This window comes from Gymnoscopelus braueri (assembly GCF_963280865.1).
Source record: "Gymnoscopelus braueri genome assembly, chromosome: 19".
Taxonomy (NCBI): Eukaryota; Metazoa; Chordata; class Actinopteri; order Myctophiformes; family Myctophidae; genus Gymnoscopelus; species Gymnoscopelus braueri.
The window spans coordinates 33526305-33670483 of NC_137621.1; the positions used below are offsets into that span (position 1 = coordinate 33526305).

General features: G+C 42.5%; 5 protein-coding genes across 13 annotated transcripts in view; 1 reads left to right on the forward strand and 4 right to left on the reverse strand.

Moving 5' to 3' along the window:
• Window positions 1–1068: 1068 nt before the first annotated feature.
• paplna (papilin a, proteoglycan-like sulfated glycoprotein) lies at window positions 1069–30454 on the reverse strand. 2 transcript variants are annotated; one of them, XM_080414022.1, is made up of 27 exons: window positions 30266–30454; window positions 26688–26750; window positions 25818–25921; window positions 22252–22312; window positions 21961–22063; window positions 20095–20225; window positions 19025–19148; window positions 18686–18766; window positions 18290–18462; window positions 17758–17881; window positions 16648–16774; window positions 13860–14064; window positions 13071–13247; window positions 12639–12789; window positions 12274–12354; window positions 10365–10578; window positions 9738–9825; window positions 9214–9340; window positions 7279–7792; window positions 5709–5867; window positions 5421–5548; window positions 4957–5008; window positions 4411–4557; window positions 4000–4127; window positions 3407–3512; window positions 2542–2717; window positions 1069–2385 (listed from the first exon to the last, which is right to left on the reverse strand). In XM_080414022.1, exons 2-27 carry the CDS (start codon window positions 26742–26744, stop codon window positions 2225–2227), a joined length of 3699 nt encoding a protein of 1232 aa, XP_080270148.1. In that variant the 5' UTR covers window positions 26745–26750; window positions 30266–30454; the 3' UTR covers window positions 1069–2224. The 2 variants fall into 2 exon arrangements, with proteins under 2 accessions (XP_080270148.1, XP_080270147.1); XM_080414021.1 differs by having other exon boundaries at window positions 3407–3515.
• Window positions 30455–37925: 7471 nt separating this feature from the next.
• Window positions 37926–56437, reverse strand: psen1 (presenilin 1). Of its 2 annotated transcripts, none has more exons than XM_080414716.1 (11): window positions 56320–56437; window positions 54600–54685; window positions 51616–51944; window positions 49823–49964; window positions 49615–49682; window positions 48910–49130; window positions 47013–47111; window positions 46620–46718; window positions 46292–46489; window positions 42042–42160; window positions 37926–41043 (listed from the first exon to the last, which is right to left on the reverse strand). In XM_080414716.1, the coding sequence occupies exons 2-11, from the start codon at window positions 54633–54635 to the stop codon at window positions 40888–40890; spliced, it is 1467 nt and encodes a 488-aa protein (XP_080270842.1). In that variant the 5' UTR covers window positions 54636–54685; window positions 56320–56437; the 3' UTR covers window positions 37926–40887. The 2 variants fall into 2 exon arrangements, with proteins under 2 accessions (XP_080270842.1, XP_080270841.1); XM_080414715.1 differs by having other exon boundaries at window positions 46611–46718.
• Window positions 56438–60726: 4289 nt separating this feature from the next.
• LOC308074771 (BRD4-interacting chromatin-remodeling complex-associated protein) lies at window positions 60727–72631 on the forward strand (the record flags this gene model as incomplete). Its single annotated transcript, XM_080414279.1, has 12 exons — window positions 60727–60767; window positions 61157–61199; window positions 62100–62165; window positions 62513–64051; window positions 64242–64484; window positions 64937–65828; window positions 66128–66285; window positions 66828–66889; window positions 67621–67769; window positions 68874–68968; window positions 70924–71026; window positions 71826–72631. The coding sequence occupies 12 exons, from the start codon at window positions 60727–60729 to the stop codon at window positions 72605–72607; spliced, it is 4173 nt and encodes a 1390-aa protein (XP_080270405.1). The 3' UTR covers window positions 72608–72631.
• A 3496-nt stretch (window positions 72632–76127) lies between these two features.
• On the reverse strand, window positions 76128–86517 carry exd2 (exonuclease 3'-5' domain containing 2). 3 transcript variants are annotated; one of them, XM_080414950.1, is made up of 10 exons: window positions 86422–86517; window positions 84968–85013; window positions 84310–84879; window positions 83831–84087; window positions 83579–83705; window positions 81004–81317; window positions 80586–80692; window positions 79714–79849; window positions 78059–78451; window positions 76128–77591 (listed from the first exon to the last, which is right to left on the reverse strand). In XM_080414950.1, exons 3-10 carry the CDS (start codon window positions 84826–84828, stop codon window positions 77375–77377), a joined length of 2070 nt encoding a protein of 689 aa, XP_080271076.1. In that variant the 5' UTR covers window positions 84829–84879; window positions 84968–85013; window positions 86422–86517; the 3' UTR covers window positions 76128–77374. The 3 variants fall into 3 exon arrangements, with proteins under 3 accessions (XP_080271076.1, XP_080271074.1, XP_080271075.1); XM_080414948.1 differs by having other exon boundaries at window positions 84295–84879; XM_080414949.1 differs by lacking the exon at window positions 84968–85013 and having other exon boundaries at window positions 84295–84879; window positions 86422–86441.
• Window positions 86518–89871: 3354 nt separating this feature from the next.
• The window catches only part of numb (NUMB endocytic adaptor protein), a 69189-nt gene continuing 14881 nt past the window's right edge, over window positions 89872–144179 (reverse strand). For 2 of the 5 annotated variants that reach the window (XM_080414977.1, XM_080414979.1), the window contains exons 2-11: window positions 125554–125690; window positions 115419–115493; window positions 100214–100246; window positions 99373–99447; window positions 97922–98062; window positions 97430–97634; window positions 94821–95144; window positions 93969–94112; window positions 93400–93546; window positions 89872–92447 (exon numbers count right to left, since the gene is read on the reverse strand). In XM_080414977.1, coding sequence (XP_080271103.1) covers window positions 91654–92447; window positions 93400–93546; window positions 93969–94112; window positions 94821–95144; window positions 97430–97634; window positions 97922–98062; window positions 99373–99447; window positions 100214–100246; window positions 115419–115493; window positions 125554–125679 — 2064 coding nt within the window. In that variant the 5' untranslated portion in view covers window positions 125680–125690 and the 3' untranslated portion in view covers window positions 89872–91653. Of the gene's footprint in view, window positions 92448–93399; window positions 93547–93968; window positions 94113–94820; window positions 95145–97429; window positions 97635–97921; window positions 98063–99372; window positions 99448–100213; window positions 100247–115418; window positions 115494–125553; window positions 125691–141619; window positions 141755–144179 lie in introns of all 5 variants that reach the window. The other 3 variants (XM_080414978.1, XM_080414980.1, XM_080414981.1) reach the window with 3 other exon arrangements.

Consider the following 144179-nt stretch of genomic DNA (forward strand, 5'->3'; position numbering starts at 1 on the left):
GAAACCTTCAACCTAACCACAACCTTATGCCTTGCAAAGAACACCTGCCTCTCTGCAACCACCATCTCTGCAGGTCTCTGTGCAAACAGAAACTGAAGAGAGAGCGTGTATTCTTTTCTATGTCAACTGTAGATGCAGTATGAGTGTGTGTGTGTGTGTGTGTGTGTGTGTGTGTGTGTGTGTGTGTGTGTGTGTGTGTGTGTGTGTGTGTGTGTGTGTGTGTGTGTGTGTGTGTGTGTGTGTGTGTGTGTAATTGTCACCAGCTGTTACTTATAATCTGGTTTATGAATACTGTTGTGTGTTTTAGTCTCCTGGTTTGAATGCAAGAACACAGATGCAAAACATGCAGGTTTTTGTGATTGCAAGTCTTAATGAGCATTTTCGGAATCACATGCCTGTGAATTAGCCATGAGGACAACACCAAAACTATACTAATGATTATCAATGAATGTAAATCATCAATGTGTATGATATTGCTACTTTTAACGTTACTTCAATAATGAAATATCATAATTTGTTGTAGTTTAAGCACTGGGATCCCTATGTAGCTAGCTGTACATGTACTGTTTTGTACATATTTAGCAAAAAATAGAGGGCATATCCGATTATCACCACTTGTATCAGTCATTTGTATACTTTAGTTTTGGTATTTTTGTTAATGAAAGTTTATTCATGTCTTGAGTGAATTTCAGAAACCTTGGGCAGTTGAAACCTGTTCAATTTCCATTGTACGCTTACATAAATCGAAGTCAGTGAAAAAATCGTTCCTGTTTAACACATCATCTGGGGCCCTAATTTAGTAATTTGTATGCTGTGGCCAAAAGCCAAGGGTCTAGAACAGTGTTTATCTGTAGTGTACACAGTAAAATCCCAGTCCATGAGTACACTCTTAAAGTTAAAATGATAAGTAAGAGATATTTGTTTGTTTGAGTATTTGTAAAATAGCTCTATGCTGATAGTAATCATTGCCGAGTGTTTGTTCAGTAGCCTCTCCGTTTCTACAATTCTAGTGGTAAAAGGTGGAATGACACGTTGCAAAGAAAATATATACACTAAACCACCACAGAATTAAGCAAAATATCATTCTTATTATCAAATAATTACAAAAAACGAGCAAAAATACAAGATAAAAATCACGGTTCTGGTGAAGTCACCTCACAACAGAATGTACAATCCTTTATGAATATTGTATAGACACATCTGCATTAGAGCACTAAAACACAATCGTCTGAAATGGTACAACAATCACAGAAAACTTCAATGGGAATGGATTGGTAAATTCTTTGAATGACCCCAAAGGCAGGTTAACTGAGTCTCTCTAAAATAGAGAACATGTCGCATGCTATGGGTCCAGGAAATAAGGAAAGAATACCTGAAAGATTAGGGGGGCAGAGAGAGAGAGAGAGAGAGAGAGAGAGAGAGTCAGAACAAAAGTGTGTGTGTGTGTGTGTGTGCGTGTGCGTGTGCGTGTGCGTGTGCGTGTGCGTGTGCGTGTGCGTGTGCGTGCGAGTGCGCATGCACATCTTGCCAAAGTTTTGCTGTTGCGTCATCACATATACTACTCACAGTTATGGCACCCAACTTCTTTCTATTAACCACAGTTTACATTCCTACTTTACATGTTTTGAGTAGCAGTATTCAAAAACACTCCCTGAACAAGTATAATTATGCTGTAGATCAAATTCAATCTGACAGATGTTATCTACACCTAAAGCATATCGTTGCTGTTGGGCAGACACCCTGTATCTCCATATTTCAACGAATATATATTCTTTCTCTGTAAATTAATGCCCTACATTGTCATACTAGTGTCACACAAACTAGCAAAAAAATTGCCGATCTACAAGCACAAAGAGAGGGAGGTAAAGTGTGTATGTGGGTTCCATAAATATTGAACCAGCTTGTGACTAAATAATAACTACACTCGATCCATTGGAACACAGGTTATTTTTTCCATTTCCTGAAAAGTAACAGTTTTGGACAAGGTTTCCACCCGACAGTGACAATATGTCCCTTTTTATGCATTGTGGCACATCGGTACATGTTTCTTTACACAGTCCAGTAGGGTTGTGGTATTTTGAATCCTGTTGGCGGTTCCATAAGTTCAAAACGCAACATGCAGTCCTCCAAGTTGGTCCTCCAATGTTAGCGACAGTGATTTACCCTTCCCCATTCCGTCCAATAGTCTTTCAAGTTTTTTAAGCTTTCTCAGCTGTGCACGGCTCTATCCCAGCCGGCCAATCCTGTCATTCTTCTGGGAATGCCTGGTACAGCTTGCACAGCAGAAACTGTTGTAATAAGGGTTGGAGCAGAGACGGGCATACACTATCAATTCACAGTTGGCAAGCTCAGGCTGGTCCACGCATTCTGGCGGCACGTCTATAGCTGGATGAGACATAGGATAGGAAACCAGTGTTATTTTGTGTAGACAGGATCTATTTTTATTTTTATCAATAGGTTTACAGTCTTTAGTATAAGGTCAGATTTGTTCAGCTACACACATCAAGATCAGAGGGGAAATAATTACACTTTTTATTTCACCTTGCTGAGTGTCTTTGTGCACCCTGACTTCAGCCTTGGCGCTGACAGAGTAGATTCCAGTGTAGGCGTTACAGGTGTAGGTACCCTCGTCCACCGGCTGCACGTTGTTCAGGATCAGACTCCCGTCTGATGACATCAGAACATTACGACCGTCTGGACGCACTGGAACACCATTTCTATGGTAACACAGGAAGAAGCCATGACCCAGTTCAGGCTAGTTGGTCTTCTGATATTGTTAGTGGTTCAAGCCTGAAGATCTGAAACCCTTGTTTTTGTGCTAGTTTTTTTTCCTCCTTTGAGAAATGTCCGTGAGATGGTAAAGGTTAGAGACATGACATTTTACAGTGAGTGGAAGTTGTGTGCATTACTTGAACACACAAAAAATTACCTCAATTGACCTAGCGCTATTATTAAAGTTCAAAAGTCATAACTCCCATGCCGTGAGTCTTATTTACACAAAAAATGCTACAGATATTTATCCTAATTCTACAAATTTGCCTGAAGCTACACAAGTCCATCTCACTAGATTGTCTGCCATTTTGAATTTGATCAAAGATTTTTTTTTATTACATCTAAACCATAGGTCCAATTGCTACCAGTCTATCTGTGGGTCAATATTGGACCAAGCTTATCAAAACTGACATACGGGTTGTTCATATCTTGTTTCGTTTTAAGGATATTAACCAATTAACTTCAAAAAGGCATGGCACGCCAGATAGACCAATAGACCAAAGTAAACATCCGTTGGGCCACTCTTCACAAAACGTGCACATTTTTTAGTCTGGCTTAAGACATGAGAACCAGTTCAGTCCTGTTCAATCTATTATGTAAGTCATTTAGGACATATTGTTCTATTAATTAATACCTGGACCATCCTACGTTGACATTTTCTCCTGACACCACACAGGGGAGCACGGCATTGCTGCCCTGAGACACCTGGATGTTGTTCGGAGCTGTGGTGATCCTCAGTTCTGCTACAGAATGACACCAGGGCAAGATGAACAGCATTATTATCAACTTGATCTAATTAAATGTATACTGTATAGAGGAGATATCCAAAGGAGGACTGACTTGAAACTATGTATTTAGACATTGAGGTGAGGTTTGAATGCGGAAGTACTTTCCAAATGTTGTGATATGCACCTTGACTAGCATTGTTTTATCTGGTCAACTACACTAACTTATGTTATGTAACAATGCTATTTTAACCCATCTGTATGGTAAATGTACGCTAATACAATATAAATAGCACATCTGCAGTGGTTGGAGGTGGTCTCCCTATTCTTACATTGACTTGACTTGAACTATGTTAAACTGCATGTTATTTTCTCTATGTATTAAAATTCAATGAATAAATAAATAAAAACACAGATCCCCTGTCGGTGCTGGGATTTGAATTAGCAAGGTTTCAGTTTCAGTACTAGTCAGCAGGTGGTGCTGATGGTGCCATTAGTATACCTTGGACTCTGAGCTGTAGCTGCCTCTGCTCCAGCTGCTGGTGGGTGGAGGCAGTGCAGGTGTAGACCCCCGAGTCATCAGACTTGAGCTGGGTGATGGTCAGGGTGCCATCTGTAAGGTGGGTGTGCCTGCAACAAGCAGTCAGACAGTCAAACAAGAGTCATATTGACAGTGTTCTACAGCAGTGGTTCTCAAAGTGGGGTGAGCTGTGGGGAGTGGGAACCAGCTAAATAAATAATTGATGGTTAGGAAACAAATTGACTCTTACAGGTCTGTAACTCTGAGAGTTATTATGGGAGTCCATGGCCAAATGCATACCAAACCAAAAACTCTTCTAGAACAAGTGGTTTAGAAAAGATTCAGAAAATCTGTATTGAACACAATAATGCAAGCAATATCAGTCAATCTTACCTGGATGAGCTGAGGGCCTGTCCGTCCCTGGTCCAGTGAATGTTCACAGAGGGGAGGGCTGAGGCAGGCAGTATCCTGCAGGAAAGTGTGGCAGTTTGTCCTGCTCGAATTTCCAGCAGAGAAGATCCTGATCGCTCTATGCTGAACCTGAGTGAGTATCACAGGTATATGTTTTAGTTTGTTTATGTGTGCTTTCACCATGTTTGGACACGCACGCACGAGCACACACCATACAGTAATAAAGTATTCATAATATTGAACCTGTTGTCCACAATACACTTCTCATTTCTCGTAACCTGTTACAGCACATGGATGAAGACGGTGTTTCTAATAAGGGTATTTGTTGTGATCCCTGAGGGGAAATTACTTCTCTTTTATTTGACTCATCCTATAAGGGTGCTGCTCCAAATGAGTGCACTGGGAGCAATTAGGGACACCTCTACACAAAGCCTGGAGATGGCCGCACTAACCCATGAGCCACTGGCGCCCCCTAATGGATATACAGTATACTGTACACTAGAACCAGTGAGTAGAGATGGTGCTTACTTGGGAGATGGTCCATCACCTGGCAGCGGTGGAGTTGGGACAAATGGAGGTTCTGTCTCACACACACACACACGCACACGCACACACACACACACACACACACACACACACACACACACACACACACACACACACACACAATTAATATACAGAACTTTGTAGAAGCTTTACAAGATGAGCATGTTCTGATACACCCTATGACATCAGACTTTCAACTTATTGGTTTAGATTTATACAACATAGGTTACACATCATTTTGGATTGACTCTTCAAATTATTGCAAACAACTCAAATATTTTCTAGAGAAATCAGATAACCAAAAGTTTCAACAGACGTACAATTTCAAATTGAGTCTTCACAGTTTGGATGGGGAATCATTCCGATGTCAACAGAAATATTATTTTACATTCTTGTTTGCATTCACTGTGTTGAATACTATTTATACTAGAGGGGTGCTATATTACCTGAGACAGACAAGTATACGTAGCGGTGGTCTCTAGTCTGTTCACGTGTGGCTACACACAGGAACCAACCTGAATCCGACTTCACGAGAGGACCAACTAACAAAGAGCCATTAGGCTGCTGGTGATGCCTGGGAAGAATACAAAAAAGGGAAGTGAATTCAAAAACAATTTAAGATACATTTAAAAAAAACACAACCTTAGAAGCAAATCAGAATGAGTTCAAATCAGCTGGTTTTATCCAATTGCCTCTTCAAATGAATCCATGAGTGGCTGTATATTTTCACTAACCTGCTAGTGGAGAGAGGGACACCATCCATTCTCCACTCCACTATGATGGTTGAGGAAGGAGGTGGAGTGACTCTGCAGGGCAGAACCACCGTCTGGCCCACCAGAGCTTCAACTGTGGAGGGGTCCGTCTTATCGATGCTCACTCCTCCTAGGATCAAACTGAAGGAAAGTAATGGGGTGCAAGACAGAGACAGAAAAGAAAGAAAGAAAGGGGAAGGAAGGAAAGAAAGAAAGAAAGAAAGAAAGAAAGAAAGAAAGAAAGAAAGAAAGAAAGAAAGGGGGGATGAAGGGATGAAGTAAAGAAAGAAAGAAGTCACTTTATGCTCCACTCTTGGTACTAGTGCTAGTGATGATCACCAAAGCAGGCATAAAGATCAGCCATAGTCTGGCTTTCAGTAGAGGGCTGAGAAAGAGAGACAGCATTGGGCTGTATGAAGAACATGCACTGACAGTACTGAAGAAATGGACAATACAACCCACTAAGAGACAAGGAAATTCACATACTCACTCTACAAGTGTTAGAAGCTAAGGGTGGTCTACAGGAACACTAGGAAACTGTTTGGACAATGTAGATATGGAACCTTCCCAGTAGCATGAAAGACAATAGGAACTGAGAACAAATGTTTGCTTACAATAATAGGTTCCCCATGTAATGTAATGCAATAATTCCCAAGGGTATTTTCCTGCAATATTGCCAATTGATGCTGCCCAAAAAGTTGCCCTATGTACAGTACCACTGAAAGCTAACCCACATCTAATAAAAAGAATTAGGCTACAATGTGTTGTCCTAGGAAAGGAACTAGTACGGAACCGGACATAAAGGTAGAAGAAGGTGTAAACGTGTAGTTTAGTGACTACAGACAGACTAGTACGAATGGAGCATCACAGCAGATCCTTTTATTAGTTTAGTCGGATGACATCAAAAGGTGACAACAATACAAGGCACAAAACTGGTGCCTGACACAGCAGTGAGGTAGCAGGCACTAGAAGACTGACACAAATTTAAGGTGTGTGCTACGAGAAGACAGCAAAGAGTCCCAGAAACAATGCAGAAGTGTCCATTTAAGGTCGCTGTGAAGTCCTCAACTTTTCCTGAGATTTTAAACTGGAGGTGAAGCATTGGCTGCTCAGGTACAGTAGGCATGAGCGAGAGAGAGGCGAGAGTCTGTGGCGCTTTAGGTAGTGTAGCGACAGTGTAGCAAGTGGTGTATTTCTCAAAGCAAAGTACAAGCCTGAGCAAGCAAGGTTTTATAATAATCATCCAAAAAATGTGCATCTAACTAAGAACATGTATGCATAGTATGTGTATATATTACACTACAAATAGTTGTGTGGGTGGGTGAATGCATACGGTTTGTCTTTGGATCGTGTGAGTTTGGGCTCCTTTTCGGCACACCCTGGCCCTGCTCAGACTTCGGGCAAGGCCAGGACCGAATATTGCAGGTTCCTTCAGATGGAGTGTGATGGCAGCTGGCCAGAGCGGGAGGCCACTGGCAGCAGGAAGGTTACGGGGGTTGGGTTGGGGTAGAGATGACTAGGCTTCGATCCCAAAGTCCAGATAGTATCTTACCTGGCTGCTGGACCCGTGTGCTGCACAGCAGGAAAGGAGGCGGGCCTACGGGCATGCATTCTGATCCTAGCCCGGTGGGCGTGGGTGGCGGCACTGGAGCCATGCCTACCGCTGGGGTTTGAGCCGCCCTGTGTGGTGAAAACCCTGCTCATGTCATGGCCAGCAGCGGGCTGCACGGCTGTGGACTCTCCAGTCGTGGACCCTCCAGCAGTGGATCCTTCTACTCTAGACCCAGTAGCTGTGGTTCTTCCACCTGTGGCTCTTCCAGAGCCTCCAGAACCCCTAGAAGTGGACCCTCCACCGGTAGCGACAGGTCCCGGGACCTGCTGGCCCTGTCTGCCTGGCTGGCACACACTCTGGCACTCGGCGCGAGTCATGTAGTTGTTGTTGTTGCCATGGCAGCCTCCGTACCAGAAGTGGACACACTTTGCGGTGATGACATCATAATGATAGCGTGTTGTCCAGCCAGAGCAGGAACCGGCAGCACGGGGCAGGGAGCAGGTGGAGCGCTCAACTACAGGACAAGAACAAATAAAATAGAATCTCTGCATCTTACCTGAATCATTAAAAGTCTCACATTTCATCAACTCTTTTTCTTTTTTTGCATAGACGCGCAGAACAAGGGCAGGGCAGAGAGGCTGTTATCTACAGTACACAGATTTGCATACAAAACAGCAATTTGCATACAAAAGCAACACGGCAAAGAGAAAATAATAGAGCCTCTAGTTAGTCCTGTTCATATACACGGAAAAGTACAAAAAAAAAAGTTTCCAATTCTCTGCTAGGACAATTGGTACAAACCAATGATCTCTAGCACCAGCTCTCTTGTTTTGTGTCTTGCAAAACCTATGGTTATTACACCATACGATTACACATTGCTGTAACTTCGAGCCCAGCAAGAAAATAAAAGTGGGACTCTATCTTTTACAACCAAAAGTTTGCATGTGAGCTAAACTATAGCCTGAGGAAATAAATGAGGCTTTTAGCAGCATGCAATCTCTTCAACTCATTTGGGTATCCACAATAAAATACTGTCACAAATGTAATCTTAGGTTGCATAAACTCACTGTTATAGAAACATGATATTACACAGTACCACAGCTCCAAGTGTCACAACATAAAATGAGAATACCCATAGATCGCCTGCATGAGAAGCAATATCCCTGCCCTCAACAACCACCCCTGGGTGAGGCACTTAAACCAGAGTTATGCTTTGATGACAAAGTGTTACAGTGCGATGCATTGCTCAACAATACCAATGTGTTTTCAACACTGATCTACAATAAATTAAATATGTCCGCCTACCTGCAGCAACTTCCACTGGCTTCCACCATAGTTTTGCAGAGCTTTTTAGAGATCTGTGATTTTTCTTTTTTAAGATTTATTTGGGGCATTTAATGCTTTATTCAGCAGGTCAGTGCAGAGAGACAAGAAATCAGGGGCAGAGAGAGGGGAGACGTGCGAGACAAGACAAGGGTCGGATTTCACCCAGGGTCCTTCATGCACACTCAAGGAACATAATGGTCTGTGCACTAACTGCCCGAGCCAGTGTTATTGCATGCATGATGTGTGGATGTGGATTACATGTCCACTGAAAATATGTTTATTTTTTATGTTGAGTGACGCATCACACAGCACTTTGTCATAGTAAGTCGGGCTATAACAAAACAATATAAATATATCAGGCTTTAACCTGAGAATACTCCACCTGAGCTGCCTGTTGTGCCACATAAGAGGTAACTCTTAACTTAACATAACTACCACATTGTGACTGTGTATCTTATGCATGTCTTTTTTTCTTTCCTTTTGTATTTCTGCTTTATTTCGATAGTGACAGTGAGAAGGAGACAGCAGGGGAATGACACACAGCAAACAGTCCGGCCAGCCGGGAATCTAACCGGGAACACGCTGAAGAAGGCATTTTTGAAATCTTACTGTGGTTGGGGGGGTCTGGGCAACCCTCTCCGTTGGCGCCTCCAGCAGGGGTGGTCCGGTCGAAACAGCAGCCGTAGGTGGTGGTGCGACACTGCACTCCGTTCTCAGTGGGAAGGGAAGGAGCAGCCTGAGGGAATGTCAGAGACAGAGGGGGGTGATGAGGAGAAGAGAGCCAGCCGTCATAAGTAGAGCCTGACTGATTCTAATTTAGCAGAGTCTCCTAGCCCAGGATTAGACCTGGGCGGGAGGGTCCCTTATGCTTTACTTTATGTGGACTACTTTCCTTTATCTCCTCACCTGCAGGTGAGATGATTTGCACAATATCTGTTACTGTTCTATTGATGCACCTTATGTACACAGCTGCATCTGTTGCTATTTTACACTTTACCTATACATACCTGCTACTATATATGCTAAATGTATCTACCGGTATTTCATTCTACTCATACTAGAACATTTGATTATTTGACCTGTTTCTATCAGACAATACTCCCATATATCCCTCATCAACAAGGTTTGCTTACAGTGGAGACAGCAGGGACCCTGTACTCCTGACAGCCCTCCATGTTGAGACCCTGGGCAGTGGTCAGGCCATCTTGACAACAGCCATATCTAAACACACAGGAGGGAAGGAAGCAGACTTAATTTACTTAATTTAACCTTGGTGCCTGGTTCAACACAATCTTTGTCAAAGAGACCAGCACCAGAACAGAAACTAAATTCCAAACAATGATCAACAACAAGATAGACACAACAAATAAATCACAAACATTCACAAGCAATGTAAAAAAAAAACACCAGTGCTGTAATTGTAGTAGCCCACGAGGGTCAGGCAAAACAAAGCCTACACAATCTCTTATTCCTTTATAGATAGAAGCAATGAAAACAGTTTGTATACTAGACACCAGAGCCACAACATTTCTTGGGAAATGTCCGCCTCAGCTTGGCCACTGAGTGGTAATTATTGTGGTCCATACATTACATAACAGTAAAGAATTCCCTGGTTATGGAGGTGGTCACTTGAGCATAAAAAACCTCACACCCATGAGAGACACTCTGTCTACAACAGACCCCATATTATTCTCCATATGTCCCTCTCTGGGAGCCACAGAGTAATGAGGGGTTAGGATAGGGTTCGAAAGCTTGGGTACCTGGTGTTTGTGCATGAGGGCAGGGCAGGAACGCGAGGAGCAGGGCCGGGGACTTGGCTCTGTGAGCAGCCCTGTCCCCGTGGGCCCCTGGCAGTGGTGTGTCCGTCGGTGCAGCAGCCATAATAGGACTGGCTGCAGTGGAGGACAGGGGCGGAGCTGTGAGGGTCGTGGACCGTGTTGCTTTGGGTTGGGTCTGCTGTCTCTGGCCTGCGGACTGAAAGGGAAGGCATGCGGGAATAAGCGGGGAGAATTCACACACTGAACACAGTCAGGGAGGGGTTGTCAATAATAATAGATTTTTGGGCGGTGAAACCGCCCCTATATATGAGGTTTGGACATTGCACCCCCCCAACCCTGCGCTGTGATTGGCCACCAGTGTACCCCCCTAACCCTGCACCGTGATTGGCCAATCACAGTCTATTCAGGACTGTGATTGGCTAGTGAAACATGACACATGTGCATAGCCCTATAAATAGGACTATGCACTTAAAAAAAAACACATTTATGGGTTTTTTTAAGTTAGGGTGTACAATGGTTGGTCCACAATATTACTTTTCTTTAAGTGAACTTCCATCACTGTGATGACCACTGTGACCACACCGCCCACTTCACACTGGGTGTGATTTTTCTTTTTCTTTTGTATGCTATAGTATGCATGTGTCTGTCTGTCTGTCTGCCTATCTGTCTGTCTCTATATCTATCGTGAATGTGAAGATCCTCTCATTCCCTCTCTCTGTTTCACACCATGCTTATTTCCGTCATACAGTACAGCTGTACATTAGAGACACAGAGCCCACACTGTGTGATGGCCTCACTTAACGACATGTTCAGCCCCCCCCCCCCCCCCCTTTTTAGATTTGCTCTCCATTTTTTTAAACTATCTCATTAGGGAAAAGAATGATGAGAGAATACTGGGACACAAAGCAGAACGAGACCACCACTACAGTGTCAAAATGCAAGCAAAGAGCCTCACATAGCACGCAACAAAAACCTGCAACCTCTCAATTCCTGGCCACTGGTGCATTACGATGCTGGATAGCGCCCAGTACATGCCAGAAACACCAGAGCACTGGCCGGCACTCACTATCACACTCCAGTGCCTCGCAAATATTTTAATCAGGCTGACAATGCCCACGGCCCCCCTGAAAACATGCCAATCAGGCTTGGATAATTAGTGCTAGGGACAGGGGGCTGGATGAGGACAGAGGACCAGTTGGGAGGGACAGCGGTGGCATAAGGAGGGCACTGCCAACGACAAATTGACGGGAGTTATAATAGCATTAACGTAGAGTTTCAAAAGAGAGAGTTTTGGTTGAAAATTAACCGTAGTGCTTTAGGAACTCTCAAGTAGAATGTTTGTATATATTAGCAAGCATGGCATAGAATCTTAGCATGGTGATATTCTAGACCAAGGAAGCGTCATGTGTCGTGAATCAGCAGGCAATTAATGAATAAACAAGAATCTCCTCTCAAAGGTTTACAGTACAGTAGTGTTTTCTAGGGCCTTTAATTAGAGTCTTGTTACAAGACAAGATCCTAGAAGAGGAAAGAGGCATAGATCGACAGGTGAATACATGAAAAGACTTTAGAATGACCTGCCTGAGGAGATCAGGCTAGCAAGTCCAGTGTTGTCTTTTAAATCTCTTCTCAAAACACACTTTCATAGACTTGCTTTTACTACCTGATTAGTCTGTTTTGCTCCTTTTATGCTTTTATCATGTTTCATGTTTCTTTTGCACATTTGTATCATTTTATGTGCTATGTTCATGGTTTAATATTTCTTGCGTTCTCGTTTGCTTGTTTCTTTCACGTTTGTGAAGTGCTTTGTAACTCTTTTAAAAGTGCTGTATAAATAAAGTGTATTATTATTGTGTATATAAAAAATCAGATGCTGAGATCAAAGGCCAACCTGTTGCACGGTCTGGAACGTAGGGTTGGAATCCTGTCTGTGTGTTGTCATGGCCTCTTGGGTCCTGCATGCTGGGCACCACTGGACACAAAGAAGGAAATACACATGCAACACTGCGTCAAATAGTTCAGCGATTTAAATAAAATACCTTGCAGCAGGTTCACAGTGAGGACCATTATCACAGATATTGAAGCCATGTCCAGATCAGAAGAGTTCACTGTATTTAAGTTAAATTCACTTCACTTCGGTTTAATGCAGTTCAGGGTTAGGATTAGGATTAGCCAAACACCCAAAAGGAGAGCTATACAATCTCAAAGGGATTATTCCCGTTTGATCTTATCCTAAATGATTCCATGTCTCCTCACCCTGCGGGCTGCGGCAGGACTGGGGGTTACAGGCCTCCACTGTAGAGGGTTTGGGGTTGGCGTTGCACTGCTCCACTGGATACAGGTTCCTGTCTCTATCTGAGCAGATCACCTGACGCTCCCGAAGACCAGAGCCACAGCTCTTAGAGCACTGTGCAGAAAGGAGAGGAGAGAAAGTCATCACTGATGGAGGCTGGATAGCCAAAATGCCTGTGTCAATCTAAGGCATAATATGGAACAATAAATAAAACTGTTTAGATTTTATTTCTGAGTGTGACGGAGAAAATCATCAGGAAATCCGTTAATGATTATTTCTATTATGTCCAGATCTATCTATCTACAGTATATAATGCGTGTCTGTACTATGTACTTTGTGTGTGTTTATCGTTGTCTCTTCACAGACGTGTACTGTACAGTGTAATATTCACTCACCAAACCCCAATCTCCAACATGCCAGCTGATTTGAATTGGGCAGGGAGTCATCTCGCATGGCTGGATTGAGGCCGGGCGAAATAAGCTGCTGCAAGAAGTCTCCTCCAGTTTCATTCCTCCAGAGCCCACACAGGTCACCTCTCTGGTCTGCTCACCTGTTCCGCAGGTCACTGAGCACTGCACAGGTAATATTACACTCAATGCCAGTGATTCTCAAACTTGTGCATGTCAAGGACCCCTGAGGGTCCCTGGACCCCACTTTGAGGACCACTGCTTAATACAACACAGCCGTGCAGGTTACATTTGTCACTATTCCTCTTAAATGTTCTAAAAGGAGTAGTTCACCCCAAAAATTACTCATTTTCTATCAATTTCTCACCCCATGAAGCCTTGAATTCGTGGAGATTTTTTGTTTTTTTTGTCGCATTCCTGAGCCAATAATTTGATTACAGGGTCATCGGTCAATAGGAGACTCAGTAGGAGACTCTTTGAGTCTCCTAAAAAGTAAAAAGTAGGAGACTCTCTCCACCGGTCATCAAATTATTGGCTTAGGAATGTGACAAAAACAAAAAAATCTCCATGAATTCAAGGCTTCATGGGATGTGTAATTGATAGAAAACAAGTCTAGTAAAGTCTAATTCACAAATAATTCGAAAATAAGTTTTTTGTAGTTTTGGGGGTGAACTACTCCTTTAACTCATTTTGGATTTTACGGTGTAGTGATTACATGGTGATGGAAGGGTTCATTGTATGACCGGGATCAGCTGAACTAAGACCACAGTGACTCACCACAGTCCACCTTGCGACCCGGTACTCGGCACATTTCTGCATGTTGCAGGTCTGCAGAGTGGGAGGAGCCAGTGAGTAGGCAGCGCAAATGGCGTCCTCCACCACGCGGGGTCCTGAGACGTCATGGGAGACACACTGCACGCTGCGCACCTGGGAGCCTCCGCCACACGTCACTGAGCAGGTGTTCCACTCGCCAGTTTGCCAGCTGGGATGACCACCAGGAAGTGGAAGTTAGGTGACAGATCAAACATGGAATTGGCAAAATCTTGAGTTTCATTTCAAAATTAGATGCCTACATAATCCTGCTAATTTAATGCCGAAGATTGTACAAAAACATGTATTGAAATTTCACAGTTGATGTGAATATTACATGTTACAACAAACGGTTGTAACATATCACCACACTGTGCCCAACTAGACATGTGCATGTATTCTCAAGCACTAGTTAAAACAGACACCCATCCAAGTCATGATCCATTCCCACACCAGCCAAGCCAGCTAAGTAGCAGTTGGTTTGTTTTCCTGGTTAGTAACATATACTATTTAGAAGCAACAAGGACACATATTGTAGAACAGACAACAATTAATAGCAAATAAGGACAAACAAGTTCCAACTATTACAAATTCAATTCACTTCCTAACATACTAATAGTGTGTGAAGTGAACCATCAATGGTCGGACATGTTCTTTTAAACACATCTTTAAGCTGGGGACTAATAATGCCTGATTTATATAGTTACGTACCGGTGTCTGCCACTGAAAACAGCAGATCTACAAGCTCATAACGCATAGCATAGTTGTGAGCTTGTAGATCGGCTATTTTCATTATGCACGAAACTAAGTATAACTCATGCTTATGGGTGCAACTCAAGGTTCAAAGGCGTCTCAGATTTCTGAGCAGCCGCTGCATCAAAGTGGAGGACCAGGAAATACCACAGAGTCACTGGAGCCCCAGCTATTTACTACCAGGCCTCTCTGATGGTGGTGGTGCCTCCTTCCATGTCTGCCACACTACACTGCCAAGATTAAAACTAAAATGATTAACTTGATTGTTTTTGCTAGATGCTGTGATTATGGGTATTATACATGATTGTAACGATTATAATGATTAGCAGTACAAAATGATTTCATTGCTTTTTTCTGGTCTTACAGTACATCAATGTATTGATGAGGTTCCTCTACTGTACATCAAACGTTTCTCTATAGCCAATTGTCAATGCCAATTATGCCAATTCTAGAAAGTTAAATTACAATACACTATTATATGACATCACTTGTGCGCAACTGGCTTTTTACTCAACCTGATGCTTCTTTAATACATGTGGATCTACTTAGGAGTTAGGACCAGTGGTTGCCCAACAACCACTTTGTCTCTTTCGTACAACATTTCCCCCAAACATGCAGTGTGTGTCTCCACATGCAGCACCCATCACACAGTACTTTAGTATGTACACATCCCATCTCCTTTAGTTTATTTTGATAAACAAAATTAGAGTTCAGCCATAATTTACCTTGAGGTCTCCCATCCTTGTAATGGCTGTAACAAGAGGTCATAACAACATAGCTCAAGACCCCTAGACTACATAACCCTTAACCCACAAACACCTCACTTGTGCAGTTAACATTGACAACTACATTAATGGACACAGACAAGAGCACTTTATAGACTCGACTGGTTTGCTAAAGCAATCAGACAGCAGCCCAGCTCAGTGATCAGAGGAAGGGGCCAGAGGTTAGAGGTGAAAAGTGGGGGAACCCTTTGAGGCAACTGGTGTCAAGTCACAAGTGAACCCTTTCTGACTCCCAGGAAAGAAGTGTTAAGTGCGTCTAACAAAAAAGGAGGGCGTCAAAACAGTTTAAAGAGGGATCTCTGAGCTGGACAGTTGCCCCAAGCCTTTGTTCTCCTGACCCCAGTGTGGAAGAACAGACTCTCATGCTAAAACACAGACACTAAGTACTAAAGTCAAACACATCCGAGGAGGAAGACCATGTGCAGCTTAGGATTCAGATGGTTTTCAGTTTTTGAGCCAAAGTTATTGACTTAGATATTGATTAACAACATGCATGTTGTAGCTCAGCTTCCAATCATAGAAGACTATAATAGAAGGCATGAATGTATGAAAGTGAATATACTGTATGGAAGCATGGTGTTGATGCCAAAGTTTCCCTGAGTAAAACCAGGTTAAATAATCAACATTAGCCTACTAAATCTTGGTTTCATAGATCTCCCCCTGTGTTTGAGGTGACACACAACTTCACTAAGACTCCACGAACCCTGGGTTACCTGAATATATAAGTTCTGGGTCTTTCTGAGGGCCTCCACAACTGTGGTGGATACAGGTACGCCAGCCTTTTTAGACAGTCACAACACGCCAACAAAGGTGAGAACTACACTGAGCAACATCTACCTTTTGACACTTGCGATCACATAAACAGGTAGTGTCTGAAAAAAAAAATCTGGATATTGTATAACAAGTTATATAGTAATTGTACAACCCAGACAATAAATCACGAAAAACGTAATTTGTATAGTGTATACTTTAACTACACAAGACAAAATCTAACAGAAGTGACACAGCAGTGTGAAACCATGTTTTGTCACACATGTTATCATATACAAGACAAACCTTTTACAATTTGACACATTATATAAAAGACTGGGTGTTGCATTAACTTCCAATTGTTTTCATTTCCCTTACAACTGAACAAAGATGAACCCGGTCTCCAAATGCGTTTAGAAAACCTACTCCTTATCAACTCATGATCTGTTAAGGACTTCCTGACTCACCTTTGAGTGGTTGGGCACTGATGAGGGTTGCAGGTGCGGTTGTTGGCGGGTCGTGGCAGAGCGGCACAGAGGTAGTCAGGGTAGGCCTCATTATCAATGGCACAGAACACCAGACGAGACTGGTACCCTGATGGAGGACAGGCAGAGATTTGAGTCAGTAAAACAAGGAAGAGGCCAGGTTGTAATTTTAGTTGACGGAACACTATATTATGTAAAACGTAAATCACAGTGCAAAACTGTCATATCCTCTAATGGATACATTATAATAATACATATAATTAATTATATTTAGGGTATTCAGTGATAGCGCATTTACTTGGTTTAAGGGGAAAATAATCAACTTAAAGGGATATTTCACTTTCAAAAAAACTTTTGGTCATTTTATCGTCTACTCAGGCTTTTGTGAACCCCCCAGACAGTTTTTAAGTTACTCGATTCAGTATTTAGATATTTGATATTCATTTTATCAGACACGCCCCCTTCCTATACAAACCCATTGTAACTTCAAACTCCATTTTAACCATGTTAGATTAATCAAAAACACCCGTCCTTGGTTCTGGTGACTCATACCGCCCCCCTAATACGTGAGGGGGCCGTGTTTTTTCATTTACTTTTTTCACATATTTTTTATATATTTTTTGGAAAATGAAAAAAAATTTAATACAATAAAGAAATAAAATTAAATAAATGAAAAAAAAAATCGGAAAAACACAGCCCCCTCACGCATTAGGAGGGCAGGGCGAGTCACCAGAACCAAGGACGGGTGTTTTTGATGAATTTAACATGGTTAAAATAGAGTTTGAAGTTACAATGGGTTTGTATAGGAAGGGGGCGTGACTGATAAAATGAATTTCAAATATCTAAATACTGAATCGAGCAACTTAAAAACTGTCTGGGGGGTTCACAAAGGCCTGAGTAGACGATAAAATGCCCAAAAGTTTTTTTGAAAGTGAAATATCCCTTTAATGCCTTATTTACTTTTTGAAAATGAGCTACTGTGGCATTTTAGAGCAAAACAGTCATTGGAGTATCTTTTGTGTGTGTTATTGTGACTCCTCTTCAAGTCATTTATATTTTTTCTTGTGAGCCAACGTTTCCCCCGTGACTGACCTGATCCACACTCCTTGGTGCAGGCAGTCCAGGAGCCAAAGCTCCAGTAGTATCCCTGTCTTGAGCGTCCATTAGGCAGGTAGTATTCGTACTCTACACCCTGGTTCGGTTCCTGGCTGATCAACTAGCAGGACAGAGAATGTCACCACACTCTGGTTATATTGACTGAGGTCATTTACACAAACAGAAGTTACAAACCTTTTAGTCTGCTACTTCAGTCTGTCCAATTATTTTGTCAACATCGCAATAGGTGTCACTCACTATATCACAGGTATTCAATTAATTAATCTGATATCATGCAGGGATGTGTTGACAGACGCTGAACCAAATATCATTTGTTCAATTACACCAGTTATAGTTAGTTCAATTACATAATTTAGATTTTCACAATTATAGAACAGAACTGCATTCACAGTTTGAAGTCCTTTATAATAACTGCATGTTTATGAAGAATTATGAAGATAAAAAAAACAAGAAGAATAACAGCAGGTTAAAATTGGGCACCCAAAACACACAGTCATACATGTCTTACCTCAATGACAAGGGGTTCGGTGGTGGGACCACGACCAATGATGGTCTCAGGGGTGTTGTCACCCTCAGGGCCACGCTGGTAGTACAGCATTGTGCCAGCGACAGGTGTGGCCCGTGAAAACTCAATTACCCAGTGACCATTCAGGTAGTACTCGCCACGCAGATTCTTGATAGCTAAAGAGACATTGGCATTTGTCATTGCATGAACTAATGAATGATCAATTCCTTTGCTAATCCTGTATTTATCTCTCTGCTTGGTATTATTTATATTTTGTAATGTTCTGGTATGGAGTGAAACTATATGCATAATTTTATATTCACATGTTTAAAAATAAATAAATAAACAGCTCTCATTGTCTTATAATGTGTTATGTTGTCAGGTCTTGCAAGGACTCACCCAGGTAGTTGCGTGTGGGAACCGTTTCCCTGATGCTAATGGAGGTGGCTCCAACAGGGATGATAAACATCTGGTTGTAGCCTGAGGTACAGAAGAGTTCATATTTGTGTTTCATAAATCAGTCCAAATCTATCTGCCACTCTTTTCAATAAGTACTGTAATAGTCTGCCTGTGACTAAAGTTTGTAATAATAACAAAAAACTAAATTTTGTCACCACATTATTTCAGAACCCAACATGTAATTTAGGTCAATGAGTGGTGAAAGGCAGTTAATCTACCAGAAATTATAGATAAATTGAGAACAGAAAGAAAGGGGGGGGGGAGGTCAGGTCTGTGTACCTGTAGGCAGGGTACGAAGGGAGAAGGTGTTCTTGACAAGAGAGCAAGACTGGCCATTGCCCCCACACTGCAGGCAGGGGTCCTCCTGCTGGTTTGACTCCAACATGTTGTCACATCCCAGACGCTGGGGGGGGGGGGGGTCAAGGAAACAGGAGAACAAGCGTTAAGAGGAATTAAAGTTTAGGAGGATGGAAATGTTACCAAAGAGCATTTCAAAAGGCTGTCTAAGGTGGTAGACAGGCAAACACCATAAGAATTGGTAAGTGCAAAGACAATATTTGCTTGTCTTCAAAAGGCAGACAAGCAAGATAAGGATCCAGGCCTGTATTAATCTGGGGTTAAAAAGGTTTTATTTGTGAGAATGGATGATCTGGGGGAATGGAATGTGTTTTGCATGGGAGCAAACTGAAAACTAGGTGACAAAAACATGACACTAGAGGTTAAGCGCATCAAGGTATTTTCTAACAAAGAGGTTACTAGGGTACAAGAATAAATATTTGATCATAAATTGTGATTTGGACTGTAGCCAGCCAAAACATAGCTGAAAACAACATTATGTTGGAGGTTAAATGACTGAGGCATTCAAAAATACAAAAGGCCAACAGGTTGCTGCGATAATTATGTGAGAACTTAATGTGTTTGGACAAATGGAATTTGATATGCCACATACTGAAACTAATATTTTATCCTGCTGGTATGTCCTACTCACTGGGTCTATTCTGATTAATACTGGCGTATTATGTGACATTTCATGAAAACATTTAAAGCACTCTGTACAAAGACAAAAGAATCTAATCATGTGTATCGCCTTCATGTAGCCAGGCTGTGACATCAGTCGTCTGTCACATATCTACAGTATGATGTATGACTCAAACTTCGAGACCCCTTGACTTCCATTATAAGAACTAGTCCATACCCGTGGACTAGTCCATACCCCACATCCCGTCGTGTCGCGAACCCCCCCGCCCCCGCACACGCTTGTCCCGTCGCCCAGTACCTCATCATCTCTTCTGATCTCACCTCACCCAATGAATGTTACCTCATAATCTCATCTCATCCCACAGGCCTACCTTGCAGACTCCATCCACACAGACATCCCTCCGTCCAGGGTGGCAGGGTGTACCATTGGCCACAGCGCTGCGGTGGCGGTAGAAGAAGTTTTCTCCTCTGGGCATGCAGTTAAGCTCACATGGGTTATCTGCTGTTAAAGGGTTAGAGACATAGCTTAATTTTCCTGGATTTGAATTCACAAATAATCACCCATCTACATAAAACCCACTCAGTGTTCCCCTACGATTCGCAGATGGAACGTTCACAATGTGCCAATTGGTCAGTTCCTCTTTAACATTCGTTTTCATTCTGTGCGGGCATGCATGATAATAAACATCTAGGCCATGAACCTCAGTGAGCACAAGTCCATGTTTAGATAAACCAGAATTGTGCTGGATAGAGTGTAGCCTAAATGACTGAAATGAATGTCTGAAATATATTTTAGTAACAGAACAATAAATATTTTTGGATAGACGCAATCCAACTTCAACTGAAAGAAATACAATTTGGGCAATTATGATTTTTTATTCATGATGAGTCACAAAATAAATAAGCGATGCTAGAACGTAAAAAGTTGGAGCAACAAAAGTTGTTCATAATCAAATACAACCCACCGCAGCCAGTGGTGGACTGCCATAGCTAACCCAGGTAGACTCAGGGTAACTGGTCCAGCTCTCATCAAAGCAGGATGATGGCGTAGACACTGTGCACGTGCCCATGTGCGTGTGAAAGTGCATGAATGTGAATCTCTGTGCACCTCAATGATGAAACAGAGTGACTGGGAGGTGTAAAGAGATACTGCTTTTTATGTTGCCATCATAGCCTGCATCTGTGATACATGATTAGTTCATACTATTTTGTAAACTTAGGGCCTAATGTGACCTTACATGCACCAAATGTTGGGGTGCCCAAGTTAATAAGTTCTTAAATTAAACATTTTTAAGTGTGCTTGTTTAAGCTACCCATTGAATATGTAACTATGATCAGATGCACACTGTTTTTCAGTGGATTCTTGTCAGAAAAAAGCCTGCAACTCTGAAACAAAGTCACATTTTGTGGACAAAATAACAAACAATCCATCAACCACAAATAGATGCTGCTGCTGGAAGACCATTGTCTCTTTTATTTCTCTGATACTTTCACCCCACAACCCTTCTACTATGTAAAAACTCAACTGCATTGGCTGCTCCCAACCACTTCTGTGAGGTCCAAACAAAATGCACACCCCCAACTCCGTCATTTCGGACCCATTCCGACAGGCGTCGTCTTTGAGGAGAGCTGGGGTCTCTGAGGAGAGAGTTCAGCACCACGGACAGCGGCTAGTCCGCGGCGGCTGATTGGACCCGTTCGTACCCGTTCACCTACTTAATCAAGCGATCGCATTTGTGTCTGATTAGGAAGCGCTGACACATGCGTTCTGATCAACCTTGGGCTATACAAGTAGACGCGCTCCTCACAAAGACACGCTCACTCTCCTCTGTGAAAGATGTCAGAGGTAAGTTAACCACCTTTGTCAGATGCTATGGTTTTCTGACTCTGTTTAATGGAATGTTAGCCTTCTCTTTCAGGCAACATAGGACGTTACCTCTGGAAATCCTTTCTTTACTGGAAACCCCCTGAATTAGGAATAACTTAAGTAATTTGGATGCCTCCCCCCTTTGTTTTAATACAATACTTTATATTGTACAGAGTCAAATGGACTCTGCCTTTTGCTAGGTCAGCTCTCACCTGACCTACACAGTAAACAGCACTCTACGCCTATAGGCTATACCACACAACCTATAAGTGCCTGCTTATAATATATGTACTTACATGAATTCAGGCTTATACTCCCATACCCTGAATTATCAGCCAAAAACCCCATTCCCTCCCATTTAGTTACTCACCTCCATAGTAGGGGAGCCACTTGTAGCGTTTTCCCTGGAAGTCAGTTCCATCAAACTGGGAGCACTGCTCCTCTCTGAAGTCTCTAGATCCCTCTGGACAGTCCTGTGTGGAAACAAACACATAATTGAGAGGTCAAGAGGGAGGAGGCTAAGGGTGAATTGAGTACTGATGCAAATAAGGATAAACTGTCATGGAAATCAAATCACATAAATGACAGGGTGTAAAAGTCTCATAAAAACCTCTGAAGAGTGTGGTTTAAGTCTTAAACATAATTGAGTCATGTTATTCACCTGGATGTTGCAGGAGCGGTATGACTTCTCTGGTCCCACACAGTTGTGACCTCCATCAGTCCTATTATGAGAATGGCAATTGAATAAGACATCATTAGCTAAAAGACATCTGAAATGGTTTGGAATTGCACCTGTTTGCACATCTGTTCACATTTCTGTAACATGTTGCTTGGGCACGCAGTAAAATCCTTTGTTAATTTCATCTTTAAAGCCAAATGGATGGCTAACTCGTATGATGTCATACCACTAGAGCTTGAAGCTACTATTGCTTCTAGTGGGGCTTCTATTACTACAAAATGTGAATTAAGACAACAGAGACACATGCAGATGCATATCTAAATTTGTATACACACATAAACTTTCTATTATAGTAGCTCAATTAATTGAAACCCCCAAAATGTATCCTCCACATGCCATGAAAGTATTGCTCACAGTCAACTTTTTGATCTTGCCCAATATACAACTTATGACACTGTAGATCTGCATCATATGACAGATTTAAGAGTGGGACAAACTCTTCAAGTCATGTGACACAAACAATAATGTTCCATTTGTCCATTTTACATTTGGTTTTTTTAAACATAATGAAAATGAATGCAAGAAAGATAATGCATTGTTCTGCTTTTCACTCTCCCTATTGTTTTATAACAATAACTGTAATTAACTGCAATAAAGGGTCTTTTGGGCCAGACTGTGTGTTACGCCTTTTGCACCAACAAATCACGGTAACGACACCCCATCATTGGGAATCACACTCCCATTATTGTCATTGGTGCATGGACATGTATAATCAGATTAGTAAGTAACTTTGTATTGAAATAGGCAGTGACACAGAGCGGTGTGCTCTCTCAACAGATTTACTGCTGTGTTACACAGCGGTTTACACTGCAGATCAGATTAGTTAGTAACTTTGATTATTGAATCGAGTGCCAGTGTACTGTGTAGAAGGTCTCTAAATATCAGATTTTCCATTGTTAAGTGTGTTTCCTATTACATTTGTAACAAGGAATCACAGCAATGGAGGGCCCATGATTTGCAAAATTGTTGAGGCAAAAGGCCAGACCCCTGTCCCAGAATTCATTGCATTAGAACTGGAGCTCAATGTGAGAAATCACTGCTTTGTTTTCCGCTGGAGGCAGGCAACTCTCCATTGTAAAGTCTCACAATCTGTCTTTAACTAATTTCTGCCCCACAAAAAATTACACAGTTTTTCTCCTGTTCTCATGCATCTGCCAAATGATCTTCTAGTTGCTGCATTATTAACATGTAATTACCTGACGAGAGCATTAGTTCAAGGACTCAACAATCAGCTCTGATGACAGGATGCACAGGTGCATCTTATGACTAATCAGCCAGACAAAACTAAACACAGACAGGACCAGTCTCCATTCCCACTCTCATTCTTACTCATAGTTTATCAGAAATAATAACCTCAGTTCCTAGGTGAGTGACTGACTAACTGGATGACTAATTGGGCATGTCAGAAACAGTGCCAGCAGGATCTAACAGAATACTGGCAGCGGGATCAAATTCTGTCATATTTATCGCCTGTGTGCACTAATGTTTAAATAAATAAATGCGCATGAAGCAATACAAAATATTTGAACACTACCATTAACTATTTAACTACGTGTTACTCAGACCACCTGAAAAAGTTGTAAGTTAATAAATACAGAAGCTGTCATCCCAGCTCAGCTATGGTTCTCTGTCCGATGACAAAACAGAGGGAATACTGTACTGTATACTGCAACAGAGAATGAATGGCCCAGGTGTTGCTCATTGCCTCCTCTCTCTCTCTGTCTCATGCTGACTAATGTTCATCCCTGCCTACCATTGCCGACCCACAAGTATTGTTTATTGTTTTGTTGATACTATTATTATTATCTACAAGCTATCAACATGTTGCAATGCAATGCGTTGTTAGCTTGTAGATCTGTTTGACCATGTCCCATACGCCAAAGTAATATGTAATATAATATAGAATTTAATATGTAATATAACTTATTACCAAGCAATATCATTACTTTTTAAAGGAGTAATAACTAGGAACGTATATGCACAACACTCTCTGTACAATGACTCAATACACTTTCAACACAAGGCGGCCATGAAACTTCATACAGTGTAAATAAATACTATATGATGTCTAGTGCAATTTGGTGATCAAAGGTTCAATTATTGATCAACAAATTGTCATACAATGTTTTTAAATGATTAGATTGATTGCATTTAAAAGCTTGTCTAAAGCCATTTCACTTACCTGCATTGAGTTTCCTGACATGACATGACATATGATCAAGTTTGGTATTTTCATAATATTTGACCTTCAAATGAATAAACACACTTCCAGACACCCCAAATGAAAGTGAACTATGCCACAATACAGTGCTTGTTAAAATGAGCTGTGTATATCATTTAGGTAATATGGTAATAATATACACTGAGGCAAATGGCGATATGGCTCAACTATGCACAACTCTAGGTTGTCCTTGTACTTAAGTTGTGCTGTCGAAAGGAACCGTATTGCCTCCAAGTACATACCAAGTTCTGAACTAGAAGAACTGTGCTTGAGCATGTTTGCAGTCCCTCCTTCCAGTGGGAATAACCCATATTCTCATAACATATTATTAAGAGGCACACTGTCACATTTTATTTTAAAATGCAAAGTAGTTAGTCATATATGCAAAGTACTGTGTGTGTGTGTGTGTGGCCGCTTTGGAGGAGCTATTATGCCAATCTTGAGAAGAGTGACCCTCACTGGGAGTGGCGCAGAGGAGATGTTCGAAATTTTCTGCCTCATAAATGCATATCACTTCATGGAATTGCAAGAGGGAACATGCCGCCTGGATTCCAGCAGTATGATTTATGAACAGAGAGCTTACTATTTGAGCTGGCACAGTATAACCTGGTCTTCACTCTACCTTATTTATTTAGATGCTCTGGAATGTCAGGGCAATTAAAAGGCAAAGATCACACTGTCGGGTTACATTGAACATGTCATATAGTGTGTGATAAAAAATACATAGAAAAGCTGATTTTAGTTCAACTAATTCCATCACAGCCTTTGCCTTTAAGATTTTTAACCTGTCCAAACCAAACCTTCAACCCATCCCCTTTAGCAGTCAACGCCCAGCTCAGATGAGTCCTTTTCATGCTAAACAACCACTCCCAGTAATCAGTTCTGGATGTAAGACAAGCCCACTTCCTGTGAACCTTTTCACTGCCAAGAAAACAAACAATATACTTCTGAACCTCTCAATTAGCTGCATTCTTCGAAGAAGTCTGTGTACTCATGAACCTCACAATAATAAAAAAACTTGAGGTGTGTGTGGTAGTGGTGGAAATGGGAATTGTTTGGTTGTTATGTGTGTGTGAGTGCGTGTGCGTGTGTGCGCACATGCATGCGTACGGTATGTGCGTGTGTGCACATGGCATATTTGTGAATATTTGAGTATTCACATGCCAGTGGATGAGCACTGGCCTGTGTTCTGCTACTTGTAAGTACATGAAAATACAGTATATACATGTGGGGATATCAAAGCCCAAGTAAAGAGACATTTTCTTACCTCACGGTGATGCAGCGTCTTGTCCTCACAGTCACACCACTACCACAGCTTCGACTGCACTCTCCATATGGACCCCACGCCTCCCAGTAGTCTCCATTGGGTACCTGATAGACACAAAACACCTCTTTACACTCATGCCCTACTGTACTTGCCATATGCCTGGAAATACACAGCAAACATTTTAGAGCTAGCAAACATTTCAGAGCTAAGCTGACTCAAAATGGACCGGGCAAGGGTTAAGGTTAAAGGGGAATTTTGGACCACGGTTTTATTACCTTATCTACGATGTTATGATATCCTAGGATGAATGGTACAGTAGAGCAATTTCATAACTCCATCCAGGGTCCGCCACAGCTAAAAACGTGCGCCAATAGGCCTTGTGCTAGATCGCATATTTTGATATCTTTTTTTTTTACTGTACCATTCATCCTAGGATAATATCATAACATCATAGAAAAGCTAAGAAAACCGTGGTCCAAAATTCCCATTTAAGGAGACAACTTAACCTGAGACTAATCTTAACCTTAACAGAAAGAAAGCAAGTGAGATAAATGACAGAGAGAGGGAGAGACAAGTGAAAGAGAAACAAAGAAGAGAAAGAGAGGGAGAGGTGCATCTTTACAACATCAGCCAAGAAGCATCAACAAAAGTTGAATCCGCTACACAGTAAAATCCTCAGTGTTGATTTAACAGAGAGTGTACAGATGTAACCGAATGGACACTTGTGGGTCCATTTGTACACTCTCAAGAGTTACAAATGGATCAATTAACACTGAGAACTTTACTGTGTTTTTTTTTGTTCTGTACACATTTTCCCAGCATCTGCGTTCTCTGATGCAATGCATTCATTCACACTGAAGGCATGTTTACCATAAGAGCTGGAACCAGGAACAGCTGAAGGACAGCCAGAGGCGCCAGCATCTTCATTGTTCACTGGAAAGAAACAAAACACCAACAGTTAGTCATTATGACTAATATAGGCTCTTATACTTTAGGCAACCTTTCAGAATGCATGCCAGGACAACAACTCTGTTGACAGGAATCAAAGGGACACCCGGGGGCAAAAATATGCCATTATCCCTTTTTTCAAATTAGAAATTTCTAAGTGCACTGCAAAATCCTGAGTATTCATTTAACCACATGAAACCTAGCGTCCCTATTCTGGGGGGGAATATTTGGCAAAAATAGCAGATTTGTGACGCGTTGTGAGATTGTAGATCGTCCATTTAAGCAAAGATATTTAGTGTAGAGGGAAAAAAGTAGTTGACCAAGTATAGAGCCCTGGAGGACCCTTGTCAATGAAGTATATAGGTTTTAAGTTTTATCTTTTTTCCTTTTTGTGTGAGGGAGAGTAGATTAATTCTTTAGCATTTTTATGCCTTATTTCAGATTGTTCAGTGTAGAGAGAGACAGGAAACACGGAGAGAGTAGGGCCGTGACATGCAGCAAAAGTTCTGTCCGGCCAGGAATCGAACCAGGGACTCGCTGTTGGGCAACCACTCAGCTATCTGGTCACCCTGGGTCTAAGTTTAAGTTTATTTAACTCTATTAGTTAAATAAACACAAGTTTTTCAGTGCCCTGGTGCCATAACCAGTAACTCTCTCTCCCTCATCTGTTATAGCTTCAGCAGTGATTTATAATAGAGAGTAAAGGTTAATTCCCAGGGAACCATTGCCCTGTATTGTATATCCTTGGCACAAAGACACAGCAATGTTTTAAAAATGCCAGGGGGTAGCTGTCTAGAAGGATAGAGCACTAGATTAATAAAAAAGTGAGGCTGTCAGGCCTTGACATTGCCTGAACCCCCTCCCCCCCAAGAGAAACTGTCCCTGTGGGAATGGTATTACTGAACAGCAGCCTTAATCACTTTCCCGGCATCTCACTTACATGCTTAATTGAGAAGCATATTTATGCTTCAGTATGTGAACCAAAATGGTGTGGCATATTTGCTGTCCCAAGCAGTTGTTCTGACAGTAGGACGGAGAGTTTTTAGTGTGTGTTTGTTTCCCTGAGAAAAACAAGGGGGCAAGAATGGATGCTCCTGCCAAGACACCAGAACATTTCATCTGCAGTCAAGGACACTCTAAAATGAATGAGCGAAAAGTCAGTCACATAGCTGTGCCAGAGAGCTGGAAGGTTGGAGGGATTGGGGGACAGGCTGTGACCACGTTTTGTCCACACTGATCTGACTGGACAAGTTATGGCGAGTCTCATTGTAGCTGCTCAAACCACTATTCTCTCAGCAGAACATATATACAAGTGTTCACTGCTCTGCACAAAAGACCTAGCCTGTATGGAATGGACATGAAGGGGAACCAGTGAATTTCTGATTCCCGGATGGCCGCTACTAAACTATGCCCGCCCAAATGATTCTATAATCTATAGCATACTGAAACTAGACGCGTTGCAATTCTGGGAAATTGCAAAGTGTGGTTGCGCCGATGCCGGTCGCGGGTCGCCCCCTCCGGGACTTGAGGAATACGCTTGGAGGAATACCGTCGGAGGCCGCGCGACGTGCCATTCGAATTTGGTGCTGATTGGATCCTGCGTTCGTGATACATGGCGTTTTGATTTGAATAAATAGGCCCCTCCCACTAAATAAATAGGCCCCTCCCACAAATATAGCGGGCCAATGACATCGTCCTGTAACTCCTGAGATCACCTGCTTTTCATTTTGAGAGGAGTGATCCCCCCAAAAATCATGTTTTTGCATCAAACGGTTACGTTTTGCGCAGTTGTGGCGCCCCCTATGGATCAAAGTGGAAATGCTTTTGGGGATTTGTTGAGTAAACCACCCTTGACATGTGATTCAAATTTGGGATTGACTGGACGTTTTGTTCGTGATTTGTGGGCTTTTTTGTAAAACGGGCCCCTCCCTCTAACTTTGGAAGCCATTTACGGACGAACGGTATGGACTATCAAAATTCTGTTTCACTCCAGATTATCGCATGGGTCCAGAGATCATGTGTACCGATTTTTGTGAAATTTGGAGAAAATATGTGGGAGGAGGAGCTAAAAGTGTGTTTTGAAGAAAATTCAAAATGGCGGAAAATCTATCCTGACGCAAATGGGCGTGGCCTATATGGGGAGATGCGTAGTGACCCAAGGAATCCAGGGAAAAATACATTTTGATTTTACAACGTACGGTTCAAGAGCTATAGGCCAAAACGTAAAGGGCGCTGTTATAGCGCCACCATGTGGCCGATTAGTGTAATTATTTTTTCAATAATTTCGGACTAAATTATGAACCTCCCCTCCAAATCTGGTAACTCTAGCTCTTACGGTTTCTGTAGTTTTTTCACTTTTTCATTAAAGTGGATGGGGAAATTGAATGCACTAATAAATCAATATCAATTAAACTATGCACCCAATCTCTTAGCAAAATACAAGCACACGATTCCCGGTGAGGCCGGTCATTTTGACATATGGCACTAAATTGGGAAAAATAAACTGTGGTTGGAGTTACGATTAGAAATAAAGTTTATCTATAAATAAAGTTTATCTATAACAATAGTCTGGTTGCCCATTCGGGCAACCACACTAATAAGATGCACAGATTGCACACTCATACACACAGAATATATGCATGCAAGCATGCACATACCACACACACACACACACACACACACACACACACACACACACACACACACACGCACGCACACATACATACATACTGCATCAAGTGAAGTTAAAGGTAGGATTATTGAACCGTTTAGTAGTTAATTACATCATAGTTTAGCTATGAAAACAGTTCATGTGGGTATCTGACAAAATAAAAACTTTAGAGGCCACTGTAAGCCTTCATAACCACAATCTACTTAACCACTGTTACTGGGCAACACGTAATGGGTGCTTTACACCAGGGGTCCTTGAGGGAGTTCCAGGGGGGTCCCAGCTAAATGATGGATAGATTAGGAACCAAATGGACCCTTATGGGTCTGTAACTCAGAGAGTGTACAAATGGACAATGTACACTCTCTAAGTTAAATTGACATTGATTTTACAATATAAATTGGAGTTCCAGAGATATAAATGCCATTAAATGGGGGTCCGTAACCTAATGCATGTCAAACTGGGGGTCCTTGAATTTAAAATGGTTGAGAATCACTGCTATAGCCGTAAAAATCTTCTCTTATGTGTGGTCCCTGGCATATCTTTTCTAATGGGGGTCCGCGGGCTAAATAAGTGTCAATTTGGGGGTTCTTGACATGAAAAAGTTTGAGAACTACAGGTTTAATTGAACGCACGTTTGCGGTCAGCGGCCCAGCAGATCTTACCCAGAGTAAATATGTGAAATTATTCCATTTAAAAGTTGAAACCTTTTTTTATATAGCAAAGTCAGTTTCGCATCTAACTTTTTTCGCTCTTAATTTGTCTCAAACCCCGGTTCCAAAATGCCATCCAATAAGCCTATATATAATAACATCAAACGTAAAGAACTCACCCAGTAAAAAGGTTTATAGACGCGTTTCTTAGAACTCCAAAACACCTGGATCCTGAATCCTCGCCCCGGGACTCAGTCAGCAGCGATCAAACGCAAGCTTGGCTTGTGTATCAGTTGATCTGGTGTGATCTGGTTATCTGGTGTGTGAGCTGCACCGTCCTTTTCTGAAGAAGCGCCCCCTTTGCCCTCCTTGTTTCCAACAGTAAATTGACAAGAGGAAGAGCTTTTAAAGTCCAGTGGGTGAAACCCTCCTCTGCGCCGTCATCACATCACTCGGCTTATAATCAGTGGTGGTCGTGGAAAGTAACTAATTACATTTACTCTCAAGTACTTGAGTGCAGTTTTGAGTTTTTTTTTACTTTACTGGAGAATTTTCAGTACTTTTACTAACTAGCCTACTCCACTACATCTCAGAGGCAAATATTGTACTTTTACTCCACTACAATTATTTGAAAACTTTAGTTATAGTTACTTTGTAGATTTGGATTATTATTACAAAACAAACATTACTTCAGCCCTATATACATTTTGGCCATTTGAAAATAGCAGATCTACAAGCTCACAATGTGTCACGATGCAATGCATTGTGGGCTTGTAGATCTGCTATTTTCAAAGGATTTTTGAAAACTTGTGAAATGGGACATTCTGCATAATGAGTAGGGCCTACTTTCTGCTTTTGGTAATAAGTATATTTTGATACCAATACTTTTGTACTTTTACTCAGGTCAAATTTGAGTAGCCTACGGACTTTTATTTGTAACAGAGTATTTCTACCATGTGGTATTGGTACTTTTACTTATAAGTACAACATGTGAGTACTTCTTCCACCACTTGCTTATAATCACCGCGCATACAACGCAATTGTGGTGGGCTGATGACAGAAAAGGGGAATCGTTTTTCAGGGAGACTAGTAATTTTAGACTGTAATTTCAGACTATAAAAATAACAGTTAATCAACATGTTCGTTTGTTGTAAGATCGCCTCTAAGCATAGCACACACTAGATGGGTTTGTGAACAGTTTATTCCCACTTTTCCCTGACCAACGCATCATTATCATGCGCTCCCACGGTGCGCTTTTGGAACTGGGTACTGTTGTAATACCAGGGTAATCATCCAGAGTCATCTCTTCTGAAAAGTTGCCCCAACAACACATATAGCCAAATTAAGACAGTTAGTCTATCATTATTTTTGTTCATCTCAAATGTGAAATGTCACATGATAAACCATTGCTTCCTGGGCGCTGTAGGCTATGTCAGTGGTTCTCAGCCTGTGGGTCGGGACCCCCAGGAGGGTCCCCACATTTGTTTTATTTTTATTTATTTTTTTTGGGGGGGGGGGGGTCCAGACAACAGTGAAGTGACAATTTAAGGACTTTGAAGACCTTTTTAATACCTCAACAAACTATACTACAAAAACTGGTCAAACATTGGCCAAATTGTCAAACAATGCAAGAAAGAGGCCAAAATTGTGAAAATAGCCAATCTACAAGCTTCAGCGCCTCACAACGTGTGAGCTTGTAGATCTGCTATTTTCACAATATTAATGCCTCAACTCCTACAATTCCAAGTGCTTGTCAGGGTGGGGGGTCCCAAGTTCACATATGATTATTTTGGGGGGTCACAGCCTGAAAAGGTTGAGAACCACTGGACTATGTGGCTGTGGGATATTTCCTACTGGCCGTGTTCTGTTATTGTTTTATTGTCTTATTTTGTTATTATTGGTTATATGTGATGGGGACTGTATGGATTAATGTGCCATGTTGTTTTGTATCGTTGATTTATCCACTTAGGCCTATGTGTGATTATGAGACACCATGACAGATAGGTGATTGAACAAGGGAGCACCCTCCCTTCTATAGGCCTACTAGTTGGTTTGGGCTTCGTGAGCTATTTTGCAACAATAAAATAGTATTTCAATAAGTAATAATCATGGCAATTCCTGCAGATAATCAACCCACCTACATTGGTGCCAGAAGCGAGATGACCAAAGATATCTAGAGAATACTCCATGCAGCGCCTTTCCTGCAGCACTACTACACTACTACAGCTACTACTCCATGCAGCACCATGGGTCCTTGACAGTCACCACCCCCTGCTGTTTGGTCCTGCCAACAGTGCAGTGCCCAAGACCTAAGGAACGTGCTACGTTTATTTGTTTCAAAGGAGATAAACCTACGATAGCTGCACGTCCAACTTGAAATAATGGCTTGACACAATGGCTGGTCTGTCAACAAAAAGACTAGGCACCTGACCTCACATTGGCATTAAAAGTCCGGGCGAAACATGCATTGACGAGCCTCAGACCGGAGGAGAGGCTGAAATACTGCTCTTCTGGGTGCCCTGGAACAGTGATTTGATTGGTCTGTCTTCGTAGACGAAGCCAGGACACAATTGTTCACCAGAGGGGAGAAAAAGAGCATAGGAGTCTATGCCGCCAAATGCGATAATTAGCTATACCAACCTTGTGCTATAAGCCTTTGTTCAAGGGCTCTGTCCCGATTGTCTCCAAGAGCATGCATATCCACGTGTTCAGCCGGGCCCTTACAGGTCTGTGACTCACAGAGTGTACAAAATAAATGGAACCAATTATGGGTCCATTTGGTTCCATTTGTACATGCTCAAAGCAATGTGGGTCCTTGAAATTTAAAAGTTTGAGAACCACTGGGGAATTGGGTGAGATAGCAAGGAAGAGAGTGCAAAATGTGTCATGCGTTCCTCCCCGCAGTCACAGCGACGAAAGTCGGGCCAAATCCTGGTCAGACTGCAACCAAATTGAACCAATGTGGAAAACCAGGGCACATCACACGTAACTCTCCAGCTCCACATCTGAGCCCTCCCCCTCCACCGCCAGAACGACGTAAGTAAGGCAAAACCAAAGGTCTCTATCAGATAGAGACCAGATAGAGTCTATCTGGTCTGTAAGCTGAGCAATGTCAAGTGCCAGGCCCTTATCTACACGGGAGCTTCTCTGTCTCTGGTACACAGAGGTATCCTGCCTGTCAGCCATAATGCACCATCAAGCTAGGTCCCATGGGGCCACCTCCATATGGGCTCCATGACAATAGAAACTTACTTAATCATCGGCGATGATTGGGTCTGGGCAGTGGGTGGCTGCTGTTGTCAGCGCCTTTGCACTGGTGATGATTCATCGGCAGAGCAAAGGAGCTGACAAAAGAAGCCACCCACAACGACAACCAGCAAGACACTGTCACTCTGGCCCAGCCAGCTACCCACAATGAGGGGACCGAACAGTCGAAGTCAACACCAATGGGCAACAAATTACAAGAATCAACAACTTCAGCACCAAGCTGAGCAATAAGGACCTCTTCCCCCAAGCACACCAACCCTAGTAGACGTTCTCCAAGCCAACGACAGCTGGACCGAGGAGGAGAGCAGTGACAGCGCTGCAGCCCCTGTGCCCATCAAGCCACAGATGTGACAGGAACATGACAGTGATGTGGTCCTAAACTGGGTCTGGATCATGGCGGGCCAGTGCCCTAGGTGGTCTGCATTATCAGTGCTGGATAAAGAGAGCAAGGCCAGCCTTACTGTCATTGACAGCTTGCTTTACAGATGGTGGCATACACTGGAGAGGGACGGCAAGTCGCAGCAGCTCCTGGTGCCCCTTGGTCTCCATGAGACGGCCAGAGGTGTATACTGTTCGAGACCAGAGACCAGAGCTCCCTTCTGTGCTGTTATATTGAGTTGGTTTGGCATTTTGTGAGCTGTTTTGCCACAATAAAAGAATATTTCAAGTCATTGTCATGGGTATTCCTTCAGATAAGCAACCCCCTGGTTATTACACATATTTATTCAAACATGCCCATAATCATCCAAGGATTGCATGTTGATTAAAACAAATACATATGAATACAGTTGTGTATACTGTGTACTGTGTGTGTGTGTGTGTGTGTGTGTGTGTGTGTGTGTGTGTGTGTGTGTGTGTGTGTGTGTGTGTGTGTGCGTGCGTGCGTGCGTGCGTGCGTGCGTGCGTGCGTGCGTGCGTGCGTGCGTGCGTGCGTGCGTGTGTGTGTGCGCGTGTGCGTGTGTAATTGAATAAAAGTGTAGGTACCATAATTCAACAGGGGTCATAGAAACTCTCCCGTGGAGCTTGACAATTTATTGACATGGTAATCACTCACATGTACAGCTTGTTAAACACCACATGAAGTCTGGAGAGATAAGACATTATTTTGGGTTTTAAAGAGGAAACCACTGTAGCCACCATGAAAGCTATGTTTAGGAAACTGCCACCATATGTTTCCCAAAGCTTTTCTCTCTCTCCTCCCCCTTCCTTATTTTGGGGTTAGGGTTTTGAAACAAGCTGTTCCCTTCAACTCCACTCAAGGAAGAAAGGTCCAATCAAGCTGCAATTGTGGAAGGTCCTGTGGTATGGAAAATATGTATTTGGGTGTAATCTTAATAGCTCTTGCACAAACTTTCTACTGTTTACAGCTCTTTATGATTGTCCTGGCTGTTCTTAGCTTACATACATACAGCATGGAGGTGTGACGGAGACCATGGAGCCAAAGGTTCCTCTCATACATAAACAAACCAACGGAATAGTCTTACAATGCCAAAGATGCAACATAATGAGAATGCCAACTACGGTTGTTTTCCTCTTATGACACACATCTTTTTGTGGTGTGGCTATATAGGATGATTATTTTTTCTTCACATTTTATATTTTGTTGACATATTTAACTTTCATTTTATGACGGGAATGGCAGTTGTTCTGAAACCGAACTACATCATAGAAGACTAACGTCATAGACACAAAGTCCAACATCCACACTGTTTTGCTATTTACTTTATTAAAGAAATGTGAGGATCAATAAAGGTTCATTTTATCTTAAATGCCAATCATTCCTGCCATGGAGAGGGCTGCTTTCCTGATAAATGTATTGAATGTAAAAAATGACTAAATTGAAAATGTCAATGTTGCTCTCTGCGCCCGTCTCTTGCAGGAATGCTTTATTTGTATTGCACTCAAGAAAGCTAAATGTATAGGTATAAAATACCCACTGCTTAAAATGAAATACTTTAAATCTTTAAATCCTTTTTTGAGTTTATTTTTCTGTTTGTTTGTTTCTTTCTTTCTTTCAAGCAGCATATTATGCTTCGCTCTGGCTTTGATTCTGATCCGGTGTTGAGGGACATTTAAGACAACTCCTAGAAAGAGAGAGGGAGAGGATAACAAGACATTTTTAGCACTTTGATTCTTCAAAAGACTTAAAATAGGTGGCCACCCACTTCTCCGGGTCACTCAATATGTTGTGATAAGCAAGGTCTGCTTTCCAATAAAAATCTTTTATAAGGGCAGTGTAGTCTGGCTGCCAAGCACATTGCTGTTGTTGGTTTAATTATAGAAAACTAATGAGCTCACGATGCTATATGTGTAATCTATTGACTGCTTTGAAAAAGCCCCTCTGCAACCGAATTCCAAATTTTCCACATCCACTTTTGTTTTTTTTTGGAAACCACCAATTTTCATCCATGGTCATTACGTCTAGCCATGGCTTTAAAAAGAGCACTAAGCCACAGCCTTTAAGTTAACATTGAAATTACCTCAGCTTTACATTCATCCCCTATACTGAACAAAATGTACACACACGTGTGAGTCAGACATAAACATATACATTTGCTGTACATTTGGGAACATGGATCTGCCCGGTGTACACGCCCAGTCCCTTGAAAACCTGCCACAAACGTGAAGGTTTCCTCCGTTCAACAACGTCGCACTGTCAGCCTTTCCATTTCCAGCTGAGATCCACCAATAGAGCCTGACGCCAGTCCTGCTCCCATCCACTCCACTTCCTCGTCTCTGAAAACGTTCATTTATACCTCTTCGCATGACCACGACTGTACCAGTGTACGAAAATAACAGATTTTTAACTATCATGCGTCACATGTTTCACTTAAAAATCATGTTATGTTCTGCATAAATACAGTATGGCTTTACAGATGCCGGCTGAGCTTCCGTGCCTGTCTCTCTTTGGCATTGAAGGCGTGCTTGGTGTCCTGCAGCTGATCTATGATCTCCTTGGCCTCTTTCATTTCCACAGCAAGCTGATTGTATTTCTCCACCAGCTCCTGGTTCTCCCTGCGGAGCTCCACCACCAGCTGGCTCAGCTCCTCGCTCTGCTTGCCACAATGCACCTTGAGATGCTCCATCTCCAACAGCGTCTCCTCCATGCGCTGCACCAGGCCCTCAAGTTTGTCCTTCGACATTCTGCACGTTCCTTCCTTTCTAGTTTCAACTTCTTTGTTGGTTTGCGTGTCTGGAAATACAGATTGGAGTAGAATATGGCGCTGTGGTTTTGGTTTTATAGTCTCCTTTCGCCCTCAACTAGTTGAGTGTCTGTGTTTATCTGTCTTTGTGGTTACTTAAGTCTAATCCCTCCAAATGCTTGCATGTCATACATGGAAAAGCACCTTAATCCCATTAGGAGAACTATCCTGGGAGGCTTCTGATCCACACAGGTGGTGATGCAAAAATCACCCCACCCACACACCCAACACTCTACCCAGCCAGAGGATGAAAGTTGACCTCTTTGTACTGTAGTCAACTCCACTTATCAATAAACACTCCCCTTTCAATCTACTCTTAATATATGCAGTATTATATACATTTTGTTCCAAGGATTGTGTGACCAGGAAGCAAGATTTCCTTCACTGGGGCTTCTCTTCTATTGTTTGAAACACTGTATTAAACTAGGTTTAATGTTAAATCTGGGAACCCAGCCCAATTGGTCTCAAGTAGATTGTGTAATACAGCCTGGAAGGAACAGGTGCCTGGAATCGATACAAGTGCAACCTTATATAGGAATTAACTCTATAATTGCATCCCAGCCGAGCTACAACATTCTTATGCCACATTGGGGACACGTTCTGTGAAACCACAGCATGGGACTAAATAATCTGGGTAAACTGCCATATTGTGCCACTGTCTTGGCCCAGTGGTGAGTCCAAATGGTCCCCATGGCGATAGTTAATACTTCCAAGCATTCTAGGCGGAATGCCAATCACACTGGTGGCGAGCTGGCATAGGGGACAGGCACGGAATGCCAGTATTTACCAGTATTCAATGGAATCTCTGCAATGTTCTCACGATTGTGCAATTCTGTTGTCAAACATGAGGAGCCTATGCTCAACATGGCCAAAATAGGAGACTTAACTTGTAAAGAAAACAGCAAAAGTATAGTTAGAATAAAGAATATATGTGGACAATTTCATTTTAAGTGAAATGGCCACAATTAAAAAGTGACACGTACTAACCACATACAAAATGAGTGATAACAAATATAATCATAATTAAAAAGACATTATAGCATATTTGAAAGAATAAACCTGGAAGTGGTTTATACTGGTTGAGCTGTACATGACATCACTAGTGCAATTTCACTATGATAAAGCTCTCAAGACAGAAATGGGGATAGACTGGGAACCAAGTCCAATCCAAGTAGGCCTAATGTAATTTAGATATTTGGACATTAACACAATCTGTAAGAATTACTGAAAAACCCTGCCTTTAGTTTTAAGTTTTATTCTTTATTTAAAAAAGGAACAAAATCTGAAATGAATTGCATACACATGTGAAAGACAGAAAAAAAAGGTCAATCACTCAACATTTCCCAGAAACAAGATGGAAGAAAAACAGTCGCAGCACATGTATTTTAATATTCCCATTGTGTGCAGATTTTGCCCCAGGAAGGAAGCATTACATTTGAGTGCAACATTTAAAGAGCCATCAGTGCACCTTATCTCATGTATGAGAAGCCATGGATCCTAGGGCTAGCAGGGTTCCTAGACATTTCTGCTGCAAGTTCAAAATCATCAGTCATTTCAGTGGATGCTTAATGTGATGGAAGCAGAGCAACAGGGCCGCTGAATTCAGTCAACACTACAAAATATCACTTAAGATTGTTTTTCACAGCTGTTTTTGAACCGAAATTGTGTCTACAGTACCAGACTAAACAAAACATTTTTGGTCCTATTCCAACATTTTCCAGGCTGTTAAAAGGCATTTCCCCAACCCGTGTAGGAACCCTGTGTAGGACAAGCCCCACTCTTTTTTTTCTCTCTCTGCATATCTTAACAAAACACAACAGCATCTGCCAATTTATTCTGCATCACTTAAGTCTTAGATGCATGAAGTGCACAGTTCAAGACAGCACCAGGAAAGCAAAGTGGGTGCAGCAGTAGCCTGAAGGTTAGAGAGTGGGCTCGTAACCGAAAAATTGTAGGTTTGACTCCTGGGATGAGCTGGGGAAAAGTCTGGGCAGGGCGAAGTGAATAAATAACACTGTCCCCTGCCTAAATGTCTACTAATGAAGCGCCCATGAGCAAGGCACTGCACAGGTCCCACATGAGACTGTGGAAAACCCTTCCCTAACCCTGAAACTACATTCCCACACATTTGCTGAAAAATAATTTGTTCCGTGTGAACTTGGTAAAAAAATGAACGGTAAAAAGGTCAATGAATCTCTTGAAGAGGCCACGTCACAACATAAATCTAAGGTAACTCTACACACGTTTTCCACATCAAACTGATCCACAATTTTCCATACATCCTGTCGAGTATAAGCTGTTGTGCAGTCAAAGTGTCTGATTTACCCCTGGGCTACACTGGGCACACAACAGATGCGTTCCGTTCATGGAGGAGCTGCTGGAACCAGACTAAAATATCCGGCTACACCGAATGCGATAAGGTATAGGTCGTGCTTAAGTTCTGCGCAACAATCATAAAATAAGTCTTAAATTTTTCACATGTTACGCAGCCCTTTTACATAATTTCTATTTTTTTAAAACTGTTTTAGCGAAGTCTATTAAAACATGTAAGCCCATAAAAACTTGGTCAGAAGCTCTCCTCGCAGTAGATTCTCTTGCCAGAGGGAGGGGGAGGGGTTACGAGTACATCACTCACCAGGGAAGGAATGAGGGGATTAAATATAAAATATAAAACTGTTGATATGAAAATTTGTATTATAAAACCAATAAATGTGCAATCAATAATGATCTGGACAGATATGCAATAGGTATTAAGAGTAAACATGCATACTATACAAGTACTTACAAATGTACAGGATACAGTAAATTAACTTTTGCTAAATATGGAATTGTGTAAAGTAGATCGTGCTTAGGAGGAGGAACAGAGTCTTCCTCCAGTTCTTCTCCTTTTCACACCAAGTGATGCCCAGACAATAAAAATAAATCTGAAAAACTCCTGCTGAGTTCCTTGGCCTACTTTGATTTGTAGTTAATCCAGCTGATTTTTTTTTTAAATCACTTGAATGTCCATTCAAGTGATTAAAAAAAATATCGCAAAATATCCGTTATAAATATTTACTTATCCATAGATGTCAAAAAATTTAATAAAATAAAAACTTGGCAAAACACTTTAGTCTTTATCTTCCCTGGTGTGTGAGAAAAATGCAACTCTAAAAACACTTGCAGAACGTTCTTGGTGTAGCCAGTATCAAGCTCTAGCCTGCTTCCATTCGACTCCACCGGCGGTACGGATACGTAGCGTGTCCAGTGTAGCCAAGCTGTACGAGTTCTGGTTCAGTTTTGTGAGCTTTTGAAGAGGGTGGAAAAGCTAAGAAGACAAATTCTAGACAAAGGCGTTGCCTATTGATATTGGGTTTTTCTGACATTTTTAAGGTCAAAGTTTGAATTTGTTGAAGTTGTTTTCCTTGTCCAGATTGTTTGCGGTTAGCTGTGCATCCATGGTTACTATGACGGGCATCAACAATGTTAACAAGCCATTTAATGTGAACGTTCGCTCTTGGCTTCACTGGGGTAGAATTAAACCTAACATTCAATAAATGCAACAGCAAAAAAGACCTAAGGACAACATAAAGGTTTCAGGGCACATCCCCTGTTATTCCCCATTCAATTGTCTTGTTTAATTTAGTATTTTTCTTTTTTTATAAAGGATGAACAAAAAAAACGTCCCCTCCCACAGTCCACCAACTATTTCACCCAATAAGCAGCAAAAACAAACAAAAAAAGCTCCTTTAAGAGTCATGGTGGAAGCATGCTCTTATGTGACAGCTCATACACAATGGAAAAACTGGAAAGACTCAACTTTACAATTCCAGTATTATCATCATTATCACCGTCCACAGAATGTCACTTTATGTCCATAAAAATGAAATGAAGGCCTTGGAGACATTTCCATTTTATGAACTAGTCCCTCATATTTCCTCACACCTCTTGGATTGCGCCTGAGGCCTTTGTTAGGTAGAAGTAGTTCAGGTCCCAAAGTCAAGCAAACCTCCCTCAAGCCACAGTCAAACCATGGCCAAACATCGCCTCATAAGAGGCGCAAGATCACTTTTGCGAAACAAATAACCAAATGAAAAGGAAAAGGAAAATAAAAATCATAGCTTAAAAACAACAGTTGTAGTTATCCAAGGCAGAACCAAAATAAACGTGCGTCCAGTCATGAACACACACGTAAGAGGAGACTGGGGTTCTGGTGAAAGATCCGGCAGGAAGTAGGGAGGCCCCGAGGTTGCCCGTTGTTCCCCCGAATGTGAGGGGGAACACAGCTTGTTCACCAGAGAGCTATGGGTGCGGTGGGTGGTGGTAAGGGTTGCATGGAGGCCAGAGTCCTGCTAAATATAGAACTGGTGTAGTGCTAGCTGGTCCATGAAGGGCCGTACCAGGTTGTCTGTAGCGAAGTAGAAGACCAGGCCGAAGAAAATAGAAATGGGCAGGGCTGGAAGAGCCTTCTTGAAGATGGCGAGGAGTAGGAGGGTCAGACATAGGCCCTGTGTGGAGGAAGAAGGAGATGTTCTAAACTATGTTGAGGAAAGCATATCACATCACATCAAAATGTGATGTCCACCATCTGAAAGGATATACCCTATGATCACTGCACTACATCATGAGTTACTTATCTTTGCTTTTGAAATATTTATGTTTTAGAATATAATCTTGAATTACTGGACATATGTATTCTAAAATGCATCTTCACTAGAGTATACACTGTGTATATATAAACATTATTCTTATTACCGCACTGAAATACCTACATCATAGGAGATTGGTTGCGAAACTGATTCCGCTCTTGACAAAATCACACCGTTACTCAACCTAAACACTCCTTTACATAAACACGAGTGGTGAGAGACTGATATGACATTGTGGTTGAGTCAGGCAACAAAACAACTGGTCGTGGTCATGACAAGAATGGCCACAATATATTCCACCTGGGCTCTCACCATTTCAGAATGTTCTGTTGCTTTGGTGCGCACAGAATGGTCTCTGTACACTATCCTGCCTAAATAAAGCAAAAATGCCTTAAGATGAATATATGGATGTAAATAATGGATACTTACTTTCACAGTTTGCTTGCATGAAAGAAGTTTTCTTTAAAAATGTAAAAAGTTCAATACGTGTGTGTGTGTGTGTGTGTGTGTTAGGGTTGCCGCGGTGTAGGGACCAATAAATAAACTATGATTAAAAAACTGCGGATGCACATGTGCAAAGCCTACTTTATCTCTCTATATACACAGTATATTTATTTATATATTTTATGTAAAACTGTTATCGGTGGCCACTGGCCAGGTAACGTAAATCTATGTATGCCTGCACACCATGTAACACCGGTCACCATGGCAGGCAGCCCTAATATATGGAACTGTACAGTGTATGGTTTGCATCATGGGAATGTGTACCAGTCTCAGCTCAGTAGATATTATCACTCTATAATAGAGTGGCAGTGCTGCCTAGCCCGACACTAAAGTAAACACATGCGGTCACTCACAATGAGGATGGCCACGAAGCAGGCAAGTGTGGTGTTCCAGTCTCCGCTGGCTGCGGCCGAGGCCTTCCCCACCAACATGCTGTAGAAGATGAAGTCTCCCAGGCCCAGCTTTACACCCCCTGAGAACACAAAAACATTCACTTTTAAGCATTTTAATGATTATTTAAAGACATTTCTGCTCTGTTGGAGATTACAGTGGAGAGACGGGAAGTAGACATTATAGAAGAGATGTAATGTTAAACAGGTCTCAAGATGGATTCGAACCTGGGGTGTCACAATTATGTAGGCAGTGTATTGTGGATTCACCTAGCAAACCCATGTTTAAAAGGTAGTGTAAAATGATGTTTTGGTTAAAACATTTTTTTTCCCCCTTCTTTTTATTCTTCTCTTTTTTGTTAAAAAGTTAAATCTCTATATTCTAATAGTAGTTAGTCATTGTTATAGAGTGTTTCTTCAATAACAGGATCTCCCTTTCTCTCCAGCTCTTTAACCAATCAGGAGAGAGTACCCATTCAGCTTCAATTTCATAGTGTTCTAGTTCCAATGTTGTCTGCTCACTTCTTTGTGTCATTACTTCCAATTTTACTTGTTTAGGCAGTATCTTCTACGAGTTCTCTCTCCTGATTGGATAAAATTGGTATATCGACCCGAAAATGCTGGAGAGACAGGGAGACACCCGCTCCTGAACAAACACTCTATAGCAATGATTGCTATCAGAATATATAGCTCTTTAACACATTGAGTGCCAGAGGTTTTTAAAAACAGGGTACCAGCCAGTGCCAGCGTTTTTAACGATATTCTTGCCTTTTCAAGTAGTCACAATATATCCGTCTTTGGCGGTGGATGTGTTAATGCCGATTTTAACAATAAAACCCTTAATTATTGTGCCTTTAAGCATCTTGCTTATGCTTGACAACCTTTTAATGCAACATGGCCTTTTCCATGACCAACAAGATAAGATGACCTATTCTACACTTTAGTTTTTATCCAATGCCTCTTGTAATAACTGCAGCTGTATAATTGTTTCAAAATATCTAGATGACCAAAATCACAATCAACCAGTAGCAAGGAGGAGAATAAGGCTCAGAGACGAAGAGCCCTGTCAATATTCCTACAGTGATCCTAACAGTGGGGGCCCACAAACGGCAGGGCGCCACATTTAGGGTGGGACAAATTCACATTAAACTCTCCATACAAATTTGCTTCTTGACTGTAATTACACAGTAAAACTTGGGTTCCTACCTAGTATTTTCTTGGGAGGCTTCGTGTTGAGAGAGAAGGAACAGAGGAGGGCCCCCCGAAAAGTACAGCCACAAAAACTAGTAATTCGTGTGAATAATCACATTCAAATCTGCCATTACCAAAACCAGTCCCCGCTGTCAGACATGCAAGGTTATTCAGAGACGCATGTTCAGGAACACACACACTCATTTCACAGAAAAAGGGAAAGTCTTAAAACATTCCTATAAAGACTGAGAATGGGGAACTGGAACATGATTACATGTAGTAAGTGTAAGTAAAGACTGAGGGGTAATCTTAACTCTTTCACTGCCAAAAGACGATTTTTACGACTTTTACGTTTTCAGTGGTTTCCACCAGTTGGCGCTGTTCTCTAACACACGAGTGACCATTTTCATCCTCAAGTCACACAGATCCAGGAGATCACGTGATCGAAAGATCTACACCACCATTCCCTTCCTGCTTAGCGTATTTGGGGAAATGGCTATAACTTTTTTTTCTCCCTGCATTTTTGACGAGACGAGCTATATTCAACGGCCTGTAACAAGCGACCGGGGGGGTCGCGATGACTTTTTTTTTCTCGTGAAAGCAAAGTGAAACCCTCCGTGTTTAGCAACCATCGGGGGATCGATCATATTGGATATAAATATTCTGTGACTACCGTAAATTTCGGAATATAAGCCGCGACTTTTTTCCCATTTTTCGACCCTGCGGCTTATATAACGGTGCGGCTTATCTATGGATTTTTACAGCTAACGGCCACTAGGGGACCTCCTAAATCTATGGATTTTACACCCGCGGCTTATAGTCCAGTGCGGCTTATATATGTACAAATCATTCAATTTAGCTGCTGCGGCTTATATTCAGGTGCGGCTTATAGTGCGAAAATTTGTTGAAAAAGGTAAGGAAAACCAAAAATCGCTGGCAGTGGGCAATTCATTATGTATAACAATTATAAACACGATTACTTCCGAGGAAGACACAGAGCACCCAATTCACCGATCGTATTTCACCCTGTGAATAGTGTCAAATACAGTAAATGATAGATTAGGGGACAATCTGGGAACCCAGAACCAAATAAGAATGAAAAACAGCGCCCTCTGCTGTTTGTACTATCTTACTTGGCTCTGGGACAATGGCGACGTAGCACCTGTGCGCAAAGGAAACCGGGGTTTTGGTCTGCCTTCAGCTTTCACTTCCGGTGGTGCCACTATTTTTTCATTCCCACTAACAATATTTCTACACGGAACACTAACACCACTTCTCCCACAGAACATGGATCGTTTTGGTTATAAGCCCACTTGTTTCTATGATGAAAGAGTAAGTTAAAATGTGAATATCTTTCCGTGGTTTTGTCTGCTCCGCGGACGCTATTGTTAAATTAGTTTGGGTTTGTTTCGAGGGGGAAAGATCGACGGACACGTGAATCCCGCCCACTACATTTGATTGGGTAAAGCGCGGCCTGCTTCCTGATCTGAAGGCACGCCCACTTGTAGCCCAGTGCGTACATGTTATGACGAGCCTTCACGACAGATTCCAACGCAGAGCAGAATCTGTTCTTGAGAGATTAATTAGGGGATAATTACTGTCAGTCCCCCATAAGTTACAGTGGGCCTTGACTGAGGAAGTTAAGTCACATTGACGTAAATGTATTCACATCGACGTAAATGTATTCACATTGACGTAAATGTAACTATATTCTCTGCAATTTAAAATACAGTGTGGTGAACATCAGTTATTCACATTTTCTCTTGCTTTGACCCATGCATGCGTGCACTTACACACTCGTGTTCACACTGTGAACAAACTATATGTGATGATTCCTTTTTTTGCATCAATGCTTTTTACAGCATGGCTGAACAGGGTTTGTCTGTATGTGTGTATGGACGCATGTCTGTCCCCTTGAAAGTAGTCCAACCACAGCTCATGCCGCTACGTGCATGACGTCCCAAAACAGAAGCACCTCATATCAGGCCATGGAAGCCTTGAGTGCCTGGTGAAGTAAAAGTGAATATGAGCATGAAAGTTGGGTCTTAGTTTAAAATCTATTCATGTGATCTCTTTTACCCCTTTTTCTCCACAATTTAGTCATTATCTCAATTAATTCCTCCCCACACACATTTCTGTGTTGTCACTGCTGTTGTATCCTACTGGCAAACCTGCCAGTAAGGAGCCCCCTCCGGGAAGACGTAGAACCTCTGTCTTACTGTACTCCCCCCGCCTAACAACTCCCTGCTGACAGTTGCCACCCCAGCCCGTAGGAGTACGTGCATTGACAAATATCACCCTCCCTGCCCAGCTTCCCTCCTCCGAACACGGGGACAATTGTGTTTGTAAAGACACGTGGCAAAGCAGGATGCACAGTTTCTTCACCTTCGCATCTCTTTGCATTTTTCTATGATTATTTTAGGTATCTTGTTGCTGTCCCCCCGGACATGAAACTACTTATGTCGCAGGGACTTACCCCCAAAACCATTCCTTGATGCGGAGTGCCAAGCAGGGAGGCTTTCGGCACCATTTTTATAGTCTTTGGTATGACTAGGCCACGGATTAATTGAACCTCCAACCTACCAATCTCAGGGCAGATAACTCTGACCACGAGGCGACTGAGCTGGCGGGATCAATAAAGGTCTATCTATCTATACTCACAGTTTAACCACACCAGGTGGTCTAGAGTAGTAATGTCAACTCCATATACATAGACACATAAAAACAGAAGTACCATAATCATGGCATTGCCTCTTTAATTGCCAGTCTCCATCCCCTTAACTTCTTCTCATGGTGGTCTTTTGTACTATAGCCTACTGTATAGACTCAAAGCTCAGGGATTTCACATTGTTTTATTCCCCATTCATATCATTCAGTGATGCCAGCATTACTAACCGTTTTATTTGACGACACTGGACCAACAAAATGAGACCTAAATAATTCTAACTAACTAACCCAAACCAAGAATTGATTTGACTACACTAAATGCAACCAAACTAAGTATTAAGATTCACTGCACTCACTCTCCTCATCGTCGTCCTCTACAGGGGGGCGAGCAGAGGGCATCTGTTGAATCTGTCTCCTAGTTTCCTCTGTGGACTGGAGGGGCCCGAGCTGGTGCTGCTGCTGTCCCACCCAGTTGGGTGTGAATCCTCCTTCCTCCTCTGGCGGAGGACTGGAGGGCGGTGGGGCAGTTGCAACTGGAGATGATGGATTCGAGTCTACAACGAGCACAGGAAAAATGACTACAGATTAAACTGAGTGCAGAATTAGAGTACGGGATTGGATAAAGGATATTGAAGCATCCACCCAGTCCAATTATTTTCTTGTGGACACACACACCTTGCTGACCTTGACTCTCTTGTGGAGATGCTGCTTCTGTTTCGGTTGAATTCCTCTTAGGAGGAGGCCATTCTGTATCTGCCATGTTGACCAGCCACACCATGGTAGCTGTTATCAAAAGAACACATGCATACAAAGGGAGTTCTTTTTTTTTTTGCATGAAAAACAGCACAGCTTTAAAAACCATTTAAATGGCATGTTATTCCTTTTGCCAGGTACGCGTAAGACAATAACTCAACAAGTGACCATTTTCCCCACCATTCCACATTTGAACATACTGTACTTCCCCTTTAATGAATACAATTATTATTTATGCGTTTTATTTATTAGCCAACATCTGTGTGTTATCACCAATGGAAATAAAGAATCCAATCTTAACCAAGAGTTAAAAAAAAATCTTACAAGAGTAAATGAGAGCTGGGAAGATGGGCTCGTCCCGCTCCTGAGCCGTCTCCACCAGGATCCTCAGAGGGCCTTTAGGACACAGGACGGCTAACAGATCTATGGAGGAGTGGGGGACAGAGTCCAGACAGACCATGTTATCAGAGAACAGACAGAGAGCTCTTTGAGAGGGTCAGAGCCGTGTGCAGAGATGACATATGTGATAACCAGAGGCCTGAGTTTGAGTGAATACACATATGCGTTTCTGGTTTCACTTACGGTGGCAGGGCAGCCTTGTGCTTAAGGGAATCTATCCCTTATCATAAAGATCCTAGGTCTGATCCCTACAGCAGTTGATGTCAAAAGTTATTTGTCCTTTGGCAAAAAGCTGGGCCCTGTCCTGATCTTTATTTCTAAGCTGCTATGTATACTATACAAATCCCAGCTAGATGCCCATAATGTCAACACAAGCTAAGCATTTAACATGAGGCTCAACCTAACCTGCTCGATGGACCAGATGAGTTTGCTTTGCACAAAGCTCTCACAAAGTCCATTTACGTAAAAATAAAACACAAAAAAACAGAGAAACATACAAAAAAACAGAGCACAATATAATTACAAAATTAATAAAAAAAAATAAAAAGAGTAAAGAGTCGCCACACACTAGCATGTGTTTAATGCAAATAATACTAAATTCAATAAATAAAACTTCATCATAATGATATTCTAACACTGCTAGTGTTCACATTAACATGATGTACTGTATATGCTGCAGTGGTCCTATTTCTTTATAGCTGCACCTCCTGATGTCTGTTCTCTCCGCCCCTCTCAATATCTATGCCCTCTCAGCTAAAATTTGTGTCAGACTGAGAATCTGACAGTATATCCAATGGTCTCCCTCTCGCGAAGAAAGGCAGCTTGCAGGAAATCAGCCCTTATCTTGGCATGTAAAGTGGCTCTTAACACATTGAGTGCCAAAAACGGTCCGGACCGTTTTTGAGAAGCCATGCATTGTGTGCCAAAAACGGTTATGACCGTTTTTGGGGATTTTTTTTAAATTTTTTTTTAAAAAAAAATGTTTTTCTTTTTTCCTCACAGCACCAGGAGATATCATTTTTCAAAGATTTAGACTCCAATCCACTTCCTGGTTAACTTATGACTTCAAAAGCCTGTATCTCGGCTCCTGTGTACTTTCTTTCTAAAATATGTATTTTTCGACTATTTTCAACTGGCTGCAACTATGGAGCGGATTACCTAATGTTTTTAATTTTTTTCCCCCGATTGTACGAGACCTCTATGTGTGTAATGAGGGGATCACCTTGAGGACGGTGATCACTGAAAATATTTTGTGACTACTTGAAAAAGGTTAAAAAATGGTTAAAAATCCAGGCACCGACTGTACCCTGTTTTAAAAAAGCCCTGGCACTCAATGTGTTAAGCTGACATACTGGTGGACTTAAGTTTAGCTCACACATCTTCTCATATTTGTTTTGCTCCCCACATTTTCTCTGTTTGCAGGTCGCAGCTCTAAAGCCACACCCTTACTCTCAATAAACCATTAAGAGATGTTTGTCATCCTTTATTGTGACACTCTTTATACTCTATACACCACTATACCACCAGAGAAAAAACACCACAGTAAGAAAAAAAAAGGAGTACAGTATTGCCTGATATCCCAGTTTTTGTCCTCAAGATTAATTATTATCCTCAATTCCAAATTTATTCTGTTTTGTGGTGGTTTTAGTGTAAATTGTCTATAAATTGTTCAAACGTTGGCGACTCGGCGTGCATGAGTGTGTGTATCTGTCCTTCGTGTATTGCATGAACCTTCGTACCGATCACTTCAAATTTGGCACGTGCCGTACAAAGTGGGTAAGGGGGGTGGAGGGCCAAAGACAAAGGAACATGTATGTTTTACCATAGACAGATATGACGGCCAGTATGAGCCAGGCGGTCCACTCTGGCAGGTACTTGATGAAGACCAGAGCCATGAGGGCACTGATCATGATGAGGTAGGCCTGCTGGAGACGCAGGGGCCCCTTCCAGTGGATGCAGATCATCCCCACTACACCGAAGTTCCAGATGATCACAGTAATAGTGATGTAGTCCATGGCCACGTTGTAGGTCTTGAAAACCTCTCTGTCAGAGAGAAAGAGACGGGGGAGGGAGAAAGAGAGGCAGACAGTTGAAGATGAAGGGAAAGAGAGAGCAACAGAGAGACAGTGAGGGAGAGGGACGGTGCGGGAGACAGACAGGAGTAGAGCGAGGGTGGACAGAGAGAGAAACATAGAGATACAAAGAGAGACAGACAGAAAGGAGGACAGCAGAGCAGAGATGCGTCAGAGACACCTACTTAATGATGAGAGCGTGCAGGAAAAGGTCAACGTATTGTCATAACAATCTAACTCTACTTGACCTTTATCTTTTCCTTTGATCTCAGTCTAAGAGGAAGAAGGAAGGCTTACGGCCCAAAGGTTATGAATCTTTACAATTATGTTCTTGGATGGGAAGGATATGAAAAAAACCTAGCTTCAGAACACCAAACGCAAGCAGTTAACCACTTTCACCATGGCTCCCTATTTCGGTAAGGGTTAGTATTATTTCTAGGACCGACTGGACTTACTTTAGGTAGATGTAGGAGAAGAAGAACAACAGGAGGAGAGAGGAGAGGAACAGCCAGCCTTGAATCACCTGTAGGGTCAAGAGGTCAAAGCCATGAGGTTGGAAGTACCATGGTGTTTCTACCAAGCTGGTCTCCCGTTTGCCACTAAACAAAATTAAGTTTAGACCGGCGATTCCAAACCTGTTGGGACTCAGAGCACATACTGTACCTTGTAGCAGCGGTTCTTGTATAGCAGCACCAGCACCAAAGTCATGACGATGATGACACTGATCATGATCATGGCGTTTAGAATGGAGTGGAGGGCTTTCTGTGCTATGGTGTCCGTGTCTTCAGTAAATGGTGTGTATATCCTATGGGTTGCATTAGAAGGCATTAATTCAGTCACATGTCATGACCAGTGATGGTGTACTTGTTCAAGATTATTCGATTAAGAGAAAATGTAATGGAAAGAATAATGGCTAACAAAATAAACGATAGTTGCAGGCTCAATGCTCACCATTACTACACTATTCAATACATTTTCAAATATTTAAACCATTCAAAACATATATTTGATCATTTTGATTTCAAACATTTTATATATTCTGTATATGGAAATATACAGAACCTTAGTTCTTCTTTCTTCCCTACTCTCTCACCGTTTCTGATTGTCTAGTCTCAAAAGAGGCTGATCACAGTACAGGTACAGACTGTAAAGTGGCAGTGCTTCATGTGCAAACCTCCAACTGCATCCTTTTAGTTACTGTTACTGTTTGCAGTAAATAGTAATATATTTAGTCCCTACAACATTTCTATCATCATAATATTTTAGAAAAGATTTGAATAATAAAAGCTCTATAATAAATTCATGACATTTTGATTGAACCATTATGAGTTTTCTGCTATATTATTATTTATAGCACTACTTCAGTATTGTGGGTGATGATGTGTTTGCATTTATACAGCATTATCTCCATCTAGTGGTATGGCACAGAACTGCATTCTCGCTTGAGTGGAATACTTGAGCTAGAAGGAAATCAAATGACACAGATCCATAGCTGTGAATTATATATGTGCCCCATCTTTAGCTTGATATTAATATTGTTGGCAGGAGGTTTGTTTGTTGCAAAAATGTATTGCTACTCTTTCATCGTTTATCACTATGCTTTTGCCAATTTGCTCCTTCAAATTATTTAAACTAATTGAAACAAATGCCTCTGACATCAAATTCCTGTGTTAATGTAACTCAAGGGTGTAAAATGTAACACTGCAACAGTGAGCCCACAACCGTCAGAGATTGTTAAACCTATGCAATAGCTAAACTCAAGTGGGAATATCTGCCTCTGAGCCATAATAAGCTCTTTGAATTAACCAAAAAAACAACAGAGTCATGACTCTGAGGAAGGTCGAAAGACCGAAACGTCAGTCAATCTTTTACTTGCACTGCATCAATAAAAGGCTTAAATTGTCCGTGCTGCTCCAGCGTTCTTCTCTTATGCATCTATTGTCCCTACCCTTGTGACGCACCGAACTGGCCGTTTAAGGCTGAGGCGCAACAGTAGAATCCCATTGTTCTTAAGTGTAAATGAAAAATGCAAAATCTCATCTACTCCTCAAACTCCATCCTTCTTTGGTTTTTATGTGCACCCTGAATTGGGTTTCAGTTGTAAATTAATCCCAGTGGGGGACTAGGCCATGAAGTGCACCCTTTGTGTTTAATCATGTGCTGTGCATTTTCCTTGTGTTATGCTGTATTGCTGCATAACACTAAGAGTAGAACCATGCTGCCATGCTGTACTACCATCTGAGAATACATGCAGTAAAAGTTAAAGCTTAGCTGGCCCACTTCTAACATTTAAAACATTAATCCATGAAGTCATATACTTTGATTCTATACTGTTACAACTGAAGCTTACTAATGATTATCTTCATTTGCTCTAGTGAGCAAACATGACTGGAGTTCACCCTAAAAGTGAACACTGGTAAACCTACTGGTAAAACTACAAATACCACTGCACTCACAGTCGCTGTCCGTCGTTCTGTGTGTAGAAGCTGACCGACTTGATGGTCGCCACAACGACCACCATGCAGAGGGTGACGGGGACGAAGAGCATGATGACGTGCTTGGCGCCGTACTTCAGCGTCATCTCCTCATCCTCCTCTTCCACGCTCTCCACCACCCGGGGCTGTTGGGCCGTGGGGGGCTGTCCATTCTGCTCTGCCCCAGTCCCACTGCCTCCTCCACCCCCTCCTCCATCAGTACCACCACCTCCTCCTCCTCCCCTGGACCGGACTTTCGTTACACCGACCTCTTCGGATGGCTGACTGGGCTCTGTTGCCTCACTGGTCGGCTGGGGGGAGAGGGAGATAACAATTAAGACCGAACTCTGTCGTTGGGGTATTGGCCAAGTACATTTGCACACACACAGTACCTGAAATTAGATAACAAAACAATAAACACATTTTTTACCCATCATATCCCTCTACACCAGCAGTCATCAGTCAGTGGAGTAGTGTGGTGGTGTTTACTTGCAGAAACATAATGCCCTCTCACTGTATTTTGGTGTTTTCACGGTTTGTTTTGGTAGCCCAATATTCTTCGTCTACCAAAACAAACCGTGAAAACACCAAAATACAGCGAGAAAGCATTATGTTTCTGCAGGTAAACACCACCATACTACTAAAGGCATTTGTGGTACAGGACATCACATTCACTGCTAAGGGGCTATACAGGATATACAAACATTAAGGAGTATCAAGGCTCATACAGTAGACTTTTTAAATTAATTTCCATGACCAAAATACACTTTTTTCAGAGGTGCCACTGAAAAACATATGTTGTAATGCTACTGATTAAGTGAGGGCAGACTGTTTCATGAACATCATACAAACCACAGAAAGTGGTGATTTAAACCATGGGTCTTCAACAGGGGGTCACCAAATCTTTGTGATAGGACCTTTTTTCTTACATGAACAAATTGAACCCCAGCATCCCTATTCTGAGGCCTGAGGGGAACATTCACCAAAAGAAATCCATGTAGAAATGTCTTTATTATGGTGCTATTTACTTTATATAGCCTACTGTTCTATGTTTGCATACTTTTATTTAGCAAATATTAAAGTTGTCAGATTTAGAATTGTATGCATTTCTTTCAGATACATTTTCTATATGAATATAACCATATTACAACCATATAAGATCAAACACAAGTTAAATGCTGTACTTTGTTGAAAATGAAAAATGTTATTAGGACTTATTGAATTACATTGAAAACCTAGCAACATCACTGTTAATGTTTGGAACTACAGTAGGTAGGGGTGCAACAGTCGAGTCCTCATACATGAACAAGGATACATGAACCACTTGATCGCATCGCGGCGACATCAGAGAGTCCTGTAACTATCTCTATCAATAGGTCTGGCCTGGACCAACTGTAATAATTGCAACACTGTTATATGCATTCTTTTCCATAAAATGTCCTTTCCAGGCATCACACTCTAACAAATGTTCACAGGCTATTTACTAAAAGGCATACTGGTTAGTCTCTAGAAGATGGAGAGCCAATACATTAATTGATAATGTGCTCAAGTGACTTCATTTAAGCTCTTATAAGTTTGACGTAGGGAGGAGAGGTTGCTATAGTTATAGTCAACAAGTCTGACTCACTATCAGACTAACTAAAAATCTATCCGACATCACATATTCCACAAACTCATGCTGGGCCAAGTTGTTGTTATTAGGCCATGCAAAGTTTGTTTTTCAGTCTTACATATATGTAGCAGATTCACACACTGCTGCCGTTCCACTGAGGAGAGCACTGCCCTCATTCCCACTCACCCTCACTCACTCAAATGTTATGCTTTGTCCCTGCAGGCCAAAATAAAAGAGGCATATCAAGGACACAGCAAACTAAACTTGCCTGGCAAGTCAAGACACGAGGAGTTTCAAACAACCTTGGCAGGTACGCATAAACAGAGAGACATATCTCCAGAGACCATTCTGAATAATTTAATACTGCCAGAGCCACTGCTTTACAACAGTGTGTTGTTTATGTTCGTCAAACCCAGGGCCAAATGCTGAGGCTGGTCTCTACTAGTGTTATGTTCCCCCAGTTGGTTAGCTGGCATAGATATAAGCTATTCTCTGAAATTGCTTCAAAGCCAAGTACTCACTTAATGTGCCAATATAGCTGCTGCTTCCTGAGACAAAAACTAAACTTGGCCTGTCCCTCTGACCAAGGTGTTTTAGTACTGCTTCTGAGAATGAATCTAACCTCTTCATGGACTACAGTGACCACTGGATTACAAAACACTCCCCTGTTTGAATAGCTAGAGTGACTTTTAGAATAGAAAACATCATTGCTGGACAGAATTACTACCACCCGGGTGGGTGAAGAAAAAAGGATTAACTGCTCATTTCCCACAATGAATGTATGTGTACTTATATCTACTCTAAAAGGAAAATCTGGTGTGTGGTAAACACAACAGTGGACAATGGCTGTTGTCACTCAGTGAACTGTGACAGGAGGACTTTGTCCTCCTGTCACAGGACACGCCTAATAAAAGAACACAGTGACTGCACAAAAACATTCATATAAGATAAGATGATCATTTATTGATCCCCTGGGGGATGTACTGCCTTTAGTTCCTCATTTACTTCCCTTGATCCCATCACTTTTTAACTCAAGATGAGTCATGCCAGTGCCTGGCATGTTATGTCAGGCTAAGAATAACATTCAAATGGGTAACTTAAACTATGCACAGCTTTCTACTAATTCAAACATCTTTGTAGAAATTGCCAGTCTTGCATATTATAAGCTGAATATTGCACGACAGGTAAAAGCCAGCAATTTCATACTGTGGTGTAAATGTGCAGCTCTTCTTTTGTGCTCCATTAGCCTTTCACTGAAACTCTTATCATTTTAAATGCTAGCGTACAATTATTAGGAAACATATTAGAACTGCACCGTTAGACAGCAAAGGGTGGCACGTTCGTTTATACTGACCATATTGTTTTCAACATCCACTGCATTGTTCGCCATGGTTGGCAGGGCAGACACTTGTCCTCACATGCAAACCAAATTCTTTCGTCCTGATGAGAGAATAAGAAAGAACGTTTGGATAAGAGCACGCCAGAATGTATAGTCAGAGCTAAATATTCAACAGAATGGAAAACAATGTGCAGAAAAGCCAGGAATTTATAATCAGGTGAACAATTTAGGAGTCAATATGCAAGCAGCCATCAATTAAGGACCCGGCTGGTTTTAACTGTTTATTGTAGTTGTAGCTGTCATTTACCCATGATTTAAGAAACACAGCCTAATTTAATGAACATCACAAAGGGACTTCAATAATTAACAGATAACACACAATCTACTTAATTTGGTTGGAGATAAACTAGCTTGTTGAATGGAGAGTCGGTTATTCACTCACACGGACATAAACAAATCATGCTGGTGAATGTGCAGCTGGTTAATCTCATGGTCAATCGATGGCAATAGAACAGTGGTTCTCAACCAGTGATAAAGTTGGTAACCAAATGGACCCTTATAGAACTTTAACTCTTGAGAGTGTAAAATGAAACCAAATGGACCCTTGCGGTGGCAATAGAACAGTGGTTCTCAACCAGTGGTCCTTGAGGGGGTTCCAGGTGGTCCCCAGTTAAATGATGGAGAGTTTGTAACAAATGGACCCTTATAGATCTGTAAGTCTTAGTGCAAAATGAAACCAAATGGACCCTTACGGTGGCAATATAACAGTGGTTCTCAACCAGTGGTCCTTGAGGGGGTTCCAGGTGGTCCCCAGCTAAATGATGGAGAGTTTGTAGATCTTTAACTCTGTTGAGAGTGTAAAATGAAACCCTTACGGGTCCATTTGGTTTCATTTTATGCTCTCAAGAGTTACATTATTGTTAAACATCTGCATTACTTAAAGAATTGTTATTTTGATCAACGTTTGCCTGTCATCTCTATGGTACCAACATCAATACAGCATGGAATTGTGGACAAAATCGTATCCAACGATAACAACACATTCTAAGTCTTGGGTCTGAGAGGCTAAATCTCATCAAAAGGTGGTTCTGTGGCTCAGATGCCAAATTAAATAATGGACCTTGATATGAGAAGGGTTGAAAACCACTGCAATAGAAGCAGGTGCCACAATAGCTGCCGTTATAATAGTACCGCTATAGGTGCACTGACAGGTGGGGTGTGTTAGCAGCAGTGTTGCCAGATTGTGCGAGAGAAATAAGCAACCAGGTCTATGAAAACCAGCCCAAAAGAAGCAATATAACCTATATACATCTGCTATTTTCATACTTGGAAAAAAGTAGAGAATGTAGAATATTTTTTTGAAACATTTTAATAACACACATCTTCTATGGAAGTAACCGGCACAATATTTCAGATGGGGGGGGTTCTTGGATAATTACATATACATTTGGTGGGGGGTCCTTGTCACATTTAGGAAGCAAGGCCAAAATAAGCAACTACACTTTAGAAACACACCCAAAAAAAAACGCAACCTGCAACTAACCAATATTTACAAGCGACTTTACAGGAAAACAAGCCCAAAGTAGCTTGTAATAAACAGACCTGGCAACAATGATTAGCAGTAGCAAGCTAACGTGGCTATGGGGGCTAGTTAGCCAATAATGTTAAGATTGAAGACAGGAAACTTGGTTTGCTAATAAAGCTCAACGTGCTGTGTTGAACAGGCAGGTCTTACCTATGGTCATCAACAGAGAAGATGCTTGGTGAGGAAGTTTGAAGTGATTTAAAGAAGCGTTCACACACACTAGCCGGGGTTTACTTTCCTCTAGTCTCTTTATTGTTCCTGTCTTCTTCACACACTGAGCATCCGGTAGCTGCTACTACTGAAGGCTACTTCCTGTGTGTGTGTGTGTGTGTGTGTGTGTGTGTGTGTGAGAAGGGGGGGGGGGGGGCATTCAGGATGATCAAAATGATTATTTTTGTGGAAAATAATGTCGAGTTGTATAGTAAAAAAAAATATTTTCATGATATTTAAAAAATAGATCTGCTATTTTTGAATAGCCAAAGAAATCTAAAATGATACAGCTTTCCCTGCGGTTTACACATTTTTTTCTTTTCTTTTCTTTTCTTTTCTTGTCTGTTTATTTATATCACAATGACAAATGACATAGCCTATAGGCATGAGGGTCTAAAGTAAAAGTGTTTTATGTGACAAAATAAGCACACTAAATCATTGTAGAAGACTATGATCCAAAATAAAATCACACAACATAGGCTATATGTGTGCACTTTTATCATGTTTAAATTGACCACGAACTTGAATCCACACAAGTAAGAGGGAGAGAGAGAAGAGTGTGTGTGTGTGTGTGTGTGTGTGTGTGTGTGTGTGTGTGTGTGTGTGAGAGAGAGAGAGAGAGAGAGAGAGAGAGAGAGAGACAGAGAGAGCATCACACTTCCCTGTTCCCTTTCACTTTTATGTATATGTATGTATATATATATATATATATAGGGGAGAACGGAATAAGATGAACCTCTGGGTAAGTTGAACCACCCCCTGTATCTTTAAAACTATACACATGAGTTGTCATCTGACCTTAAAATCAGATGACAACTCATGTTGTCAGATGACAACTCAATAAAAATCATTATACCAGAAAAGTAAAAAATTAACTTTGACCAGCAAAAGTTATTTTTTTACTTTTCTGGTATAATGATTTTTATTTTAAAGCAGATGTACCCAGGTCTAAACGTATATATCATGCATGTTGGTGATATTCCAATGTATAAAACCATGTGAATCATTTGGCTAAAGATAAGCCTGAAACAATAAGCTAGCCAGTTTAGGTCAAAATGGTGGTTATGGGGCAAGATGAACCAAATGCCTTGGGGTAAATTGAGCCAATTATCCTAATATTAATCACTATTCATATTTTTTATTATGTCGTTGCTTCTCAAATCATTTGGATGAATACACTCATTTAAGAGAAGTTTTCAATATTGTATTAACAATTGCAAGTATTAAAAGGTTCTGAATAACAAACTTTATTTAATTGGTTTTATATTGTTTAAATACCATTAAGAAAATAAATAAGACTATTTGCAATGGGGAAATGTGTTATTAAATTATTTTTGATACGTGAATACATTATTTGTTCAAGTTTAAACTTGAAAATGTAAAATATCATATGGGTAAATGTACCCCTTGACTAGGATCAACTTACCCCTATAGGGCAAGTTGAACCACGCGACTTTTTTTTGAGAACCCATATGGACAGGGTTCCGTTCACCTCCACCACCTGCTCTCTCCCCTCCAGATAAGATTGCATTCAGTTCACTGATGTGCTATCAAAGCCGATTGCTTTTCGCTTATCAATCAACATAGAGTGATTTATGCTGTCAATAGCTCAATAAAGAACCTCTCACTCCGCTATACAGCTCCGAGATGAGGTTCTATGTGGTTACCTTCCAGAATCGGGTGAACGTCCGCCAAGGCTCCGCTGTTTACCCTTTTGTATATGTTGTATCCCAAAACTAATGGTAGATTCCAAGCCGCACGGATGTTTAAAGTTTGGAACGGAGCATAATATTTTAGGTCCGAAGCGAAACTACCCGTTTAAATCGCTTATTTAGTCAGCCTGTGGCCATGTTTCCCATTGTAGCCAAACCGGGAGCAGTACTGGCAGCGGACGTAGGGGGGTTTTCCGGGTTGAATGGGAAACATGGCCACAGGCTGACTAAATAAGCGATTTAAACGGGTAGTTTCGCTTCGGACCTAAAATATTATGCTCCGTTCCAAACTTTAAACATCCGTGCGGCTTGGAATCTACCATTAGTTTTGGGATACAACATATACAAAAGGGTAAACAGCGGAGCCTTGGCGGACGTTCACCCGATTCTGGAAGGTAACCACATAGAACCTCATCTCGGAGCTGTATAGCGGAGTGAGAGGTTCTTTATTGAGCTATGCTGTCAAATGCTTTTTGGGGGTCCAGCATGACCATGCCACAGTATTTGCCCACGTCCACCTCATGTCATGTTTGATGTGGTCAATGGTCATTCGAATAGAGCAGGCATGTGTCAGTGGAATTAGATGTTCTGAAGACTGATTGGAATTCGTAGTTTTTTTTTCTTCAGCAAGATACTTTTCAACCTGTTCATAAACTATTTTTCCCATAACTTTCGAGATATAATAAAAAATATGGCGGTAGTAGATGCCTGCTGGGTCTAATTTACTTCCTTTTACTTGCTTCTAGTATAAATAGTTAATGCACAACTCTATTGTGTATGAAAGGCGATAAGGCATTATCAAAGAGCGGGGTTATTTGAAGCGTCTATATGGACGCAAAGCCTGCACGCCTGAGGAGCGCTAAAGCATCCCATCCCTCCCCACTGAGGGGCACCGCGGCAGCTGAGCCACATTTGCTTTTTACTATTTTCCACCTTTGTGTTGCGATCGGCTTCCAGTCTGTTTCTCACACCCACCCTGGTCCCCCCCCCCCCCCATCTCCCCCCTCCTCCTTTTAGCATCTGAAAAGACCGCTGAGTGAGAATCGATGGCGCAGAGGCCCGCTTGACAGGACAATAAACCCACAAAGAGACGGGGTGAGTTTCTTTTTTGTTGAATCGTGGAATTGCTCTAATGGTAGAACGATAAGGGAATGCTCGGGGCGGGTGTGTGGCTGTGATATTTATACACAGACGTCTTTTGTTATTGCGATCAGATTTATACAGCATGCAGGCGTCAGCTCCCGTGGTCCCCCCCTCTAAAAAAAAACAAGGAGCACCCTATACAGCCCCCCTCCTCATCCAGCATCGTTTGGAACCTTATTTTTTAAGATGAACACACATTCACCTTACCTAACCTGTATTTGAGGACTGTGGATCGCCGTATTAATTCCCCGTTATTGAGAGAGAATACCACGCTCTTTGCCGCCGCATGTTTTTGATGATGAGGGTCGTTTGCCTATATTTCATTGGGCGATGCGGTACCTTGAGGGTGTTAATGCGGTTGCTGCCGTTGTAAACAAAAATATGTCAGTCAGTGGGATCGTTGAAGGGGGTTCGTCTTTTTAAGGGACCTCCCCTGAAAAAAAATTGAGCGAGAGAGTAATATTATAATTGGCTGCACTGTATAGCGGAGCTTTTGCACATTCCTTTTTACTCCAGCCATGAGGACTAGCCATGTATTTACAACTGAGGCGTTCACATTTTGCCTGGCAATTGATAACCATAACATTAGCTTCCTCTCTTCACTGGCTATGCTCCTCATGGCCGGGTATAGGCTAATCATAATCAATAGAATTTTTTAAAAAAATGGAGAAGATGGTTGTCATTTAAGTCTGGTGTCTTTCGAAAATCACATTGCATCATGTCCTGATTCTAACCGTAACACCCTGAAGGAATGGAACTGATGAATCATAGGCTATTATTGATCTTATGTCTCCCTAGTGGAATTGAAATGTGTTTTGGCTGGTGATAACCTCATATGACCCCACAGACCGTGGGTTTGTAACCCCCTGCAGCCTCTCCACAGCCTCCCCACGCTGTGAGACACAGTGATGCCCCAGCAGCTGAGAGAGGATCCGACTCAGTTCCGCCGCCTCGGCCTGGCATCTGCCCACCTCCAGCAGTTGAAACCCAGCCAAAACTTCCCATGAGGCCACCACGAGAACTCAGCCTGATCGCTCTGTATGGGGCCTCTCACATATGAAGTAGGTCCATAAGTTGTTGTCCCCACTCCCAGAATGCCAGACCAAGAAACCTTAAAAGCTTTTGGGCCTTTTTTTTTGCACATCTTTCTCATTGTCAAATGTATTAAAAAGCAGTTCTACCAAAGTATATTATGGTAGCAGTTTGTTTTTAATGATAGCCCTGCATAATCTCAATGTATTGTGATTGGTTTTACTATTTGGAAATCAGAATATATAGCAAGGAGATCACCTGCAAAGCTTTAAGGTGCCTCACTCCAATTACCTTAGTGGCCAGTCACTACTTAAATGCGTGTAAATACTAAATGGCAAATTCATACTTCGCCATATGACCATGTTGCCAAATGAGATGAAAATCGTTTCTTTTTGGTTATATGGTTGTATGATGAAGTATAAATGAAGCTTAATTACACCTCCTTTAACCCACAGCTGACATGGAGGATGATGATGGGACTTGTCTATTTGATGTACTGTGGTGAGTCTATGTTTAGCTGCTCTGGTGTGTTGTTGTAAATGGTAATTGTAAGTAGTCAGGTTCAACCCTGTCTCTCTTTTGGACATGTCATTATAGGTGAACATTTGAACATTTTTGTGGCTAAGTGGTTAAGTAGTTAAAAGCGCCGTGGACAGAACACATGCAAAGTAGAAAACAAAGATAAGATGTGGACTAAACAATATTTAAGTAAAAATTTACATGAATACATAAGCAGTTTGTCACTCTGTAGTGTCTGTGTAGAACACATGTTAGTTTACTGTAAAATAACTTTTGAGTGTGAAATTGTCACCTGGACAATTTCCATTAAACTCATTGTACTTCACTGTGAATAAAGTGATTCTGTCTAACCTGCTCCCTTCCCTCTGCAGTGACCCCCAAGCCCTGAATGACTTCCTTCATGGGACCAATGAGGTAACAACTAGAGATCCCTCCAATAGAGAGAGCCTCAAATGAAGATCAGTTGCCTGACTGATTTTCTTAGGCTGGGCATGACATAATTATTTGGCACAGTCTTGTGGGGTTGGGGGGGGGGAGCTGATGGTGTGAAATTGACTCACAGTGTAAAACTGGCTGGATTCCTCTCCATGTCTATGCAAAGCCAAACATAAAAAAGAGCATTCTTTGTTTTACCACGACTAGTATGCAAATCCGGTGCGGTTTGGCTTCATATTATGTCACTGATGCATGTATTACTGCATCATGACTATGTGATCGCAAAGCTCAAAAGCGTTATCTGTTTTAAAAAATGTCACACACTGCATGTACAGTATAATGTCTTATCCTGTCTTTCTGCAAACCAAAAGCTGACACCTGAGTTGTTTGATTCCTCCATGGTGCCTCCGATTTGGCCTGGGCGATCCAACAAACACAATTGGCCGTGTTCGTGGGTGGGAAGCTGACAGGGGAGGGCAATCTCTGTCAATGCACTAGCGACAACAATCGGTCAGGGAGCTCCATGTATTGGAAGAGGAAGAGATACCGTATGTGGTTGTCTACTCTACACCCTCCTAAGTCCAACAAGCATGGTTTGGCAGTGACAGGAACTGGTGGGGAGGACTGCATGCATTTCACACACCACTTTGAGCCCCATCCTAAATGATGCTAGTACATTTCAACTGCATATATGAGTGTATGTACCATTCAGTTGTGACTGCTTACACAGTCACAACTGAATGGTTCCATTTCTCATCAACACCGTGTAAGCCCTGGTCTATAAAAAACCTACATTATTTTCATACTGTTATGCCGCATGCATTTCACACCATGACTATGCGCAGCAGCCTAACAGCCTGAAACGTTTCCTTCTACCAGCTGCAGACAGAAGACCTGCTCATTAGCTCCTCCTCTGGGGAGCCTTCGCTCTTCACAGATGCCCCGGTGAGTGTCTGGATTCAACGGCAGCCAGCCAGCGGCACGACGGCAGCCATCACAACAACCATCACTGTGTACCCACGAGAAAGGATTTTTCTTTTCTCTGTCTAGCCTGTAACCACCACCTGTTAACTAATTGATGTCTTCCCCCTCTCTCCTCTCCTCTCCTCTCCTCTCCTCTCCTCTCCTCTCCTCTCCTCTCCTCTCCTCTCCTCTCCTCTCCTCTCCTCTCCTCTCCTCTCCTCTCCTCTCCTCTCCTCTCCTCTCCTCTCCTCTCCTCTCCTCTCATGTTTGTACTCGTCCTCTTCTCTTTCCACTCTCTCTTTCATTCGTTCTCACCTCCCTGCCTCCAGAGCCCTGTATCTCTGTTGGGAGATGACAGGGACTCCGCGGACACACCTCCCCCTGGCTGTGTGGACCTGTCATTCCTGGAGGAGGCCCTCTTGTCCTCGCCGGATGGAGGAGACAACCCACAGGTGGTGCAGGGAGGGCCCATGGAGCAAGGAGGTGAGGGAGAGGAGGGGGAAGCTGCAGCAGGAGGGCAGGAGGAGGAGGAGGAGGAGGAAGAGGAGGTGGCATGTGATATTCTCCAGCAAAGCTTGCAGGAGGCTGACATCACCGAGCAGACTATGGCTCTGGAGGCTGGTTTGACTCAGCCTGGAGATGGCCTGGCCCTATACTCCCCGGGCCCTCTCCTCTCTCCACCCAACATGTCTTTCCTGCCCAAATCCACGACCTTGCCTGTCACTCCCGCCTTGCCCAGAGACACTCAGGCTGCAGTGGAGCCTCCCCAGCCCTCACTGCTGGCTGTGGGGCCCGGTTGCCCTTCGCTTAAGCCTACCGCCCCCCCTCAGCTGATGGGTCTTTTGCCTGGAAACGTGTTCCCTGCTCCTTCTCCAGAGACCACCTTTTCACTCTGTCCTGCTGCACAGGGCTCCAGTATGATCATTCACAAGGCTGTGTCCAGCATGACAGCCCGGCCATTCATTACCCCGACACTGAGGGCAGCCACAGCAGCACCAAGCATCCTGTTCCAACGTGCTCCCCATCCCATCCAACCAAAGCTGCCCATCAGCATTCAGCCTAGATTGGTTCAAATTAGCCCCAAGCCTTTTGGGCAAAAACCCTCCCCTGGTCTGACATTTGTGCCTGGGACTGGCTCGCCAAATATTTTACTATCCTCCACTCCGGGCCCAAAGGCTCCACCTCCACAGACTTCACAGCAAATCCCCAAGCCTGTCAGCTTGCAGCTAGTCAACCAGGGCGGCTCCTTCGTGCTTCGGCCTCAGGGACTCTTCCAAGGTCAGAACCAGTTCCTTCTTCCAGGCCAGTCCCCTATGACGATCACCCAGTCTGCTGGCGCACAGCGTCCCCTGCTTGCCACCCCCAACCACCAGGGAACCCCTGTCCACACCATGACCCCTTCCACAGGGCAGCTCGTGGAAGGCTCTCAGATCCTTACTGTGCCCCACAGGCAGATCAACTTCAGCCCTGTTTTCACCACCCCTACGGGGCAGCTGGCACTCCGCCAGGCCACAGTGCTTTCAGGACCACTGCAACTGCAATCGGCCCCTACCGTCTTCCAGATGCCTGCACAGCTGGCTGGGACCTACACCTCTGGTGGCCAGGGGGGCCACCGAGCCACCCTGGTTCAGGGCCCTGCCTTGGGGAACCACATAACTTTGATCAACAGCTCTGGGGTGCTGTCTCCGGATATGACTTCTATCTCTATTGTTAATGGAACATCTGTGGTGCAGGGGCTGCCTTTTGCTACCCAAGCACATACTGAGGGGCAGCTGAGCCTCCAGCAGGCCTCTGTGGTGCTGTTACCTGACAGAGCCATTGCTGAAGAAAGGAGCATATCAGAAGAAACCTTTCACCAACTTCCGCAGGTCAGATGGATTGATTTTGCAAGTGTATAACTGTTTAAGCAGGTTCTTTAAACACAATTTTGTATCAGTCCTAGGTCAAAGTTGCAGATGTTTCAATAATTCACTAAACAGAGGAACTCTGAATTACAACTTATTCATATTGGGTTTTTTTTTTCTTCCCCCAAATCTAACCTGTCATTTCTTCCAATAGCCCTATGGCCATGTTCTCCAGCATGTATCTGTGCAGCCCAAAGCTACAGGGGGGCTTCAGTCTCCCTCTCCACCTCTAGTGGCTGTCCTACAGGCTCAGCCGGCCCCGGATGCCCCTCTGGTCCCTGACCCAGCTGTGGAGCTCCCTAAACTCCTGATGCCTCCAGCAGACATGACCCAAGTGGTGGAGGAGGTGACCCACTCCCTGACTCAGAACCAGACCTTCATGCAGCATTTACAACAGGTCAGAGCCAGGTCACATTCAAATCTTCACTGTACTACATGGGAACTGTGATTTAGAACAAGGCATATAAAACACAATACATTCTCACAAATTCTACAGACATTATGCCATAGTTTACAGTGACAACTAAAGATAATCTAATTACATATGATGTTGCAAAACTATTGCCCAACAAATAGTGATAGTTGATTGTATTGATGTAAATGTAACAGAAAGTTGGACTGGACATTTTGTGAGATGTTTTAGCAAACATTTGTTCTCAACAAATTTCCATCCACATATGGTACAGTATGTGGTCAAATAGCTGGCTATGCAATAATGATGGTTGTTTCTTTTCATACTGTGTATACTATAATGTTTAATATGTACATACCGCATATTGAATGTGTGGCAAAAGGTTTTAATGCTGTGTAGTTAATAATGAAGGCCTTTATGTTTTCTTTCCATAACAGCAAGCACTTACACCTTCTGAGCTCCTGGTGGGAGCTGTGCCAGTAGTGCCCATGGAATCCCTCACCTCACCTGCAGCCAATGAGAGGGAACGCTTGCCACAGTCACACAGCAATATTGGTCAGGCGGACACCCTCACTGTAATCACAGACCAATGTGTGGAGGGGTCTCCGCTCGCCTCAGACCCCGCCTTGGGGTGCTCCTCCTCCCCTACTCCTGTTCAGAGCAGAACCATGAGCACGGTGCCAGATGGCTTCTCCCCATCAAATGGGATTACGGTTCCTGCATCTGAATCAGAGAATGCAGTCCTGGTGCCCCAGACTCAGAACCAAGTCCAGTCCCAGGTTCAGCATCAGCAGGTGCAGGTCCCACAGGCCTTAGTTGGCCACATTCAAGTTCCACGACCTTTACTTCTCCATGTTCCACAGACCCCTGTCTCCCAGCCTCAGGACCAGGCCCATGTTGTGTCCCAGGGGCACCATCCAAACCAAGTTCCACAGTTCTCCAAGCCTCAGGGCCAACCCCAAATCCAGACCCTCCATCAGTTCCAGATCCCACAAACTGCAGTTTCCCTTGTTCAGGCTTCCATTCCCCATATCCAGGTTCCACAGGCCTCAGTTCCACAGGTCCAGGCCTCAGCTGCCCAACTTCAGCTTCATCCCCAGGGCCAAGTAAAGCATCCAGTCCAGGTTCCGCAGACTTCAGCTTCCCACATCCCGGTCTCGTTTTTTTCCGGGCCTCAGACCCAAGCCCAGGTCCCTGTAGTCTACAGCAGCCCGTCCCCTCTGCCTGTCAGTGTCATGGTGCTTCAGCAGCAGCCCGAACCTCTGTCTTTGTCTGCCAGTCTCTCCAACGGAGGACATGACCCCGCTGTCCAACAGCACACACAAAGCAGTGAGTCTGTGCTCAAAGATAAATCCCAGCATGTTAAGACGATATATTACAAAGGTTATTGTTTTAGATGAGATTTCTTTAAACTCTTTATCCCTCAGCCAATGTTATTATAAATGGCATTGTCATTCTCAACTTTATTATCTTCATCGTCACTCCTTCATCATCATCATCATCATCATCATCATCATCATCATCATTATCCGTAATAATGGCCACTCTAATCAACAACATAATCACCAATACCACCCATAACATCCTCATTATCTCATCAACGTTCTCATCTATCATGAACACATCAGAGCCAACAGCTGCCTTGGCCATAGAGGGTAGAGCTTTTACTCTCGACATCCATCCACCCTCTCCTACGCCCCAACCCATCCAGGCTGACATTCAGGTTCCCAGGGAGCAGGCACAGGGGCCTCCTATCCCCACAACAACTCAGCATACTGGCATCAAGGTGAGATAAATACTAATATTCCACTGTTGGTTGCTTTGTGGGTCTAATTCTGATTGGGGATGCCCACTTGATAACCCCGTTGATCGCTCATCCCTTTCCTGCATACAATTCAGGTTATTGCATAGATTTTGATTAAACAACATAGCACAAGGGACAGTTACAAACTCATCCTGTGTATTTATAGTGACTTCTATATATGTATGTAAAAGTCTTCAGATAAATAATAACATCAATGATGATCTGTAGTACATTTTAATTACTGTATATGCCAATAATCATTTTATCACTAACTGTGACAATTTGATAGATTTGATTGAGATTCATATCTCATTTTGGAAAGAAATTGTGTTGTTGTGAAGTTATATAATGCAGCTTTAATTGAATAAAAATATTTTTTAACAGCTTACATTTAAATGTATTTGGCCACCACAATGCTATATTGGAGTACACATGTACTTTTATTAAATGCACCAACGCTATTATTAATGTTTGTAAATGCACCGACCACATCCTTTGATCTTGTGTCTTTGTTCACTTGCCAGCTGCTAGGTCCTGTGGTGCAAGAGGCTAAAGAGAAGTTTACACCAGCTATGCGCAGGCACAGGTAAGGGGCATTTATTACAATTTAGTGTTGTTGTTGTTGTTGTGTGTAGGCGCTCGGGTGGTGTTGTGGTAAAATGCTTGCCAACCACCCTGGAGGTTGTAGGTTCGAATTCACCGTGGTGCATCCGGCTTTATCGAGCATCTACACGAACACAATTGGTGTGTTCGGGGGAGGGAAGCCGGGCAGGGAGAGTGACAATTGGCCTTCCTACTGGCTTGGGCGGCACCAGGGAGTGTTAGGCGGGAGGAGTAGGACGAAGGCTCTACGTCCTCCCGGTGGGGGCTCCTCATTGGCAGGTGAGTCAGTAGGATAGGATAGGAACAGCAGTGACACAGAAATGTGTGTGGAGCGGAATCAATTGGCATAACAACTAAATTGGGGAGAAAAAATGGGTAAAAAGCTAGATTAAGTCATACAGTTTAGTTTTCTAGTTATATACTTTATTTCCACAATGATAAAACATATTTTTGTATATTTTAGTTGAATTGATATGTAATTTTCTTTGTAGTGATAAAACATCATCTTTGTGTCAGAGACTGTTTTCGCTCCTCTCCGTCCAGGTGTCAGTCTGACTGTGAGCAGCTAATCTCCGGCACCGATTGGTGTGAAACTTTGCACGCTAGAGATGCACGGATCGCGATTATAGCCGAAGATGCAGCGGATATCTGCGGGGCGGGTGGATTTGGGTCATAAAAATTTACTTATTATTTAATAGCGGATTGGTTGCACAGGTTCCAGCAGCAGTTGTGTCTGGATCACAGAGCAGTCCAGAACCCTTCAACCTGCTCTCCCTTCTCCACCCTGGACGATGCTGTGAGGCGTCTCCTGCCCTACCACACCTGTGCTGGTCACCTGCCCACTAAGGAGGACTTCAGTTTGGGTCAGTGAGCAGTGGTTAATACCCAGTTAGCCTTTTTATTTTTTGGCTGGGCCTTTAAGGACCCAGAGGCAAATGTCATTGACTGACTGACTGAGTGATGACGTTCACTGAGTAATGAAGCTACATAATTTGTCTGAGCGATGACGTTACACCATTCAAAGTCAAGTCAAATCAAGTAAAATGTATTTATAAGGCACATTTGAAATCAACTCTTGCTGACCATATAGTGCTATACAGAGAAGGAGGCAGTGGTGGAAAAAGTACTCAAATGTTTTACCTAAGTAAAAGTATCAATACTGCAATGTCTAAGTACTTTGTTACAAGTAAAAGTCCGGAATTCAAAATTTACTTGAGTAAAAGTCCAAAAGTATTGGTATCAAAATGTATTTAAAGTACCAAAATAAAAGTACTAAAAAAGAAAAAGGCTCACAAAGCTAAAAAAAAAAAGCTCACGTTGTGAGCTTGTAGATCGGCTATTTTCAAATACCAAAGGAATAAAATAGGGCTATAGTGGTTAATGTATGTTTTATAATGTAATGATTTATATCTGCAAAGTAACAAGTTACTTAAGTTTTCAAATAATTGTAGTGGAGTAAAAGTACAATATTTGCCTCTGAGATGAAGTAAAAGTAAAAGTATACACAATTGGAAATACTCCAGTAAAGTAAAAGTACCTCAAAATTGTACTTAAGTACAGTACTTGAGTAAATGTACTTTGTTACTTTACACCACTGCGAGGAGGTAGCTAAATATTGAAACCATCAACATAAACTTGGGCGTAAGAAGGGGGTTAAAAGGTCAGAGATACACTGGCAGCCAGTGGAGAGAGGCCAGGACAGGGGTAATATGATCACCTGAGTCCACAAATGTTAAAAGTTGAACAGTAGTCATAGAAATGCTATTTTGCCCCACAGCTTCCTGACGGCTGTAAACCACAATTTACCTGTACGGTACACAGCCTGGGTATGCCACCCAGCCTGGAGGAGATTTGTGCTCCACTGAGCACTCCTTTCTAGTTGATACTAAAATGTTGTCAATGTGTCACACTGTCACAGACATTAGTTTGCTAAGTCTAATGATATACATTTTTCTGTCCGTGAACAGTGGACCAGGAGTTTGACACGGTTTCTGGTTTCCTGTTGAAACGCACCAAGGACATGGTCAACAAATACAGGCAGCTATTTATTGGAGAAGCCCAGGTGATATGCAACATACTGTACTACTGCTCTGTTTCTCTGGCAATGTGTAAGAAACCGTATTTCATATAGGCTCAGTCAAATCAATGTGTAAGAAAGTCTTATAGCCTCAGGCCTTAATCAACCATAAGCCTGATTTAGGCTATACTTGGTTGTACGATGGTGTCCCGCAAAATAAATAGCCGATCTGCTATTGGAATGGGACGTTGTCGTACAATGAAGTATAAATTAGGCATTTGGGTTCATCCACTTTCAGCACAATCTATATGTAACCTTCTTTAACTGAAATGATATTGTTACTGAAAGTATATGGTTATGTCCAATCCCTTGCAAGTATCACTAGTAATAATTGTTTTCTTAAAGCTGCACTATGTAACTTTCCTCTTCTGCCCCGATTTGAACCCTGTTTCCTGCGCAAGTGTTGACAACTTTACCATTGAGCTAATAGAGCCTGCCTGCTTGCTCAGGGGATACATTTAATCTTGACCCATCAGGTCGAAATTTGTGTCAGATCCTGTGTCTAGGTGAGACATGACCTTTGACACGATCTAAATGTCTCAATAGAAGAGCAGGGAGACAAAATACAACCACCTGAATTGTATTTATATTGAATTCTTGCGGGGATCCTGGAGAGGGCCTGGGAGTATGCATATCCGGTCTACATGTGTTTTGTGGATTTGGAGAAGGCATATGACCGGGTCCCCCGGGAGGTTCTGTGGGAGGTGCTGCGGGAATATGGGGTGAGGGGGACCTTTTTGAGGGCCATTCAATCTCTGTACACCCAAAGCAAGAGCTGTGTCCGTGTGCTCGGTAGTAAGTCGGATTCGTTTCCGGTGGGGGTTGGCCTCTGCCAGGGCTGCACCTTGTCAGCTATGCTGTTTGTGATATTCATGGACAGGATCTCGAGGCGAAGTCGTGGCGGAGAGGGTATACGGTTCGGTGAGCTAAGGGTTGCTTCACTGCTTTTTGCGGATGATGTGGTCCTGATGGCAACATTGGTCCGGGACCTTCAGCAAAGAATAAGGTCGCGGATACAAGTGACCGAAATGAGTTTTCTCAGACGGGTGGCTGGCATCTCCCTTAGAGATAGGGTGAGAAGTTCAGTCACCCAAGAGAGACTCGGAGTAGATCCGCTGCTCCTTCACTTAGAAAGGAGCCAGCTTAAGTAGTTCGGGCATCTAGTACGGATGCTTCCTGAGCATCACCCTAGGGAGGTCCTCTCTGCATATCCCACTGGGAGGAGACCCAGTGGCAGATCAAGGACCAGGTGGGGGGATTACATCTCCACACTGGCCTGGGAACACCTCGGGATCCCCCAGGAGGAAGTGGCGAATGTTGACCCCGGATAAGTGGCTGAAGATGGATGGATGGAAAGATAGATATTGTATTAACATACTCTACCATACAGATTGGACAAAATGACATTTTATTCATAAAGAAAAGTTGCATAGTGCCGCTTTAAGCTTATTGAAAGTTTGCATAATAAATACTGTTTCCAGTAACATTCAAGATGTCGACCCCTTGAAGCTGCAAGCTGCTCACTAAAGTGTGTATTTGTATTTGTGGTAGTATTTACCACACATGTATGTGTGAGAGGGAAAATGTGCGTTGAGTGTGAGATAGAAAATCCTTTGTGTAATATGTACACAGTAAAATCCTGAGTGTTAATGTACACTCTCAGAGTTAAATTAACACTTAAGGTCCTTACACACCGGGGGCGATTTTTTGCAAGCTTCCACGGAGCGAAAGAGCGAAAAAGCGTCTTTTATTTATTCGGAATGAGTCAGAATTTTGCGTATATTCGCATAATCGCCGGTGTGCAATGACCTTTAGAATTGGTGTGTGAATATGCATTTAGGAGGGATAATTATGTGAAGAGACCAATTTCAGTTTCAGTTTATAAATTAACCATTAGTAATATTCTTCATCACCATTCTTGTTCTCCTTTGCTTTTACAGCAAGAGAGTCCATCAGCAGAGATGGTGATGCTAGAGCGTCTCTTCCTCCAGGCTGAAAGATTTGCTCTGGGGGAGGACAGACGGAGAGCCCGCCGAGACCCAGGTCAGTGACAAGCTGTGGGCAAAGGAACTACTGGTTCGTGTCAAATGTGTTGTTAAAAGGTTGCTTTTAATCCTGGCAGCACATTACTTGCACCTACACAGTGTACAATTTGTAGTGTAACATCAAACAGTGCATCTATTGTTTTAACTGACAAAGCACTAAATCTGTAATGCCATAGCTTCTCTTTCTGTGCAAAAATGTTCCATATCCCATTGTGTCAACACATTTTAATCATTGGAAAGGTTTTGCCTTTGATACTGTGGAAGGCCTTCATGAAATTCTCCCTCATACATAAATGGGCCAACAGCAAAACGAACATCTAAACAACAAACAGTACAGTTGGTGTTGTTACATTCTTGTAAGGTCATCCTGAATGAGGGTTTTCATTAACTTTTTTTTTAAAACTTACACAGTATTGCTGTGGACAGCAGTTCTTATCCAAGGCTAATACTTTGGAATGAGGCCATGGCAAAGTAAAGAGCTAATTTAGTAATTTGTGCTCAGCATTCATTGCCTGATCTTCAAAATGCATGAGCAGAGCTTTGCTCACTTCCCAAAACACATGGCAGGAAAGCTCTCCCTAAATCTGTATGATATGAATGACATAATAAACAACTATAAGATTGAATGTTTAACATCTTATACATTTTCAGTTTTTGATCATTTATTTTAGATCAGTGGTTCTCAAAGTGGGTGGGTCCATTTGGTTTCATTTGTAAACGTTAAGAGTTATGGGGATCCTTGAAATGAAAACATTTGAGAACCAGATCTTTGCTCATTTGTTTGACTTATTCCACAGAGTTGTTCATGATGGCCCTGGCTCCCAGTTCAGTGTCTTCCCCTCACGCCTCCGCTGCCTCCTCCTCCTGCACCTACTCCTCTGGCAGCCCTTCCTCTCCGCCAGCCTGGACAAGGGTCTCCGACAGGCCCCCGGGCCTCAAGACGTACCGCTCCAGCTCCAGGGGGGCCCTACGGCTCACCATCAAACAAGAGTCTGGTGGCTCCCGCAAGGTGGTTCACAACTCAGCCTGCGATCCATCGGGTCATAAGAGAGACCATGCAGGGCAGCTGACCAATGGAAGTGGTGGAGAGGCTATAAATGAGCGGACGTCTTCTCAGGCGGGCAATGGAGCACCTCCATGTCCTCAGCACAGTGAGGAGATATCCAATGGTATTCTACTATCTGCTAAAGCAACCGTCAAAGTCCTGCCCTGTGATAGGACCGTCGAGGCACCAATCACGGTGCTGAGTTGTAAAACAACACCCCCAATCCCCATGTCTATGCCAGAGGCGCAGGTTGTCTGCTTCGACCTGCCTCTTTCCAGAGATGTCAGCGCCCCAAGACTGAAACGCTACAAGGCAGATTCACGGTGTTCCAGCCCATCAGTGCCACAGCCACCCGTTCAAGAAGACAACATGCTCAGTGAACATCTACAGAGTGCTATCGATAGCATTCTGGAGCTGCAGCGCCTGCAGGGCCCCAACGTGGCTACCCAGACCCCACCCATGGGCCCCGTGGTTGGGGGGCCTCACACCGGACCAGGCTGTCACCAGCATCTTGGGGGGGCGTCAGTGAGGTAATATCCTGAGACAGATTGTCTCCAGTGTTCATTTGTAATGACATACCGCCGTCTGTCAGCAGACTACTTTGTTACGCTTCATGTACGCGGAGGTATGACAGAAGAAGGAAGGCTTCCTGGTAAGCATGGAAGTTTGACAAACCTGCCATCTGCTCCCAAGAACCAAAACGGCAAAGGTTTGAGTGGTTTAAAAGAGATTATGTTCTGTGGGCATCTGAGGTCACCTTTCAAGGGAACTGATAAGTGTCAGGACAGGAAGTAGGTAGGGGTATAGGAAAAAGAAAAGAGGCACTAAAAGAGATGCATACCAGACAAACAGCACTATTTATCTACAGTATTAGTCCCATAGATGTTAGATACTTCATTTTGATGTACATGTTTGTGGAAAAAAATCTATTTGAATAGGAGCTATACTGTTTCAGTGGTAGTTTTAAGGTCATTCTGAGGTTTACGACACACACTGGTGTTACCTTCATCAGCATATAGTATATAAGTAATAGTGAGGACAAATGGTACATGTGGAGTAGACTGAGATTATTCAATAGTTTTCTATAAGATTCCTTTCAAATGTGAAACTTTTCCTTTGCTCAGTGCCAAGCTTCCAGGGTATTTATTTTGATAATCTGTGCCAATGGGTTTTTAAGATGCATTGAGTTGCATTGGTCCAGTTGAGAAAGGCAGGCAAGGTTGTGTATATTTGCTGCAAGCGTATGAATGAATGGATGCATTCGATATATGTCTGAATTTCCTTAATTTGACTTAGTGTGCCTGGATATAAGTGGCCGGGGGTTTGAGGCTACCGTTTGTTTGAGATTGAGCATCTCATTGCTTTTGTGAAACTTCGCATTCTGTGTCTGGACAGTAACATGAAATCTGGCAGGCTCCATCTTTGCTTATCAAACAAACCCCAAAGAATTTGCGACCTGCTACATCCTGAAAACACCAGCAAAATAAACATTAGTATGTTGTGTCTCTCTTACCTATTACATAAACCTGAGCCTGTCCAGATAAAAAAAACATTTAAAAAAAGAATAACCCAAAAGATTGACAAATAGTCGCACATAGTTTCTTTGAGTAATTTTTATCACCCATGCTGGAGTCTGACTGTGAGATATATTTATAGTCTTTCTGTCTGCCTTCAAAGACAACAGCAGTTCCCATATGTATTAAGATGCAAGCAATAATAAGGAGATAGGGTTGTTAGGAGTGGTGGTGCAGTAGAAGGGGAGATCTTTGCCTGTCCTGCTTAATGTTGTCCAACATAGACCATATATCTGGAAAGATATCTGGTGGGATTAGGCTACCTTTACATTTCTAGGACCCAAGACAGCATATTCCACATATTTAATATTTATTGAATAAGAAAATGTATAAATCATGACATCTTTGGGTACCCCTGTCAACTCAGGGCTCTCCTTGATATTTCATGATTTAGTGCACAAGTGTGCACAATATATTTTATCTCTTTGACTGCCATGATTTTTTTTTAATTATAAATTTTTTGAAATTATACAATAGGTTTTAACAGATTTGAAGGACTCAAGCGTCTTGAAACTTACTTAACCTCTGTGAATTTATTTAGCAAAAGTTTGTTTTTCTTTGACAGTAGCATTAGAGCTTCACTTTGACTGCACCATGTCACAGCCTTAGACCAAAAAAATGATGAATCATCAGCTTGACAACCACATTCTGAGGTTGTGTTTTGTTTTTAATTATTTGCATTTTGTTCATTGCCAATTGTACTTATAACTGAAGGTTGTTTTCCAAGCCACAGTTGTGGAGCAATGTGATCATTTGCAACATTTTATGTTAATGTGACAATCTTTATATTGTTCTGTGTGGAAATATTGATTCTGTTCACTAAATGTTTGTAAATTGTCCACAAGACAAGAGAGCACGTAAGGCCATAACAATACCATGATTTGTTTCATGCTCCCTTAAGAAACGTGTATGAAATGTTTGCCATTAATGGAAGTCCATCTTGAAGGTCAAGGTCAATAATGATGTCATTTTATTTAATATGAATTTAAAATCTGCTTCAAAATTTTGGTTTTGGAGATATTGTTGTGGGTCAACGTTTGACTACTAATTAGGAATGATACTTAGGATATGCCTTATTTTAATTGAGTGTACATTTAAGGAAACAAGTGGATACTGCAAAGCAGCTTTGACTAATTGTTGAATATAACGTTTTCTAATGAAGTGTTTCATTCCAAAATGAGATATCCACCTACTATTTTAAAATCACAGCTAGATTATCTTGACATGATTGAACATTTAAAGCAGATTATGGTACTTTTTAAAAGGACCACAACTTAAAGTCTTGGTTAAAAAGATGACTTTTAGAGAAGGGATCCTCTATTTTGTAAAGCTATTTAAACTTCAGGTAATTCTTTTTATCTCTACCAAAATGAATATGTAAACAATATTTTGGTATAATTCTCTTCAGACTTAATCTGACATATTGTAACTATTCTTTCAAAATGTTACATTTCAAACTGTCCATCAAGGAATCCTTTGAGAGATCAGGTGCTATATGAAAAAAGGCCTTCTTTTCTTGAATTGCAATTTGTCTTTTCTTTTTGTAAAAAAAAAAAAAAAAAAAAGTCTTCAACTGGAATGAACAAAAGGAGTTATATGCAGTAATTTAGCGTTGAGAATTGTTGAAACCCCAGCAGCCAGGGTGGACACACTAGTAGAATCCTGCCCAGAATCAGCTCCACGCTAATCTGCAGCATAGTTGATAGCCAAATTAACTGAAAAATGTAATGTTGAAGTGTGCATCCACCCTAAGCGGGGTTTAAGGTCTAATGCAGTAAAGATGTCAGCACAGGGGGGGTTGCACCCCTTGTCACCATATGCTTCGTTAAAGGCAATTCTAAAGTAAATGGATTTTTAGGTTGTTAATCTGAGAAATTTCTCTCAAGACACAGCCACCCTTAATGCAAATCCTGAATGTTCAAGGCCAATGAAAATGCAATCCATCATTATCATACAGTTGACAACCTAAAAATACATTTGATTAAAGTTCCCTTTACTGAAGCAGCCTCATGTGCCATTCTCATTTTCATGTCTGCAGTGTAAAACACTGGTCATTATTGAAACATGCTCATACAGAAGTCACATCTGCATGTTGAGCCATTTTGCATTGCGTTTAAAATGTTTAGTTTCTGACTGGACTGTGAAACCAGGGGAGCCCATGTTGTAAACAACTTCAGAAACCAGAAATCATTTGTCTAACAGATTGTTCTGATGCCAAAATCAAGAGGCCTTAATTCAGCAAAACTAGATTGTAAACGAGAAGAAAAAAAAAACATAATCCAACTCAACACTCCTTTGACCTGAATGTCATGAGTGATTCATATATAAAATGTTAACTAAACACTTTTGTACTCATTTTTACAGACTATTTATTAAACTGTGATTTTGTAAGAAATAAAAAAAAAAAACTGAAAATGTTTTGTAGTCATTGTTGTTGCCTCACACCCTCCACAATGAATGGATTACAAACATTTGCACTGGAGAATACAAATATTACTTTATTTCACTTTCAATTAAAGGGAACAAACGGTGAACCAAGGGTTTGATCAGGACAAATACAAATAACATAAATCTGCTGGTTTGACCATTTAAAGTTTTAGTATAAATAAATGCAGCCATGCTCAAACATGAATAAACTATGCACTGCCAAAAGAGGGTTTTGGTTTTAAGGCCATTGTCATAATTCAGCTAGTTTTTGAAAACAAATATAATGAATTGGCATATTTTCTTCTTATAGTCAAATTCAAGTAAAGACAATTAAGCTTATGACACAAATTCTAAAATAGTTGGAATGGTGCTAGTAAAAAAAAGAAATCGCAATGAGCTCATGTTCCGATTCCGTGTCAAGTCTCATCATGTTAGGGGGTTAAGAGGCACACTAAAACACGTGCCATTGAGGTGTCCTAACTGAAGAGGGGACCAGATGCAAGACATGTTGACGTTACAGTTCAGAGTGTTTTTGAGTTTCCATTCATTCAACTTTTCTCAGCTCCGCTTTCTCTCCCCTTCCAAATACATCCTGATAATCATCAGAATTTAATTCATATCATCACAGGTAGGGATTCTCAGAAGCCTTTTGAGTCCAAGTTCACAACTTTTGAATATAGGAAGCTGAGAAACTGAACTCTCAAGACGCCTTCGTAAACACAAATCCTGATCTCTTGTCATAAGACAGACTGAAACAAGGGGGAGTTCACAGACTGTAACACCGGGGGGGAGTTCAAAACTGAAGCCATTTTCTCTGCAAAGCAAACAAATTTGCAAACATATTTTTAACAATAGTTTTAGGGCCGCAAATCTGCATGGGTAACTATAATTTCGGGAGAAATTCCAGAGATGGCTGCAACAAATTCTAAAATAATCTTATTCTATAACCTTTTGATTTTTTTGTTCTTTTTTTCCCCTTTTCCTTTTTAAATACAAAAATAAGTGTCCACGTATAATCACATTTATTTCCAACATGATGTTGTGGAGTTAGTGTTCTTAATAAGTTAAGTGGCTGGCGTTCCTCTTAATCTCCTTGTTCTTGGGTTTTGGGCCAGCTGGTCTCTGGTTCAAGTTCATTCAAACACCAGGGTGGTAGACTTGAGTTCATTCAGACACCGGGGTATATTATTTCATGGGGGGGGGGGGTCAATCCTTTCAGACTTGTGAATGAGCAAGTCAACATTTCCTCACCCTGGCTAACATTTTGTCCTTCCCACCCTGTGCCAGGGTAGCTGTTGGTTCAGTTGAGCTGGATCGCGAGGTCTTCTCCGTACTTGAACAGGAACTTGCTGTGGTTGTGGTCGACAGACCAAAGGGGGGGCAGGTGGCGGGGCTTCATGGTGGTGAGGAAATGTTGTCTCCATCGACGCTCCAGCTCCATCAGGCCGCGCAGGCCAGTCTTTGCGTTGGTACTTACCACCTTCAGCCCATGGGGCACATAGGCCTCGTTGAAAATCCTTTATAGATGTAGGGAAAGAAAAGAAGCCACAAGATTAACCAACTTTACAAGCAGTGTCTGTATGTGCGTTTCCATGGACACGCACAGGGGTCTCGTAGAATTTGGGGAAAAAGAAATATCCGATCGGGGTAATCCATTCCATAGTTGAAAATAGCATGTTTTGCCAAAAATACATAGTAAAACACAGTATTTTTTCCCCCAGCGCATCCTTTTTAATGTGTACATTTGATTGCACATGCAGCCTTGCTTTGGCCCAAGTGATGACTTTAGTGCCAGGATGTGGTGGTTAAAAAAGCATTCTTGGATACTGGACTTTATTTATTCATTCATATAATACAACAATTTGTTAGGTTTCTCCAGTAACAATAATTTTACCCTAACCTAGCAGATCTATAGATTTACCATGAGAAATGTACACATTTGCTGCCCTACTGGGAATGTATACCGGGTCCAGCTGGGTCTCACCTGGTCTCAAGGCCTGAAGCTGTCTGCAGCGCCTCTGGACTAAGCACCGCCTCACTCTGCACACCTTCTGCCTCAGACTCAACATCGCTATAAAACCCTCTAACGACAGCCTCCAGCTCCTCGCGTCGGTTCTCCGGCAGGCTGTCCCTGGCAGTGAGAAGGGCCCGAGCAGCAGAGCGAACGCGCCGCCGGTCCGAGTTCTCCAGCACGCGCACTCCCTCCTCGCACCCCTGGGGCGCACCGTACTCATCAGCCAGCTGCTGCTTGAGCATGCCGTCGTGGACGTTGGAGGCGGCATGGCAGGCGGTGCACAGCAGCAGGATGTCATGAGAGTTGTGGTCCTTCATCTCTGTGGGGAAATGACGCCTGTACTCATGTGGCACAATGTTCTTCCTATAGGACAATACACATTAAGGAGATTCGGGTTATCAATTGGGATTATGCGTCTGGTGGATAACTGAAAAACACGTTGCAAGAAGTTCAAAAATAAATTATGTTTTAAAACACTATAACTTTTTGTTTTAAAGGTAGTTAGTGCTTGTGGAACTAAGTGATAAAAACATCTATATTTTAGAAGGACTCACTTAGTTCTAGCCTACTACTACTTTTGAACCACAGCTATGAATTAGAAGAGACAACAGTATTGAGAATTAGTTCAGGAAGACGCCATGAGACAAAAGACAATGCCCAAGGAAGATACTTTTATCCATCACACAAACTTATGTCAGATCAGCAACTGTGCAGCGATGTCAAAGAAAGGGAACTTGACACTTTGTTTCACTTCAGACTTTTTCAGTGAAATGAAGAAATGAAGATGAACGAACTGAAATCTCTACCAGAAACACCACCAATGTGCTTTTTGACAAAGCAGGTTGGTAAAGTTCATTCAGCAGCAAGCACCGTGCAGGTACTGATTGTGAAAGGTTATGTTCCAATTGTGGGTTATGTTCCAATTGTGAGCAAGAGTCTTCTCACTTGAAGGCTTTCAGGCAAAGTACCAATCAATAGTGACAGGTGACCACCTTGTGGACTCTTTGAGAATTACAACCTGCAGCTACCATGCCAACTTTAAAGGACCAATGCCATGCCAATGTTTTTTACATATCGTGTTTGTTTGCGTTTTGACCATATTCAATAAATGTTACAGAATGTACCTGAACATTTCTGGCAATGTTAACAATATCTCCCATCATTAAAAGCACTCTTCAAGCTACAAATTCAAAATGCAGCACTATTTTTTTCAGGCGTATATGATGTGCCAATGAGCATATTTCCTTACACCTGGCACTCAATTGTACTCCAAGTTTAAATAAAGGTTACACTCTGAGTGGGCACACAGACAGACAAATAGGTACAACAGGTACTCAATGGGTACTGCATTCCCAGGTGGGGGCATACGTTCCCGAGTAGACGGGCACCGGTCTAGTTAGATTAGAATAATTGTATAATATACAATTATAATAATTAGCAGCCTACAATAAGACAAAAGCAGTGGGGGTTTCACTTGTTTGGTGATGGTAGATCTCATCTCACCAGTCTTGGAAAATGCAAATCTCATGCAAGAATAGGTTTGCCCACCCCTGATCTATAGAATGCAAGGAATTCCACAAGGAAAATAAAATTGGGAAAAGAGTAAATGTCAAAGCACTACTAACCTAATGTATGAATCAGCTTTGCCACACACAACACAGAGATTCTCCTTGGCTGTGAGATAGTAATCCTGATGAGAATCCGGACGTCCCGAGGGTTCAAACAGCAACCGTACTATGAAAGGGTCTTCACTCAGGAGCTCTGGGTCACAATGACACAATACATTCATGGAACATTTTGGCTCTTAGTTAATTTACAATGAGTGCAACATATACAACATGGTTTAAGCTAAATGAGTCGTTTGTTTCGGGAGGGCTCCCCCAACTGGAAGAAAAATAAAACGTCCGACACACAAATAGCATTTCATACTGCCACAGAAGAACACTTCTGTGTTCTGGAAGCTAGACCCCGCCCACCATGGCTCACGCAGGTTTTGGCGAGTAGACTCACTTGAGTGTGTGTACGCTACAGCCAGCACTGGAACTGATGGTTAATTTACTTGAATATCATAACCCACTGTGGAATTTTGTGACGGAGGTATGGAGGCTTTTCTCGTTCAAGACCAACCTCGCATCAACAGTGCCTCCAGGCTAACCAGTGTGATCCGGTCTAGGCCATGCCTTCTAGAAAGCAGTCTTCAGTTGGCGCCGCTTTGTTTCGGTTCCCCACATGAATGCCGAATAGAGTAATATTGTCTCGCCAGTTACGTGTTGGAATAAAAGACATATACCAAACGCAACAAGTATTCCAAGTTTTACTTGGAAGAAACTTGTCGGATACAACTATGGTATATTTTGGAAAATATTATTGTTGGCTCCGACGTCAAGCATACTGTGACTCATAGTCAATGGTCTAAATATGCAGTACCACAGTATTTTAAAGTTACATCATTTAACAGAGAGTTTTACTTGCAATTCATGTCTGTTCACTGGCATACCTCCTATTCCTTTGGACAGGTACCACGTGGCTTTCTTTTTGTCACAGGTACACAGGGGCTGGCCGTCTGGGGCATGAAGGAAGCAGTTGTCATACAGAGGAGATTTCCTGTTCAGAAGCACAGAAGAGTAGTAAAAGTGGGTACTCAGAGGATATTGATCACACATTTTTATTTGTCTGGTATCAATTTCCTACCTACCTAAATCTGGCGCACACCATGAGATGGCAGACAAAAACAAACAATTGATCTTGTCCACACAGCAAAGCAAATAGTGTTTTTAAGAATCTTCACCATGGCCGAGTTATCTAAAAGTCAGTTTTCAGGGGGCAAAAACCTGTTTACATGTGGATGAAAAGCCCAAATGCATAGAAAAAAGGTGTTTTTAAAATATAGTGTGGACAGAGACAAACTCTCTCACCTGGCAGAATAGCCCACACCGAGTGGCTTTCTTTTATTGTTTTTACGAGGGTCTGGGACTTGCTGATCTCCAGACTCTGGGCTATCACTTATGGTTTTTCGGAGTCTCCGTCTCCTCTCTCCATCTGCGATTTTCTCCTCTCCGTCTAAAACCATCCGGTGTCTGAAGGGCACATCCATCAGGCCCTGGCAGCGGGCAGCCAGCTCAGAGTAGGTACTCCCAGTGGTTGTTGGGGAGCCGGCTTCAGGATCAAGACCCAGGAGATGGAAGAACAAGGCGATGGAGACCTGGGCATCTCTGGCTGCATATGTCATCTAGAGTAACAATAATAATGTTATATTGCTGTTGTCAGCTGATGCTGACAAACTAATTTCCCTTCAGGAACAAGCTCTTGACAAAAGGGACACATCACTGTTGGGGCACCGCTGCCATGTCATCAGAAATTGAACCAGAGACTCGCCGTCAGGCAGCATCAGAGACTTGTATAGGGTACGTATGCACCTGACCTTAGGTACGGTAAGTGATATTTTTGGGTTAAAACAAAGTTGTGCACTACATTCTGAAAGTACTCATTGCTATAGAGTGTTCGTTCAGCAACAGGAGTCTCCCTGTCTCTACAGACAGCTCAGATATACAAGATTTGCAGGCAATGTATCGGCACATTTGATTTTGGTGTCATGTGTGAAAGTGCACTTAATTTTGAGTTGGTTCGGCATTCATGCCTACTTGGGACCTACAACATTGCAGGCTGGGTCTTTGCGGAGAGCAAGAGTGAACACCGTGGAAAGCAAGTGTGAACACCGTGCCGGCAGCACGGTGTTCAACACTGTTTGGTTTAGGCATAGTTTTACTGAGGTTACGTTTAGGAATACCTGGTGGCGACTATTCCGAGGTCGCCGGAATTGACTCGGGGCGAGCGTGTTTTGGGGCGATCGATCTTGTATTCAGCAGGTCTGCCAGCCTGCAGCTGGATGGATGCTATTAAATGAATGTGACACATGGCCTATCAATGGTGCCCAGTTGTTAGGTTGTGTGGACAAACAGAAACAAAATATACTTCAAGGTTCTTTATTCAAACACTGACAAACAAATCATTCATCTCTCTCACCTAACTCTGCACTGGATCCTGAAATAATCAGGGTCGGGTGGAGGCCACTTTATTCACCCGTTTCCTAGGCTGTGTGAAATCCAATGAAACTGGTCAGATGACCAATGATATCGACAGGAAGTGGAAAACACACAGCCTAGGAAACAGGTGAATAGGTTTGTCAGGAAACACACCTGCAACCCAACCACTAATTGGGGTCAATCCATCTTGTTTGTGGACACGGTTTTCAAGATGTTAAAGAGGAACACTGGACATTACATTGAAAAGTAAAGATCTACAAGCCTAAATGAAATGTACATAATGTATTTGTGTCCGTTTATGGCTAGTGAACAGCAGTGATAGGATTAGGAATCACCCTGAGTAATTGGTTCTGTCTGGTGGGAGGGGCCATGGGGCTATATAGGGGTGAGCTGTTCATTATCTGGCAGTCTGCTGAGTGAGGTGCTCAGATTCTCAGGAGTTCTCCAGTCTCTAAGGAGATGTCTGGTCTCCTTTGTTTTTGCCACTATTGACACTTGGGGAAAATAAACCACTGTTAAAACTTGTCCAAATGCGTGCCTTGCCATCCTTATGAATGTCACATGCTTGCAGTAATATCTAACGTGAGTAGCAATGAGCAAGGTACATAACACAAACCGTATAGGAAAATAGGGCATGCGAGTACGCCTCTCCACTTATGTTAAATAGTTTCCCGAAAATGCAACGGTATCCATATCTGGACATAGCTTATTAAACAAAATCCATTTTCAGGTGGGTTGATCATTTTCAGCCAAGTGGTAAAGAGTACCCATTTATCAGCTTCAATTTAAAAGTCTGCTCATTTCTTAGTGTCATCACTTCCAAACTTCTGTTTACTATAGAGCAGGAGACATGGAGACTCCTGTTACTGAACAAACACTCTATATCAATGAGCACTTTCAGTATACAGAGCTATTTAACACGTATACTAATCAGCCATCGCCGCCCCTCAATTTTTGGGCGGTGAAACCGCCCCTATATGTGAGGTTTGGATATTTGCACACCAAATCCTGCGCTGTGATTGGCCAATCACAGTCTATTCAGGACTGTGATTGGCTAGGGAAACATGACACATGTGCATAGCCCTATAAATAGGACTATGCACTTAAAAAAAACCACACTTGTTTTTTTTAAGTTAGGGGTGTACAATGGTTGGTCCACAGTATTACTTTACTTACTGTGACCACACCGCCCACTTCACACTGGGTGTGATTTTTTTAATTAATTTTGAAAAAACGTTAAGTGCATGTTGTGCAGGTGAAATGTAAGCTTACCATAAACACAATAATTGTTAAATTGAGGCCGATCTTAAAAATGCCTTCTAAAATCCTAACAGTTTTCTGAAGCCAGATTGAATGGGTTAAATATAAACTCGTTAGATGGGAACATAAATGAACAGCATGCATTTCGAGCATCCTGTGTTACAATACCAATGGAACAGCAAAACACCTGCTCCAGGGTCAGCTGGTCAGCCTCCCAGTCACTGCATCGCAACTTCAGGGATTTGTCCAGAGAGACATTCAACACATCTGCAGCCAGCGACTGCAGACTGAGGCCATTATTCAATGTAACTCGTCTGTAAAAGGGAAACGGGGGTTAATGAAACAGAATACATAATAAATAAATATAAATAAAACTCAAAGTCCCATCCTTGAACAGTGAGGAGCCTGACACCTGAAATGAGTCACAACAGTGCTGTACCTCTGTCTTAAGGCAAGGTAGCGCAGGTCGACCGTGCACCCCAAAGACATGCCGTAGTCCCGGGTCAGACGCTTCCCGTCTTCGTAGCAGCCCACGCCAACCTTCAGGATATGGGGGTCGCGGAGCACTTCAATCAGGCTGAGTGGGAAGGACTGCTGGCCACCACGAAAGGACACCAGCCTCACCAGTACACACAGCCCTGAGTAGGTCGCAATCTGCAGCAGGGAGACTGCAGAGATTTTGCCATTTACTGAAACCTAGTGCAGGAAAACAAAACAAAATACAAAACAAATGTTTTAATACAATGACAGAAATGTAGAGGAAGATGAGGAAGTTAGTAATTTGCACAGTCAGATAACACGGAAGAGCTCACCAAACCGCCAACAACTAGCAGCACCAAACAAGCACCTATAGAAATTAAAACAAGAAGGCAAGCATCTTCATGCAAAAAGCTTATGTCTTACGCCGTTGTGCTTTACCCATTCGCAGTCGAGGCCGAGGACTGGGAAGAGTGACAGTTCCTTTTGCAGCGAGGGCCACAGCTGGTCCCACTGTTCTTCAGAGCGCACCATCACTGGCTTCACCCCCAGCAGCTGCTCAGGAGACGGCAGCCGAACAGAAGGAGACAGTTGTGCAGTTGCAGTTTGACAATTAACAGCTTCGATCTCCATTTCAATGCAATGTAGTGTTTGCGTAGGCTGACACTCCAAGGCCTCATCTTTTTTGATAGGACTTGATGAAGACACAGGTTGAACTTCCATTTGTGTAGACACAGGTTGAACTTCCATTTGTGTAGACACAGGTTGAACTTCTATTTGTGTAGACTGACACTCCACAAAATAAACTTCTTTGACAGGACACGACACAAGTTGAGCTACCTCCTGAACGGGAGGCAGCTTCTTTCTCTGCGTCCGAAACACCCGCCATAATAAAAGCCCTCCCAAAGAGGCTCCTAGCATTGTCGTTAGAATGGTGGTTAGGGATCCTCGTGGTGTCATCACAGCTTTTAGTGGTATTTGTCTTCTTCAGCAGGATGGAAAATTGCAAACCTAGAATGGTAACACAGTTGTGAGTGTTGTTGCAATTGGTGGCCAGATCAACATGCGATGAGCCTTACAATTAACACCAAAACGCTACCTTTTGCCAAGTCAATGCATGGGCTCCTTAGTAATTCTGCATCCCCCTGTAAACCATAAACAAACATCCTGTCAAACAGTGGTGGAAAAAGTACAACATGTTTTTATATTGCAATGTAGAAATACTCTGTTAAAAGTAAAAGTCCGGAATTCAAAATTTACTTGAGTAGAACTACAAAAGTACCAAAAGTAGAAAGTACTCATTATGCAGAATGTCCCATTTCCCAAGTTTTCAAATGTACACAATTCTTTTGAAAATGGCAGATCTACAAGCTCACAATGCGTCGCAGCATTGTGAGCTTGTAAATTGGCTATTTTCAAATGGCCTGTATCGTTTTGTAATAATAATCAAAATATACAAAGTGACTAAAGTTTTCAAAGAATTGTAGCGGAGTAAAAGTACAATAGTTTCCACTTTCCTCTGAGATGTAATGGGAGTGTAAAAGCACTGAAATTTGGAAATGCTCCAATAAAGTAAAAAAATAGAGTACTTGAGTAAATGTACTAGTTACTTTACACCACTGCTGTCAACACTGCACAGACACACTCACGGGAGGCATGGTCTGTTTTGACTAAAATCAAACATCACAGCATTGAAACTGTTAAAGCTACCCGAGAAAAAAAGGACTACCTGCTGACACTGAAAACATCACCTCCATACATACCCATACTCTCATCTATTTACGTTAGCCTAGTGGCTGCTAACGTTAGCCAGTTAGCAGTAGGTATAACAACGTTTACAATCATCGACACGGAGGACAAAGCGTACACTACACACAGACTTCATTCCATCCTTTCATCCATCTCGTTGTTGTCACCTGAACGCGTGTCAACTCCAAGTAAACGTCGATATACGAGGTTCTGCTGCTGCCATTCACTGAGGTTAAGCTAGGCTAACTGACGAACTGCAGGGCAGCGTTGCCATATTCTGAGAGAGAAATGAGCAACCAGGTCTATGAAAACAAGCCCTAAAAAGCAGCAACTGGGCCACATGAGAACATTTTTAAAAAGTGAAATATTTTAAAAACGACTCCGACACGGGTCCCCAAAATATTTTCAGTCCGCAGACAAAACATACAATTTGGGGGTCGTTGCAGGAAAATGTTTTACCCAAATAAGCAACTACACTTTAGAAACAAGCTCACCAATATTTACATGCATCTTCACAGAAAAAACAAGCCCAAAGTCGCTTAAGATAAGCAGACCTGGCAACACTGCTAGGCTAACCAACAAGCTGCAGGGAGTTCAAACTCAAGAGAGAATACACAGTAGGAGGTTTGGTTTACAGACCGGGACAAACACTCGGTTATTCCTTACATATTTCTCACCTTAAAAACCTTAGAAATACACTGTCTGTTCGGCTATTATTCCTTATATGTTTCACACCTTAAAACCCTTAGAAACATTAAAACATGCCTTCGGTTATTCCTTATGTATTTGTATTTCACACCTTACCTTTGCGTTTCACACATGCAGCACAGCGCCGATCTCACCCACATGCACGTTAGTGTCTAACTGTCTGCCCAGTGCCTACCTGCCCTACCATCCATGTCTTCCGGCCCGTATTTATAATGATGCTGGGATGATATGCAGTGTTGCCAGGTTTTGTGAGAGTAATAAGGAACCATGTCTATGAAAAGAAAAGAAGCAACTTAGGTCACATGAGCACTTTTAAACCTATATGCATCACATATAGCAAGCAATATATACACGCAGGCGACGCGTTGTGAGCTTGTTGCTATTTCTGCTATTTTCAATATGTGGAGCATTTCGAATATTTTTTGAAACATGGTAACAGCACAAATAAAATGCTCCCTATGGCACAAAACATTTTCATGAACATATTTGAGAACCACTGGTTTAAATAATAATTACAAAATTAGGAAGCAAGCCCAAATAAACAAGTACACTTTAGAAACAAACAAGCCCAAAAATATCGCAAGCAACTTTACAGAAAAAGAAGCTCAAAGTCGCTTATAATAAGCCGACATGGCAACGTTGGATGAATTGGGATGGGCAGATAGCGCCGCCAGTGGATGGATGGTGGGTGGATACAGAATAGGTGGGCACTTAGGGACATCTGGGCACCTCGATGTAAAATTGGCTATTTTGTCCAAAATGTTAAAAATAATTATACATTGAAAAGTGGTTTTAAGTAATGTAAAGTATACATGATGTGAACATGCATGGTCCATCATTATCAGACTTAGTTTTATCCTTCAACCTCTATGCCCCAAAATGACTGGATATACAGGTTGTAGCAATTGTAGAATTATTAGACCTTAAATGGTCGAACATTTATTAAGCATGTTCTAATCATGTATGCTTTACTTTGCAGAGGTGCCCACTCTTCCTTGGTGCCCACCTATCCCGTTACCGGGTGGATGGATGGACCAAATGGGTTGTTTGGGGAGTGGACGGATGTAGGCGTTGGGTTCCTACTTTAGGTTTAATATGTAAGGCAACATTGTGTAGGCATATATATTATTGTTCATAACATAAGTAGAAATACCGTTATATATCATCCTCTCTGACAGGCCATGCTGAATTACTGCAGTGAGCAACTTTGATCCATAGGCCTGCCCTAGTTGAAATATTTAATACTTGTGTATGTGCATGTTTGCTTTTGTATGTCCGCACACGATACTACAGGTCTCACTTGTTTAATGCTTAGTTGCTTGTTTAATCTAACAAACAAGAACTTTTCGCCCAGGCAAGGGTTTCATCAGGTTCAAATAAAGCATGGGAGGACATTCCCTTCCATTTTACTTGAATAATTTTGGTCCAGTGTACCATTTTCCAAGAACTGTGGGGATGTGCATATCTTTTTCATATGCTTTTGTATCATGACAATGAGAGAGAGAGATGTTAAGTTGCCTAAGCTGTAGAGTGTTGCCTACAAAAACCTGAGATGGTGGAACAGGACACACCCAAGAAGTGATAGCAGCCGCAGGACTGGAGGGTAGAATATAGTACAGTTGTCTGAGATCACACCCTATACTGAGTATGAACCTTACAATCTGCAAACTGTTAATAAAGTATTCAATCAATCAATTCTCCCCTTCCACTTGGTCTCCACCTCTGCTTCAGTCTTCCTCTTCTACTTGCTAACATTTACTTAAAGGTTCTATGACATTCATTTTCACTTTTTAATTTTTTTATGTTTTTTGGGGGGTTTTATGACCTCAATTACAGCCAAAAAATCTGAACTTTGAACATTCAGTGGATTTTCTGTGGTCTGGGTTTTTCTGAATAATTAGGCTGAAAAGTAATCTGAGCATGGCCCTTCGGATAATGGGAGCGGATAATGGGAATCGAGCTCCCAGCGCTCCAGGAACTGTACAAAAAGCGGTGCGTGGTCAAAGCCAAGCGCATCATCAAGGACAAGCACCACCCAAGTCACAGACTGTTCAACCCCCTACAACGACCGCGACCGGGCAAGGGGCTCTACCGCAGTATCAAGAGTTCCACCACCAGGTTTTGGTGTAGTTTCAATCCAGCTGCTGTCAGAATGCTGAATGGGGCATAAGCCTGGATGAGTTCAGCAGCCTGACAGCAGGCGGCGCAGACTTTTCTGGCTCTTCCTGAACACACCTGTGGATTATACCAGGGACAATGACTTGGACTTTAGCCCCCCCCTCGGACACACCTGTGGACTACACCAGGTACAAATGACTTTTTGTTGCACTCCCTCATGGAGCTACTTGCGGATTATACTAGGGTCAGTCCACTCTAGGTGGACACGCACTGACCTTTTGCACCTTAATCCCTTGTATAACGCACTGACTTTTTTTGGGTCTTTTTTTATTGTGCTCCTTTTCCTCTAAGCACCTTAACGTCCATTGTCTATCATGCACAGTATAAGTATAACATGCACAGTATACAATACATTGCTGCTATGCTCAGGCACCTTAGTTTAGTTTTTTTTTATTTTTTTTATTTTTTTATTATCTCAGGTAATTTGTAAATATGTAGATAACTTGTCTGGCCTTCTGTTGCTCTCTTGTTTTGATCTCCTTCCCACCTGCCCCCCACCCTCTTCTTCTCCCCCCCCCTCTTCTTTCTATGGAAACTAACGTTGCGATGGGAACGATGTACAAAAAAGAATTTCACCCACTTTTTTACCTTGTAAACCTGTGATGTGACAATAAAACTGATTCTGATTCTTCGGCAGTGAGGTCACAGCCGATTAATCCCGCCCACTCCTCCTCGCCCCTCCCCTATCCTTTCGGGGGGGCGGAGCAGAGGCGATGATTGACAGGCAAAATCCCTCACCAGCGACACCCGCAGGCAAAGATTTATTTTTTCATTGCAGTTGAAAAGGCTTTATAAATGTGAGAGAAAAACACCTGCCATGGATCAATGGAGTGGAATTTTTTGTTAAAACTTTCTATACACGTTTGAAGGACCATGACAAAGACTTTTAATGTGTGGTAAAACTGAACGTCATGAAACCTTTAATATATGTATGCATTTATACAGGGAGATTCCCATTGTCTAGTGGCTATGATTCAGCACTCTCTCCTAACATCTAATCACAGAGAGGAAACATACTGAACAAACATTATCATATACATCGTAAGAAGCAACATGGCCTCCGGGGGCTGCTATTGGGGCACTTGTTCTTGTGTGTCACCCATGTCCGCCTTGCCATGTTTAAAGAGGTTTCACTGTATCAAGGGTGTCCTTCATCCAGTCAGCTTTCTTCCAGTTTAAGGTACTGTACTCAAGTTGGTGCTCAGCTCAAATTCAACTTTTGTATGTGAAACAAACTTTAGTTATACACACATTACACAGATATGAGTGTTCCTGTCTCCTCCATCTAGGATAGTCACTGTTGAAGTTTCCGGGGTAAGTATGCAGTGCTACACACAAACATAATAGTAAATAACACAAACAAATACATTTTTTCCTCTACCACCATCAATTTATTCAATCTTTTAGCTTCAATATTTCCGGAAAGAAGTGGAATATAATAAATGAAATAATTACAAAATGCAAAAACAAAAGATCAGAGAATAGATCATATTCACAGGTTTGATTAAAAAAACAAAACAATAAAAGCCTGACGAAGCAAAATCAGACCATGAAAGACAGACTGATTGAATCTCCCCTGTCCTTTCAGCTGCAAACAGTAGACCAAAACCATCACACCCATTGTAGCTTTATAGTGGTAGCTACTTTGTGGTACAGTAGCTAGTAGCTTTACAGGGGGCGACCAGAGCAACCCTGTCTTTTGGCCACAGCTTTTATAGATAATGCAGCCACAGACTACGTCATAGTCCCCTGTGAGGTCAAATAATCAACTATGTTTAGTGCTTGTGCAAAACATAAATTTAGAAATCAACTATTTAAAAACAAGATAGAGCGGGTGGGGGGGTTAGGGGTGGGCATAGTGTTAAAATACAAAATGAGGATATTGCAACAAATGAAATGAAGACTGACAATTAAGACAGATGAATTAAGAAGTACTGAGGAGTACTAAAACAATAATTAAAAAAAAGATAGTAAAGAGAGAGCCACTGGTATAAGAGGCAACCAGTCTGGCACCGGCACCGTTTTCTGGGCGTTGATTGTTTCTGCAATGATACCCTATATTTACAGTGTGATGCTGAACATCCAATCATAGGATGCAATGAACGGCAATATAGATAATTTTCTTTGAAAAAAAAGAAAGAAGGTAAAACCCCCAAATAAAAAACATCAACGTAAAGCAGCTGTCCCTTCACACAACCTCTCTTTACATCACATTACAAATTAGCACTGTCGTGAGCCTGTGTACTGGATAGATTCTTTATAGATACATATATATATATATATTCATGTATAATATATATGGTCATTTCTTGTATACACGCACATCCACTCATCTCACTGTAGCTAGCCTTTGCCTTTGGCAAGATTACTTACAACTCTTCTGTTAAGATTTTCAAAGCTATTTAAAATATACTTAATGCATAAAAATAAAGATTTTGGCATTCTCTCTTTATTCTTCTGATTTTGAAGTCTATTTTCTTCTTTTTAATGAGAACCTCTGGTCTGTCTTGGAAGCTCAGTTCTCTCGTCTCAGTGCTTACAGCAGTTCATCTGCCAGGTGAGGGAAGAGTCTCGTCTCCTGCCAAACCAGGGGGAATGGGGGTGTGAGGTGGGGAGGTTAGGAGCTGCGTTAGGGGAGAGGGAAGGAGGTGGGTAACAGGGGAGGGATAGGAGGCACTACACCTGAATCGAGTTGCTCGTTATGTGTCCCTCCTGAGATAGTAGGGGCTGAGAGGAGGGGGTTAGAGTGGGCGCTCAGCTCCGCTCTCTCCACAGGGTGATCACAACCACGGCCGATCCGAAGCGATGACAAAAACAAATATAATACAGATGCTAATGAAATGCCCGGTGAGCTGCGCCCCTTAATGACTGCCACTTGTTGTTTTTTGTCCAGAGCTATTGCTCCCATAATGATTTACTGAATGCCCCACTTATTATACTCCTAGCTTCTTTTCCCCTCTCTGCTTGCCCACAGAAGCAGTGAGAGAGAGAGAGAGAGCGAGAGAGAGAGAGATAGAGGGCAGTGTCCAGTCTCCGCCCTTCTCTCCGGTCTCTTCCCAGCCTTCTCTACTCAATGTATTATCATCAGCCGGTCCTTTTCCTTATCTTTGCTCCCCCAAACGCTAAACCCCCACTTCCTCCCCCAAAACCTCAGAGCTGGATCTCGAAGGTCTTGTGCAGCTCACTGGAGAAGGGGTTTGTGGGCGAGGGCGTAGTGCGCTGGCGGGATCGGCTCTCCAGTGCGGCCCACTGGGCCTCGAAGGCGTCTGCCGGCGGCTGGGAGGGGGGTTGTTGGGCCGGGGAGGACGGAGCCGGTATTGAGGCGTGGGAGGCAGAGGCCCAGCCATCTGCCCCGTTGAAGGCCGCAGTGCCGTTAGACGGCTGGAAGGGAGCTGGGGCGGGGACGGGGACATGGATGGCCGAAGACGACTGCAGGGGTTTGCTGAATGGACTGACGTTGCCGATAGCAACTGCGGTATGGGCGTCATACTGTGGTATGGTGGCAATGGGCGGGACAGGGACCGAGAAGGGCGGCTGAGGCTGCGCGGCCGAGCCAAACACATTAGCCACCATCTGCGATGGGGTGATGCCAACCACGGGCACGTTGGGCTGGGAAAACGGCAGGCCATTGGACATCGGATAGGGAGCCTGAGCCTGGGTGTGGTAGGTTGGCTGGCGAGGGGGCAGAATGGGCACTGCGGCGGTGGGTAGCGAGGACATGAAGGCCACGGGGGCTACGGAGGCCACAGGCACTGGGGAGGCAAAAGGATGGGCAGGGACTGCCGGCGCCGCAATTATAGGGTTGGGCTGTGGTGCTCGGACAGACTTGGTCACTTCTTCCAACCATCGGTCGGCTTCCGACGGCGTGCGTTTGTGGGAGGGCAAGACCGGAGAAGATGTGGGTGGGACCACAATCACCAGGTTCGGGGTCGCCCAATCACTTCCTGTTGACAGAAAGCAGTTAACAGGAGTGAATGAAATGATGAATGGAAAACAACTTATTTAATCTCAACAGCAACAGCGCCATTGGATGAGCAGGAGTGTGTGTTGGTAAAATTGGTACAGAAATATTAAAAGGTGGTATTTTTTTGTAAAAAGGAAAAAAAAAGTTAAAACTAAAAAGTTAAAGCTCTATATTCAAGTAATCATTGGTATTCAGTGTTTTTTCAGGAACAGGAGTCTCCCTATCGCTCCAGCTCTTCATAAATAATTTTATCCAATCACGAGAGAGAACCTCCTGATTGGATAAAAGCTCATTCATCAGCTTCCAGTTAGTGTTCCAGTCACAATTTTGTCTGTTCACTTACACCACCTTTAACATTGAAATCACTGAATCTTTAGAGTATATACCGGTACCTGCCCCAAATACAGGGACAATCAGACTTCATAGAAAGTCAGTGCAATAGCAGTCTCTCAAGCCAACCTATCTCTTCCAAAATGTTTGAATGCTGTCTGTAATTCAGTCCCATAACATTTGAGGAAGAGGAAGCTGTCATCTTCCACAGGATGACCAGAAAACAGCTGCCCACCACCGGAGGTTGGGGGTTCAAATCCACCGCGGTGCATGCCCATAGGGAGTGCCAGAAACACGCTTTCTTGTGTCCTGATTGCAGCACCCCATGACTGACAGAGCCCTGGGTAGGCAACCAGGCCTGGCGGAGATCTGTGCTCCGAGAAGCGCACTTTTCAACTTTTACTAATCATTTTGAGGCTTCTGAATTACAGAGGGACAGAATGAAAAATGTGATAGCCAACATGTGAGAGTCTAGTGCAAGACCAACTAGGAACATGCATACGAGTTTGGATTTCATTTCAACTGCATACTCCCAGAGCATACTCACATGACATGCATTAACATGTGAATGAGACACATGTGAACCTCTCCCTCTTGCTTACCTGGCTGGGCTGAGGCAGGGGCCGTTGCTGGGCTCTTAGCCCAGGGGTTAGTGTCTCGAGCAGGCAGTGGAGGGGGCAGAACTGGGGGGTTAGCGGTAGCAGTAGCTGCAATAGTCGCAACAGGGAAGGCGGGAGCTGTGCCGTTCACTACAGCAGATAAGAGATATATGCTAGAACGGGCAAGCTTGTGATGTGGATGTCGTAGCATAAGCTAAATATTAGACATGCAGTAACATTCACATGCAAATAAATGATCAGTCTTTACATGCATCAGACATACATACCTGCACACATTAATGTTATACATTTGAGAAAGTGTTATGCTAACACAGATTACATTTTAAATAGACAGAAACACTCCATGTTTCCACTTCCCTCTGTAACTTTCTGCACTTTACCCTATTCAATTAATGCGTCTAATTAAGCCAATTTAAAATGGCTTTTATATTTTCTGTAAATTTTGTCTAATGTGTCTGTTGTGAACATGTGTTCTGTTAAAGCCACAGTGCAAACTAAATTACCCATCTGGGACAGGTAAGTCCTTAATTTGGTAGTCATTTGGAGGTTACCTGGGGCGACAGGAGACTGTGGGGACGAGGCCGGTTTAGGCATCGGCACAGAGGAGAAGGGGTCCTCTGGGGCCCCGCTGAACGCTGAGGTGATCTGGGTGCACAGCGAGCTGATGCTGTCTGATTCTCCTTCTACTTCTGGGACTGCGAAAGGAACACCAGAGAACAGATCTAATGAAGCATATGTCAGTCCAACAAAGGGTAACACAGGACAGGACCTCTGTTGGATGTTCCTCCCCTACACCTTCTTCCACTCAGCTAATCAAACTATGTGCCAAAATAAAGATGAAAATATGAAGGGGAGAGATCAACCACCCACTTTCCTTTGAGCAAAAAAAGCAAAAGGAGATTTGAGGGAACAAATCTTGGCTGTGGCTGGTTGATTTGTCTGCGCTACCTGCCACTTTGGCAGATATTATGAGGAGGTAGAAGATTTCAGTTCTGAAGATCTAATAGGCTTGTAAATCAAATCACAGTGGCAGGTGAAGTTACAGTGGTTTGTGGGTGAAATTCCATTTACTTCTTGTAGGTGTTGTTGGTGAAAAAAAAAAGACTTGTTTTCTATCAATTACACACCCCATGAAGCCTTGAATTCATGGAGATTTCTTTGTTTTTGTCGCATTCCTATGCCAATAATTTGATGACCGGCGGAGTCTCTGGAGACCTTTTGAGTCTCCTACCGGAGAAATCATTTTGTGGGTGAACTATCCCTTAAGCTGTGTGACTGTCTCTCTGCTTGAACTCCTTTACAGTCTCTGTTGCATTTACTTTGGAAACAAATGACTGAATGTAAAGCAAAGTCATCTGTGAGAAATAAAACCACAGTTGACCTAAGCATATGGCACGACTCACCTGTGTTTTTGATGGGGAAGTCAGTCTTGCGCTGCATGGTGGAGGGCAGCTCGTTCATGCGCAGCGACATCTGCCGTTTGAAGGGCGAGGTCTTCTGGCTGAGGGCTGGAAATCCTCGGAACGAGCCCTGCCTGGCCAGGGCCTCAGTAGTTGCATGCCGACGGGGGATGACCTGGGGCCCCAGGGTGCCGACTGACAGGGGTGGAGAGGACGAGGAGGGGGATGAAGGGGAGCCTCCTGTCTGGGCATTTGAGGAGTTGGCTGCCTCGAATGCAGCATTCGAGGCCGAGCTCACAGGGACAGCAGCCTTTATGTCCGTCTCACCTGTTGCAGGAAGGGGTGATCAGATTTACATTAGAAACGACTAGATGAGATTACAGTTGTCCAGCCAAGGCAGAAAATGTCTAAAAATCAAGAATTATCCATACAGTCAAAACAACAATGTATAAAACAAATCCTTTGGTATTTTCAAAACTCAAAACTATGGCAATAGAGAGGGTGATCAAGTCCTCGGACGGAAGTTTTTCTCCGAGGTCGGAAGGAGCATTTATTGACCTTTAGCCTCAATTACATTACTCTGTGACTTCCCTGTGGCTTTAATGTTTCATACCTCTCACTGCTAATGTTTAGTTGATGTTCTCATAAACACATTCTGGAAAAGCTATGTAAAATAAAAGAATGCTACATTGACCATAATGACAGTCAGTCCCTAATGCTGGGGAAAGGGCTAATTAATAGTTAAGAGAAAAGGTCAAAAATAAGCCAAAGGAAAGAATAACTTTTGCTATAACATAGCAAAACACAACATATCATTGCTGTGGGGCAGAAACCTTTTATGTCCAAAACCGTTTTTCGGAAATGGAAAAAAGAACCTGTGTTCCAGTGGATCCAATGTAATGATTATTTAGTCACAAGCTCTTGACAATACTTTTCATTGGTTAAATATATCTCTGCTGTCCGGCAGAAACCAGCTAACTCCAAAATGTTCATTTTTCAGGAAATGAAAAAAAGTGGAGTTAGGACTGAGGTTTTGTTCATCATTGATAAGAACAGCTGAATGGACCTCCAAGCTCACAATGAGGTTGGAGGTGAAAAGGGGGTGGAGCCTGGAGTCAGCAAAACCAGCTAACTCCGGTGGAGTTAGCTGGTTGAGCAGAAAGTTTGAGGATCCAATGGAATTAGCTGGTTTTGTCAGAAGCGCTTTTTAATGCTTTTCCATTGGTTCAATATTTTTTTTTACCAACACACAGACGTAAAGGGTGTTCAATGGCCCTGATGGAAAAAAATGCAAAAGCGTCAAAATGGAGTTTGCTGGTTTCTGCCGGACAGCAACATATATATATATTTTAAACTAGACCGATCTAACTACTTTCAACCTGGCATCCCTACTTTGGGCAGGTTATCGTAGGGCAAAAAGTTAAAAAATATTTCAAATATTTCTATATATATATTTCTAATATGTCTTCCTATAAATTACGATAGGATGTGTATGGGATGTGTATGCCTAAAGAGACCAGTTTTACATTAGGAAGTAAATAATTTCATATTTAAACAAGGCATATGGTTGCATTAATAACAGATATAACTTATTTAATCGTCATATAACGCAGATGTCTATAACATTTTTTACATATTTTAAGTGGCTTATCAATATAATGCTGGCCCAGTGGAGAGAGGGAAGGCATTGGCTTGTATTATTTCAGCAACAAAGCATTAAGACCAAATAAATCCAAAGTGGTGCATACATCTTAACACAGGTGGCCCCAGTGGGTTTTAATCCCTAGCTGAGGCTGCTCAGTCACACTCCTAGCCTAACCTTGAGCTACACAAAAACCTTTCACCCAGAAAGTAAGAGGACACATTAACTCTTTCACTGCCAAGAGTATTTTCATAAAGTACTCCCCCAGTGCCAGCGATTTGCGTGTTTTTAAATTTTTTAATGTTGTAATTTTTCACTCAAATAAATTCTCTGATTGCGGTTTTAAACACATAGGACAGTTGTACCAGCAGAGAGCAGCAAATCGACACATTGAGCACCTCGCTGACTCGCTCGCCCCCTCCCAAACAGGCTCACGTCACATCCGGTCATGAACCGGATGTGGCATTTTCGACAATCCCTGATCGGCCTTAAAATGATGTGATACACGACTACGATGACTGTTCGTCACCCAGACTATAGAAAATAGAAGTGGAGCTCTGCGTTCGTTTTTTATACCGTGTGAAAAAACTTGACTTTCCCTATTCTGGCCGAAAATGACCGCGGGAAAAAAAAAGAGAACCGGAAACGGAATCTGCGTCATGAAACCGGAACCCAATGAGTCTGAAGGAATCAGAAAGTGAAAGTGATCATGAAAAATAAACAGAATAGCGTGACCACAGTAAAAAGTAAAAACTCAGGATTTCTCGTTCTGGCAGGGAGGGTATTCAGAGAAAACTCGGGATAACTCGGGGCTTGGCACTGAGAGAGTTAATACAGATCATCCACTGATTCATAAAAGCACAAATTTAGACCTTTCTCAGCTAGTATGTATTATTTATTAAGAACATAGCACTACTAGGAAGTGGTACCATAAAAACAAAGACCTGTATAAACACGCAAACATGCAGACCTTTCTTGGCATCCTGTAGCTGCCTCATGACCTCCTCCCTCTCGGCTGCCTCAGTTGCCGTGGTGACGCGGAAGGAGCCCTCGCGGGTGAAGGTTGTTCGGTTGGCATCGAAGGTGGCTGTCACACCGCACTCCTTCTCTCGCTTCTGCTTGCGCTCCAGACAGGCAGCAAAGGCACAACCCACCGCATGGCTCAGACGCTCACCCTGAGGAAGGACAGAAAAACAACCAACATCCATCCCATCAGGTCTTGCCGTAAACGTTACAATTTGTACTATTCATTGTAAATGTATCCAAAGGGTACTTTTTTTAAATAGCAATATATATTAGAATGGAATCAATAAATGGCAAAACAAAGCATGGCAATCATGTTTTGTTTTGCTGTATTGCATTTTGTTGTGATGCAATGCATCATATTCCACTCCATTCTAAATATATGCTCTTCTATTCCAACTACTACACAGTAGCAATGTTCTGTGTTTTGGGTTCTCACCGAGTCTTTGATGGCCATGAAACAGTGGCAGATCCAGCGTCGTGTGGTTCCATCTCTGCAGATGTAGGAGAACGCCCGCTCAAAGTTCCGGTCTGGAGCGCAGAACGACACCTTCTCTATTGTCTGATCAAGGATCAGATCCTGCAGGAGGAGTACATTTACAGTTATCTTGTTAACTCTCTCAGTGCCAATGAAATAAAAAAAATTGTTCATACTGTGCCAGCAATTTTTTGCTGGCACAGTAAAAAAAAAGTGCTTAGGAAGCGAGATACAGCCTTTTTCAGTTATAAGTTAAACAAAGAGTGGATGGAGCTGCAAATCTTCAGATAATGATATCTTGGGTTCTGAACATTTTTTTCCAAAACAAAAACTAAAAAAAATTCAAAACTCGGGATTTCTCGTTTTGGCACTGAGGGCATTCAGAAAAAACTCGGGATATCTCGTTGTGTGGCACTGAGAGAGTTAACATTACAATTAAAATGTTGGCATTTAACAGACGTTCTTATCCAGAGTTACAATACGCAAGGTAAATAATCACATACATAGAATGCAGAGAGAGCAGTATAGCGTCTCAAGAAACTAGGATACCAGGTAAAATATGAACCTGGCATCTGTCTAAATAATAATAATCTAAATTACATTCTTAACATTTGTGGTCAAGAAAAACAAACCTAAGAAACAAAACATGAGAAGGAGTGACAAAGATGTCTGCATAGCTATATCTTGGTCAGCCGCTAGCATCAATCGAGAGAGAAGGTGGCAAGGAGGTGAGGTGGAGTCTGAAGAGGTGAGTCTTCAGAATACGGCTGAAAATTGGGAGTGGGTCTGCAGTTCTGACTGCAATGGAGAGTTAATTCCACAGTTTGGGAGCCAAGAGGGAGAAGAGTCTAGGATGTGTGGAGCATTGTCCCGGGCATTTTAGGGAAGGTTCAGACAGCCGTCCTGTGTTAGCTGATCTGAGTGAGCGGGAGGGGTTGTAGGGTTGGATCAGGCCTTGAAGGTATGGGGGTGCTGTGCCTTTGGTTGCCTGGAGTACAATGACAGCACCTAGTCATTTGACTAATCAAAAGTGCCATGTAGTACCAACTCACTTCCAACAGATGGCACTCTAACATTGAATTTATACTTCTGATGTACTTTTGCAGGTGCAGCGGAGTCCAAATTTCATCAGAGGAGGAAGCTTGGGAGCTTCACTAGACCACAATGACACAATTCACTTTCCCGTATGAACTGCATCAACCAAGTTAAGAAACACTTCCTCTTTAGTAAAAACCTCTAAAACCTCATGTACTTCCTGTCTGTTTTCTGTGTTTGGACATACAAGTAAAACACGCTAAGTTCTCAAATATATAGATAAAAGTAAAGAAAAATATGAACAATATTCAGGCTTCTTTGACTCATTGATACTGAGACTACTGTTGGGGCGGGCACATGCATTCAGCGTTCATTACCTTTGTTTTGTCATCTACAACGCGGAGGCCATCTGCTGATACCCACAACACAGCACGAACCGCTTTCTTCCCAGCCTGAAGAAAAAACACACAGGGAGGAGAGAGACTGACCAGTGAGAAACCCAAAGATGGATCAAAGACCAGTCTCTCCACTAACCCCAAAAAAGGGACTGACCTTTAACCCACGTTCTTACATACCTATTAAATAATACACGCACAACACGCAAACACAAACACACACACTCTCTCACGGCACCTGGAAACAAGAGGAAAAGGCACCATGTGTGAGAGCTTCCAAAGGAAGAAGTGAAGAAGACCGAAGTCGTGAGTAGGTGTTTCCAGTGTTGCCGTGTGACCGAGAACCCAAAATGTAACGAAGGAAAGCAGAGGGATGATGTGAACACAGGCATGATGAAAGGAAGTGGACAATGGTGGCCAGTGTGTTAAAACAACGAGGATAATGACAACAGCACGCTCAAACACAGACAACACTTATTCAACACAAACTGCTCATTGTTCCATTCCAGCTCCGTGGAAGAGCAGCTGATGGGAGAAAGGGCGCGCCCAGACGTCCAAACACACACACAGACACACACACAGTGCCCTACCATTATCCCACCCCACCTGTTCATACACACACGCACACACACGTACAGTGTTTGTCTCCGTTTCAGGACAAATCCAAAGTAACCCCACCCCCAAGAGTGTGTCTCTCTTCCCGCTTTCAGAGGTTGTGATCAAAAGGGTGAAGTGAGACATGAGAAGTGAAATAAATAAAATAAAATAAAAGAAGAGAAAAGAACAGAAGCACACACTCAGACGCACACAAAACAGAACTTACTTTTGAAAAGAAGCCTTTGAAGAATTTCCTGTCCTGGAAGTGGAAATTGATAAGGGGGAGGGTGAGGAGAAGGGGTCGGGGTGGGAGGATTGGGGGAAGGAACAAGGTATGGAGAGGTTACCGATGATGTTCTTACAAAATGTACCGAGGAGGAGCCCAAGCGGAGGGTGTTTGGATTCGATTGGGGTCGAGGTGGAAGAGAAGCTGGGTCATGTGAGTGGATGAGTTGGTAAACGATTGAGTGAATGATTGGGCGAGTGAGTGAGTGAGTGAGTGAGTGAGTGAGTGAGTGAGTGAGTGAGTAATGGATGCGATCAAATGGGATGGCATGGGATGGGGGGAGTGGGATGGTGGGTATCAACACAATTTCCAGATTAACAGCGAGGGTGATAGGTGATCTTACAGCCAGTATCATCATCACAAGGATTGGTGCTTGTTAGTTCTACCACACTGCAAACCACTGGACCACCAGACATTACACCCCAATGCCCCTTCCCCAACACCATCACTCCCCAAGATAGTTCCACTGCTTTCCCTGCAGAGCTGCTGCCTCACAAACACACATTCTCCCCCGCCTGGGAGCGTATCAGATTCAAACACCCTATGATACATGACTACAGGATTCCCACGGCTGTGTCATCAGAGCCCTTCTGGATAGGGGAGATAAGGCTGAGATTCAGGTGGGAGTAGCGGGGAGGACGTGGAGGTGGGAGTGGATGATAATCCTAAATCCCTTTTTTCTTCCCTCACCTCAGATGCCCGAGAGACCAAGATGATTTGACGATTGTTCGGTCGACAGAAAACGGATTTCCCACAGAGAATACAGACTAAGATGGCTTGACCCATGCATCAGCTTAGTGAATGAGGCTGATGAGTCGGATTCATTGTTAAATAAAGTTAAGTCTGACAATCATGGCCTGGTTCTCTGCTCAGGCTGCACAATTAACACTGTAGCAGTACATGCTTACATTTCACGTCCTATGACAATTGAGAATACAATAAACAATGGAACATTTCATACATGTATGCCCACTGTACTTTAAGACAGTCCAGATGTTCATCAAAACAGACTGCAGCAGTTGGACTATGGAGTCAGTCCAGTGACTTGCATTCATTGCTGAATGGCACGAGTCACAGAGAGGGGTCAAGCTTATGTCACTGCCAGCTGTACGGCCAAACATGAACTTATCTTTTCTTAGCAGGCAGTGTTGGTAGTTGTGCAAGTGTATTTTGGCCTACAGGTGGCACTAGAGAAAAGGCCATAGGGTCAACAAAATAAGAAGGGTTTATCCTCTGAGGACCAGCCAGTAGTTTACGAAATATAGTTTGGTACCAAAGTGTTGGACGAATGGACGGAAAAACATTACAGTACTGGGCCATGGCGGAGGAGATGATATTCAGTATAGCCTGTTAATTTATGATTTAACGTGTTCCCAGCATTTAGACATTCACACCAATTTGTAAGTAGCGTTAGTGTGTATGTGAACCAGTCATGCAGGCTAGGGCCGAGCTCACTCAGCTACAGTCAGTTAGTCAGACTAAGTTGAGGTTAAGCCTATTGCTCTAATGTGTTAAGACAACCAGAATGGGACGGAAGTGTGGGAACAAGGAGGGACATTCAGAGGTTTTTCACAGGATCCTCACAATAACATAAACCTGCTCAAAAGACAAAACAAAAGTAAAAACAAAACCAAAAAATGACAAGAAATGAAGCCAAAAAGAAAATGCAACATTAAGTAAATAAGTATATATATATATATATATATATATATATATATATATATATATATATATATATATATATATATATATATATATATATACACACACACACACATCTATATATATATACATATGTATATATATATATATATATATATATATATATACACACACACACACACACACACACATATATACACATATACTGGGTGTCGGGCTGTATAGGAAGAAATATAGATACGTAGATAATAGAGGATAGTTGGAAGTAGAAAGGACAGGTTCTAGGTGTTGACAGATCAGGGATGAAGAGTAAAAGGTAAAGTAAATATCAAACAAGAAGCTAACATTTTGTCACCTGCCCTGTTTTCCTTCAACATTCAAGTAAGGCTTATACCAAGGGAGTAACTCTAAATTGCATCTTCGTGTAACAGCACCAGTATTAGTAACTTGTACAGGGAATCACAAAAGGCACCTGCCTGTTCTGTCATTCTGCCAGCCCACACCTACAGCCACTGACAAAACTTTACCGGCATTTGGCAAATCGCTGGTGTCAGTTTTCACACCCTACACATCCGTAGAATACATAACGGTGACAGCCCTCATGCCTTGTGCAACATCCGTTACAGAGGATGTCTTCTTGGGCAACATCTGACAAAGCTTATGCCAATCAAAATAAGAAAACACAAGCCAGAGCCTTCTACTTTTAAGCTTAGTCATCATAGTTGGGTGCACTGCAGGGACCTGATTTTATTTGACAGGTTGTCTGAGAATCCTAAAACCAAGCTGCCTCAAGGAACAGTGGTGGGAGGAGGAGGTTTGAAAAAGTTAAAATACTAGTACTCTGAAGAGTACTCAGAAAGTTTGTCAAAACATTTATGGTTATGAACAATTTATCCCATGTTCATAAAATCATATAAATATACCAACGTTTTAAAAACAACCAATTGCCAATAGAAGCTAGGCACCAGCCAATAATAAACAAACAAACAAACAATTTACCAGTGTGTTTAACTGGTGAGAATGAAAACACCTTTTATACGATGGGTTACTATAATAGTTTCTCTGAGAACCATTATTTCAGATACAACTAAACACATGATGTCAAGTGAGGTCATCTGGGTGTTGACCATTCAAACAGAATTTAAACCAGAACGCAAACAAACCACTGTACATTTAGACAGTTTGTACACTGGACCAGCCACTTTGGCAGGTGATCAACACTAATGCCAATATGTCTGGGGAAATAGTAAGAGTGCCTCAGGAATTTTGGCATCCACCAGTCTCTGTGAGCGATGGATGTACAACTTCCTGCCTGTTACCAATACAAACTAAATACCATTGGGTTTGATGGCATCTCAAAAGCCGCTTTTCCATCACAGCTTAAGCACGACACTGTCCAGTACAGTCCAGAACCGCACCGCACCGCTTCAAAATGTCTTGCGTTTCCATTGCACAAAAGTCCCCACTCGCAAAATCCCCACCCTCCCCTCCCCTCCCGAAGGAAATCAACGCCCCTTTCTTTAACACACCAACTTAGCCTCAGGCTACAGGGTTAGCCTAAATGCTAGCGTGCTTCCTCAGAGCTAGTTTGGCTCTTAAGTTATTATTTGGCCATGTTCACCCTGACTTTAATCTTCGCTATTGTTGGGAAGACCTGTGTGGTGTCTAAACACGTTGCCATCACTTATATAAAAAACATTATTAGCGTGTATCGTCGCACATTCATTGTTGCCAGGTTTAGCAGAAAAAAATAAGCAATCAGGTCTATGAAAACAATCCCAAAAGAAAATAGCGAGATATACAAACTCACAACGCGTAGCGATGCGACGCATTGTGAGTGTGTGCATCTGCTATTTAAAAAATATATATACATATATAATGTTGACAAATACATATTAATTTGGGGGTCCTTGACATGAAAATGTTTAAGAACCACTGGTTTCAACAACATATGGAAACAAGCCCCAAATAATCAACTACATTTTAGAAACAAGCAGTGGTGGAAAAAGTACTCAAATGTTTTACTTAAGTAAAAGTATCAATCCGAAGCATCTACAAGTGAAAGTCTGGAATTACTTGAGTAAAAGTACAAAAACTATTGGTATCAAAATGTACTTAAGGTACCTTAAGTAAGTACTAAAATGTTTGAAAATAGCAGATCTACAATGATGCGATGCGTTGTGAGCTTGTAGATCGGCTATTTTCAAATAGCCTAGGTATAAAATAGGGCTTAAGTGGTTAATGTATGTTTTATAATGTAATCATTTATATCTGAAAAGTAACTAGTAACTAGTAACTAATACGTTTTCAGATAATTGTAGTGGAGTAAAAGTACTACCAATATTTACAAGCAACTTTACAGAAAAATAAGCCCAATGTCGCTTATAATAAGTGGACATGGCAACACTGCTACCGTAGTGTTTACATTTTACAGAGACCTGAGTGGACAGACACAGCTGTGAGCCGACCAATCAGTAGCAGTCACAGCTTTAGCCCCGCTTAGCCCAGCTCAGACCTACCCAAGACTGGGTACTTTTTAGGCACCAGTTTAGTACCACTTACACACCACTCTAACCACTTCATTGTAGTGGAAACCGTTGCTGTGGTGGGCGGTGTGGGGTGGGGCTAGGTAAGTCCATGTATATGGAAAGCCGCCTATATAGGCACCCTACCCAGATTTCAATATGAACTAGACGCGTCGCAATTCAGGGCAATTGCAGAGTGTGGTTGCACCGACGCTAGTCGCGGGTCGCTGCCGCCGGGACTCGAGGAATACGCTGGGAGGAATACCGTCGGAGGCTGTTCCAATTACATTGTCACGTAACTCCTGAGATCACTTGCGTTTCATTTTGAGAGGATTGATCCCCCCAAAATAAGGTTTTTGCATCAAACGGTTACATTTTGAGCATTTGTGGCGCCCCCTATGGATCAAAGTGGAAATTCTTTTGGGGATTTGTTGAGTAAACCACACTTGACATGTGATTCAAATTTGGGATTGACTGGACGTTTCGTTCGTGATTTGTGGTCTTTTTTGTAAAACGGGCCCCTCCCGCTAACTTTGGAAGCCATTTACGGACGAACGGTATGGACTATCAAAATTCTGTTTCGGTCCAGATTATCGCATGGGTCCAGAGATCATGTGTACCAGTTTTTGTGAAATTTGGACGAAATATATGGGAGGAGGAGCTAAAAGTGTGTTTTGAAGAAAATTCAAAATGGCGGAAAATCTATCCTGACGCAAATGGGCGTGGCCTATATGGGGAGATGCGTCATGACCCAAGGAATCTAGGGGAAAATAAATTTTGATTTTACGACCTACGGTTCAAGAGTTATAGGCCAAAACGTAAAGGGGACTGTTATAGCGCCACCATGTGGCCGATTAGTGTAATTATTATATCAATAATTTCGGACTAAATTAGGAACCTCCCCTCCAAATCTGGTAACTCTAGCTCTTACGGTTTCTGAGAAAAAAATACTTGAATTTGAGTTTTTGCACTTTTCCATTAAAGTGGATGGGGAAATTTAATGCACTAATAAATCAACATCAATAAAACTATGCAACCAATCTCTTAGCCTTATACAAGCACACGATTCCCGGTGAGGCCGGTCATTTTGACATATGGCACTAAATTGGGAAAAATAAACTGTGGGAGGAGAGACGATCTAAACTATTGTTTATATACAATAATAATAATAATAATAAAGCCGGAGGATTACTATAGTCTGGTTGCCCTGTTAGGGCAACCACACTAATAAAGTGTGAGGATTACTATAGTCTGGTTGCCCTGTTAGGGCAACCACACTAATAAAGTGTGAGGATTACTATAGTCTGGTTGCCCTGTTAGGGCAACCACACTAATAATGATAATTTAAAATACTTATTATTATAATAAACCACAAAAGGCAGGTAGATTCCTCCCAGGAAATGTCAAATGTTTCCTAAACAAAACAAAAAAACATTTAATTAAAAATAAATATCAATTAAATAATAAAAGTCATTGAATTATAAAATACAAATTATTTATTTGTCCAAATCAAGTCACAGGCTTTTAGATTTTTTTGTAGGGCCCTCCCACTAATTGTGCAAGCCAATTACATTGTCACATGTCATCAGAGATCATGTGTAACCTAATGGAGTGGATTGGTCCAAAAATAACAATGTTTTTGCATCAAACGGTTACATTTTGTGCATTTGTGGCGCCCCCTACAGATCAAAGTGGAAATGCTTTTGTAGTTTCGTTGAGTAAACCACCCTCGACATGTGATTCAAATTTGGGATTGACTGGACGTTTCGTTCGTGATTTGTGGTCTTTTTTGTAAAACGGGCCCCTTCCGCTAACTTTGGAAGCCATTTACGGACGAACGGTATGGACTATCAAAATGCCGTTTGGATATGTTTATTGCATGGGTCCAGAGATCATGTATACTGATTTTTGTTAAATTTGGACAAAATATATGGGAGGAGGAGCTAAAAGTGTGTTTTGAAGAAAATTCAAAATGGCGGAAAATCTATCCTGACGCAAATGGGCGTGGCCTATATGGGGAGATGCGTCATGACCCAAGGAATCTAGGGGAAAATAAATTTTGATTTTACGACCTACGGTTCAAGAGTTATAGGCCAAAACGTAAAGGGGACTGTTATAGCGCCACCATGTGGCCGATTAGTGTAATTATTATATCAATAATTTCGGACTAAATTAGGAACCTCCCCTCCAAATCTGGTAACTCTAGCTCTTACGGTTTCTGAGAAAAAAATACTTGAATTTGAGTTTTTGCACTTTTCCATTAAAGTGGATGGGGAAATTTAATGCACTAATAAATCAACATCAATAAAACTATGCAACCAATCTCTTAGCCTTATACAAGCACACGATTCCCGGTGAGGCCGGTCATTTTGACATATGGCACTAAATTGGGAAAAATAAACTGTGGGAGGAGAGACGATCTAAACTATTGTTTATATACAATAATAATAATAATAATAAAGCCGGAGGATTACTATAGTCTGGTTGCCCTGTTAGGGCAACCACACTAATAAAGTGTGAGGATTACTATAGTCTGGTTGCCCTGTTAGGGCAACCACACTAATAAAGTGTGAGGATTACTATAGTCTGGTTGCCCTGTTAGGGCAACCACACTAATAATGATAATTTAAAATACTTATTATTATAATAAACCACAAAAGGCAGGTAGATTCCTCCCAGGAAATGTCAAATGTTTCCTAAACAAAACAAAAAAACATTTAATTAAAAATAAATATCAATTAAATAATAAAAGTCATTGAATTATAAAATACAAATTATTTATTTGTCCAAATCAAGTCACAGGCTTTTAGATTTTTTTGTAGGGCCCTCCCACTAATTGTGCAAGCCAATTACATTGTCACATGTCATCAGAGATCATGTGTAACCTAATGGAGTGGATTGGTCCAAAAATAACAATGTTTTTGCATCAAACGGTTACATTTTGTGCATTTGTGGCGCCCCCTACAGATCAAAGTGGAAATGCTTTTGTAGTTTCGTTGAGTAAACCACCCTCGACATGTGATTCAAATTTGGGATTGACTGGACGTTTCGTTCGTGATTTGTGGTCTTTTTTGTAAAACGGGCCCCTTCCGCTAACTTTGGAAGCCATTTACGGACGAACGGTATGGACTATCAAAATGCCGTTTGGATATGTTTATTGCATGGGTCCAGAGATCATGTATACTGATTTTTGTTAAATTTGGACAAAATATATGGGAGGAGGAGCTAAAAGTGTGTTTTGAAGAAAATTCAAAATGGCGGAAAATCTATCCTGACGCAAATGGGCGTGGCCTATATGGGGAGATGCGTCATGACCCAAGGAATCTAGGGGAAAATAAATTTTGATTTTACGACCTACGGTTCAAGAGTTATAGGCCAAAACGTAAAGGGGACTGTTATAGCGCCACCATGTGGCCGATTAGTGTAATTATTATATCAATAATTTCGGACTAAATTAGGAACCTCCCCTCCAAATCTGGTAACTCTAGCTCTTACGGTTTCTGAGAAAAAAATACTTGAATTTGAGTTTTTGCACTTTTCCATTAAAGTGGATGGGGAAATTTAATGCACTAATAAATCAACATCAATAAAACTATGCAACCAATCTCTTAGCCTTATACAAGCACACGATTCCCGGTGAGGCCGGTCATTTTGACATATGGCACTAAATTGGGAAAAATAAACTGTGGGAGGAGAGACGATCTAAACTATTGTTTATATACAATAATAATAATAACTAGACGCGTCGCAATTCAGGGCAATTGCAAAGTGTGGTTGCGCCGGTCGCAGGTCGCCGCCACCCGGACTTGAGGAATACGCTTGGAGGAATACCATCGGAGGCCGTGTGACGTGCCATTCGAATTTGGTGCTGATTGGATCCTGCGTTCGTGATACATGGCGTTTTGATTTGAAGAAATAGGCCCCTCCCACTAAAATAAATAAGCCCCTCCCACAAATGTAGCGGGCCAATGACATTGTCATTACACTCCTGAGATCACCTGCTTTTCAATTTGAGAGGAGTGATCCCCCCAAAAATCATGTTTTTGCATCAAACGGTTACGTTTTGCACAGTTGTGGCGCCCCCTATGGGTCAAAGTTGAAATGCTTTTGGGGATTCGTTGAGTAAACCACCCTCGACATGTGATTCAAATTTGGGATTGATTGGACGTTTTGTTCGTGATGTTTGGCATTTTTGGTAAAACGGGCCCCTCCCACTAACTTTGGAAGCCAATTACGGACGAACGGTAAAGACTATCAAAATGCCGTTTGGACAGGTTTATTGCATGGGTCCATAGATCACGTGTACCGATTTTTGTGAGATTTGGAAAAAATCTGTAGGAAAAGGTGCAAAAAGTGTGTTTTGAAGAAAATTCAAAATGGCGGAAAATCTATCCTGACGCAAATGGGCGTGGCCTATATGGGGAGATGCGTAGTGACCCAAGGAATCTAGGGGGAAAAAGATTTTTATTTAACGACCTACGGTTAAAGAGTTAGAGGCCAAAACGTAAAGGGGGCTTTTATAGCGCCACCATGAGGCCGACTGGTGTAATAATTTTTCTGATAATTTCGGACTAAATTATAAACCTCCCCTCCAAGTCGTGTAACTCTAGCCCTTACCGTTTCTGAGAAAAAAATACTTGAAATCTAGTTTTTAAATTTTCCCATTTTCCATTAAAGTGGATGGGGAAATTTAATTCACTAATAAATTAATATCAATTAAACTATGCAACCAATCTCTTAGCAAAATACAAGCACACGATTCCCGGTCAAGCCGGTCATTTTGACGTATGGCACAACATTGGGGGATAAAAACTGTGGGAGGAGTAGCACGGCAAAGTTTTTCAGTTTCTCTATAACAATAGTTTGGTTGCCCTGTTAGGGCAACCACACTAATAATAAAGCCGGAGGATTACTATAGTCTGGTTGCCCTGTTAGGGCAACCACACTAATAAAGTGTGAGGATTACTATAGTCTGGTTGCCCTGTTAGGGCAACCACACTAATAAAGTGTGAGGATTACTATAGTCTGGTTGCCCTGTTAGGGCAACCACACTAATAATGATAATTTAAAATACTTATTATTATAATAAACCACAAAAGGCAGGTAGATTCCTCCCAGGAAATGTCAAATGTTTCCTAAACAAAACAAAAAAACATTTAATTAAAAATAAATATCAATTAAATAATAAAAGTCATTGAATTATAAAATACAAATTATTTATTTGTCCAAATCAAGTCACAGGCTTTTAGATTTTTTTGTAGGGCCCTCCCACTAATTGTGCAAGCCAATTACATTGTCACATGTCATCAGAGATCATGTGTAACCTAATGGAGTGGATTGGTCCAAAAATAACAATGTTTTTGCATCAAACGGTTACATTTTGTGCATTTGTGGCGCCCCCTACAGATCAAAGTGGAAATGCTTTTGTAGTTTCGTTGAGTAAACCACCCTCGACATGTGATTCAAATTTGGGATTGACTGGACGTTTCGTTCGTGATTTGTGGTCTTTTTTGTAAAACGGGCCCCTTCCGCTAACTTTGGAAGCCATTTACGGACGAACGGTATGGACTATCAAAATGCCGTTTGGATATGTTTATTGCATGGGTCCAGAGATCATGTATACTGATTTTTGTTAAATTTGGACAAAATATATGGGAGGAGGAGCTAAAAGTGTGTTTTGAAGAAAATTCAAAATGGCGGAAAATCTATCCTGACGCAAATGGGCGTGGCCTATATGGGGAGATGCGTCATGACCCAAGGAATCTAGGGGAAAATAAATTTTGATTTTACGACCTACGGTTCAAGAGTTATAGGCCAAAACGTAAAGGGGACTGTTATAGCGCCACCATGTGGCCGATTAGTGTAATTATTATATCAATAATTTCGGACTAAATTAGGAACCTCCCCTCCAAATCTGGTAACTCTAGCTCTTACGGTTTCTGAGAAAAAAATACTTGAATTTGAGTTTTTGCACTTTTCCATTAAAGTGGATGGGGAAATTTAATGCACTAATAAATCAACATCAATAAAACTATGCAACCAATCTCTTAGCCTTATACAAGCACACGATTCCCGGTGAGGCCGGTCATTTTGACATATGGCACTAAATTGGGAAAAATAAACTGTGGGAGGAGAGACGATCTAAACTATTGTTTATATACAATAATAATAATAATAATAAAGCCGGAGGATTACTATAGTCTGGTTGCCCTGTTAGGGCAACCACACTAACTACACTGCTCTACGGTTATGCGCTGGAAACAACAGGAGAACAATAGAATTGTTCTGGTTTTTTTTTTTCCTTTCTGAAACAGATTCCGATACATAGTGCCTCATTTGTCAATACTAGTGGTAGCAACCTGACCCCCCCCCCCCCCCACCAAGGGGGAAAAAAAATTAAACCCTTTGTATATCAAGAATAAATACATACAAAGAATGAATGGCATTTTGACAATGACATTTTGCAAGCTCTGACTACCTTTACACTCGCACGTGTTGTTTGCCTGTGTAGCGTAAATGAGCCATCGTCGCGTGACAAAGTATGTGATATCTGATCAGTGCTTAGACTTGTGTACTTGCCGATACCCGATCCAGAATTTAAGGCTTTATCGGAGGAATTTCCAAAACTGGTATCATATTGAAACAACTCTAAGGAGAACAATACACTCAACACAGAGTACACCTCCAACACTGGGCCCAGGGCCAGTGGTAACAGGAAGTGACATCATGATGACAACATAAAAAAAGAAAAGAGGGCAGCCTGGAGGCTGGTGGTGCCGCAGTGCAGCTTCCATCTCCTCCAGCACCTCCCCTCTGAGTCACGGGTCATGGAGCTGTGAGAAAGCCCTCATTACAGTCCTGAGGCTGCCAGGAGGAGAACAGCTAAACAGAGTACTGAACTCTGCCATCAACGTCTCACATGCAACATATAAACATCTGAGCTGACAGCGAGACCACCAACATGTAGCCTCCTGCACACGCAAGAAAAGTTGAACACATGCAACATAGGTGATTATTCCTTTCTTCGAACACATTGCTCAGGGCGCTAGAGAGAGACCTCAATCACTTCTCCCAGCCTTGCAGCATCAATTGATGCTGTGAGACCGCAAGGTTGTGTTTTTGATGCTGCGCCTGCTGTTTGCCAATGCCAGAGTCTGTTTTATGCACTGTTACCAATACAAATTAAATTATTTTGGCTGTGATTACTTCTCTTCTACATGGGGGAGGCCACCATGAGCCAGAGAGCAACAGAAGAACAATACTCCAAACAGAATACACAATACACCTCCTTCGCGCACACCATCTCCATCCCCAGCTTTTCTATGCACCTCAATCCCCCTACCCCACCTCACATCCTGCTCATCTCCCTCATTAACCAATTCACACTCATCTATGTCCCCTGACAATGCTTTGCTATTTTCTCCAAATCTCCCTGACAAACTTCATACCACAGCCTCTCTCTCCCACAGCTCTGTCACATTTTACTCTGCTGCCCCATAACAGCAGCTGATGCCTCAGGGCTTCGAGGATGATTCTTCTTGAGAACTGCCTCCCTTTCACCGGCTTCAACAGTTACTCGGCATGTGACAATGTGGAGGCCTTTTTGCTTTGTTTTTTAATCCTGGGTGATTTGGTCAGTCATTCCTAGAACCAAAATAGTTGTGGTAGAATTAGACACCTGCCACCAGGGGGCAGTCCTACACTCAGGACCAATGGGGATTTAAAGAGTTTCCTGGTGCATGCTGTCAGGTGAGCCTGCAGGTAAAACTGTCACCTCCATTGACAGGGTTCAGCATGGTCACATGGGCCAAGGTACTGTAGCATGTTGACTTTGGCCATAATAGAGTAATGGGATGACATGAAGAGGGCAACTGTTTTATGCCCCGTCATGGTGGCGGGCACATCCTGAAAATTAACTGGATGACTACATTTATTTTTAGAAAAGAACAAGACCCCCAAACAATGCTGATTATGTGCCAAAATGACAAGCTCATCAGACACAAAGACATACCAGCGTTTAACTGATGGTAAGTGATAATTTCTCAAAAACACTATAACAAAACCCAGACACCTACTTTGAATAAAGTGATTGATGAAAAATGCATAATTCATTTACCACCATGTAGCTTGTGTGTGGCTGATGTTTTTCTGACCCATATAAACACAGTTTCATGAAGTTACGCCAATGCTGCCATACAGATGAGCTTGTGGGCAAGGACAGGACGAGGAGGAGGAGGAGGAGGAGGAGTAGGAGGAGAAGGACCGTGGTTAAAGGAAGGTTCCGGAGGAGGAAATGTCATTAGGAGCGGTAGGGGTCAGGGAGTCGCTGTCTGGCAGGGGGAGAAGAGACGGGGAGCTGCTGGGTGCTCCGTCTCGTGCTCTGTGTTACAGGGAGCGTAACTCAATAATATATCAGGGCCTCCGGCACTGTGTTCATGATGTGACCCGAGTCAGTGTGCTGCGCTGTGTTGTGAGTTTTGCCTTGACCCTGTGTGTGGGTATCCACCCCTGCGTAGTGCGTACATGTGTCGACACCGTTTACACAGTATGTGAATAGTTTGTTGTTCTTCTCTGTCTGTAGCCTACGTGTGTGTGTGTTACATCTGATTTTGAACTTGTGCGATACAAATGGCACATATGCAGGCAGCCAGTGTGAGTGTGACACACAGCGCATTCCTGTAACTGGATGTCTGTCAAACCATATCATGGTGAGCTCTCAGCCAGCCCAGCACCGGATTAAGATCAAACAAGGTCTGTGTCAATCTCTAGGCCAACAGGCAACAGGTACAACCAAGACAATACATTCCTCAGTGTTGATGTAACTCAGATTGTAAAAATGGACCTCAGAGGTCAATGAAGCATTTTTATACTCGAGAGTTAAATTAACACTTTGACTGTGCATCCTGTTCCAGGGCTCAAACCCAGGTATAAATACAGCAGCATACTTCTTGCCTTGCCGAAGCTGTTTTCGGCAGTGTGATTGGTCAGAAATGCAAGGTTCTTATGAGTTATTCTGTTTTATTGCTGTATTCAGATCGAGGTGGCAAAATCATCATTCCAGCGCTGTATAAAGTGGCCGGGATCTAATATTCAGAACTGAGTATAAAACAATTTAGTCCGCAGAGAACAAGCCGAAAAAAGATCGACTTCTTTTGAAGCATGCTACCAGCTTAAGTCATCTTAAGAAAATTAAGACAACCCTGATCATGCTGGGCGGGGGCCACAGGGAGTACAAAGCTATCAAGTGAGCAGGCTTAAGCAGCAGAGCCACTTAACAGAAGCAAATAGCTCTGTTGTATCTAGCCACAACCTAAGTACATTAAACTATTGTTTCTTTCTTTTCCTCCATTCATGTGTATTTCACTGTCTGCTAAAATGTGTACTGTGTCTTCAATGGCTTCTATTTATTCTCGTCTTGTTGAGCACTTTGTTTGAGACGTTTTGAAGAGTAAAAGACAAACGATTAAAGTGGAAACATTAACTTATTCTCATAATGAAAAACATGAATTAAAATTCTCAATTTCAATATGCAGGAGTACACATCATACTCTAGTCTAAACATGATACTGGTCCCCAGTAGCTCAAGTGGCCCTTCATAAGCTCAATGGGGCAGAACATGCAATTCATACAAGTACAGCTAGGGCTTCACATCCTGCTGGTGCAACCCAAACTAAAAATACAGTATATGAAGTACTCTTCAAGGGCTCTTTGGATTAAAACCCCCATCAAAAGCTAGTATGTCCTGTTGTGAACAATTGAGAGAAAACCCTTTGTCCTTAGGAAAGGAACAGACTAAAGATGTCTGACCTGAGACGAGTCATCCTCCACTGTTAAGTTAAAATAAAGTGACTCACTGGGCAGACAATGACATGTGTGGTATTATCTTTTCATTATTATATGGCCCTGATAGTTGCACACTGTGCCACTACCAATGATCAGTTGTGTTGCTGGTGGATCTCAGTAATGTAAGCTTATTATTCTGTTACACTATCAAATCATGTCGGATAAGAGCTCAATGCTTAAAATATTAAATGGACTCTCAGAAGGGTTCTCAGGTCAGGGTCTAAATTTAAATGGAACTTCACTTTTATCCCGTAATTCAGCGAACACTAAGAACGATACCACAAGTGTACCGTGATGCCAGTAATCCTGTCATGTGGTGGACCCAACCACAAACATGCCCGCTGTCCCACTTCAGGCCCTGACTTTTAAAGGAACGCTGACATAAGACGCCCAGTGCCGCTCGTCCGCAGTGGATTTTATGACCTGGGTGGAGCCAGAAGAAACAAACTGACGACATGGAACACAAAATGCTCCCAATGGTTTCCTCTTTTCCCAACGCTGGAATTTGCTTTAGTGTGTGTGTGTCTCTAACTCCTGCGGAACCCACAGCGGCCGGCAGGAAGTACGTGTTGGCCTATCGGCTTGGAGTCCAAAGGAACGGATGACAGCGAGACAAGTGGTAAGAGAAAGAGAGATGAATGGGATAGGAGTGAGAGATGGAGTTAAATACAGACACTGACAGAGATGAATAGGTGCATAGAGAGACCTAGAAATACAGACACAGGCAGATGGACAGATGGAGAGAGCGAGAGTGAAAAGAATCAGGGCAGACCCTGGAACCTCTGGAGGATGACTAAAAGACCTCCAGCGACATTCAGGACTTTCATGTTCAGTAGACGACAGGACAGGAATAAATAGGAGTCTCACTGCGAGGAAACACACCTACAGTGAGCACGATGACAGATGAATGACTACCAACGCAGAGGAAACACGAGCAGTGTGTGGAATGTAGGGGGGGGGGGGGGGGGACATGGAAGTTCCTAGAGTGAAAAGGGAACGGAAGAGAGGATAATAGAAGAGAAAGGAGGAGGGGGTGTGAACTTAAGAGGCCAGGGCTTTAAGCCATAGACCCTAGAGGAGCAGCCAACACAGAGGCTCCGTAGTCGATCACCTACCGTCTTGAGCCGCTTGACAGCATCCTCGCAGATGTGCATGCCCCTGGACTCATCCACCTCCACATGGCCCAGGTACTGCAGGGACACAGAGAAAGCAGAGGCTAAGTGAGAAAATGTTCTGTGATTAGCCTTTGAAGTTTGAATTGGGCTAAGCAAACTAAAAAATACTTAAATAAATAAACAAACATGGTGTTCATCCAGATCCCGTAGCCACAAAGATCTTCATGTGGTCATACCTTACAGTTTTATTGGCCACAAGATCAGGAACTCGTGGGCACGTCAAATCTTATGCCAAGACAGAACTAACCAAAACACGCTAGGTCAACCCTTCTCTTATGAAGAACATAAACTGGATTTGCCTCAATCTCCTCTGCTGCTGGACTAAAACATACAGAAAGGACAGTGAGTGATGCTGTAGACTAGAGAAACCCTTTTCCTGTGATTAGCCTTGGATGTTAAGATGTTATTTCATTTTGAACTCCCCACCCCAATTAAGGTATCCTAAAAAGATGATCATGAAAATTGATAATGAAACATAATCTCAACACACTTGTGGCTGTGCTATACTGTGAACACTGATGTGGAGACCTACAATCATAGCACACGCCAAAATCTAATAGGATATAGCAGTGGTTTTAAAATTCTTTGTGTCCGAGGCAAACCAATGGGTATGTCAAAATCTCCAGGCACACCTACTGTATATTCATTATCACTTCTCCTTAAAAAAGGTGTTCCCTTGTGTGTGTGTGTGTGGGGGGGGGGAGGGGGGTCATAATAAAATCTCAAATTAAAAATACATTTAACATATTCGCCTATGCCAAAAATAGGTTTGCCAGGTAGAAAGTGGTTAAAACAAATGTGGGTTTAAAATTTGTCTCTGGTTTCTCTTGTATTATTAATGCTCAAATATAAGATGTTTCTACATCATATAGGCCAGCACTGTTGTCCAGTGATGATATGCTACCTCCCCCTTTGCTATAAACTGTTTTAGAGAGTAAAGTGAAGTGGAAAAGCCACTTTCTTAAAAATACATTTTTCAAAAAACTACTTTAAAAAACAAAAAAAGCTCTCAGCTACACGATAGGGAGACAGGAAACCAGCGCTACAGTATTAAAGGAGAATTTTGGACTACGTTTTTCTTACCTTTTCTATGACGTTATATTTTAGGATGAATGGTACAGTAGAAAAATTTCATAACTCGATCCCGGGTCCACCACAGCTTAAAACGTGCGCGGATAGGCCTTGCGTTAGATCGCATATTTTAATAGCTTTTTTCCCCCTTTTTTTTTGCTGAGATCTGACGTTCATAGTGACAGAACACTGTAAAAAAAAAAAAAAAAAACTGAAGTCGCGCTAGACGAGATTGAAATCTCGAGATTTCAATCTCGTCTAGCGAGACTTCGTTTTTTTTTTTTTGCATAGTGTTCTGTCACTATGAATGTCAGATCTCACAAAAAAAAAGAGAAAGAAAACCCGGGATCGAGTTATGAAATGTTTCTACTGTACCATTCATCCTAAGATATCATAACGTCATAGAAAAGGTAAGAAAAACTTAGTCCATAATTCTCCTTTAATGCTGTTACTCAACATCTGATGTCACAATGATGCCCTTCAGCTGTTAACCCAAGGTAAAAAAGGTGAATGAGAGTTGAATAATAATAATAATTATAATAATAATAAACTTTATTTGTATAGCACCTTTCATGACATGAAATGCAGCTCAAAGTGCTTTACAGAGCAAGAATACAATTACAGAAAAAGTACAACTAATTTAACAATAAAGCAAAAAAGAAATGCAAAAGCATAAAACATTCAAATAAAAGCAAAAAAGAATCAGGCAAAACAGTGACATACGGTAAACCAAAACCTGAAATCCTTGAACCTCCTTGAGAAGTCACACTAGTGACAATCAGAGGGACGTGAGCTCCCTGACAAGAGCATGAGAGAGCATGTGTATACACAAGGAAAAAGACAACATGGGGGGAGGGCAGGGATGATAAGGCTGTGATTGAACCAGTTTTCCTTCCTGTCCTCCGCCCTGGTCCAAGGCCAGGTCAACATGAGACACAGACTCCTGTCACCTCCTTTGGACCCGACATCTACCTACTGGAACCATAGCCGGGTCAGTTCTAACATACTCCCAAAGAATCATTTGAAAATGGCCTTACACCCAAGGACCGGCTGTAACAGAATGAACGGAAGCGGGAGCGTACCCTCCTCCAGTCCTAAACCTCCATCCACCCTTCTGGCCTCCCATGAAAAACGTGTGAAACGCCCCTCTGTGTGTCACTCCAGAGTCATGTCCCTTGACCTCCCCAACGATCCCGTGGGACAGAGGCCGGCCAGGCAGACGGGTGCCGGGTGGGCGTGGGGGGTTGAGGTCAGTGCTGGTAGGCGGGTCTTGTATTGTGTGTGTGTGAGCATAGGGCCAGGGAGGAAGTCCTAACCCTTTTCCTTACTGAGCACACAGAGCGGCGAGCGGCTCTGACCCCCGCCCGACCCCCCCCACCCCCCCCTGGCGCTCCAGGCGCTATTTTGAGAGACAGTGACGTCATATAGGTGAGTCACATTGTCGACCTGCAGGGGCATACACATAATGCATGCACAGGCAGACAGACTCACACATACACAAACAGCTTCTACATATGTATGCTCTTACAAAAGAACATACACAAAGACACAGTGTGTGACTGTGTATGTCAGGTTAAACACACACAAGCATACACAACAATATAGGCATACACACATGGACATACAAATGCACGAAAAGCCTACACTCACAGTAAAGTCCTCAGAGTTAATTTATCAATTTGTAACTCTCGGTGTGTACAAATGCAACCAAATGGATCCGTTCCGTTGTACACCCTTAAGTTAAATTAACACTCAGGATTTTACAGTGTAAACACACACACACACACACAGAGTCCTGTGGACAGAGCTGACACATGGTGAGGAGGTACTAATGGGGATGAACTGAGGTGACTTTAAGCATAATCGTTGCTGCCGTGCAGAAACCTCTTATCTCCATATTTCATTTTTTCCCCCCCGCAAATTAACGCCCTGCTTGATTATACTACAGCGTCACACAAAAGTAGGCGCAGATCGGTGCGTTTTGAGCTTGTAGATCTGCTACTTTTGAATCCTGAAAATCCTGTTTTGGACATATGAGGTTTCCACCTGACAGAGACGATATGATGGAGGGCGTGGGACTATCACAACAACAAGACTATCACACACGCCACAGTCCTCCGATGTGCTGCAACCAGCTCCCTGCCACATTAATTATTATAGAGCAGTGGTTCTCATCTTTCTTTACTAGTGTACCTCCACTACAATATTTTTGTTCAGCCGAGCACCTCCTTCACCAGAACAAAACATTCTTCCAGATACCAATTATTTTTTTGCTCACTCAGGCCAAGTCAAAAGTGATATAGCTATAAGCTAGCAGGCAACCTTTTCTTTTTATTGGCGGGTAGCTGATATATGGTTGTATTGAAAATATATGCCATATCAAAACATTTTCAAATGTGTATGTTAGTTTCCACATTTAACTGATTTTATGAACATGGGGGGTACTAGTACCCCATTTGAGAAACATGGTTATAAAGCAATACATTGATCAATAAATTACAGCAACTAGACCAGGGGTACTCAACTACAAATCTTGAAGGTTTGAAGGCAAAGGTCTGTTTATTTAAGTCGGTCAATCCAGCTAAGCTTATCAAATCGGATCCCCTCCCAACCAACCAACTTAATAAAACTGGGGTGCAGAGCACCGGCGCAAATCTAGGTTGAGGCTAGAGGGGGTCCCCTGCGCACGAAGCGTGCGCGCGCCAAAATGTTGAGTTTCTTTTAATAGCTAATTTGACACTGTTATGTTAATTCTTCATTATTAATTACTTACGATGCATAAGTGGGTTCAGGTAAGTATATATATTATTTTAACATTTATTTGTATTATTCTAAATGACTTGGGGGCCGTCCAATCTGAAGCTAGGGGGAGACGACAAATCTCCCCTGTACCCCCCGGGATTTCCGCGCCTGGTGCAGAGTATGAAAACATACATGAAAATAAACATGAAAACAGAACAACAATTCAAATACTTTTTCACACCCCATCCAAGAATCCCCAAAAAATATATCTCTTAAAAAAAAAAGTTGAGTACCCCTGAACTAGGCCATTACCCCCGAGAGTGTACAAATGTAACCAAATGGACCCTTACTGGTCCATTTGGTTACACTCTTGAAGTTACAAATGGATAGATTAACACTGAAGATATTTTCCATTGCAGCTTCAAATAAGTACAATAAGTTCAAATGTATTTTAGCACCAGTGCTACAAAACTGTCAATAATACAGTGGACAGGGGAAAGGCGTCATAACAGCAGCTATGAGACATCATAATAACATCCCCGTTTCCCTAAAATAGCCATGAATTATCAATAACACAGAGGCCGGATGTTCATAATCAACATTAACAAAATTATGTGAATTGGCTCTGTTGGTGTAAGTCCCCTGGACATAACCCAGGCCATAAGCATTCCAGGAATTAATTTATGGCTTTGGGCTGTACATTATCACTTTCAATGAACACAGCTAGCTGTCAACGGCCTCTGAAACCGCAACAGTCTTTATACACTGCTGAAGAGCAAGTGAAATTGTGTGAATACTTCACCTCCTAAGCTGTTCTACTATGCAGGAAAGGAAACCATGCATCCCTGCAAGTACACACATACATATAACACGGCTGTCCCTCTCACCATCATTAGCCTCATAAATCCCAGACTTCTAAACAAAAAAATATGCCATTACAAATCACCACAAGTTGTGTGAATAATTGTCTTACTAGGCTGCATTAGCGCATACTGTAATTGATCACACATGCTTCTAAGTGTACACACACACACACACACACACACACACACACACTCCCCCCCCTCTGGCCATCAGTAGCCTCACATTTCCATAGGAGAAAGGCAACAGTGAACATTTCTAAAGCCTCGACAACCATACTAAGTTGTGTAAATAAACGTAGGAAACCCATCCATTAGGAGGAAAAAGCAGATATCTATGGCATCTTAAATCACCATAAGTCCTGAAAATTGTTTACCGTTAAGTCATTTTAGTAAGCAGGCAACATACGCTCAAGCAAGAGCATGCAAGCTAATCCATATATGGACAACTAGATAATTTATTTTCATTTAGACATTCAAAACTATACTTCGGTGAATACAGAGACCACTTAAGCACTTAAACCCTATATACTCAGTTGACAAGAGTCCCCCAAAAGGTCAATGCTCGCTCCTTTTTTTTTTCTTCCAATCTACACCAAATGCCATCACCTCAAATAGACGATCTATTCACAATGTGTTGCATTATGACGTGTTGTCTGTTGTGAGCTTGTAGATCTTCTATTTTCCCTGAATGTTCGCCCCAGGATAGGGACACTAGGGTTCATTCATGGGGTTAATACACACACCCGCAGCCTCATGCAACACAGACATCCTACCATAGGAGAAAACACAATTGATCTCTTTTACACCACTGAAAATCACTCTATATTGTGTGAATAATGGCTTTTCCATGCAGATTTTGCATGGAAGCGACACATGCATGCACACATAAAACAGACTGTAGCCAACCGGTTACACAGCATGCAAATGGCACACATCTCCAATACAGACTGCATGAATAGTGTTGTAAACTGCTTTAAGTTGCATGGAAAATGCATGTTGTGTTGAGCGAGTAAACACAACAGACACATGCAAAGAAATACACATACCCACATAGCAGGAGGGCTACTTAAAAGGGTTGTGTATATTTGAGGTATTATTATTATTTTAACTCACTGCAGTGCAGAAACATACGAAAGTGTGCACTGTACACACACAAACGCAAGCAAAGACACCAGCTGCAAATAGACACAAATTGCATACACAGAGTAGACTGTCCCCTCTGCAGGCTATGTGTAGTCATAGGGGAGTGCTTGGGTCTGCTAATGAGCAGAGAATTGGGCTTTCCTCTTACTCCAGGTCAGAAACAGGTGCCCCCATCCATCCACCTCAACACTAATTTCACCCTCTAATTTTTCCCACGGCTCCACACACACACACACACACACACACACACACACACACACACACACACACACACACACACACACACACACACACACACACACACACACACACACACACACACACACACACACACACACACACACACACACACACACACACACACACACAGCGAGAAAATCATAGTGTTCAGGATCAGAGGCAGTAGCTCTCCTTGAAGGTACTGGTAAACACAAAGTAGAGACAAGCAGAGAGTGAGCTCACCCACACACTACACAGAAGTAGGCTAGCTGCTAACGGATCCGAGCGTAGGAGAAAGAGAGAGGTAATTAATGGGGAGCAGGTGCGGTGGGAGGGAGGGAGGAATCGAAGGAGAGAGGGAAGAGGAGGTCAAGATGTGTGTGAGACAACTTGGAGCAGGTCTGGAAACTAGGGCGTCTCACAAGTTGGCTCCCAAACATACACAGCCATACAGACACATACAGCGTCTTGGCCTCTTATGAGTCTGTCGGCATGCCATGAGTCTACAATCCACCATCCTCCTTTACACATCTCCTTCCTCAACACAGCATTTTCAATTTCTAGTTCGAAAGAAACTACAGTGCACATGCACACATATGACATTGAACACTTATCACTGTAGTCTCTTTGTCCATCTTAACCACTTTGAACCCTGTATACTTAGTTGACTGAGGTCCCCAAAGCCTAAGGCTCTTTACTTGGTCGATCTACAAGCTCTCGACGCACTGTGAGCTTGTAGGTCTGCTATCTTCGCCGTTTATCCCAGAATTGGAATGCTACGGTTCATGTTGTTTAACAACGTACAACACATAAACAAGCAAGAATGGGAGTCTACTGCCGCACCTCAGCCCAACGAGGCAAGCCCGGTGTGTCACAGGGGCAGGACAACAGCAATTGTAGAGAAGTCAGTGGAGCAGCTTGGACATTAAAGCCTCTTTTATTAAGGTGCAACAAGTAATGACTGACGTTTCGATGCTACTGCATCTTCCTCAGAGCCATAAATGGCAGTGGCTAGGCGGGCATTCATTTACAGAGGTAGCGAGGGCAGTGCTCTCAATAATTTAATGGTAGTTGGCCCCCTGTAATACGGTAATTACCCTGTTCTGACACTTTAGAACCCAATGGCCTAAATGAAGACTTGAGCCTTGCATTTGAGTGTTCTCCTTTTACTTTTGAGTGCGTTCCCTTGTATTGTGTTCTTTTTTTGTTTAAAGTTCACAATATTTTTAACTGTATGCATTGGCCTAATATATTTGGCCCCTATTTTTGTATGTACCGGTACATGTTTTTTATAATATATTTTGTATGGTAATATATAGCATGGACTATTTTTGATTAAATGTCTACCTGTGTGTAACTACTCAAACGTCCATGTTTTCAGAGCCAAACCTGTGTCAATCACAACTGATTGATGCATTCCAGAGACTGTCACGTGCAGAACAGGGTAATTGCCGTATTACAGAGAGCCAACTACCACTGGCTTACTGGGAGCACTGCCCTCGTTACCTCTGTATACGAATGCCTTCCTAGCCACTGCCATTTATGACTCTTGAGGAAGATGCAGTAGCATCAAAACGTCAGTCATTACTTATTGTACTTAGCACCTTAAAGGAGAATTTTGGACTAAAGTTTTCTTACCTTTTCTATGACGTTATGATATCTTAGGATTAATGGTACAGTAGAAAAAAAAAACCTGAGCCGCCACAGCTTAAAAGGTGCGCGGATAGGCCTTAGGTTAGATCACATATTTTAATAGCTTTTTTTTTTTTTTTTTTTTGATATCCGACGTTCATAGTGACAGAACACTGTCCCCAAAAAAAAAAAAAAAAAAAAAAAAAAAAAAGTCTCGCTAGACGAGATTTCAATCTCGAGATTTCAATCTCGTCTAGCGAGACTTCTGTTTATTATTATTTTTGGTTGCATAGAGTTGCATAGAGCCTATCCGCGCACCTTTTAAGCTGTGGCGGCTCAGGGGTGGAGTTATGAAATTTTTCTACTGTACCATTCATCCTAAGATATCATAACGTCATAGAAAAGGTAAGAAAACTTTAGTCCAAAATTCTCCTTTAACAAAAGAGGCTTTAATTGTCCGAACTGCTCCAGTGTCTTCTCTACGTAAACAAGCACTTTCTACAATCCCCTCCCTCCACCGAAGGTCCATCTGTGGCTCGGAGGAAGCAGCACCAGACTCAGTGGTGAGTCTGGTGCTTCTGTTCCTTCAGTCCACGTGAGTTAGCGGACCATTTCCCTTGTGTTTGCTAAAGTCAAGGCTTCTGTTGGCACAACATGGCAGTGTGCTCAGCACTCCTACTGCCTCCACATGGCTCACAGCACCTCACTCATCCATCTATCGACGTAATACTTACACATGTTCTATTTATGTACTGCAGAATGTAACCATGTGTGATTCATATCATCCATCGTCTATTCTATGACTCCCAGTCTCTGAAACCATGCTAGAGCATGTACAGTAGGTTACTCATGATGTTACTACTGTAGGTTTACTGTTGATGTGTCCCTGCCTGCACCATTATCAATGAAAACATTTGTGGTACGTATATGTTCATATACAATATACTGTCAGATATGTACTCTTTACTCAAATAAGACTTGGTCTTATTTGTGATGCTATTCAATCATTCTGCAAAAATACTTGCCCTGTTGATGCGAATTTTATTCTTCTTTATTCTGTACGTATATCTTTCTTGTCGACATATTTTATAGTAATTAATGGCGTTTACTTAAATACTTCACTAACAAAGTAATACAAATACTGGTAGTTGGCTGATGGGAGTGATTCCTCCTGGGAGCTGAAAACCCAAAAGGCAAGGAGACATCTTCACAGGCTACTGTGTGGGTTTGGACCAACAGGACTTTCGTACAACGGATTTTAATGCAGTGCCGAAATGCATTGTGCCGTTCTCTCTGGATGCTTATTATTAACTCTTTCACTGCCAGACTTATTTCAGAATGTGTTGTCCCATTGCCAGGAAAAAGGTGCATTTTTCCTCTGTTTGTTTTTTAACATTGAAGTGAATGGAGCAGCAATTTTTTGGATAGCGTTATCTCCTAGTTCCTTTGAGATAAACCCCCCCAAAAAAATACCAAAAAATTCAGAAAATTAAAAAAAAAAAAAAAAAAAAATCATATTTTTGTCTTTCCGTCATTGGCCATGATAGCCATAGAGCCATCGGACAGGAATTCCCGTTTTTGGCAGTTAAAGAGTTAATCACAACCAGAGGCCTTGGAGAGACAGGCAATCTGTTTCTCACTGAGCTGTGAGTGTGCAACGCTACTGGGTGAGAGCAGTACTCGTGTGTATGTGTTGCGTGTGTGTAACAGAGAGACTGTGGGTGCATGGGTGTGTGCCTGTGTGCATGATTTTATGTACGTATCTGCAATGTTTGTGTGCATTTGTGTGATACTGCAGGTGTGTGTGTGTATGCACACCTTAATGTAAGCTTTTCTTTGATAAAGAATTGTTTGTGTGTTTGTGTGTGCATGCGCCAGTATCTGAGCACTTCACGCATGGCTTTGCCTGGATACTGTACCTGCCTGTATGTGTTTATGTGCATGTGTAACTATGTTTAGACATGATTGAGTGTGTGTAATAACCTGTGTACATGTGTAAGTAAGTATACAAGACACATTTTAAAGGCCCGTTCAGATCAAATATTCTCAATGAGACGGTGATCAAATCAAAAGACACAAGTAAACATGTTCAAACTGTGTTACACATCAAAGCAATGAGCACAAACGCAGTGAGGCAACCTGTGCTCTTCATTGATTGGTTAATACAAAGTGGGTATACGTATGCATCTGAGGTGGGTAACTTTCAGAAACTCTTTTTCCGTTATCCGTTTCGATTCAGCATGGTTAAGCTCCTGAGGCGATCTCAGACGATTAGAGATGTTCCGATTGTACACAGTACACCGCTGCAACTATTCTCTGTAACGTTCTAAAATTGTTTAATCTAGTTGCACATCTTTGATCTGAACCTGGCTTAAGAGACACAAAGCAGAGCCAGGAGGAGTCACCTTGACGCCGAAGCTGCATTTGCCACTGCGGACCGCCTCCTCATCCGTCTGCCACTGGTGCGGCCGGCTGGACTCGGGCACGTACACGTCTTTTTTACGCCGGAAGCTCTGACGTAGCTTGTTCATCGCCAAGCCTCCTGGGAACACAGAGACAAGAGACGTGGCAGGTTAGATCACATAGACAGCAGAGAGATTGATAGATGGATGGATAGGCCGAGTTACATGATCCCATTTTAGGCATTCTAGCTAATCAGCCAACAGCCTCTTATCCACAGTGACTTGAAAGATTACTGCAACAGAATAAGCCTAATTTCCTACGCAGACATACATGCATACATACATACTGTACATACATACATACATACAGATTAGATAGGTAGCTAGACTGTCTTTTAGACATTAAACGGACAACCTTGCCCAAATGTACAACAGCAGAATAAGCTTTACTTCCTTAAATGACAAGACAGACAGAATGGAACTGATTTATATTTGACCATTCTAGGCATTCAGCCGATGCTCTTATGTATAGTGACTCTCAATGAGCCAACAGCAGAATACACTTTGATTTATAGATTAACAACATTACAGATGGATGGATAGAGACAGACAGAAACGATGGGCAGACTGATTAACTCTTCCATTTTATGCATTCTAGCCGACGCGTTGTCCCGGCTGGCTGGTACACCAGAGGACACTTTCATCCCTCAACCTCTAGCTGCAATGCAAATACAATATTATTCAACTCTGGGATGAGATGAGTTTTTCAAGAGCAGAATATCAATAAGATTAGGGAGATTATTATACAAAGACTCAAAGATACAATGCATCTCAAAATCTGAAAGAAGCAACAATCAGAATGAATGCAGCTCTTGTAAACTAAGGCTGCACTAACTTCCACTGACATAATGACACGGTTCACATCAATACATAAATAATATGAAACTGTAAACTTTGTTGTCAGTTGACAGACTCAACAACATATCAGCATCGCAGCATGTGAATAAGTCTACTTTGAGAAAGGTCCACCAACACAGATATAGGGAGCTCAACCCCCCCAAAAAAAGAAAAAGAAAGGAAGGATGAGTGCCGGGAAGAAGAAACAAGATAAGCGACAGGAAACGTGACACGAGCAGTCACCCGCGGAGGCTCCGCAGTGCCTGGCTACAGATGCCGACAGCTATGCTGTGACGCAGCCAATTATTCTCTATGGCACGGGGGGTACGAAATGACAGGATGGGAGCCTGACACTGTGTGGTGTGTGTATGTGTGTGGTTGCAAGATAGAATGGAGTGATTAGCTAGGAGCAGAGAGCTCGTGTTGTGGTACAGAGTGCTGATATTTCCATGTGCCAGGTTAAGAGTCACATCATAATCTTCTAACCGCTGTCGAACCACTGTTTCTGCCGTTTGTCATTCTGTAGCAGAAGTGGTTGAAAGGGGCGGGAAGGAGGGTTACATTTTGATTCCATGTGCTCATTGCGGTTCTGTTTTTGTTCTAGTTCAGGATGCAGCAGTTCAAGCAATTCTTATTTGTACATACAAGTTGAAACATCATTGATCTCATTAGAAAATAATCCCCAATATCAAAAGGTCAACCGGTCTTGTTTGAATGTTTTGAGTCAGTCTCATCTTATGGTCTCCTTTGGTAGTGTTCCTGTTATGGAGTGCTGCTCTGAGTAAACATGAAGGAAATATCATGCGGAGGAGGGTAGAAGGCAGAAGAAGTTAACTCAGTCGCATAACAGTGTGATATAGTGCATAAAAGAGAAGCAAGGCTCACTGCACCCAAGACACTCTTAGCAGAGGTCTTTTACACAATGTTGTGAGAGTGAACACTAAGGAGTGACATTATCACCCTTCCATATCTCGTCTTCTCCTTTTATGGGAGAATAAATTGTCTTCGTTTTCATGCTTTATTGGACAGTACAGTGGCGAGAGACAGGACAAAGAGGGTAGAAAATGAGGAGTTGAAGCACAACACTAGGAACAATCGGGAATTGAACCTGTGATGTCACAATGAAAGCCCATTGCATGAAAATGTACTAACCGGTTGAACCACCACTAAGTACATTTAGCATATTACTGTAAATTATTTTGAGAACACAAGCATGTAAAATGCGATGCAAGAGTGCGGTCTAGCCAACACCAACTCGAGACGCCTGAATCTCTGCCCTCCTCACTCTCCTATCTAACATCAGGGTTGAGCTCTACAGTGTTGTTAGCTAAGCTGTCGGGCCGTAGTGTATCTATGTAGGTGGTGCTTCTTGCCTTTCCTGGCTTTGCTCCCACAGTGTCAGTTTGCTTGCCACTAGTTCCGGGTGCCTGACACAGTGCCCTGCCAGCCTCATCTTTCGTCCATGTGATACCTAGTGCCATTCGTAGCATTCTTGTGTAGACTCCATCCAGGGCCCTTTCCTGTTGTGCTTTGAGGGTAAATGCTATTTGAAAGGGACTATCTATTTTAGCAAATGTTACTCTCCATAGAATCTACCAACTTGTTTGAAGTGACAACTCACATCTTGGTGAGGTGCTAGCTGCATAATTGCCGATCATAAAGGTCAAATAACGGCTGATATATCGGCCAGACATCTGTCATGACAGACCGATATACCGTTATTGGTCTGGCACTACTTGTGATAGAACTCTATTTGGAGTCCTGGTCTGCCTGAAAGGTATGTGAGCCGAGCGAGCTCCTCCACAAACAAGTTGTACCAACTAACTTCTAAGTAACTAATGAGGATCTGGAGGGATTAGAGGCCTTTAATCCAGGAAGACTTCACTGTCCACAGATATATGTGCGCTCACACACATGCACATCTACACAGACGACCATCCACACAGGCAGACACACGTCTGTAGTCACAATCAACCTCTATAAACACAAATGCACACAGATACAACATAGTCATACTAAATGTACACACACCGTAAGCACACACACAAAAGGGCTAACTCACACATGATCACTTGAGTACACACAGTGCTGACTTTTATCATTTGCATAATGAGTTGATACTGTGACTTACATACTCCGCTAGCACACATAAAAAAGCTCAAACTCACACATAATAACTTGAACACACTCACACACACACACACACGCACACGGCTTACTTGTCTCATTTGCATAATGGTTGCTTGGTAATGGTTGTGGGTTATACACAAACACAATAAAATACAAATGCATATAAATGTAACCAGATGGCACATGACAGACTACTTACGAATAGGTAAATTAACACTGAGGGCCCCATCTCTGCAACACATGACACAAGGTAGGCGGCAACTGTGTCGGGGGTGTGTCCACCCCAATTTTGGTAGTTAGGCAACGCATTATTTGATCACAAGTCGCAAACACGAGCACTCGGTGCTAATGGGTGGTGTTAAGGCTCTGTATTAGTTTTGGGTGGGCTTTGGGCGTTAACCATTTAATAAAACCAATCAGTGTCTATCCCCATTCCCAGAAGTTGCGCTTTAGCTAGGCACACTAGGTACCTAGTACTAGGTACTCTGCTGTTGTGTTCGTTTTACGTTGTTGGAATACTCATGGTTGAAACTAGGTTACAGTGTGTGAATTTAATTACGTTATCTTGCCTGGATGAGGTCTTATATTTCTTGTTTGAGCGTGTTATCTGTGTGAACTGTTCTGGTCTTGTGTGCGCCTGCAGGTGCATCATGGCACTGGCACACAGAGCGATCAGTTACGCACGTTACGTATGTTCAGTAGGTCGCTGGAATCCATACATTACAGGTAATCCTAAAAGTGTCCCAATCGAACACTGACAGTGCATTCAATTCAAATATAGGCTATAGGCTGGGTGTGGTTGCACAAGGTATTTAGATAACAGATTGGGGGAGAAGCAAACGATTTTCTGCTGTGGAAAAGTTAAAGTGTAGGATCTAACTGTAAACACATCCATGATATCTTGATATATTAACGTAATAATCACTCGCTCACGTTCTTCTTTATTTAAACACGTCCCTGTGCGTCCTTGTGTCTGAGCTCTATGGATACGACTGTTAACTGCTGTCCATTAAGCAGAGACAGATGAAGAAAGCCAGGATGAAATGGTTCACAACATCTTACAGGAGGAGATATTTTATCAGTAATAAATTGTATAATAAACGCATACATTTTTATCCCTTTCTCTCTCCTCACAGCTTGTCTCCGTGCAAAGAAAACGGCACTTGCCCAACGCAATATATTGATCATCTGGGCCAGAGAAAATAGCACTTCGCCGTATGGAAAATAGGATCCTGAGGATTTGACTGTGTAGAGTCCATTCGAGGTGAAACACGTTTTATCTCCTTGTGGCAGGCTCACTGTGGGCCCGACACAATGGAGCTTTCAGCTCTCACTGGACCATGGACATGCAGCGCACACGCACGCACGCACACACACACACACACACACACACACACACACACACACACACACACACACACACACACGAGGGGGTACTTCTTATAGAAGTTGGTCTGTGCAGGTAGTGCTAGGCTGTAGGTTGGTTTGTCAGCTCTGCTAACCAGAGGATGTCCTGTTCTGTTGTAAACATCTGGTTGGGTGTAACTGGTCAATTTGGGGTTTTTAGATCCCGACTTTGTGGGCTGTTCATGTGTGCCTTCCCTCCCTGGCCAGGCTGGAGTCTTCAGTGTTAATCTAACTCTGGTAGAGAACAAATTGAGCTCTGAGCTCTGCTTCCATTTGTAAACTACAATGTATAATTGACACTGAGAATTTTACTGTGTACCATGGCTACCTGAATAACTGTTTTACATCGTTTGTACTGCAAATAAAGTACCAGTGTCTACTGTCTACCGTACATTTGTTAAGATATATTCATCACCGTCTTGGGTGTGTGATGCAGCACATCACAATCTCACAAAAACTAATAATTATTAACTAATTTAATATAATTATAATCAATGGTGGTAGGCGCTCGGGTGGCGCAGTGGTAAAGAGCTTGCCTACCACCGCGGAGGTTGTGGGTTCAAATCCACCGTGGTGCATCCAGCTTTGTCGAATGTCTACACGGACACAATTGGCGGAAGCCGGACGGGGAGGGTGACAGCCGAACGTTATTGTTTTCCCTGACAATATGAGATTATGAGTGTCAATGTCACAGCCTGTCTACTGTTCCAAAGTAGCATGGTTCCACAGCCAATACCACTTACTGCTCTCACACACACACACACACACACACACACACCTCAGCCACAGATTCCCACCAGTGGCTGTCTATGAATCAGACAGGAAGTGATGGGGCATAATTCAAGTGCCTGCATGTGTGAATAATTGTAATCAGAGCCAAAGAACGGCACAGGTGTCAGGGTCATAAACACTGTGTGTGTGTGTGTGTGTGTGTGTGTGTGTGTGTGTGTGTGTGTGTGTGTGTGTGTGTGTGTGTGTGTCAGAGAGAGTATGCGTGCACATTTATCTACCAGTGTGTGCATATGTGTAGTGTACACATACACCCACGTGCACAAATAGTAGCCTGTGGCGGGGGGATAAAAAAAAACAGTAGTGTTTGAAAACAACATAAGAGAGAGTCTCTTTCTCTCTCTCTCTCAGGTTTATTTAGGTCATATCGTGTCTAGGCTGACTGCAGTGTCACTGACAGGCCGCCTGCAGAGCAGAGCACAGCAGTAAAGAAAACAGATTCTTCTCTTCCCAGAGGACATCCTAACAACCTCTTCTTCTCTGCCACAGAATGCAACAGTCAATATCCTACATGACATGGTGGTTTCAGCTTCCACACTTAACTACACGGAAACCTTCACACTAAAATCAAAGTCAAGAAGACACTAATACAGTATATATACCGTATACACACTATGCTAAAAAAGTGCAATGAAACTATTTTGTTTCCAAATTCAGACTAATACCCATGAAATAGAAACAGCCATCATGCAGTTCAAACTTCTCACCAGCTACATGCTGCTACAGTCTGACCATGGCTGTTCTACCAGCCACTGTGCCATACAACCCAGGAGCTTCCATGCAAGCCTGAAAAAAACATTTAGCTGTATTAAAAAACAACAACAACAACAACCCAACAACATAAACTAGCCCGTTGAGCCGGTGAACTTAAATAGACGGTTTCCTGCCTTGGATGTCTCACTGTGGTAAAGACTTTTCCTTCTTGGATCCCTTCTCAACTTGATCCCCTGAACAGAAAGAGGCTGTCTGGACATTCCCTGGCGGCCTGGCCCATTATTCCACCATGGGTTTTCACCTCTGCTTACAGTGCCTTACAAACCTCTCACCTATTATACGCTTAAGACTTGTCTTACAGCCAGATCACCACCCACACACTTCCCTCCCACCCCTCTTAGCGCATACAGTCACTGTGTGTGTGTGTGTGTGTGTGTGTGTGTGTGTGTGTGTGTGTGTGTGTGTGTGTGTGTGTGTGTGTGTGTGTGTGTGTGTGTGTGTGTGTGTGTGTGTGTGTGGGGTACATCTGTGTACATATTTTTTGCATGCCTGCTGCTTGCACATCTGAGCACATTACTGGATATGCCTGCTGCATAGAGCACATGCTTGTTAACTTAGGTGTCAGGTTAGCATTGGCTAGGTATGTAGGTGAATAGTACCTACCCAGCTAGGTAGCTAGACTAGCTACAGTAGGTCGGGAGCTACCTGCCTAAATAGATAGGTAGGCAGGCAGCTACCTACCTACAGTAAATAAGTAGGTAGCAAGGTAGAGTTGGCCATATTCACTTATCTCTTCTGGCAGTAAACAAAGGTTTTCTCTGATTATACACATGCTTTTATTATTTACCGTTTTTGTTCAGGTTGAGGAAGAATTGCAATAGCATTACACCTTATATTATTATAATTATATTGTTCACCTTTTTGAAATTTTGCATATTACAACAACCACCAAGATGCCATGGCACAGACCGGGTATCTATTGTTTTGGGTACAGCTTAGTCCTTCATGACACAAGCAGCTTAGCTCTTATCGTGAGAATAACCATGTTCTGAGCCCTGTGTTTGTGGCAGGGCTACTTTACCATCTACCTGTGTGTCAAATGTACTTCTCCCCATGATATAATTACACCACAACCACCATCACCTTCAGGCTCCATTTCCCTCATCAATTACCGATTGATCCAGAATTCCTCGACAACGTGAAGTCTGCGTTTTCTATAAGCACCTGTGATTAGTCACTGTCTCTTATTTAGTGTCCCTTGTGATGGTTGTTGCTACATATAGTATGCATGTTCGGTCAAGTGGCTGAAGAGCAGAGCAGTTATGATTGCTCAGAAGTACCAGTGGGGCAAGTATCTAGCTAGGCATCTACTAGGCAGTTTAGGGTATTTGGCTGTGACTGGGTGCACTGTAGACGTGCATGCTTTGGCAGGGAGGTGATCAGCAGACATCCAGGCCAGTAACACAGGCCAGCCTGCCTGAGCACGGACTAGTGGGAGCAGTGAACGGGAATGTCTGGCTCTGTTGGCCTGTACAGACAGGAGGAGGGGAGTGGGGTGGAGGGGTGGACCAACTGACCTGGCTGTCATGTGAGACAGCTTTAAGGCCCCCAGACGCAGCAGGGACACAGAGAGAAGAGAGAGGGAATGAGGGTACGGCGGGAGGAGGAGAGAAGTACTGTATAAGAGAGAAGGAATGAAGGACAGAGGCGAGGAGGCAAGGGAAAGAAGAACGGATGGAGTGAGGGGTGAGGAAAACAAATGAACCAACAGAGCAACAGAGTGAGGAATGATGGAGGAGGTGTGAGATGAGGGGAAAATTGTGATGAAGAGAAGGGTAGAGGGAGGGAAGAGAGAGAGACAGACAGAGAGACCTCTGAAAAGAATCACTGTGCCACTCATTGAGCAATTACAGGCGGGCGTGCACACGCACACACGCACACGCACACACACACACACACACACACACACACACACACTTAACACTGATGGCAATCACAAAGAGAGAGAGAAAGACAAATAGAGTGCACATTAAAGATGGGACAGAGAGTGCATTAGAGACAGGATGAGACAGATAAACAGAGACAGTCTAATAAAGAGACAAGCCGAGAGGGCAAAAGATAGAGGGAAGGTAAATGCAAAAGAGAAGCAAAGTTGAGAACGTTTATCAGCCAGTGATGCTGCTAGGGACAAAGAGAGCGACTGAAACAGAGATATACAGGGAGGGGGGTGTTCTAGCTGGCGGTTGCAGATCTAACGCCATTTGAATAATCTTTCCAGGAATGGAAAATTGATTAATCCCTGACAGAAGGATCCTGGGCATGAGTAGTAGAGAGAGGCTGGAAAGAGAAGAGAGAGAGAGAGAGACACACACACACACACACAGGCAGGGAAACAGACACACAGATTTAAAATGGGAGGGAGAGAGTCAGACAGAAAAGCCTGCAGTGATTCAACCCGTCTTTCCTCTTTGCACTGCACAACCTGCACCGTCATCACCACACAAGCCTGATTTATAGACCTACTCATCGTGTCGCTGGCTGAAAATCTGTTATTTCATAGAATTATATAATCATATTTTATATAGTATAAAGTAGGCTTTAGTCAAAGTTCTACCTGTTAAAAACCAGTGTTTCCTGTGTGTGGATCCAATCCAGTACTGGTATGTGACCACAGCTAGAGACAAATAGGACATGACCCCACGGTCACTGACATAGTCTTTATCAATCAAAACCAAACTATAGGATAGAATGACATACTTGGCAACACTACTACAACCTGAAACTACAACCCAATATAATAAATGTGTGTACCCAATAAAAGCCTGCCACTCAAAATATGAGTGTACCCTACCCAGTAACCACGGGGCTCTTGTCATTCCTGCAAGGGTACGCTAGTAGCATATGATGTAAAATGTCATTACCAGCTCATGTCCACGACTCCACGCAGACATCCGAGTGCATGTCAGATTTTATAGGTGCGCGTAGGTACGGTGACTGCGCATGCGCTATGGAAAAGAAACAGTCCCTGTTTGAGGAAGGGTTGTGGGAGGAGATCTGTCGCTTGCTACCCACATCTTTACAACTCATTAAACGCCAAAAAGACAACAGACAACAATGTACTTAAATTGAGAGAGAGAATTTGAGAGTGTAATGTGCATGTGTGTAATGTGTGCACATCTGCAGACACCAAATTGTAGTATAAACAGAACTATGTATGCTTCTGCTCTCCGCGGACCCTTGTGGCTACCCAGAGACGCCGTTATCGGGCAATCAGGCCCATATCAATCGTGTTCATTCAATAATCCCTGCGATGTGTATCACAGGCTCCGGTTATCAGTCCATGGTGTGAGATGGGATGGGATGAACAGGGGGCAACTGGAGGTGATCGGGCCACTGTTCTGCCCCGTCCCCCACCCCCACACTCACAGGCCATGCCAACGGGAGAATCTGAAAAATGCTGCTACCGTGTTAATCCAATTTTACGGGTCCCGGTTCTGTGGCTTAGGCTGGCTTGGTTATTTTTTTTTAAACAGTTGAGAAGAGAGAGGATGGGAGGGAGCAAGAGAGAGAGAGCAATCTCAGAGAAAAAAACATGTTATGTGTTAAAACTATAAACTGGGCAAGGAACTACGAAGGAGGTAATCCTGAGGACTGCGCAGGGGGTGAGGTCAAAGGTCAGGAGGTGCCAGTGATGAGTGTTGCACTGGTTCAGAGATACCACCGACTGTCAAATCCCCAGAGAAACCATGAGGATTTTATGGCGTACAGGACCGCTTCCCCTGTAGACGTCATACTGATAATAAAAAAGGATTGGTTTTAGCTATCTTTGTGTTTGCACAAGTGCATGCATCTGCGTGTGAGAGGGGGACAGATGGGTTAGTAGAACAGCGGGTGTGTAGGGCTGTCGCAATAACTGCAATATTGCAATATCACGCTATTGACAACCGCAGGGGATTTGGCTAAGGCCCTTCTTGTTTTACACTTCAATGTGTGTATTGAATGCAATTGTTTACATCACAAATCAGAGTATAATTAGATTTTGGTCTTGTCTATATATATATATATACACACACCCCAGGCTACCTAAACTTCAGAACAGAAATCGATGTGTAATTATGAACATAATGCATAATATCAAGTCAGGTTGCTTCCTCCTGTCCTCCATTATGTCACTGTTGTTAGATCACATCAGCTGATCACATAAAGTCCTTCTTTCATACATTCATTTGACGTTAGAAGATAAATCTCTTGCTGCTTCTGTCATGCGAAGTCTAAATAAACAACAATCAACCACAAAAAACGAGAACCAGGAACGCATCTCTGTAACCAATTAAACCATTATTTTATACTTTGACTTGTAGATCTGCTATTTTTTTTAAATCTTTTTTGTGCAAATCTTTCAATATAATATTTTTAAAGCAAACATTTTTAACTAACATAATATACATATCATTTTGGAGGTCCTTGACATGATGAACAAGTTTGAGAACCACTGATATAGCAACATGGGTTTTTCAGAAAACTGTTAGCATTTAGAAGACATTTTGTAGAATCGGAACATCAGGCCTTAATGGGTTAAAATGATCCTAGTTGTCTTCTTGGGGTCAGCAATGTGACATAAGCACTGGTCTCTGCTCTTCATCACAGATGATTACTGTGAACAATTTGAAGCAGATGAACAAGATGGAACCAAATGGACCTGTAAGGGCATATCTTGTTTTCTATTTGTACACTCTTCAGAGTGAAATTAACACTGTGTATCTTGCTGATTTGACTGCATGCTACCGACAGTGATCTGATACTGTTATCTACAGTGCCTCTAGTCTACAGTGACAGGCAACATGATGTCACCATAACAAGATGTCAACATATTCGACTCATAAAACAAAACCAAATCGCAAGAGGCTGTCATTTTGTTTTGCATAAGTAAAAATGATTACATCCACCGTCCTGAACAAATAATTCAGTACAAAGTTATTCTGGTGCAGCTGCTTGCTGCATAACAAACCAGCTGCCAGGTTTTCACTTATTTCCAACGGATGTACTGATGTAAGTAACCAAGTTACAATTTTACATGCACACCAATTCTATATTGCCAACAAAAATATCAACCAATAATAAATAATTTTAGTGGTCAAGGGGTCCAATTCCAAACTGTTAGCCTGGCATGATGGCCAGACTAATATCACTACGTAGATATTAGTCTGGTATCTCTGTGTGGAACCTGCATTTCCGATGGGCAAATTAAAAAAAAAGCCTCTAGTGATAAACCCGCCCCATATTTGCATACTGGGCCCTGATTGGTCCCTTACAACTTCGGAGGGAGAGAAATACAATTTCTACTGAGAGGGGCCAAACCTAATCTGCCACGGGCAATTATTTTTGCAATGGCAGATTCCTCTGGAACCAGGCTACCAAACTGTCACTGTATCCATAACCGACACTTAAACAAGTTTCACCTACATGCGCACTCACGCAGACACAGACACACGCGCCCAAACACACACATGCACCCACAGACAAATGAAAAGAAAGCCTGAATAAATGGGTTGGGAACAACAAATGCAGATGATTCCATACAGGTGTATTGCATGATACAATTAAGCAATTAATATTCTACCATGCTCTGTGACATGTATAAAATGCTGAGCAGGCCCAGATGACCTCAATTTGGGATAAAGATGGCAAGAGAAAAAGATCTACGTTCCTATGAAATCTAATATGGCAGGAGCTTCAGTCACAAAGACTGCTCAACTGGCTAGTGTTTCAAAAGGAGCAGTGATAACAGTGACATCTGCATTTCCACCTATGGAAAAGACAGTAAATAGCGTCAGAAATTGTGGTTGAATAATGGCTGAGCTACTCTTTCTCAGGTGACAGAGAATATCAATACAGGAGGTGACCAGACTGACAGCAAGAACAGTCCATGGACAGCTACATAGAGAGGGATATTATGGTAGCGTTACAGTGCATAACACCCTCATCATTACAAAGGCAAATGCACATTTGAGAGTTCACTGGTACAAAAATCATATAATTCTCCACAAGTGGGCAAATGCAATGCATACACCAAGAGAACGGTGCACGACTGAATGGCTGACCCTTAGAGTCAGGGGGTCCAGTGGCTCTGTGTGTGTGTGTGTGTGTGTGAGTGAGTGAGTGAGTGAGTGAGTGTGTGTGCGCGCACTGGTTTCAAGAGGGGTCACTTAATGATTTGATGAGTATGACTATCATGTGAATTCTGCTGTCAAGATCCCAACCCAATTGAAAACACACAACTGACTTATTAGGAACTGGTTCCAACATTGAGGAACTGGAACTGGTTCCATCACATTAGCATTAACGGTTTGTAATAGAGTACCGAAGTCTGGCGTCACTTCCGTTACCCCCCCTGGGTAAGAGTTTTCAGGTTTTTCAGTGGAGCATTTAGACAAGACTACAACAGACTCAGACCTACATACAAAACAGTATACATACAATGTACGTTTTCCCCGTTCTTAATCCCATAGACTTCAACATCACGTCATATAAGAACTGTGTTAGTCAGTTAGACAGAGCTCTCCCACAATCACGAAAACACCAAATTAGGAAATACCTTTCATAAAGTTCCAATCCAGACACTTGTACAATGATCTATATAAAGGTGTATTGAAAGTTTGAAATTGTTTGTTTTGTCCTTTAAATCATCCTCCTGCATATCTTTTCTACCTTAAATCAAGCCAGCAGTTGTCCAATTGTCTTCAAACTTGCTACAAAAATCGCTCATGGCTCTGGCATGACAATGACAACCATTCTAATAATCAATTAATGTTTACACCGCATGCGCAAACAGGTGAAACGGGTTGCCGGAAGTGCACTGACTTTTCATTTAGCCACCGAGGCGATATACTCACGTCTTCTACTGTGCATGCGCAGACTCGCACAGCACACAGAACAAACCACTATGGAACAAACACGGCTCAGCCATAGTAGCTGCCTGCACGGTCAACACACTATCTCTCTCTTCTACTGTTACTAGGGTTACATGCGAGACGTTGTGTGTGCACGAGCCTGTATGCAAGGCAAGTTTTTATTGGACTTTGTGAGGCTATCATTCCCACCGAGCCCGAGGCAGCCGTGGGACATAAATTGTGTGAGGAATTGGTCAAAAGCTAAACCGCATTTGGTTACCTATCGAATTCTGTTTATGTCCGTTGCGTCCTGCCACCAATGCAATGACGGCAGGTCACAGAATCGGACGTAACACATGATGCGGCGTATCACCGTACCATCTCCGCGGCCGTGACAACATAATGTGTACTGGACCGCAATTGCGTACTATACCAGGAGGACCTGGATATATATGAAATAACAGAGAAGATGTAGCTGCTGTATGCCCACTGGACCTGTATCGGTCTTGGGGTATAGGGGGCTTTCACATAGGAAGTGGCCAAACCCCTGAAGGGGGACTTTTTTCTAGTACACATAAGGTAACAGACATTCATCCACTGATACAAACTACAAAATACCTTGTGAGTTGGCTAGAAAGAATAGTGTTTCTACAAAAGAGCAAGTAAGACATAAAGAGAGAGATAAACTAAGACACACCCAGTATGAATGGGTGGTACCCTTTTATGTAGAGGAAGAGAGTCAGACAGTAAGAGAGCAAGAGGGAGAGAGGACACAGCATGAATGGGTGGTACTCAATAAAGGAAGGAAACAGTGGGAACAGGAGTATGCTACTATGTGGATGAGGGCTCCCCCTCCCTACTACTGAAACATTGCTGTCTAGGAAGGCTGAGCTTCTGCTCCCTGCCCCCTGTGACAGAGGAGACGACCAAAACCCCTGCTTCCACAGGGAACGGTGTGACTGAGTGGGGTCAGGGTTCACACAGGGAACAGTGTGACTGAGTGGGGTCACACAGGTCACACAGGGAGAGAAATGCAGCATGGGTCTGCTGCTGTCTCACTGTGTGTGCATCTGACTGCATGGATCCATTTTTGTGAGTGAGTCTCCTCATCTGTGTGTAATTGCATGTGTGTGCGTGTATCTATGAGCAGCCAGGCATGGCACTGGAGTCCCAGCCTGGCAGTGAGTCAACCAGTCAACACAGGGAAGGAATCACAGATGACTTTGCGGAACAGCTGAGGCCACATTTAAAAGGCCGGAGCAGCACCCTGGCACCAGGGAGTGGCAAATCACTGCCACCATCGTAGACTCTCTCAGCCATGTGCTGCGTTTGATTCACACACAGCTAATCAATAGCCCTGGGAAGTGGGAACCAGTTGTATGAAGAACCTTTTTGGAGCCGAATATTGTAGGGCAAAACAAAAATGTATTTATCCCACTTGTCTAAGCATATTACGATAACAACTAACACACATGGTTCCGTAGTTACAAAAGGCAAGGCCTTAATTTTGGCATATTTTAATTGATTCTTGCAAATTTAGCACTTAAAGATTACACATTTAAATACATCTACTGCGATGTTAATAATAATAAGACGACATGATTGTGGGACTGGCGCTGTATAGACGGACCACCCATCTTCCATGCGCTCTCTCTCCCTCTCTCCAAAGTGTCTGCCTCTCTCTAAAAGCAACAAGCCCCCCTCCCCCTTCGCTGGCTATGTTTATTTATACTATTTATACCGCAAGACGGTGTTGAGCACCGAACCTCATGACGCGCTGTGAGCTTGTATTGTAGACAACTATTTTGGGCACACGACACCGTTGTATGACTGAAGTATAAATACGACTTAAAAAATAATTACATCATCTGAAGGGAATCCCACACTGTAAAAAACACCAGAAGTACTGGTGCAAACATTTCTACCACTTCTCCGAATCTATTTAATCTATTTTTAATCTATTATTCCGTCTCTATTTATCCTCCCTATATTCCACATTGTGTGTAATGATCTGTAATCAGTGTGTAATGATCTTTTTCATAATATTATTATGAACTTTGCATCTTTGTCCCTTGTGTATTCTTGACTTTCCAAGGAGTAGTGTATAGAACGTACAGTAGAAGACATGTACAGTAGCGTACGGTAGGCACAGAAATGCATAGACATCATACCTAATGTACCTATACACCCATGCATGAAATTTACATTTCATGCATGTAACTGTAATAGCTATAATAGCATGCAACTGTAATATTACAGTTTCTGTCCATCTCTTGTTCTCTGGTCTCCTCTCTCTTTTATATACACACCTTAAATTGGAGCAACAAGTAAATCTGAAATGTACAATAGAAGACCTTTAGTACGCTTTTGTAGAATTCCCTCCATTTTGAGAAATACATTTCCCTTTTGGCCTTTTACACCTTTCACCGATTACTTTTGCACAGTGGAGAATACGATTTAGATCCTTCAGTACAGCGCCAGCGAATAGTAATACAGCCTACTACATCATCTTCAGAAATGGAAAACACTTCTGGTAGACAGATAAAGCAAAAGGAAATAAAGCCAAATATAATGCTTTATATGTTTGGGAATCCATCTGTGCCAGCACACCCTTCTTGTTGGGTTTGTACTGTCCAAGAAATTCCTTTCAAGGAAAATCAAACCAGAAAGTCAGCCCTTATTTTTTGTCAATTCATTTGACAAAAACGAAAAGGGACTAAAAATGTTCCATAATATTTTCGGAGTAAAATGGCAGGTTCAGAACTTCGTAGAAGAATTAAGCAAATTCTTGATCGAGTGAGGCCTATACGCTATGGCATTTTCATGCAATCCATTTGCACTCAGGGGATCCGCACATTTATTTCTTAAGGTTTTCTTAGCCTACATGGTTTGTTGCACATCGGTGCAGGTTCCACTAATACAGGACTCACACACAGCTAAGACCGGACCAAATCCACACAATTCTGCCCTGTACAGTCATTGATTTCAGTGATTCTTTTTTTTTAATTTTAGTTAATAACCATTTTGTTGTTTCTTGTCTGTGATTTGCCATAACAAGGCCAACAACAGCAAATGCCTTACTCCTTCAGATCTGTAAATTGTGTCCAAAACTACCATCTCTGTGATTGTTTTTAGGTACTTGTTGCCGGGGAAGATGGCTTGCCAAAGTGTGGATAGGGTTTCAATTTAACGAGTAGAGAAATTAAAGGTTGCAGGTCTGGCTGGTAACTGAATGTACTCGCCTGCAAGAAATCTGCAGGTGTGTGATCCTTCAAGACACGTAGACTGGCTGGCCTAGGAACGGCTCCAGTAAAGAGGCTTTATTCATTGCTATGCCTCTCATACACCGTCTCCCTCTCAGCTTTCCTACCGTCTGTCTACATAAAGACAAGGGGAAAAAAACACAAAGGGGGAGAGCTCTGCCCATTACGTTTAAAAAAGGAATGCACAGCACAGTCAGATGAAAGCTTGAGAGCTGACAAACATTTTACCCAGCATAAGAAACTGATTGTGAAGCCCTTCTGTTGAATAAGACTGACCTGTGTGCGTGTGCGTGTGTGTGTACTGCAGTAGACTATAGCCTTGGCTTTATCAATCTTTGTCCTCTTCCTTACGACAGTCTACCGCTGTCGGCTGATAAAGAAAAGGTACCCACTCTATAGCAACACTGCATAAGACAGGTAACTTCATGTAGCAACACTGCATAAGACAGGCAGGTACCCTCATGTAGCAACACTGCATAAGACAGGTAGGTACCTTCATGTAGCAACACTGCATAAGACACTACTACCCACTCATGTAGCAACATTGCATAAGACATACGTCTGTCCAAAGTGGCTGTACTGTGCACTTGGCCTATTCCTCTCCTCAAGGGGACCATCAACAACCATTTAAAAAATGTACTAATCTACAATATGGGTCTCCAAGCCCTGGTTGTCTGTGACCCTGGCACTGCTGGTTTTCTGTCCACCCACGATAGAGAGCTGCACTTCGCCTATTACATTTGGAGACATCTTGTGTGCAAATTAACATTTTGGCCCAAATGTTGTGCAAGATGTAAGGCCATTGGGTCACCAAATTCAGTATGGTTCATCTGCATGAACATTCACAGCAAGTTCCATGAATCCAGACAGTAGTTTTCAAGATGCAATACATTGTTTGGGACCAAACAAAGTGGTGGATGGATCAATCACCATCGCTTGAGCCCGGCTTCTAGCAGGGGAAAAAAACATGCTCAGCCTCTTACTGTCAGACTAACACACTTTCTTCCCCCTCAGTTACACAGACAAACAAGCTTTGGGTCACAGCATGAATCTGTGGCTTGACTTCATGTTGTCATCGACTGTTGAAAGCAGCAGTGGAAAGTAAATTGTGTGGCAACCTCACAGGCAAAAAGCTACTCATAGAAACCAGCCCTTTTTACCTTATTTCCCTTGACATCATCCACACACACGTTCTTTCTTCTCCAGACACACAGAAATCACATACATTGTCTGTCTGTCTGTCTGTCTGTCTGTCTGTCACACACACACACACACACACACACACACACACACACACACACACACGTTATTTTATTATTGTTGTGGGAGGAAGTGAACACAGTGCCATTACAGCATAGTAGGGACGGTGGAAGTGACAGAGGGGAGAGGGGGAATACTATATTGTCTCTCTCGGCAAAACGCTGATCTGAGGCCAGTCAACACCCCTGTTACATATTCACCAGGCCCTGTTAATACATAATCTATTAACACCTGCTCACAACCAGCCCCAAAACTCGTATTTGAGCTTGTCAGGCAGTAGTAGAACAACCATATACCATGACTAAGAAGTCTTTTTTTGGGGGGGGCAGTATGTAGTATGGGCCTTAACTACTGCAGGCCATCGGTGCCCCAAATGGCTAAGAAGTCTAATGCATTTGGCGAATAACATTTTTGACTGTCGTCATCATATTAATAGTCTTTAATTCTACAATTAACTATGGAAATTAAAATTGCAGTACATTCATGATTATATGCAATTAACTGTGGAGCCCTAATCTTAGACTGCTGTTACACAGGGTCACAGATCGCCGCGCTAGAGTGTTATTACACTAATTTCAATTAGAGAAAAGAATAACACAAATGCAAGACTGAAACAGACTAGGGAATTTGTCACAAGATAAAGACAAAGCCAGGGATATAGTGATTTGTTTTACCCAAGGAGTAAGAGCGTGGAAAGTTTAACAGCATATGAAAAAAAAAAGATTCAACCACAAACTAATTTCTATTCAATGTAGCCTTCTAGTATGTCACATTCAATACTGTTCTTCAGACAGATGCATGCACACACTTTGTTCTGTCAATTTAAACAGGTGTAGTTGTCCATACATGTGCAGGACAAGGCAGGCAGAGACCAATAGACAAATAGACAGACAGACAGACTTCCTCCAGGCCTGCTGAATCACAACTCATGTGCATCTGACAGAGCTCACCATTAAGCTACTCCATCATCAAAGGGTGTCACCACCTCCCAAACAGGACAGATCTATAAGCTACAAGCTTGTAGATCAGTTATTTTTGGCAAGTTGACAGTCATCCTACGGCGTATAAATTAAGCTAGGCTTTAGCCAACAGCTCTGCTCCTGGACTCAGCATCTATTTGACTGCAGTCTGCGACTCTGCACCAGTGCAGGAAGTGTTGGCCATGGCTGTGGAGTCAGAAGATGTTTGGTTTAAGTGGATGTGCTTATGACACAGAAACTGTTTTAACGAAGACTGAAGTTGTTGTTTTGGCAGGGCAGGCATTTGCTAAACGTTAGCT

Bases quoted from the DNA above. Each gene is read 5' to 3' on its own strand.
- paplna (XM_080414021.1), bottom strand. From the start codon at position 26,744: ATGAAGATGCTGGCGCCTCTGGCTGTCCTTCAGCTGTTCCTGGTTCCA. The intron at 16,775-17,757 runs GTCAGTCACGGG...GTCCTCCATCAG, and splicing joins CACCAAGGAGTGTGGATCAG to GGTACCAGTCTCGTCTGGTG. The intron at 3,516-3,999 runs GTATACTAATGG...GTCATTCTGTAG, and splicing joins GCTACAGCTCAGAGTCCAAG to CAGAACTGAGGATCACCACA.
- psen1 (XM_080414715.1), bottom strand. From the start codon at position 54,635: ATGGCGAACAATGCAGTGGATGTTGAAAACAATATG. The intron at 51,945-54,599 runs GTCAGTATAAAC...CTCTCCCCCCAG, and splicing joins TGGATGTTGAAAACAATATG to CCGACCAGTGAGGCAACAGA. The intron at 49,131-49,614 runs GTAAGTCCAGTC...TCTCTCTGACAG, and splicing joins TTCTCCTACATCTACCTAAA to AGAGGTTTTCAAGACCTACA.
- exd2 (XM_080414948.1), bottom strand. From the start codon at position 84,828: ATGACACCACGAGGATCCCTAACCACCATTCTAACGACAATGCTAGGA. The intron at 83,706-83,830 runs GTACAGCACTGT...TCCCTTTTACAG, and splicing joins TACCTTGCCTTAAGACAGAG to ACGAGTTACATTGAATAATG. The intron at 77,592-78,058 runs GTGAGACCCAGC...ACATCTATAAAG, and splicing joins GCTTCAGGCCTTGAGACCAG to GATTTTCAACGAGGCCTATG.